Genomic DNA, 144,179 nt, shown 5'->3' with positions numbered 1-144,179 from the left:
TAAAAAATATCGTTCATTACACGTCCAGAAATGCTTTTTCCGTGCTTGCATGACTTCCCGTGTTCGGCTTGCCACGCGCGCACGGAAAAAGCCTGCTTTCCGGACTCCTAATGAAATATACTATTGCATTTAAGCCAAGGGCACAGAAAATTGTTCGGCCAAGAGAAATTCGTTTCGAATTTTCACAAACTAACTGCAGATTCAGCAAAAGACCACCACCAAATTCACCACATTTCTTTGAAATTAGAATTTAGGGACTCTTTGAGGGTCACGTAACAAGATAAGGATGTATGGTTGGATATACAAAACGTAACCATAAAGAGATTTTGTTCATTCGTGGATAGTTCTCCAAAAACAACGATTATGCAAATACTTAAGTAAAAAAACCGATTTTTCTGCGGTAATAATTATTTATTGATAATTACTTATTGGTTTAAGTTCTATCTGATTAATTAGTAGGTAATCAAACTATCGATTGTAATGCCATAGAAGCAACGACGCTATTTTTGTTATATATACCATAATTGATTAATCCAATAAGCCTCACGATGAGGATTGCTTTTTTAGATAACGGTCGGTGTTTTAATAAAAATTAGACAAGCAATATATATGTTCAAACCACATTTTTTATATGATTCATTGCTTATTTAGGCACGTCCTAAAAGGGTTTTCGCATCCTTTCTAACGCATTTTCCAACTCGTGTTGGAAGGCGGTATTATGGTCACTTTCTCAGCCTGTCCGTCCGTCCATCAGAGGCCTTAACTACTCCTACAGGGTTCCAGATATTTAGTTCTTTCTTTATACATTCGGTAATTTATAGCTCTAGCACATCAACCAAGAAAAATCTTGAAGATTAATGTGCGCATGCGCAGACTGCCCAATATCAATTTTCTTATTTATAGAGATATCTTTTGAAATTGTAATCACAGATACTTCTAGTAAGGACGAGTATATTATCTCATATTGCAAAAATCAAATAGGCGCATGCCCAATGCCATCTTTCTTATTTTTGGAGATATTATTTGAAATTTTAACCAAAAATTCTTCTAATAAAAGCAAACATATCGCATATTTTAAACATCGGGTGTGCGCATGCGCAGACTTCGTAATTCTAAGTTTCTTATTGATAAGAAAATTTATTTTCCTTTGTACACATAATGAGTACCTCACATGACCCTTCGGGGAGTACTAATCATCATTATATATATAGATATCGTTGAAAAAAGGAAGGTTAGAGCGTCTAATTAATCGAATTAATACAATTTTGGATTGACCTTTGCCAAATGTCATATTTTTTTATATTTTAAATCGCGTCTCCCTACACGACTTATAGCTCTGGATAGCCGAAACTACAAAATTTCTATTGATACCAAAAAAAACACACACATTCCATAATAAAATTTAAGAGAAAAAACAAGTGAAAACGCCAATTTGTAGGACTTTTCCGAACCCAAACCTGCCATTTAAAAAAAAACTTAAAAAAACGGCTAACATGTTGTTTATTAAAAAAAGTCACCCACAAAACACCTATCAGGTAGTTCAGTTAAGTTCAGGTGCTAATAAAGCCTTTGAAAGGAATAGAATTATTTCTTTTAAAGGCTTATTAGCGCCTGGGCTTAATTGAGCTACCTGACAGGTGTTTTGTGGGTGGGCAGCCTTAATCGCCTCCAAAATTCCAAAGAATTAATTAAAAATTTTTAATTAACACCTGATGTAATTCCGGGTACAAAATACAAAAAAATAACCTATTATACACTCTTATCTAGGTCGTAATTTTGGGCTCGATTAATCACAAAACCAATCATTTGCAGATGAAACAAATATATTTGACATAAAACAAACTTCTATTTAAACGACACTCATTTGGTCATAATTACATTTATAGAATTGGCCGTTTGGCTGATAACTTGAAGACCTCCTCTTAAGTGACAAACGCTCGATATCGACAGCACTCCGATCAAACTTCTTCGGAAACGGGAAAATATGCTTCTGACAAAACCGACTTAACGTTCACTTTTTAATCATCTGCAACTCTTAGCGCTCAACTAACTTTCTTCTAAAACGTGATATCTGGCAAAAAAACTGTTTTGCGACAAATACCCTCAAATACAGCTGTGTTTTAACGTAAAAAAACATCCTCACCTTCCGTTCCTCCTTTCTGTACAAAATAATTCGCGTCTTCGAAAGATCAAACTGCATACGTGTTCAATACGACGATAACATGTTCTTATTTTGAAAGTTAATTAGCGTACGCAGCCATAAGAATACCTCTTAGCTACGACCTGAGAAAAACACGAGATAAACTTTTGCAAATACTACGCCATTAATTCCCAAACGTTTAAAAGTCTTACAGCACGCTATTTGTTTGCAATTAAATAAAAATAATAAACAAGGCAATTATTTAAACACAATTAACAATTAATAATTCTGATACAAAATAAAATAGACTGTTTAAACTTCAGATTCCAGAAACACGATTGGTCAACAATTTGCTACGTTAGAACCATGTTTGCTCAGTGCTTCAATGTTGGACTCTATTCCTTTTCGCCATAGATAGCTACGCGCGAGTGCTAATGACTATACGAAGTTCTTGTAAAATTTTGTGTTGTAAGGCCTGTTGGTAATGGGTTAACAGCTTGTAAAGATAAATATAAACTTTTAAGCTCTGGGTCCTTTAGTGCTTAATTTTTAATTTTTTTGGGCCTCAATCATCATGCTGCAGCTTTTATGTATATTCAAAATAAAAATGTGTAAAATTAAATCCAACTGTCGAGCTCCTGTATTAAACTGTTTCCCTAACTTATGGAATTAATACCAATCGTCAATCGCAATAGAAATCACCACGAATGAACGTTTTATTTCGCCAATTACTTTTAGACCAGAAGGTCAAATAACCAGCTAAATTCCATCCCGAACCCAATCATTCGTTTCTTTCTTACTTTTCGAGAACACAAAACCGCAGCACCGCAGCGGTCATTTGTGAACTTTCCTGAACTTCTGATGCTGTGTTGAATATATTATTAGGTGGATTTTACTAATTGCACGTTATCTGTTGCCAGCTAGATCCGAATTTTCACAAATTATCCTGAAACACGAACTAGTTCACGGGGGAGTGAAAACGTACGCTAGAAAAAAATAGTTCTTTACACGTAAGTATGCAGATTTACCTACGTTTGTTAACCTCGGCGAAATTCTCAACGATTTGTGGTTACCCAATTCAATTCTGCGTGAAAAAGTCCGTACAGATAATGAAGAATGCAGTTATATAGATTTTTAAATGTAGATATTTAACCGTAGTCTACGAATTACCATATTGTGACTCGTGTTTTTCTTTGCCTATTTGAAGGATAACGCGAATTTTATATACCACCATTAACGAAAGATTTCTATCATATACCTACTTTGGTTTAATTCAACGGCTCTTTGCACTTTGGTGGTATGATTCGGATTTTGGATATCACGACTTACCAGTTAATAAAAATTGGTGATGCCACAACCTAGGTCTACTACGTGAGGCCGTATATAGTTGTGCCATCAAACCAATATTACGAATGCTCTGAAAGTAAAATTCGAGGTAAAATTAATAAAGTGTAAATCCAGGCGGTAATTGGTAATAACCTAAATAAGAAACGAGAATTTTATTTCTTAATTAATTACTATACCCAATACGGTAATAAACTTGGTTGGTATCTGTGTATGGTGTTATTCGTTTCTTTCTCTACAAATTCACTATCCAAACTGTAACAGTATTGGGTATAAGGATTAAGTACAATAACTTCACTATAGGTTATCTTTATCTTCGAAATTCAAATGAACCGGTGAACTGCGATCTCTTCACTATGAAATTCACAGAGCAAACCACAGTACGGTGAAACAGAATGTGGGAAAAGATGGAAGCAATATTTTTCTTTTTTGATACTGAAAGTGCTTCTGCAACCAAATTTGCGCATACGACGTACAGGTTGTTACGAAATTCACGCCCTCGAACAAAGGTTCGTGGACTCGAGTTTCTTAACACCATGTATATGTTGAAGAATTAATTACAACTTGTGCCCTGGGTAATTGTCACAGTTGCGTCTTCAAAATGTTTTTCATAATGATGACGTTACTGTTGTTAATGAAGGTGAGATAATTGCACTCCAAAGTAAAATTGCTGTGCCCCAAAGAAACTGACATTGAAATTATTCGAAATCGATTGTTGGGCAGCACAATTTTGAACCCTCAAGCTCAACGACATTTTTAATCCAAAGTAAATGGTATTTTTGTTTCTCAGAATTAATTATGGCTAATTTAGGTATAGGGATTTAAGGTTGGTATTTCCATTGGAACGAAGGCTGTTTAATAGAGTTTAAATTTTTTTTCGTACTTCCGAGACTAAAGTGACAACTTCACTCCGTTATGACAAGTAGTGAAGTGTCACTTTTTGTCCCGCCGGGATTAAATTTGGACGAAAATCCCGGAAGGATGAAATTACTAACAAGGCAATTTCAGTAGGTTGTTCCACATTTTGTATGCGGCACCACTTCTTAAACGCATCGTACTGCTGCTCATATACTTTTTTGGATTTCGGTGGCATTAATTCTTTACCTAGTTTGGCTGCTTTTTATCAATATCAAATACACCCTACCACCAAAATTATGACACTAGCAATGACAGTTTCCAAATTATTTTTGTTACCATAGCATAGGGATTGTCGTACCAACGCCAACGCAACGTTCCTATGGTAACTTGTTAAGCAGCGATTTTTTGAAAGAACGTGTTCTCTAACTCCATACATATTTTAGTGTTTCAGTTACGCAAGTACGAAAAATATCGTATATACCTTGCGACTGAAGTAGTGGTCTTAATCCCTCAGGTAAATTATGGCCCTCCCTTCGGTCGGGCCATAAACTTTACCTTCGGGATTAAAAGTACTACTTCAGTCCCGCGGTATATAATATACTATTATTTTTTGTAGATTTCAGCTTGAATTCTGCTAGGGTTGCGCATTTAATAAGCTTGGTAATAGAAAGTATACACAGGAAACAAGTTATAAATCAGCATTATGCATGATGAAAGCGCATTTTTGGTAATTCAGATCAGTATTTTATTGGTAAAGTTTAAAATTATGGATCTCACAAGTAATCTAACTCAAAATAGACTAGAGCCTGCACATCTACACTATAACAGAAAGCTTTTAGCGAAAATTTGAAGCCTCTAGCTATTGTAATTGCTGAGATCTCATCCGGACAGCCAGCCAGCCCGCTATAACGAATATAATAGCGTATTTTTTTTTCAAAAATGCGCTAAAAATGTATTTCTCATTAGTTAGTTATCGTATGGGTGGCACTCTCTAGGTATAGACGAGGCAAATTTTAGCTCTGTTTGCCTGCCACCAATAACCAATAACCAAGCGGACCGTACCATTTTTACAAGGTAACAAGAAAGCCAATGTAGATGTGTACAATCACGCGCACTTATGACATAATTCGATGTAATTATCTCTCGGTCGCTTCCTTAGTACCATTTAATTATAAGACCGAAAAGGAGATGGAAAAAGTGTATCGAAAACTTTGGTAACATTTCAATGCGAACTTGCCTTGCGAATATTCGCGTAATTTAAATCTTATCATCTCACGCGTAATGATTCCACGGTACCTACCTTAAAGCTGTACTTACGACGTCGAGAAGTAATTCTTTAATTCGACTTGATAATCACTAGTGGAGCCATTACAGTACGCAATCAACATATAATTGGAAACCGGATTTTTCAGGGGTATTAAAATCACTCGGATAATTCCTATTCCAAAAATTAAAAGTGGCATCAAGGTTAGTGAACTAAGACTGATTAATGCACTTCCTGCATGAGAATAAATCATTGAATCTGCTATAATGTGATACAACAATGGGATGGGATGTACGAGTGCCTATAGAAATGTAATGCACTTCGCGCTGTTTTAATCTCGTTTTGGTGTTGTAGAAGAGAATATTGAAATAGTATCGTTTTACCTTGGAGTACAAATTGCAATGCTTCCTGGCATCTTTCACGTAATATACCCCTAATAAAACATTTTTGAACAATGACGGTATGAGGAATTTGACAGGTTGTTGAAGATTAGGGTGCAAATTGCACCAATTACGTCTAGGGTTTTTTTACATTTGGCAAAAAAAAACGTTAATGCTATTCCAAAATCAAAATGGTCCTTACATGCTTCACATTTCGCCCAACATCTCATGGAATTGTTAGTTCAAACGCTATTTTCAATTAAACAATGTTAGTTTCTGTAAGTTGCTATCTCTTGAAAATTAGTACAGCGATGAATTTTTTTCATTTCATCATTTGAGTACCAATTTCGCAGTAAAAAGTACAAACGCATCACTTTGAAGTCAAAAAATGGATTTTATAGATTTTGACGACTGCGCAAATTTTGGAGAGGTCAATTTAGGCTTCCCCATAAGAAATTAGAAAAATAAAAAATAACATAGAATCTATCTGCTATCAGAAGAACTTTTTCGTGTTCTTCATGATGAAGCAAGTAATCTACAGATATGAAATACAGCTCAATAAAGTAGATACTTAAACAGGGTGTCTTATTTATCGTGCACAGCGTTAGGATTAGAAATCCTTTAGACTTTAGAGTTATAATGTCGATGAAACGAGAAATACAAAATTTTAAAAAAAACCGCTTTTCGTTTACAGAACACAGAATCTGAACTAAAAAGCCTAAAAAAACATTTTTGTTAAAAAAGCGTTGACATGACATCTTAGGAATAGATTGGAAAATACAGGGGTGGCGCTAAATTCACCGAAATATCGACAAATTTCTCGGAAATTATTACTCGGGGGTTTTTGCGGTCGCCGAGTCTATATTTACCCTTCAAATTGCCCGGGGGGTGCTCAGGGAGTGGCGCTGCGAGGGTGTAGTGGATTGAAAAATTAACCGTGCCGAGAAATTACTCGGAAATGGTTACTCGGGGGGTTGTCGAGGTCGCACAGTTCAGATCTGCCCACGAAATTCCACTGAGATAACCAGGGGTGGCGATACGGGAGAGGCGGTGCTGACTTTTGGTTATAAAATTCCAACTGAGATACAATGCACAATGAAACCCCCGAGTGACGATTTACGAGCAATTCCTAGGCACAGCGAAAATCTCCGAGTAACGATTTCCAAGCGATCTCTCCAGCTTTTCATATACGTTTAATATTTTCCAAATAATGATGCAATAATAAATAAATTTTTTGCACCCCTTACGCAATTTTGAAAAAATCGCTTATAACCAGTAGGTATTGTCAGGTGTATATACAATGGTATTGTACAACCTTTTTCTTTGTAATTTTCTGAATACTATGCCGAAAACCGTATTTAGATACGAACTAAATGCAAAAATGTATAACTTCCGGGCAAAATCGTTCTAATTTCCCGGGTCTAAACTAATCTAAGATAAAACAGTTTCGTCAATAGAAAATTGCGGCAATCCACACTAAATCCCTAGCTAGATTGTGGTCAACTAAGAAGGTCTCTAGGTGCCTATAGTCGCATTAAGAAATAAATATGAATTCGCCGTGTTCCGTAGTTGGTAACTAAAGGTAATGGGATTTAGACAGTTAGTGGAGGTGAAGGTGTTGTAGTCAACTAATATGATTACTAAAATGATCTGTCTTATAAAATCTGGGCTTCTGTTGACATAGTTCAGAACGATTCACCAGTAAATGAGAGTTTACTATTTTAAGAAATTACAACCCATTTCGTTTCCCATTTGTAACCAGCGATAAAATGCACGTCATTTTCTAACCGAAAGCACGTTTAAATCGTTGGTAATTTATAACCGAATTAGAAAACGGACATTTATATAACGTACAAGTACATAGTAACAATCACAAAAGAGCCTGTAGAGAGATTTACAGGATTTACATGTTAAATTTACCACTTTTCGTGTAACGCGCAAATGGGAACATTTCTCTATACGCTTTCCTGTATATACAGGCCCATGAACTCGAAAGGAATTGCGAACTTTCTTCGTTAACACAAGCGCCATTTCATACTTTGAATCACCTCATCACCATAGTTTCAAAACCAGTTTTCTGGTACTAGTTTAATTTAAATAACGCCGTTCCATCAATTTTCCTGTGAGATTTTAGGCTAGATACCTACTCTGTGAGTGCGAGGTTTGTCTTTATTCGTCTTCTCTTCGTGTGCGCTGGTTATACTTCATCATCGGTAGGACAAATAAGCCCAGATTTAACTTGTTTGTTGACTTGTTCTACTTTCGTTCGTAAAACACCTACCCGATATCACTAATGAGTAATGGCGTTCTCGTTTTCAATGGAATAGTGGCGAATATAGGAAGTGTACTTTTACCAGCAGAAGAAAGTTGGATCATTACTTTGAAGGTACGAAATTCTGTCGAGAATCTTGGCTTAGAATTTATTTGAGGCATTATACCTTTAATTAAAACTACTATAGCGAACATGGAAGGAATGCTAGTGTCGCCTCCTACTCTTTTTCTTATAAATACATAAAGAAACTAAATATTCGATTAAAATACTCCTTCGCATCTTTTATTCCAAACGTAAACTTAACCACGTCCTCGTAGCACAAATCAATTTTCGGGTTCAAGTCCCTTATGTTCAACGAAATTGCAATTACGTCCACTGCGGTAGCTAAATGCTATTACTTACGTTAAAAGAAAACCCGCAGTGACTCGAGGAAGCTTCTGTGGTTGCATTTCCGAAGTGATACTTCCTTTCGAGTTTCGTGCAAGGCTTTCAGTACGTAAACAAGGTATGACCTAATAAGTATGAGTTTCATATTTTTGCACCTATTAATTTACATTTTTAACCTCATTATCTATTTATGGAACTAATAAAGGTTTTTCCAAATTATTTCATTATGTGGTTACCAGGGCGGGTGCGATTTTTTTACAAATATCGTTAGATATAAAAATGCCAGACGGACGCTGCAGGCTCTTTTCTAAATACGTTAACCTTAAATTTAGAAGGTACAGTGTATCTCACTAGAGATTCACGTCGTATTTCCAGTAAAAAATGTCCTATATGCTTGTTGAGAGGAAATGATCCCATTTCCACCTTTGGTTCAGTGGAAAGTTTCCGTAATTGGAAAGGTGACCATACAAACATGAAACTACAATTTTATGAGCGTTTTCGGGGCGCTTTTGCTCGTGAGTGAGACGTTAGCACTTTCCAAGAATAAATTATTGTTTGCGGTTAGGGTTGGTTCGCAGAATGAACTATAATAAAGCTCTTATTTCACAACAGAACTTGGTAAAAAATAACTGTGATCTTTTCCGAAAGCATTCAAAAATTTCTTGTAAATATCTGTTTCAGCCGTTTCTGCTCTGATATAGGATTCGGATAATAGAAGCAAATACTTCTGCATGTCCAATTTTTCTTGAAATGTTACTGTTACAGACGTTACAGTGTTACATCACTTCAGCAGCATTTACAAGCGCTTCTCAACCATAGTAGTAAATCTTCAATACGATGGTTTGCTGAATTCTTAAACGGTTTTTCTGTTCTTCAATCATATTGAATCTAATACCTGCTTTTTACGTTCCTTTTGCTTGGTCGCCGACTACAAAAACACGGTTTCTGGTGTATTCCCCCTGCATATCTTCCCTTCCCCATAAATCTCATTGCATTGCATTTGTACATCTGTTTTCTGCAATTCGTTTAATCAAATCAGTCAAATTGTATTAACTGGTTAATTGCGTGTTATCAGACTATCAGTTACGTAGATGTGGGTGGGAGGTAAACGGTTAATCGAATAGATATATCCGGTTGATTACTCAAAATCACCTGGATATAGTAATCTGAAAGTAATATGGGTCTAACCCATGATACTTGTTCAGTTGTAGTATCATGGGTGTAACTGAAGATTAAAGTAAGGGTCTTTATAGTTAGAAGAGAACAGTTGTATTGCTTTTCCGCACTCATGCATGAGCAGAGCTGGGCAGTATTCGATTTTGTAAATACTTTTTAGTATTCAAATCCTTTAAAGTATTCAAATCCTTTGTAATTAAATACTTTTATGGAAGCAGTATTTGTTTTTGTAACTCAAATACTTTCACAAATATTTAGTATTCGAATACTTCGCAAAGTATCTGGATACTTCGTAAAGTATTCGAATACTTCGCAAGGTATTCGAATACTTCGCAAGGTATTCGAATACTTCGCATAGTATTTGAATACTTAACCTTCCTCTTTTTTTACCAAAAATCGACTTCCGGGTCGATCTGAGACAATTTTTTTTGCGGGCCTCAAAAAAAGGCAGTGTATAACCTTCCTTTTTGTACCAAAAATCGACTACACCAAAATTTCTCGGGAAAACACTTTTTCTTATTAATTTTGATGCGTAGAATCCAAAACAATTCGTACTTTTTCGATTAGATTTTTGAATCAAAAGTTATAGACTAGAAACCAATTTCGAAAGAAAATTGAAAGGGCCGTAACTTTTGAAATTTGTATATAACAATAGAAATATAAAAAAGCTAACCCCATACAAAGTATAACTTGATTTTTTAAGTAGTATTAAGCCTTTTATCTAGTATACTATTTTAAATTTTTAATGTATTTGAGTGACAAGTACTTTTGAAAGTATTCGAATACATTCTAAAGTATTTGATACTTATTTTCTATTATCTAGTATTCGCTTGTGCTGGACGTAAAAGTATTTAGTATTCAAATACCTTTGATTTGTGTAAAGTATTTACTATTTAGTATTCAAATACTTTTTGAAAGTATTCTGCCCAGCTCTGTGCATGAGTAGGGAAACTGGGAAAGTATTACGTTCCTTACACTAAAAAGTTGTGGACGTAAATATTCCCTAAACCTCAAGCAACTATGCAGATGAAAATTTGCGCTCGCACAACCATACTTTTGTGTTTCCACAATCCAAGCATAAAAAAACAATTCATTGAATCAGAAAATTATTAAAAATTTGCAACAAATCTACGAACTTAAAAACTATGAACAGTGGCGTGCGTCTGTATTTAATTCAGCTGCTAAAAAAGAACATGTAAATAAAAAAACGACTTTATATTCTTGCATTGAAAAACTAAATAAAAAACTCAATCAAGTGTACGATAGCCAAGGCTCCGAAGGAATTCATTCTGGACCCTACCAATTACTTATGGACTGATAGTGTGTATCTCCTACCGAATTCGATGTTTTAAATCTTCCACATTTGCTGCTATAATAAACTTAAAAACTATTTTCCTTAATTTGAGTATTTCTATGAAATTGTGTTATGTAAAATAAAACATTTTTAGGTTTCCATATCCAAAAAGGTGTGCACTTTTATGTAATTTATAATAAAAAAATATATATGTCCCTTTTTGACTCTGCAGGACGTACGCTACTGGCGAAGATTTCAAAGTATAGAGAGTATACATATTCGTCGCGGTTTTAACGCATTTTTGCAAATTTATTTGTAAAAAGGTAGCTTTTATATCACCTTGACCGGCTGAATGGCTGGCAGCAAATCGGGCCACGTAGAAGAACGCTTATAGAAAGATATGGAGTGTACGTGCACCTACCGCCTACCGGGCCGTATAATTAACAACTTTAAGGACGGGGGTACATGATGTAGGGCGAGATCTGGGCGCCATCCCCGAGCGTGATGTACTAACCTGGTGATTTTTCATTTATTTCGTATCTTGTTTACAATTTTGGTTCGATTGTTTTTCAACTGGTGTCGTCGCGCACAACTTCTACGTGAAGGAATTATGTTTTTTGTTCCTAAGGAGCGAAATAAACCACCATTATTGTAAGGCACGCTTCTTCGAGGGTGCCCAAAAGTTACCTTCTGCTGTGAATTTTGTCACGCGGTTTAAAGTTTCCCAAAGTTTGAATCGCGGTCTTTCTTTCTCGTGTCGCCAATAGAAGCTCGAACTATGAGCACTACCATTGTATATACTAAAATGGCACGTGACTGTGGGGGGCATCAGTAGTGGGTACCGAAGAAGGGAATGTGGTAGCAAAATTCAAAGTAAAAACTCGTAAGTGCCCCCTCACACTGGTCGACTTAGCAGCGCCGCTTAGCCACGGGACGGGACGCAGTGCAGAGCTACTAAGCAGCCCAATGGAAAGGGGCACTTACGAGTATTTACTTTGAATTTTGCAAGTATAAGCATATGCTCCCTTTTATTCATATGGGCCATTAAGTAACCATGCTTATACTTATAGACCAGGAAATTTAAGTTATTCTTTTAAGACTACTGTCACATCAAATCTGTATCCATTGAAACTAACTTTCAGATAAATTTTATTATTAATGAAAAAACTAAACAATATGCAACAAAGGAACAGAACAGACATGTTTAAAGTTAAAATCAAATGCTTTCTGGACCACAAACGTCTATTATCGGCAAAACGTGTTCCTTTTTAGCACATGTTCCTAATGGACAGTCATTTTTGAAGACATCTAGCTGCTGCTTCTGTAAAGGTTGCCAACTGTAACAGAGTTTTCGGGTGGAAAGGAAAGAACAGGGGAAAGAAACTCAAGGAAGACGAATTTAAACAAAAATTCCAAAGGCAACTCGAGCGCCACTCATTTTTTATCGCATAGTACCTGTTCATCGTATTTGTTACAGAAATACTAACAAAGAAGGAATCGAAATTAAGTTGTTTTTGAAACATTAGTTTAAATGTTTCCAATAGGAATACGAAGCTTCATGTAGACCTTTCGAATTGCATCCAACAAGTTTTGTTTAAACGACTAACAAATTTTTTATCACGAGGAACAGTAAATACCTTTTTTCTACAACTGTCAAAAAAACCTGTCATTTTCTGACGGATTTCGAAACGCGAAGTACTAGATTTTTAAACGGTTAATTAATAAGTAAGGTTGCTATTGACAACGTGCGCGAAATCGTCAACAGTGAAAAAAAGTATTTCGTGCACGTGATAAAGTTGAACTTAAACAGCAAATTTAATTAACAATCGGTTCAGTTGTAGAAAAAATATTGTATATAACGCTAGCGCGAAGTTATTCAGTTTCAATGCGCGAAATTGAACTTCGCGCTCTTGTTATATAAATAACTATTTTTACATAGTGATGAAATTATCAGACTTTTTTTAACGACAATTCAACTCATGTATAAAAAATCGCATAAGCCGCAGTGCAATTGTCACTTTGACAGCTGCAAAAGTTACTTGCATCTTTTCCAGCGACAAATGCACTAGTGGTTTTTTCACTATTCATTTTCGAACCAATTATCGCATTATCCTTTCCCATATGACTAGTTTGACGTCTGTCAATAATTGATTACTTTAGTGAATTTCTTGTTCGTTAAATTGTCCTGCCGAATTACACTCGAGGTTTGTATTTAAACCGAGTAAATTTGGGTTGTTGCAATTCAAATCTGTTTCCTTTTAGCAATTGAACTCGAAAAACTGTCAACCTAAAAATGCTCCACCTTCGGTGTCGCATTTTTATTAGTTGACAGTTTTTCTCGTCTAATTGCTAGGCAACAGATTTTCATTACCTAAACAACCCAAATTTTCTCGGTAAAATACAAACCTCTTGTGCAATTATAAGTGAAAAATCGTAGGGAAAGTGGTACTTTTTTTTCACAAGTTTTACTATGCGTTTCCATGGAGTTTAGTCCTGTCTATGAACAATAGCATCCACTTTTCAGTGGCAGTAAATCGCGAATGTCAATCAAATTATTCAATGGGGGTTTACAGTATAGTTGAATTCCGCAGTTCTAATTTTATAAGCGTGTACCTGAAACCATAAAACATTTTTTTGGACAGTAAAAGTTTATTTAAAAATAGAGGCTGATTAGCAAAAAAATAATGAACATGTGCGGTTTTAAAGGTTTATTCAAAACGATATGATTGTGGCGGGCTCTGTGACGTAATAAGCCCGACCAATCAGCTCCTAGAACCATTCAGATGACATAACGACTTGGCAATATTGCAGGAGAATGGCATTTATAACTTGCGTCATCTGTCACAGGCACTTGTCACTTTCGTGCTAGATGCAGTTAAACATCCCTCTCAAAACGTCAAATGTGACAAACGTCAGACCCTCGCGTAAGGTTGCCAGCTCACTTCTACGTGATTGGTTGTAGGTTTGTGACGTATTTAGTCTGAAGCGTTTCAAATTCGGACTAAAAACACAGCTTTTCAATAATTTATTTTGGGTTTATTTTACTCGCAAATAAAAATTGAGGACACACGGGTCTTTTTATTTTTAATGTACTTTGTGGATCAGAAATAAAAAATGAAGGCGGGATGACCCCATTGTGGGTTTTTATAGAATCACTATGCCAAAAATTTCGTGTACAACACGTGTTGAAAGTGTCTTTTTTCCATGAATTTGCTTGATTAACTCATTAATCAAACCTGGTAATTCATGAAAAAAAGTATCACTTTCAAAACTAGTTGTACAAATAACTATTCATAATCTGAAAGCCTTATCCTTTTTATAACGACGTGACCATCAAAAAAGGAAGGGAATTAGAGAGGCCTTAGGTTTTAACCCTTGGAGACTGCACAAAGATCCACTTTGCAGAATTGGCGCAAGGTGTTCGCTCTTAAAGGATAAATTCAGTCTTAATTAGAATTAGTTTAATTCTTCAGCACTGTACGTAAACAGTACATTATTATGAAATCTGTTAACAGTCCCAGTGATGCGTAAAGAAATTACTACATTTTCAATAACTATCCAAAACTACCGGGGAATAAGATAACAATATAGTCTTGGCCTATTGATAATTATAATCCATGGCCGTAATTACAAGTTATTAGATGTAAAATCAATTACGCATAATTGATTGAAAGTTCCTTTCAGAACACGGAAACGAGTGCAGTTTATTTACCTACATCATACCCACATCTACATGCAATTATCCAAAGAAACTGTTTCAATAACAACGTTGTTAAAAAAGTTATTGAAAACGTACGCATCGGAATGTACAAATACAAATACGACAGAAATTGATAGCATTTTGAGCAGTACACCTTAAGTGATGCAAATGATGCGTCACCTGCAGCATACAAAGGATATTATCCAATATCCCCTACTTTACCAAAACGTAGCTCAAGTATTCGTTTACAGAGATTAACAATAAGCAGGTTTCCATCTTGATGGATTTTCCGAAACAAAAAGTAAATCCAAATTAATTACCAAAAATATAATACTACAACATTTTACTTCTTTCTATCCAGAAAATTTGCCAAACTGTTATTCATTCAAGTTCCCATTTTCAGTGACAAAACCAGAGTAAGCTATTAAATTAAGGTTTTAGGTTTCTGTTCACCTATTCATCGCCAGAATACTCCACAAAATTTAAGAGATGAATAAGGTTCCTGATCTAATAGTGGTCAATCAGTCCAGCATGGAAGTTAAAACCAGTTCGATCACCATAGAGCAATTATTATCGATATACAATCCCGTATTCTAAGACCATAGTCTAAGTGGTTAATTAATAAATTTGATAGCTTAATTTGCTGAAAGTTGCATTCCTATAAATAAAAGAAACGATGATAATTTTTTTGTGGGTGATCAGAATTGGTCAGACTAACACGCTCAATTGGAAACAAAAAATGTGGTTTATGGTTCTGACTGTCTTTCTTCTTGTTCGGTGTACACGAACACGGTACTTTTTTGAGATTATATAATAAACAAAGAAATCTGCATTTCCCGATGTACGATTATTAATGACAGATTACATAAAACGCAATGTTGGCGCGTTACTATAATACGAAATATGGTTATGATATCAACATAACAAAATGCTACCGTTTGATATTTAAAGAATGTAAAGAGTTAACGATTTGTAATGATTTATATTATAACAATAATTAGTATAAATATTCATGCACAACATAAATTATAGAGAATTAGATCAGAATATGTTAATATTAGAAATTAAAGTATCCAATGGAATTTTAATCAATATTAATTACGCAATGAGTACCATATACCTACGTTATGTGGCAAAATCGGTTTTTTATAACATCGTGATTTTATGGGAATTCTTTTCGTCATAAAATTGGAACTCAAATACGATGCGTCCCACCTTTTTATATTAATTACACGTTGTAAGTTACCCGAGGGGGAAGGAAAAATTGAATGCAAGAACATTGAGATGTAATTAATTTTAAATTCGACTGCAGCTTGTTCCAAAAGGTAATTTATTTAAACGTTTAACTGTTTAAGGAGTGCACTGTTTAGTGTTTTCCCTTCTCACAAGTTTTTTTTTCACTAAATTCCAACTTTCAATTCGAAACTTAAGGAAATTGAGACTTGATTGCGATTTGAAAGGGAAATTTAATCAAATTGTGAACGTCGATTCTTTTCATCGCGACCTTAGAGCATTGTGAGCACAATAGAGAGAGAACTATCCTCCTTTTGTATTCTTCCTAGTAGATTTCTAGTAACTTGTCCAATATAACATTTGTCACACTTAGCATAAGAAGTATGACATTATCTAGTCATTTAGATAAATTAGTTAATTAATCAGTTTTTATAATTAATTAAATCATAATTAATTATAAAGAAATTTTTTGTACATCCTTCGGGTCATGAATGTCTCCAATTTTATTAACTATGTAACTACGCTTTTTTAACGATCGAATTAATATATGATTAATTACAGAATACCAGTAAAATTAATTATTAATTTGATAATTTAATGAATTACAACTAATGCATTATAATGTAGCAATAATAATTAAAAATCTGGTGTTGGGATGTGACGACCCCATCGCCCATCACCTTTGGTGATGCAATCAGTCACACGTGTGGGAAGTAACGTTCCCACGAACCCTCACGCGATCCTCCAAGTGTAGTCCCAGAAGATAAGCATGAGATAACGAGTTGGCATATATTCTATTTATACAGTTTCTACCTAGAAATAGGCCCGTAAGTAAAGGTGGGCCTATTCCAACCTCAAACTATTTGTTTCCTCTCTGGTGTCCCCAGTTATGCCATATTGCATTGGGGTAAAAAATGACCCCCTCCCTTTTTTAACGGAAATACTCGTTTTGAAGCTCCAGAAACCCGAACCAAACGAAATCTCGATGAAGTCGGTCGATCTGTCTGTCTGTACTCTCTTTCCGGCTAAACGGCTGAACCGATTGGGACCAAATTTAGTATACACATTCTTAGACAAAAAAGGAAGATGTGAAAAGGTTTTGGGCAGAATCGTGCCTGCGCAAGTGTGCCAGGTATAGTGCCGGTAATAGTTTAAGGAGCGTAAGAGATTTATTTCCTGTGAAGCCAAAGCAACAATATTCAAATTAATTAATATGACGGCCAGATCTTTATTTGTTTCAAGAAGTTATTTCGGTTGCATAAAGTAGGCGGCATTCAGATGCTATTTTGTCATTTAAAAGTAGACATAGAGAAAAACAATACAGGTAAATCCCTATAGCACTGTATATTGAATTTCCAATGTTTTTTAGATAAGCTATTTAATACCACCAGTTGTTAAATAAAACTATGTAGTAACTAACTAAAAATAAAGTTGCAATAGACTTTCCTATTTCACGGGGTGAAACTCTTTGTTCCCCCTTTCCCTTTTTCCATGAATCTTTAAATTTGGTTTGATTCCAATTTCCTTGTTAAGAAGTAATACCAAATAGTTAGGACCATAGAAATGATAATTCCTTGCGACTGTCAGATCGCCGCATTGTGTCGACTGGATTGAATATTGAGAACGGTGGCTGTTTTAAAAATCCCCTTGAAACTTGTAGACTCCGGCGAAAATTTCGAAAATAATGAAACGTTGGGGGTTGCTTTAACGTTTTTAATGACCTGGAAAGTTTCCTTACTGGTTGAAACTTTTCTAACAAGCACATTATTTAGTAAATACAGTTATAAATTTCACAAATAACCTTATTGATCTTTTAAAAAAAGGGAGTTTCGTTTCTACACCGTATACTTCAATTCTTCGTAATGCATAAGACAATGCGCGTATTTTTACTCTGTTGCCCGGAAATTGTTCGCGTTACTGGATGCGCGATAACGAAAGAATGTTTATGATGCGTTTATTCTTATCGGATGCAAACTGACTTTCTTTACAAGACTGGAAATGTGCATTTTAGAGATTACGACTCCCTGTGCCTTTCAAAACGAGTTCACTTTTTCGATAAGAAACCTTAAAATCTTGGTCACTTCTGATCTCATCGATTCAAAATGCAAAACGCGAATCCTTCTAGAATCTAGAGGACCGAACTGTTCGCCGCAAATGGCAAAACGCGAATCCTTGAGGATCGTACTCATTGCTTTAAATAATATAACGCGAATCTCTTTCTTTCACAGTATTATAAGCATCTAACACCCTATAACTATTTCCATTACATATTGCAGCGAATATTGTAAAAATCTAGAGGGACATCGGGACGCCACCAGGTCGCCATCAAAGCGATAAAGGATGTGATGCATCCATTCCGAGAAATATGTGTTCCGTGATTTTTCTAGAAATTTTTCGTTTGCTACATACGCAAATTGAATTGTGTTTAATGAAAATTCCAACTACGAAGCCGAAGTGATTATTAGTAAAGTTCGCGCTCGTATTTTACAAATTTACATATTATCAATGTATGAAAAATTGAGTGATAAATAATAATTAACTGCTATAAATCTATTTAAGGGCTGTTATAAATGAATCAATCATTAATTGTTGTAAACAAATCACATAATTAATTTTACGATATAATATTTTGCGAAAGTCCATAATAATCCTACAGCGATTGAAGAAATGTGTCGTGTGTCCGATTTTGGTTGATACTGCAGTGTATCTCAGCTGTTTTTATAGACAGAGACTTGCAGTTTTTGCGACACTGTGCCACTTTTTTGTGAAACTTTTAATATCATAAACAGGATCAATTTAGCTACGTTTGATTCTGAGATACAAGGTGAAAACGAAAAGTTTGACTTTTTGGGTTGTTACCATACCCATTAATTTGGACCACTGTTTCTGAGATATGACCCAAAGTTGGTATTTTTTTTAATGCAATACCAAGTATACGGCAATATTTGCATTATTTTTCCTGATTACTTTGATGTATCACAACCTATACTTGTTACTTAATTATACTGGGTATTATATGACCGCATGTCATAAGTCCTATGTGAACCTCTTCAACGTTAATTCCCCAATATCTCCCTATTATGTTTCGGAAATCTGTCAAACCGCCCCTATTTTAATTGTTCGGTATCATGTACACTTTTTGTTATTATGTTCTTCATTTTCGCTACTCCGTGTTTAACTTCCCTTATTTAATCACTTGCTTTTCCCCATTCACCAGTTCAGGTACTTACTTGCCCACAATAACTCTCCGCATCCCTTTGAGCATTATACGCACGTCACGTCCTCCATTCATAAACCCTTCATTAAATTCAACTCAATATCATCTTAATGCAGAATTGGTTAACATTGAATATATTTATTTCATCAGAAATGCTTATCTTGTATAAATTTTTTAATTTACTATAATTCTCAATACTAATACGTCTAATTTCCCATCATTCTCTAACGTCCTCATCGAATCTCTGAATTTGCTCTTTCATCATAATTGGAAGTTATAAATTTTCCAGCAAACAAAATAGACTTAAGAAGGCGTCTTGTGATAACCAAATGTGCGCAATCAGCAGACATTGATTAAACTTATGCAATGGACCAATGTGAAGTTTGCCCCCACACATTTTTTAAATATCTTTATTACAAGGGCTTTTTGGGGTTGTTAGTTAGGTGGTGGCGTTTGTTGGTTTATCTGTAGCTGTACCAAATTATTTGAAATTTAGAATTTGGTTTTCAAAGTACTCACTTTAGAATTTTTTTGAAATCAAAGGATCCAAATCAACGGAGAACGCAATTGAAGCAAACTCGAATAATCCAAAGAAATCGACAAATCAGATAAATCGGAGAAAACCGCAGCGCACCATTGATTATTCTGATTTTGCCTACTCAAATTCCTGCTATTATTTTATGAATCCTTAAACTTCTTCGAAAGCTTCCGAACTTTTTGATTTTTCCATGTTTTCGAATTCTTTTAGTTTCTAAATTCTTCAGATTATTTCTTTGAATTGAGATCTTTCAGATTCCTAATATTCTTTTGGTCTTTCAAATTGTCTAGATTCTTCTGTTTTTATGGATGCTTCCATCTCTGGTTGCCCCTAACAGCCAAGCATACATTATTATCATTTGCCCGTCCCTAAATCCCACACCAATTACGGCAACTTATTTATATTTGCAACCGTTGCGTTGGATACAGACGGAAATTTGTTTGTGTGGGACAGGCGACTAGACTAAGGTATACTCAATTTAAACCCCGATTTAAACATTTCGTTAGTTTGTCATGAATTAACATTATTTCGGTGATCGTGAGGTGAACCGTGGAGGACAAAAAAATAAGCTGTAATTAATTTTTACGACAGTGAATATGATTAAATCTGTCTATTGTTCGAGGCGTCTTTTTAGCAGTTCCAAATACCCTCGGATGATTTATACCTCTATTTTTAGATGGACTACACAGTTTTCAAGAATCGCAGGACTAAGTTAATCAAAATTAATTATCCGTTTAATTTAATAACGGGTAGACACTCAGACAGTAAACGAATGGGTACTTTTAAAATGCTAGACATTTATACGGTACAAGCCTGCCGAAATAAAGTGCAAAACCTGTACTATTCTGTTTGTTCCTATTACCAATTACATTGTGTTGGTTAAGATTTGAAACTAACAGAAGAAAAGCCTTTATTGAGGTAATAATATGTATGTCTGTCTGTCTGCCTAAATATCAGGATATGAGCACTTATATCTTCTAGTTGGTCATCTTAATATCCAATCCCTTCATCCAATATTTACGCAGGTCAAGGGTTATAGAACCTAATTCCCATTGTCGTGATAGATGTAGATAAACGTTTGACTAATTTGCCAAATGTCATGTCTTTAACGAGACGTATTAGCCTATAGTTATGGGCGAAGTTATGGGTTCGTCCAAAGGATTTTAATATCTGGTACAATGGACATTTACAGTTTGAGCCAAATGACCATTTTCTAGCTGATCTCGACAGGGAAGCGACCAAAGCATTACTTCTAGGATCAGGAGTTTTCTGTTTCACGCCTTGTATGTACAGTGTATCCCAGGTAGAAGGCACCAAAGGGAAACGACAATGAATTTTTTGGCGAAGGATCCACGAGACCTTTGAAATTAGCATTCAACGTAGTACTTCAATCTCTTTCTAGCACTAGGGAAGCACAATAACGTACGTTGAACTCTAACTTCAAACACATTTCAAAGGTCTCGTGGATCCATTAATTCTGTTTGCCTGTGGTGCGTTTAATCTGGGGCAACGCTAAATCAATCAATCTTTATTAGGGCGCCAGCTTGTTTAAACTTTTTACAAATTCAACTTATAACAAAATAAAACCCTTCTTTAAAATCCACGTCATTCATTTCTCACCCTTTCTCCCCCACCCCTCTTATCCAACACCTCGCTCCTACTTCTCCCTGTAGTATTCAACCTTCGTACAGTTCCATAACATGTATTCTATGTCCTCCTCTTCCTCTCCGCATATTCTAAATTATTTCTCCATTTCTCTTTCCACCTCTCTTCATTTCCGCATCTGGATCTCGCTATTGTTTTCTTCCTTCCCACAAATATTTTGGTAACTACTCCCTTTTATTAACTCTTTATAACTACTTCTTCCGCGTGCGCTCTCTATCTTCACCCTTTGTTGTATTTGTGGATCCAGGTCTCTTTTTGTCAGCTTATTTTCCATCTTTTCTCCTACTCCTCTCCTGCTTCTGAGATCAGCTCGTCCGTATCCACTTCTTTCGTAATATTTTCCTTTTAGTTCTTTCCACATTCCGTTTGCGTTTCTCCTCGTTGTTAGGCATTATTTCACCAATTCGTTCTCTTTTCTCTTTCCTCGAGTCTTACTGTCCTGCCCCACGAGCATATCCTTATATTTTCCATTTTTGTTTCGTCTTCTACATACATACATACAATTTGGTGTCGTTCCGTTTACCCTAATACCCATTTATATTTTCTTTGTACTTTTTGCAGTTTCTCCCATTCCTTCCACCCTCATATCTCCATTTCGTACATGACCACCGTCTCCCGTAGAAATTAAATAAGGTTGGGCTTCTTTTGTACCTACTTTTTTCCTGTTCTTTCACTTCTTTCCCCTATATTTTCCTGTTTCTTTCTCTCTCCACCATTTCTCTATATCTATTTCTCTTTTCTGAACTCTCTTCCTCTCATCACTCCTTTCTTTTCTCTCCCCCATCCCCTGCAGTTAGTTGTTTGCTTTTTAGCGCATTTTCCAACAGTCAAACCAACATTCTTAACCAGTAATGGGGTATTATGTTGAATTATTGGAACTCAGTATTTACAATAATTCCAATTTGCATGACCGGATTACTTACATCAATTAGTATCAAATTAGGCAGTACTTTGAAGTAGCTACGTGTACAAATTTTTGAAAGTGAACTCCCCCTCGGCAATTTATATTTAACAATGGTTAATTTGATAACGATCAACTAAAGCTTAAATTACCATGACTTCAATTTGAAATATGTACTTAAATTGAAACAATTTAATTGAAGGTCATTACAGTGGGAGCAGCTCGTGACAATGCTGGATATTCGGCATTTCGTATAAACATAGTGGGACTTAATACAGATTTTCCCTAGACCTATTGGAGAGATTTGAGCCACAGAGCCGGAAATTCCGTCCCTTAGGATTGAAAATGGCGCCAATTTTTAAAATTGAGGCGAATTTCAGCAAATATATCTTTTAAAGCTATTTTTACGTTTAGGGTGTAGTTTTCGGGGGTTTTAAAAGCGAAAATGACAAGAATAATATACAAAGTAACTTCTGTGTTAGGAACATGCTTCATTTTTCATATCTTTAACCTCCGACAAGATTCATTTCATTTGAGGTGGCGTTTTCGAGGTTCTCGTAGAACTACAATACCCTTAAATTTTTGCCGAAAGGAAGAAAAGACGTAAAGATGGTGCCTATTACTTCCTTACCAGCTGTAGTGCGTCATTTGTATTGGTTATTATGCTGCCTATGTCAGTCAAAAGATATAGTGGGCCTTATCTCTCCAGCGAACAACTCGAACCCTGCACTGAGATATGCAGGTTATAAATCTCTTGGTGAAAATCTGCAGGACCTGAGCCATTTTACCATATAGAATGAAATTAGACAATCTTGGCTGGGTTAGCACCCCAATTTCTTACATCGTGCGCCAATCCTCAAATTTTGTGCGCTTTTCGTTAACGCGAAGATCAAAATTTTCCGTTGGAGGTCCAACTGGTATCTCGCAGATCTAATAAAATGCTTAATGCGAATGAAACTAATTAGTGAGTCGACAGCAATAGATTTGGATCTCTACTGGCTCGCCAGCTTGAAGAACTTGACCGATGAAGATACATGGTGTTGACTTAGACTTAGACGCCAGTTCACGTCCAAAACTAAAGTTCCTAGTAACTCTCCCAAACCAGGGTGAAAAAATTATTCTCTTATCTTTCTGGCAGAAAGATGCGGACGAGCAAATCATCCTCCATGCAAAAGACATCGTAAAGCATGGAGCCCAAAACATCGTCGGCCAATCTTCGGATACTGACGTTCTGGGCCTATGTGTTTCGTTCTTCTCTTTTTTTTAAAACTCGGACTGCAAGTAATTTTGGTGGCAAGCGCCGATACATAGCGACTGCTTTCATTGTGTTAGCACTTGGAGAAGAAACCGCACAAGCCCTACGTGGCTTTCATTGTTACACAAGTTGTGCCATAACGTCCTCCTTCAACTATATTAATAATAAAGGCATTTGTGACTTGGATGAAACGCGAGGACGTGACATCAACTTTATTTGAACTCTCCAATCCACAAAGAGGAATCAGGAGACACATTGAAAACTTTGGAAGCAAGTACTGTCGTTCTGTGCGACGCAGAAACGCAGGAGAAATAGATGGAAACTGAACCAAAGAGGCACAAATATGGACAGAGCTCCCAGTCCTAGGAAAATGAGGCGACCAGTCAACTTGTGAAAGCATGAGCAGCTCATGCTTGCGAAACAGTCTTCCTTGCACCTTAAAGTATTCCTGTTTATTCAAAATACATAACAATTAATAAAAAAAGGTTTTTTCTATTTCGGTGTCACAATGATGATTTTGTACAACTGTTTTCGGCCGAAAACAGTTGCACAAAGACAGTGATTATAGTCGTTTTTTTTGGTAACTCATCTCTTAAGTTGGCAGTTACTAGTTAGTAGAAGTAGGTACTTCGTTGGGTACTTCCATGTTTGAACTTCAAAATGTCAGTCTTAATACGCTACCAACCTAAAACTTAACGGCATAAAAAGTGTTTCCAACATAAAACATGTTAGTTCTAATGTTCCCTATAGTTTCTGATAATGATTTTTTTAATCAAATTTAAGCACCGAAATAGAAAAAATAGTATGAAAAACGCGTGTTACAATGCTTTATTGTAATACTCATATCTTGCGGACACTCGTGGCTACGCTTCGCGTCGCCACTCGTGCCACAAGATAGTCGTATTACAATAGGTCGCATTGTAACACTTGTCTTTCAATATACTATTTTGTGATTCCCGCCCAAAAGAACTCCGGCACTAGATACCATGCAATCGGCCTAGTTATGAAAAATGAAGCATGTTCACGGAAATTAATTTTGGGTATTTTTTTTCAGTTTCGCCCTCGAAAACCCGGAAACCGACACCATAAATATAAAAATCGCACTAAAAAATATATTGGCTGAAATTCGCCCCAGTTTTAAAACTTGGCACCATTTAAACTCCCAAGGAACTTCCGGTTCTGCGACCCAAATCACTCCGATAGGTCTAGGAAATATGTGCACGAAGTCGCAAAATTTTAATACGAAATGCGGTTTGTCCCCGTGAAGCACTCGCACTATTAGGTTTTATTTGCCACTGTTTACATTTGTCAATTTATTTTTCATTCGTTTAAATGTTTCTCTTCCACCTTTGCTTCGCACAATTTCTGATGACAATGATACTAGTAAATTGGCGACACAGAAAATTGACGAAAATTCAAAAGTAACAACCATGGTTTGACCCCTAAAGTTTTGAATTTGGAAGAATAATGGCCTAATTATTAGTTATTTACATAACAGTCAGGAAAATGATACATTACTGGCAAGGGAATATTGAAGTGCGAGGCCCCCTTGGGGCCGAGTACTTTAATTTCCGAGTCAGGTAATGACATTTTACTGACGAGTTTTGTATTAAATTTTACCCGAAATCGTCTTTTAATAGAAAATTTCAACTTGTACCTATATATAACTTTTGATTAATGTCAATCTGTCAGTGATGACAGGAGTCATTACAGAGATTTGGAAATGTCCAAAATGCGGCCGGTAAAGTGACGGTGCGGCCGGTAAAGTGACAGGTGCGGCGAGTAAAGTGCCCAGCGGCAGGAAATGTAGTCTGCTCTACCTCTGTTATGGACACTAAAATTTCCTGACAGAAAGTAGGCATGAAAATGAAGGTTTCAGGACGATTTTGGGTAAAAATTATTGCAGACGTTTCTAAAATAGGTACAACAGTTTTCAAGCATTTAATTTTGAATAATTAGGTAACAAGCAACGAACGAACACTACCCAAAATATACCATTAAATAAAAATAGTGTTTATTCAATTAAAAAGATTACAATGAACATATTTCGAAAACTCAAACTGGAAGTGTAGGGACGTAGGTAACTGGTGGCAATATAAAACAAGTAGAAGTCTTAAGAAATGCAACTTATGTTAATAAAATTTATAAGAACGACCTTTAAAATGAGTACCATTTCTATAAGCGGCGTAAGTTTCCTTGAATAGAAAATACAAGAAGGAGAAAAAAGGCGAAATAATAAAACGGACTGTCAGAAGACAATTGACTTGACGGGTGACGCACGGCAGATAACGAATCCAAACTAAGGATAAGCTTTGTTGTTCACATTATAGTCAAGCGACGACCACTTCTTATTTAGACACCGCCATCGGATAACCCTTTTATTGCTCTCGTTTTAAACCAAACGAGGAATGTGTATCAAATTTGGCTCGAAACCAAATTAGTAAATGCAGTTTCAGACGACTATCAAATGTCAAATATGGTTCGGCATGCAGTGGTTGCTTGATGCACACGTGCAATCCAGAACAGGGGGGATCTTTCGCGACCCTTAACCTTGAAAGACGAGCGGAGGACCGTCTGCCATTTCGCAGATGATTACTGTCTTGTCTGTTCTGTTGTACGCAACTTCGAAGTTAATGTCTGGATGATATTTTAATAACGTCCACTACAAAAGAGATCCGTGGTGCACCACACAAAGAGCTTCTTGTTTTTAATAGTAAAGAGACGCGACGATGAAAGGCAAAACCGGCGTTCCGCTCGATTTATTTGGCTTCTGATGCTAGGATTTGCCATACATAGACTAATTCGTTTTATTTAATTTTCGATCGACCTTCACCTGATTAACAATGTTTTTTGTACTGTCAATCACACTATATACGTGCGCATACATTGAAATTAAGCATACTTGCGATATGTTTTTAATTAAAAAAATATAAAATATTCATAAATTACGTTTACATTCAGAATCTTAAATAATATAGATAATATATATACACAATAATTTCAGAAATAAAACTCAACATATCGTTGTTTTTGTAAGGAACTTAAACTAAAAATATAATTTAATATAACAAAGATGTATTAATTAGTTTAATAATAAAAATCAACAATGATCAGTCTTGGGGCACTCCTGATGAGTGAATTGTTTGTAGATGGTAACTAGGGTGGCAGTGTGTCGTGTATATTAAATTAGCGTCATCTGCAACAACAAAACTCAATTAATAATCACAGCTAAAATTCCAAAATGCATTGGCCTCGATTTACACAAATTGAAGGATAATTCCTGAAATGACGCATATTCTAAGCTAAGGTTAGATTTTTGGCACCGATTTATTTATTACATATTGTCCGTAAATGATCAAGGTGTATCGTGAAGGCCAGCAGAAACTTTATTGATCGGCGAAAATTTGGCGCACAATGAATTATGTCACGTTGTCTGGGAATGAATTATTAAAAACTCGTTAATGAATTTGAATAAACTGGGCATAAATTTTGTGAAAAAATTGTAGCTATTGTGGAAAAGTTTCTTAATCGCATTTGTACCACATGGGAATGAGGACGATTACATCATGGTCTTTTGATTTTGCAAAAATGTGTGACATACACAAACCGAGACCACTTCCTCGATTGTGGCCGGTAGTGTCATCAGCTATCTAAAATTGGGGTACAAAACTAAAATTTCGCACGTAAATTGGCGATCGCCATTAATTATTTATATCCGGAAGAATGCATTCGTTTGAAATAATTGCGCTATAAAAAGATAGAGATCTAATTATCGTAAAGCCCTAAGGCTTTAGAACGGTGACCTTGATAAACTGCACAATCCGGAAATGTCAAACTAGCGATTCAAAATTTTTTGAACGTTTTAAAAAAAACCAAGGAGCGGGTCTTGCATGCATTTCCTCGTAGGTGACTATTATTGTCGTAGGTAATCGTCTAGACTTGACCTTTCTATTTGAGTTATTTATAAATGTCACTTGTCGACACTGAAGTCATATAAGCCTATTAAGAGCGTCTTCCAAAAAATTACGCGAAGGGAATTCTAATGAGACACGAATGCAATTTGCAAATTTCTGTAAGGTAATAAAATGGGTGCGTAAATGGAAACATTAGAAAAAGGTAAAATTTATGGCCGTGTAAACGTGCATTATAAATCTTATAGAAAGTGAAATGCGAATATAAACAAACATTATGTTACCTTCCTACAGTGAGGTCAATGTATTTGGTCAGGAGGATAAACAAATATCATTTAATTCTATATAAATAAGGCTAATGTAAACATTCGGTAATTGTAATGGGTGATTCTGGGCCTTTACGAAATTAAGTTGGAACAAAAAAAAACATCGAGATTGATCCTTTCGAATGGCCGGTCAACGTACCCATGATTATGGTATGTCATTTAAGTAATGCCGAAGGGTTTTGTGTTTGTAGGTTAAGGAAGCTTAGATTGAGGCAAATGATTTTAACACTAGACTTTTGATAGACGAGACTGTTACAATTACAGGAGTTTTTCTGAGTGATTTTCATGTCTTGCTTTAACACTGATGAGCTTGGTGTCAATGATCTCTCGATACCATAAACGAACTGAGGTATTATTTTGGTGGCTATACGTGTGTTTTGAATTCATACGAGAGCGTACTGTATTTGTCGAGCATTGCAAATCAAGCTCGGAGAATGAAAGCGTTTTTTTGTGGGTGGCTGCGGGGAAAGCTGGGGGTGGCTTCTCACTTTTTCTAGGATAAGTTCATAATTGGTTTTTTGGGGTAAATCGAGTGCTTCCAAAAATAATATGATAAAATTATGATGCGTGTGCAATATGCAGGTAACGCGAGGGCGGGCCAGGCCAGTATGTGGAAGTAGGCGGTCAAGATCCAAACCGCGGTCAACAACCGTAGAGTCGGAACACGCGGAAGTACTCACCGGAGTCTCTTGCGCCGGCAGCTGGACGTCTCCTGACGCCCGCCGTCGCCTCCGTCGCGATGCCACATCAGTACAGCCCTGTGGGGTCCAAACCCTTTCCTCCATTGAACTTCATTTTATCGGTGGTGACTTCTTCGATTAAACGACAAAGCAGAACTTTAAAAGCACAAATTGTTTAGTACAAGCCGGTAGGATCCAATTGCTTGCCACCGTTCATGATGATTCGGATAAATCACTATTTTTATTAAGTCCCGATTGGTACTTAACCCAAAAATATGCCAATATACGAGTGAAGACCGCGAGTATAGACAACAGAGCTTGTTGAGAATGAGCCGATCACCTCCCGAGTCTGGTTTAAATGGTGCTCCGCGATGGAGTGGGGGTGGTTGTCGCCGGGACGCCAACCCTGACCCACTCACGTTGCCACTGAACCCTTTCGCAAATTTACAACTTCAGCTTCTGTGTATCTTTAATCGCTCACAGTTTACCGATGCGAACCGCTACCGCTTTGTGTTATTTTTAAATCGCCGTATACTCTCTAAATGGGCGAATTAGAAATCGCAACTTTCATATTGTGGAAAGTCCTCGTCGTTACGTCGATATTAACACGGCGACGTCATAATTTTCTTAGAATTTCAAGCGAAGACTTTCCCGGAAACGTTTTTGCAGCGTGAAAGCGGAGAAAGTCGCGCGAAAGAAATATTCGCGCCCCGAGGGTGTTTCAACGAAATTAAGGGTAATCGGAGTATTGTGGTTGTGTGCTGCGGGTCATTGGCCGCGGTTAGTCACCCTTACCCCAGTGAACCGTCGGCCACTCGCACACTGACCGCGGTTCTAGGTCGACTTCGGCTTCTTCCCGCACACCCTCGCCCTGTAATGCGGAACCGCGACATATACCCGACCTGACCTACATCGACACCAGGAAGCCGTGCGTCGCGATGTCGTGATGCGATGTCATCGAACCTCCGCAGATCAGCTGAATTCGAGGACGTTGACTTTACGCAAACTGGGTCTCCGTACGACCTCTCGCCTCGCTGCGCATGCAAATCTTGGTGGGTCCATGTGGGGCCAATCGAGCGGCAAAGGGTTGCAGCTGAATAACTCTTTTGTAATGATCTTTTAACGAAGTGGTCAGCGTATAATCCGTCACCAAAGGTGTACGCTGCATATGGCCGTTCTTGTGCAACGCGCCTCCTAAGGCAGCTTGACTAGGAAGTACATGTTGAATGGTCGAGCTCGGCCCTTGTCATCCCAATTAACACAAGCCCGTCACTTCATATTCATCATAATCCCCATTGACCATTCCGGCAGGCCTCCAATTTGTACGTCTTTATAAAGCCATTTGTTATAATCTCGACACCACCTGGAAACTGACCTTAAAAAACACACAACAACAATCCTGTTTTTTCTCTACAAGGTAGCGCACCGTGAGAAGAAGAGTGGCAAATTTAAATCGAGTATACGCGCACTTCCTCATATCAGCAGCGCCCCGGGACAGCCATCAAGGCGATGCATCTGGCATCTGGGGTGACCGAAAGAGCTGTGAAACTAGAATGGTGGATCAACGACCTCGCGAAGTTAGTGGGTCAGGGCTCACGACGGTCAAAGACCTACCGGTCGTTTACTCATTTGTAGCTCATCCGCGTTGAAGATGTGCATCTTGACTTCAACCCCCACGACATATACACTCACAAAATTCGCCCCGCGAAACGGAATTGACCGCTACGAAATTTGGCGAGAATGTATTTAATTTCTCACCCGTGAAATGTATGCACATTCTTAACACTATCTTGTCATCAACGCCTTCCTCTTGGCCCGTATTCTCCACTAATTGTTATTATTCCCACTATTAATTATTACCTCAATTGTTCTCTAATGAATGTAATATAATAAACTCTGAACTGATGTCTCCACTGCATGCTTTTTCCGCATATCCATCCAGTTTCCGAATCTAATTCTTTGTGATTTGTTCGGATATATTCTTCCGCCTACTTGTGGATCTACATCATTCTATGATTTATTTTACCTTTTTTCAATTTTGGTAAACGTAACCGTTCGCCCGAACATTCCACTAATTTTTCTTTTTCACTTTTTCCACCATTCAGGTTCCTGAAGTTGTCAGAACTTGTAAGAACTTAAACAGTATCAAGTCTTTTATTATTTCAAAGTTAACCTTTTCAATTATACCGTTTACAATCACAGATCAAACTTAAAGGTGTCTTGCTAACTACATAACAACAAAAATAAGAAAGCATATAAGCTTTTTTTTTAAAACGTTGACTACCGATCTCGCTACCGATGGTCTGAGTAGTTTCCATTGGTACCTACCCCAACACTACTATATAAAAGTCCTCACTAACATATAATTTTACAGGCTCTATCACATTCCGTAAAAATCAAATATGGCGTCCATAAGAAATAACAAAGAAAGTAACCTGTAGTACACAGAACGGAAACCTTCCATTTCCAAACGAAATTTGACATTTTCAGTTATTCGGTTATATCTGTTATTGTCAAAAAATTTTCAAACATTTCAAATGCGTTTTTTTAGTCACAAAAAGGGTCAACTTTGCCTCTATTTAATCTACTCTGTATCTCCAACTATTGTGAACCACGAATTTGAACCCTCTACTGTGTCATGTTCCTGACTTTTATGCAAATAACTATTTTTTATAGTAATCGACTTTTTTAGAAACCATTTATATTAGCTCGTGTGATAATAAGCTTTGTGCACAGCGTGTATAGATTTTATGCATAATTTGGCTATTTTAGACATTCATATACTGCAATCCTTGACCAAACAAGAAAGGTGAGCGAAATTTAGTTCATGACATGCGCTGGGTCGACAACTTATATACCTATTTAAGAACAAACTAGCTATTGATCACTTTTTGCACACGATTTTTCAAAAAAGGGGCATTTTATCGTCAGTATATTCGCCACGAAATAATTAAACTTTTTTTAGAAGTGTAGTTGAATTTTATAAAAACTAGAACACCTTGGTAAATATAATAAAATGGATTACAATTATCATGTGCTTGAAATGACATATAGTCTAGGCGATAGAGACTGTAAAATTGGCAAACTGGACATTTTGAGGTGGAAAAGAAAAAAATGGTGGAATATGTTCAGTAGGTGTCAAAAACAACATATTAAAAATCCCACCCTCCAGACCCTGTGCTAAAGGCTCCAGCCACCCCACCATCCCCCAAAAACCGTTTGTCGCTCTTTTTGACTGATATCTCGCGATCTATGAGGTCTATATGAAATATTTTTAGCTGAAAATATTTCTCGGGAAATTTTATGCAAGGTAGATACTCAGAAGTTAGCCTAGGTGTACCTCTTAGCCTAGAAAATTCATAAAAGGAGGCGAAAATCATCATTTTTGTGTTTTTTTTTTGCGGTTTTCTGCAAAAATATCGCGACCGTCAGGGCTAGATGAAATATGTTTAGCTGAAAATGCTCTTCGTGCAATTTCATACGAGATAGGTAACTGAAGAGTTGGCGTAAAATCACCTTTCACCTTCAACTTTCATGTGTGAGGAAATATTCATTGTTAAAGAAAGTATTTCTATGTACCATTTATTCACGTAAAAACAGTATTTTCATATTAAAATATTCACACAATTTGAAAAAAAATTCAAAGGGCTGTAACTTTTGAACTAGTAGCCCAATCTTGGAACTGTTTGAAATTATGGATTCTACAGCCCACATTCTATAAGAAAATTTTTTTTCCGGGTCGATCTGAGACAATTTTTTTTTCGGGGCTCAAAAAAAGGCAGTGTATAACCTTCCTTTTTTACCAAAAATCGACTACACCAAAATTTCTCGGGAAAACACTTTTTCTTATTAATTTGGGTGCGTAGAATCCAAATCAATTCGTACTTTTTCGATCAGACTTCTCAATCAAAAGTTATAGACTAGAAACCAATTTGAAAAAAAATTCAAAGGGCTGTAACTTTTGAACTAGTAGCCCAATCTTGGAACTGTTTGCAATTATGGATTCTACAGGCCACATTCTATAAGAAAATTTCCGGGTCGATCTGAGACAATTTTTTTTCGGGGCTCAAAAAAAGGCAGTGTAAAACCTTCCAACATTCCAACAAAGTGATATACACGAACATTTTACAAGGTCGCGAAGTAATATTAGAATTAATTACTATAGGTTGTCTAAAACCCAAAACGGTCCTGTGTACACTGCTCAGAGTTTATTCAATTGTCTTCCGCCTGAAATGAAATTGCTACCTAGATTAAAATTAAAAAATAAATTAAAAGAATGTTTAGTTAGTAAAGCTTACTACTCCATTAAAGAGTTTTTTTTGTGATAAATATCTATCTAGTCTAAAGTAAATACCTACCTATATATCTTGTTTTTATCTTTATACCTGTACTTTTTATGTAATTATTTTATCTATATTTGTAATATTTGTTTATAATTCTTGTTGTGTTAGTATGTAGTGAATGTTTTAATTATGTTATGCTTTATATTTATCGTGTTTGTTATTTATATATATTTTATTATAATGTATTCCATCTGCCCTTAGACAAATGTAAGTGCCTTGCCACAATAACATGCAAATAAATTATTATTATTATTATTCCTATTTTACCAAAAATCGACTACACCAAAATTTCTCGGGAAAACACTTTTTCTTATTAATTTGGGTGCGTAGAATCCAAATCAATTCGTACTTTTTCGATTAGACTTCTCATCAAAAGTTATAGACTAGATGCAGATTCCACTTCTTCAGGCTCTTCGACGTCCTCTAGTGGGTCGTCTGAGATTACCGACTCGTAGTTCTCGTCTCCCGCTTTACCTGATGCATGGGTACCCTGAAGAGACGACGTGGCATTTAGGCACGATGCTCCATGACCATGACCTACAACAAGAAGCATTATGTCAAAAAAATCTTTATAATTATGTATACGATTATAATATTCTCTCGTGTGTCCTAAGTGTCCGGTAGAGAAGGTTTACCTGATTTCCTGCAACTGTTTCAGAAAATCAGGTAAACCTTCTCTACCCGACACTTAGGAGTTAGGACACACGAGAGAATATTATATTCGTATACTTAATTATAAAATTTTTTTGACATAATACTTCTTGTTGTAGGTCTGAAGAACGAGTTCTGCGTCCAGTGTCATGGAACATCGTGCCTAAATGGGACGTCGTCGTTTCAGGGTGCCCATGCAGGTAAAGCGGAAGGCGAGGAGAACTACGAGTCGGTAATTTCAGACGACCCACTAGCACTAGAGGACGTCGAAGAGCCTGAAGAAGTGGAATCTGCAGAGGATAATGATTACGTTGAGGTATAAATGAATGTGTGAATATTTTAATATGAAAATACTGTTTTTACGTGAATAAATGGTACATAGAAATACTTTGTTTTACAATGCATATTTCCTCACACATGAAAGTTGAAGGTGAAAGGTGACTTTACGCCAACTCTTCAGTTACCTATCTCGTATGAAATTGCACGAAGAGCATTTTCAGCTAAACATATTTCATCTAGCCCTGAAGGTCGCGATATATTTCCAAAAAACCGCAAAAAAACACGAAAATGTATGATTTTCGCCTCTTTTATGAATTTCCTAGGCTAAGAGGTACACCTAGGCTAACTTCTGAGTATCTACCTTGCATAAAATTTCCCGAGAAATATTTTCAGCTAAAAATATTTCATATAGACCTCATAGATCGCGAGATATCAACCAAAAAGAGCGAAAACACGGTTTTTGGGGGATGGTGGGGTGGCTGGAGCCTTTAGCACAGGGTCTGGAGGGTGGGATTTTTACTATGTTGTTTCTGACACCTAACTGAACATATTCCACCATTTTTTCTTTTCCACCTCAAAATGTCCAGTTAGATGTCTTTATCGCCTAGACTAATATGGGTAAGTTGTAAATTGCCTAATAGAATCGGCAATATTAATAACGAAGCGTTTGTTTTTGCAAATTTCTAAACGTGCATGATAATTTAATTCAACCCTTTATGCCAAGATTGCTGTCTAAAATGCACGGAGTGTCCCAGATCCACAGAGATTGCATGAGTAACTTTGTTATTATTGAAAATAGTTAAAATTCCGTTTAGACAGTTTGAAAAATCAAGCCCAATTTATTTAAAAAACTGAAAAACACCGTTTTGCAAAAATTTAAATACAAGGTGCGCATTATGTATGTAAAATTACTTATTAACGGTATAAAGGATTAGGGGTATTACACCCCTAAATTAAACACTATACAACAATTTACAATGGGCGTTTATTGAACAGTAACAATGGCTCGATAAATTGCTCTATTTATCGACCGTCTTTCTTGGATGTCGCGTACGAGGTCCTCATATGTGGGTCGCGCTCCTTCGCGCACCCCCCTGGTATAATAAAGCTGCCTTAGCGAGCCGTAATAAAACGTGATGTTTTCATGTTTCACGAAGCTCCGCTGACATGTATATTATACCGGGTGAATATTCCAAAACCGAACATAGGGAATTAACATGGGAAAAACGTTTTTTGCAGATTGTTGCTCCCCATAAACCCGCTGGTTTATAATAGCACGAATCGAAAGATTTTTTTTCTCATCTAAGGATAAACGAATTAGTTCATTTTCGGTTGTATTTCTCCTTATTTTATCCAAAATTCGGCAATAAATCCAAGACAAAAAGCAGATTCAAATTAAGTCATTAATTTTTGTACTTAAAATGTAATTCACTGAGGAAAACTTATTCACCATAAAAAACGTTTACAGTAGAAATAATTACCATAGTATGAGAAATTGGTTTTCCGTGCAGTGTAATGTGCGTCCCATTCCGTCTGTGTCGAAAGCTTTTTCAATTCAATTTCAATTCATAGAAAATTTGAAACTGAGTTATGGCTTAACATGATTTTGCTAATTGAATTTATTGCCGAATGTTGGATAAAATAAGGAGAAATACAACTGAACATTAACTAATTCCTATATCATTAGATGAGAAAAAAATCTTCTTTCGATTGGTACCATTATAAACCCTCTAAGTTAACATGGGGAGCAACAATCTGCAAAAAACGTTTTTCCCATGTTAATTCCCTATGTTCGGTTTTGGAATATTCACCCGGTATATCTCACTAAATAATAATAATAATATTTAATAAATGTCCAACAGAAAATCTTTCCAATTACAGGGCAAACTTAAACTATTCATTAAGCACGTAGTGTTTCTTATAGCTAAAATAATAACTAAATTAGTAAACTTATAATTATCACGACTTGTATACAACATTTTTCTATGTAACATTTTATTTCCAATAATAAGGCAGCGTTCAGTTGTTTTAATTTCAACAAACAAGCGAGTAACGAAAAACAATTGAACTTTTTTTTAAAAAACACTGTCCCCTTCCATTAAGTTCATTTGATAGAGATTTTTCTCTTGTCCATGGCGTAACATGTTATTACTCTTATACAAGACAGTTTTCATTAAGTAAGTACATCAATATCATTAACTTAGAAATCTTACATAAAAATAAAACAAATGAACGTGGGCGTTTCTTATTAAACCTTGGAGACAAAACGAAATGCGCACCCTGTATATCCAGAATTATAAAAGTTACTAAAAGAACTGAGATGATTTTTTATTCTCATTTCAATGATGCAACCTATCATGTGATTGAACAAACAATACTAGTAAAATTAATTATTTTTGCGTTCTAATCAGGCTGTGAATTTCATCAAATAAATTAGTAAGTAATTATTCTTTATTCGATCCTAAGACCACTGTCATCGTTGAAGAGATTCTATTCAAATTCTGAAAGGAATCAATCAAAGAAGTTAGATCGGCATTATAAAAAATACTAAAAAATTCAAAAAAGATTCTACAAACATTCCAAGGATTTCAGAAGATTCGCACAAACTAAGAACTCTAATGTCTCTGAGGATTCTAAAGGTTCCAAAGGTCCTTAGAAGATTCTAAAGAAATTCTAAGAATATATAAAAAGAAGATGGTTTTGTCCTAATAAGACTCTAGATAGATTTTAAAAACATTCTACATGACGTGAAGCTTCTGAAGATTATTTATTCTCGAAAACTATTCAAAACGTTTGTAATAAGTCAAGTCCAGCCGAGGAACGGCTGCGCAACTCAAAATCAAAACTCCCGTCAAAATTACACTACTACATCAAGTATATCGGGTTTTCATTACCAAACGAACTACCGATTGTCATTTGTAATTTTGATTAAAAAGTTGCAAACATACATTCGTTTAAAATAGCTAGGGGGACGTTTAGGTTTACGTAACTTTTAGCATTTCCCCTGCACCTAAACTACCACCCCTTAAAAAATCGAAAGAATTATCATTTTGCGAGTAGTCTCCCACGACACACCGTTTTTGAGATATTCGGTGTCGACATCACCAATGGATACGTTGTGGTTTTTTGTTATCTCTTCAATCACCTATAGGTACACCTACACTCAACAAAAATGACGACAGAACAATTGACGTTTATATCAACTTATTTGTCAATTAAAATGTGTGGAAGCTGCATTCACATCTTTCCAAAAATCTTTCAGTATTTATTGCTATCTCGTGTTTTTGAAATGTTTGAGTTTTTATCAAAATTACAAAACATAATCAGGGGTTTTAAACCTGCAAGTTGATTTTTGGTCTAACTGAAAACAGACTGATCTGCCCATTAAATTATCTCATTTACTTTTAATGCACAGAAATTAATTCCTATGGCATTAAACGAGTGCAGATGAAGCCTTCGGTGGGAAGAAATTTTCTTCGGAAAAATTGCGCATCAACCGCGAGCTCTGTAAACGATGCTCAAGCATGCGATGAAGGAATGAAGAACTTATATAAAGAAACGAGTTTAACAACTGCAAAGTAATTGATACAAATTTTGATAATGAAATAAGTACGCAATGGCCGGATAATTTGAAAATAGTAAAAGAAGAACTCGTCACCAACAAGGTATCGCATAAAGTAAATAATTAGAGAACTTGTTAATGCAATTTAATGACCGATGGTCGCATCAAGGTTAGGGCATTTTATTCCGGACACGAAGATACGATCTAGATCAACCCCAAGCGTTTGCCATTTTAAAAGTGCAAAAAATCCCTCGTACCGGATTAGTTCTGCTAAACATCCGGGACAATTCCGAATATAGTAAAAGTGATTTCCTCTATGGAAATTGTGTCAAACGCTACAGTGTGTGTAGGTGTTACTTTATTGATTTGCAATTATTACTTAGTCATAAACTCCGGTACTTAAGGTTTTCCTTATTGTAGTCGTGACACCTATTTTAAGAAGAACCGATCGGAACAGGTATGTGTGAAACGGTCTTCGCGGTAATGAAGCGCAAATCCAAAAATTTGACGCGGATGATAGAAATCATGGGAATCAGCAATTAAGGTGGAAAAAGGAATCAACACTTTTGGAACGCGATTTCTAAAGAAACAGTTTTAACGTATTCACGTTTTTCATTAAATTTCGTCATCCTGGCGTAATTTTTCTATCTCTTGCATTGCCGTCATGGTCAAGTACCACAATTTGTCACTACGTTAAGGAAAAACCTTGAAGATAAAACATGATCTAAACCTAAATCCGTTTTTGTTCATCATTTTGTCAATTATAATGTAAAATGTTAGGTATATAGGTAGATGCAGTCTATAAATATTTAATGAATTTCTTTCTGAATGGTATTAAATATGTAAAGCTGTACGTCGCACGACACCTATCATTACGAGACGAAAAGAACTTTGGTAATCGTAGTCATTATAGTAATTTACGTTCACCCGAGAATGGGTAAATTTGAAATAAATTGTAAAAGATGCGCGAATCTTTCCGCGATAGCGTAATGTGTGGTAGTAATCCAATAATTACGTTCAGAGCGTAGTTCGATATTAACATCGACAAACTTGTAGATAAATTATAAGCAATCAACTGATTGGAAACGCCTAGGTATAATATAAAGGGAACAGTTGGGCATAACTTTGGTATCAAACACGAAACTGTGTTTAATCAAGAAAATATATTCCGACTTCCTCCATTTCATATATATGCGTTTTATTCGTATGAGGCATGTACAGGTAATAAACGTCATAGGAGAAGAGAGGAGTTATAGAGCTAATATTTCCATTACGGTTACTTTAGAACGAAAGTTCATGTTGCGCTTTTTCAAAATCGAGCGGTAACTTTATGATTGGAAGAGCTTAATTTGGAAATAAGCTGAGGACATGGGAGTAAGGTTACCGCATTCCCTTGTAGTTCACTTCCATCTTGATTTCGGAAAAAAAACGAAGCGATGCCAAACCATTTTTAACGCATTTCAACAAAAATAAAAAATGCGCTATTGTGACCACTTTGTCCGTCTGTCCGTCCGTCTGTCGCTATTAGATCTTTATCCTATTCCTAAGAGGTATCGTTCTGCTTTTTTCGCTATTTGGTTTGCTAAAGTGTCGCCCCCTGCGCACCACGAAAGGCAAGTATTTCTGTGTTGGCTAATACAAAAGTTAAAGTATACTCTAAAAAAACAAATCATGTAGGTACCATAATTTTAAAGTTTTGCCGTTTATCGTGCTTATAAATCAGTTCTATACCTTCTTATATAAAATCAAATTGGAATGAAGTGTCAACGAATGGATTGTGCATGCGCAGTACTAACTTTCTTATTTGTAGACGGATTTTTTTGAAATTTTTAAAGAAGGAAGGGATGAATTAAATGTACATAAAAAATAAATTGGACATACGGAGATTATCGCATGTTCTACCCTTCATGGTCTTCTAAGGAAAGGTCTCAACAAAAGGAACTGTTTTCTACAAACTACCGCATTTTCTTCTGACCCCTTATAAAAAGAGGGGGGGGGGGAGTTGGCTTATGGGGCTGGTTTTATCCTTCATGGTATTCTAACGAAAGGTCTCCACGAAAGAATTAATTTCTACCAACCACTGTCCTCCTCATCGACCATTTATCGTGGTCGGATATCATCCCGTATATCTCAAGAACAAATTATCGGAGGAAGGTACTCACAAAGGGCGATTGGGACGTCTGGAAGAAATATATCCATTGGTAATGTCAAAACATTAAGAGCGAATATCTCCAAAACGGTTTTACACTGCATCGTGCTCATATTTGGTTAAAAAAGTTAGAAATGGTGATGCGATCTATGGAAGATGCAACAAGCAGTCCTGGATAGATGGAAAAAGTACTTCCAAGAACTATTGAATAGACACGAACAGCAGAAAAAGAACCAGCAAGAAATGATACAGGAGAACACAGACGAAGGAGATTTGGATATCGAAATAAGTATAGATGAAGTAGTGAAGAGTTTGAACTATGGAAAAGCGCCGGGACACGACAAAATTTTTTATTTTATTTTTATTTATTTTTTATTATACCTGAATCACAATCTCCGTTTTAAACACTCAAATGCGTGCGAAAAAGGGCCTTTCAAACACACGTGCTTTAAAGTTGCTAAGTAACGATACTTCAAGTATGACTTTTGAAACTGTCATCTGGATGAAATAAAAAATCCTCTTAGGTCGCTTTCTGTAAATGCAGAACATTTCTTTGGCTTTTGTACCTATCCTTTGGTTGAAGCTTTCACAAACGCGCGTAATTTAGGGTATGCTTCCAAATCTGTTCCACTTTTTAATCGCAGCATTGCTTTAAAGTTTTGAATGAATGCACCAAAATATAGAAGATTTAAATACCTTTGACATTTCCTTCATATATGCCAGCATTATGGATGCATTTAAGACGTTATTCGTAAGTAACTTCTTATTCCATCCATGGAAACAACTTTTCATATTCTTTATAATAGGCTTTACTGGATTTGGATTTTACACCTACCAACGTTTGTTTAGATTTTACAACAATCGATTTAATGGACGGTGTATTATCTTTTTCAACGGAAATCGTTTAATTCACAAAGACGCTGATTTTTATAAGCAAACGTCAAGTGACATTTCCATGGCAATCGTGAAATTACGAACACCCAGCCCACTTAATTAGACATGTATTCGAGTATAACGTCAATATGATTTCATTGTATTTCCTATTTTTAAATTATACTGCAGGTATAATAAAAAATACTATAAGATACACGTGTATAATTGGTCTTTAAAGCACTTGCAACGTTAAAGGCACTCCGCTTTGCGTCTTGCCCTTAAACTCGTTGCGCGTGCTTTAAAGACTTGATTATACACTTGTATCTTAATATACTATTATTGCCTTTATTTTAAAATAACACCTGAAATGATTAAACGACTAGGGAACAACGGCATGGAAATGTTATGTGAATTACTTAATAAGACTTGGCACAGTGGAGAAGTTCCAGAATACCGGAAAATAGGTATAATCATTCCGATACATAAAAAAGGAGATACAAAAGATTCTAAAAACTACAGAGGAGCAACAATGCTAAGTACTACCTGGAAGAATTGCAAAGTGGATTTCCGAAGGGAAGGTGCATTCAGGATCACATATTTACAATTAAACAATTCACGGAAAAAGCTCTAATAAGTACAACAGAAGGCCGTATACTTGGCATTCGTAGATCTCGAGAAGGAATTCTACAGCGTATCGCAATCTCTTGTTTGAGAAAGTCTAAGAAGAAGGGAAATAAATGGAAAACTCTTTAAAAGGGGATTCAAAAGTGTGTACATAGAAAATAAAAATTATGTGTGAATAAGTAACATATGAAGTCAGATAAGTTTGAAGTAAGGGATGGACTAACCAATTCTAACATTTCGAGGAGAAACTGTAATCTCACGAATAATTTAAAAAGTAAAGTTCAAGCCATGGAAATGAAATTCCTAGGAGGATATTAGGCATTACACGAAAATATAGGGTAAAAAACCAAATTGTGAGACTGTGAGAGCGGACCTCGGAGTGGAGTCAAGCATACAGAGGCTGAAGAACCAACATCTGCGGTGGTTTGGGCATTTAAACAGAATGGAGGACAACAACAGTGGACAGAATTTTGTAAATTGGACGTAATATGATTATTGTACTAGAATTAGTATATAAACCGCACTCCTATATAGCTCTGTCAATTTATTGAAAATATAGTATATTAAGATACAAGTGTATAATCAAGTCTTTAAAGCACGCGCAACGAGTTTAAGGGCACGACGCAAAGCGGAGTGCCTTTAACGTTGCAAGTGCTTTAAAGACCAATTATACACGTGTATCTTATAGTATTTTTTATTATACCTGCAGAAAATAGGAAATACAATGAAATCATATTGACGTTATACTCGAATACATGTTTAATTAAGTGGGCTGGGTGTTCGAAATTTCACGATTGCCATGGAAATGTCATTTGACGTGTGCTTATAAAAATCGTCGTCTTTGTGAATAAAACGATTTCCGTTGAAAAAGATAATACACCGTCCATTAAATCGCTTGTTGTAAAATCTAAACAAACGTTGGTAGGTGTAAAATCCAATCCAGTAAAGCCTATTATAAAGAATATGAAAAGTTGTTTCCATGGATGAATAGGAAGTTACTTACGAATACAGTCTTAAATGCATCCATAATACTGGCATATATGAAGGAAATGTCAAAGGTATTTAAATCTTCTATATTTTGGTGCATTCATTCAAAACTTTAAAGCAATGCTGCGATTAAAAAGTGGAACATATTTGGAAGCATACCCTAAATTACGCGCGTTTGTGAAAGCTTCAACCAAAGGATAGGTACAAAAGCCAAAGAAATGTTCTGCATTTACAGAAAGCGAAAGAGGATTTTTTATTTCATCCAGATGACAGTTTCAAAAGTCATACTTGAAGTATCGTTACTTAGCAACTTTAAAGCACGTGTGTTTTAAAGGCCCTTTTTCGCACGCATTTGAGTGTTTAAATCGGAGATTGTGATTCAAGTATAATAAAAAAATCGTTGAAACGTCGCGTCGCGTTGTCAAAATATATTTCTGTAAACTCTTTGGAGTTTGGATATACTAATAAGATCTTTAAAATTAAAAGAATTTTAATTTTCTCGAATATTATCATGGCGGCCACATTTATGATATCGTTGAGGGACAATTTCACTCATTTCAAGCTGAATACTTTTTTTTGTTATGACGAATGTGGTACCATTACCTTCGAAGCAAAGAAATTGGTTGTCCCTTTTTTTACCGTACTCATATTGGGGTCTTCTGGAAGCCAAAACTGGTTTCACTGTATGATCTCACTCTCACTGTTTGAGTTCGAACCCCAAAAGAACATCTTCCAACACTTGCTTTTCCAATGCTGGAAATGTTGGTCATGATGACTGAAAAGATGTAGTAAGCAATCTCCCATTGCTGTTTTCTCTTTTGTCTCTCCCAAATTCAGTCGAAAGGTGATATTCCTCAGCTTGAAATACTTTGTCTAAATCGTTTCTAGTTTTTAGTTTGTTCATTTCAACAGTTTTCATCCCAGCAGGATATGTTGGCAGGCAATCTGATAGTGGAGCAGGTTACGGCGACTCGTGGGCAGTTTTCATAACATTCAGCTCACGTTATAAGTTTATTCATTGCCATCAGTGTGAGATCACTGGTCGCGTGGGCCTTTTTCATTTAAAGATTCAATATTATACGTATAAAATAATGCGTTTTTTGTATAAATCAGATTTTGATCTATCCAGTCATTACATAAACTGGCATTTATATTTCTTCGCAAACCATTTAATGAGCACAACTTAAAATACTAATAATGATTTTTTCTTTTATGTGCCGAGTAAAGTGGGGTTTTCATGTTTGCTTACTCATTTACGAACATCGCGTTCCAAAGCAGTAAACTAAATATGGCATAAACGCGACTACCTGTATTTGCGAAGCAATTTAAAAATTACTCGTTTTATGCAGCTATGAAATTAATGGGGGCATATGTAAATGTCTTAAACATTCCAGAATTAGAATGCTACATTTGTTTCCAACAATGCCAGCATACACCAACGCAACCATGTAATTACTTACAGCGATTCTATTTAAATCAGTTAAAATTTATGTAAATTATTTGTAAGCGACTATTTAAATTTCGTTGTTCTGAAGCGTTCTAATAGGCTTAATTATGTTTTACTCATTTAAAACTGCGACTGCAGCATTTACTTGTAACATCATAAAAACATGACGTATGGGAGGCTCAGCTTATTTCCCTATACGTACTTCCCTCCTTTCGAAATTTTTATATCATTTTGTTGATAGGTTCAGGACAGATTGCTACCTTTACCATAATATGACAAACAATCTGCATGGTACAAGTATAGCATATCGTTGGTTAGTTTGGATTTAGACTTAATTTATGTTATAATTACAAGAGTAGTACTTTTCACAAATATGTTTATATTTTAACATGGAATAACGAAGTTTTCACTCAACAATTTTAATGAAATACAAGATTACAACTAAACAAGCTGTGTTTATGTACTAATTAGTAATTACATATAAGTACTAACATTCACAACTTGTTTGTTTAAAAGATAAGGTTTAATTGTCAATGATTACTGTTTATAAGATTCCAGCCGTTTTCGCCGTTATTTTTAGATCTCGTCATTGGTGAATTTAAGAATGAGAGGGAAGGGATGCGTTAATTTCTACTTTCAAAATTAATTTTTTCTCATGTAATTTTCAGATTTATCAAATACTCTAAAACTTTGTAGCTGGCTTCCAAAACTCGAACCAGACTTGCAACATTCATCAATTGATGATTTATTAACGAGCTCCCAAAGCGAGTTCATGATTTTATATGCGGTTTCGAATTTTCCAATTCTGTTTTCTGATTAAATTTTGGTCAACACTTGTCAACCCGAACCCTGACCCGAACAGACCTTGTCGCTCGCTGTCCATGTTGGTTCATTTGATTTATTATTATAAATCTATACAAAAAGGATATTGAAAAATAAAAATGACAAATATATTTTCCTGTACAAGGTGCAACAAAAGTGGTTCCAAAAACGGCATTTTCCAAATACTTATGTTCAAAAGATTTCATGTGGGAATAATCATGCCAAAAGAGCCATAATTGGACTTTCCTCCATATTTTACTCAGGAACACAAAGGAATGGAACTCATGTCTTTTTCTTAGTTTTCGGGTGTGCCGTTTTTCGAGCTCGTATAGCATTTTTGTAAAAGCTGGTTTTTTTAACGGATTTTAAATTATAAAGGAATGTCCAACCTTGGTGGAATAATAAAAATGATCAGAATTTCATAATATATGCTGTGTTATTAGAACATAAGTAATGTTTTTGCAGTCAATAAAAAAAAACCGTGCCGATTCTCAACTGTGCATCTTTCTACTGCACCTCAGGACTCAGGAGTGCATTTCTGGTAGTACGCTTTTCAAAAGCGAAGCGCGAACAACAAAAATTTCGCACGAAAATCCATTAAGTTCCAGTGTTAAATAATGAAAAATGAAAGTGGAACTGAAAAAAACTATTTTGAATTTGGGAGAAAATCCCTGATTTTCTTAAGATAAAATGTTGACTTTTTAAGAGTATAACCATATTTGAATATATGGAGTGGAAAGAAGATGGTGAAGAAGGTTGTAATTATGGCATGTATTTATTCACCATTTGTAAAAAGGAATGCAATAACATTATCGATAGTGATAGCTCCTGTGAAAATTTGAAATTACTCAACAGAATCGCACACTTCTCATCAATGTGACAGCTCCGTAAGAACGATGATGCGTGAAGACTTCTTTACACTCGTGTAAATTAGTTATACTCTCACACGACTCTTGCGCAATTATTACGCTCGTGTAAAAAAAGTTCGCATCACGCTCCATTATTGAAATTTTTTAATTGTATTGCAATAACTAAACGGTAGAAAAACTTCATTGCATCCAAAGCACGACGTTCAGTAACCAACCACTATGTAAGTTGTACAATACAAGGAATAGTTTATTTCTTGCACCCGAAAACTGCAATAAATTGTTTGGAGTCATTCATGGAGAATGAAAACAAATCATCGAGCTAATCCTCTTTCTTAACGTGTGTTACAGCGGGAATTCTGTAATGGATTTTGCAATTACCAAGATATTTTATTAATTTCCTGCTTTATACAATTGACGAACCGACGTAATGCATTGTTGTGTCGCATATATAGAAGTTTGTTATTACCTTTACTATAAACAACTTGCACGCAGATAATCTTAAAATAACGAAACCTGTTCTAATCCAATATTTATGTTTTGACATTTCAAGAGGAAGATGGCAAAATTTTTGAGTAATGGAGTCCATCTTTAAGTATATAAAAATAATGACGCCAGTCGGCAATACGCTGAAAGGCCGAATCGATAGTTTAATGAATGGTCCAAAAATTATCCCCTTTATTGTGTGATCAATAACGACCCGTTACTCAGGTAAAGTGTAGTCCTTCGGCAACAATGTAGTTGGTAGTGTTAAACAAACCACGAAAAGTCCCGCTCACTTAACCTTTAACAAATGGTCCCGCTGGTAGATTAAGCAAAGCAGCAGTTAAACTCTTTGATGATATAATGAGAAAGGAGTATCGTCTCCAAATATCTTAAATGCGGTAGTTCAGAGTGGCGCACTTTCAGACGTCGCGTCGCGTTTCGGCAGATCTAAGCCATTGTAAATTGAGACTTAATTTCCTTATAATAGAAAATTATGTACCAGAGACCAATTTCTATTTCCAGGTACAGGTTTAGAACAGTTCAGTGCGCTTCTTGAGGTAAGTTTAATGCACGAACTTTGCACAGAAAGCATACCAACAAATAATTGCACGTAAAAGCGAGAAGAGCAATTATGAAAATTATATTTCTTGTTACTAACTATGCGTGAGTGAGTATTTCATTTCTGCTTGTAAGTACTGGTCTTGGTTTGGTAGTACTTTGATAAATTGCAATAGCATCTGCAATTACTTATAATCTACTTCTGGTGAATGTTCACGCGTTTGCCGTAACATTCTTCAAGATGGAATACGCCGGTTTTGTTTGCAATTTTAAAAATAAATACACAAGTGCTAAGTTTGCAAAGATCTGGGTCGCGATTTGCCATTGAACTAGCGTGACGTCAGCGAGCGTTCACCTGAAACGTCACCCGTGGGGCCGAGATATAACAACCGCGAATTGGCCCCACAGCTGATGTAAACATGTGCAAATCCCATGCCCAAATAATCTTGGATGGGTGTTCCAAAAGTTATATAAAGGCAACGTGGGAGTAACTCATATATGGTGCTCATTCTTCGAGCAGTTTCCTCATACTTAATCTTCATCACAATCTCTTCTTTATTATTTTCTCGTTCTTGCGATTTAAATTACAATAACAAATATGATCTTATTAGTGATGATAAGAATAATAATTCATGTAGTTTGCCGTTTGCCGATTCTTCACGATTTATGTGTGCGAAAGCAATTTATCATTAAAATAAATTACTGTTAATAAATTTTTTCTGTTATTTATTTTTATGAATGAACGTCGCTCCATGGATGAACTTTTATTTATTATACAATCTTATTTATGCGACGATCGTAACAAAGAACGATGAGCTTCATTGGCTAGTTTTTGAATTTTTTAGTACAAAGGTATGAGTTGTCACTACCAACGCTTTGTTTGCGAAATGTTAGTAGTCATTGTTAAAATGCCTTATATCCACCGCGTCTCATCAACTTATTCTGACATCTTAATGCCTTCCAACGCTTAGTGTGGCGTTTATCTCTCATTTATCAAATTTTCAGAAATCGCAGTTGAAAATTGGAAGTTATCATCGTATCAGTGTGGTACGATATAATAATTGATAATACCTATGATAATCCCTACAAAGTGTCTCTAATCTACTCACATCAGCCAACAATATTTCATTTATTACGTATTTGTTGCTCATTTTTTGCATTAATATTTTTGTATACCTTTCAATAGTTCAAAAAAAACCGCGACATTCTTAACTTAGCAGACCATAAAAAAATCGCTGCCACCATAATGTTTCACAATTGGTACCGCCTACGTTTTTTTAGGTATGGGTATAGGTATACAGACAGTGCCACCATCTTTACCAGGAGGTGCAAGGGGTGCAGGTCACTCGGGCGGGAGACCTAAGGGACGCAAGGATATTTGCGTTATGGCACAAAATTTTATCAAAAACCCATATTATATAAGCAACAATTATTGATTTAGTCATATTTTATCATTTTCGAATAATCTCGAATTTTGGAGAAATTGGAAACGTAGGAAAAAGAACAAAACGTCTTAATCCACAAGAAAAATTAAAAAGTAGCAATAGATCAATATAGAATGGGAATTCAACGAATTAAAATGTTGCCAATATGTCATTGTCAAGAAAGACGCAACTCAATTAAGTAGGTAGAAGTTTCAAAAGTTATAAATCGAAAATTAATATTAAATACACGATATAATTAAAAACTTTGCTAATTCCAAAGCTCTAAAATTGAGTTTGATATAGGTACCATTTAATTAAACGTATGTAATGTGTCGTGATTTTAGATAGATAAATAAATAAATGAAACCCAAATATCACATATTGTATGTACTTTTTTATTGACCGGGGGCACAGGCTGATCTTTCGCACTCTAATCAGGGCGACTCACCAGTAACAGCTCCCCTTGCTCATCCAAGAAGCATTTAGTGTAACAATTGAGTTAAACTAAATGCATTCTCTATCAAAGAGGCAAAGAAGAGAAGTACCTAGCAGTTGGTGGCGACCGGGAGTTACCTGACCATTTTTTTATTAGAACAAGGACAATGTGAATGTCTTCATTTCTAGGCGAGCGTGTGGGAAACTGTCCATCTGACATGTGCCGACTTTCCTGATCCTACAGACTTGCTGGGAGGTGGAGGGGAGACGCAGCAGACGCTACGTTCATCTTCTAATGACGTGCCCCCAGTGCCAAAAGCATGTACAGAGCTGGTTTCGTGGAAATCTAAAGGCGTGTCCAATACTCGGGCCTGTGGTTGCCAGAAACAAGATGCTCCGCTTTCTTTAAAAAGATCATATGAGGAAGGCTTACTTTTGGTGAATATGAAATTTTAGCACACGATCTACGAGTTTTGGTACCTATGTCACAATAGAAGATAAATAAATGGTTAGGTAAATGCCCATGAATTCCAGTATTTTTTAACTAAGGGTCTAAGATTCCGAAAATATTGTTTAAATGTTTATAAACAATAATAATTAGCAGATAAAAGTTGAAATCTGTCGATTAGGAGAAGGTTTCATTCTCGGTTTCATTACTATATTCCTGCTGCGCTGATCTATTGATTCTCATCCGCCCTTGATTTATGCATTAAAGAGCGAGTCACAAAAGACTGTTTGACTATTTACATTTTTCACAATTGTAGACGAAGCGAGGATGAGAAAGAGGAAGGGGAGACGGGGGAATTAAACAAGATCCAAGTCAAAAAGAATGGAAATTTAGCGTTCTGTGACAACAGCTAAATTTCATTTATTTGTTCATTCTTTTAGTTCATCACACTTACAATATGAGCCCTAATGGCAGCCTCAGTTAAGTGCGAATACACTCCAGGATATCTGGCATCTGCACATCCATATCCCCAAGAGACGACGCCAACTTGAGCGCCACCAGAGACGAGAGGACCACCAGAATCTCCCTATAAATTATGTTAGAGCGTTTAAAATCATTTACGTCAATTAGTTACCTGGCAGGAATCCTTGCCGGGATTCTTGAAACAGATCATCCTGTCGGTGATTTTTCCGCCATAAGCCCTGTTGCAGGCAGATCTGTCTTCTTCTGCGACTTCAACAACTTGGAGTTGGTTGGGTGAAGGTCCACCGGAGTAAAGCGCTCCCCAGCCTGATACGAAAGCGTTACGGCCACCTTCTTGGGTATTGGAAGAGACCATCTCGATGATTTGAGCGTTGGACGAAAGGACTACGTCTTCTGCTAGTTTCAAAACCGAAACATCGTAGTCGATGTTGGAAGGATTGTATTTAGGATGATCGTTGATCTGAACAACGGCAACAACTTTGCCTCCTTTGTTCATTACGCTGCTTCCGTAACGGACTTTTAGGGCTCGAGCGGACTGGCTGCAATTTTAAGCAGCTTAGTGCCCACTTCTGTAATGATGGCTTGGTCTTACCCGTAAGTGCAGTGAGCAGCAGTTAAAATTAGGTTGCGAGCAATAATCGATCCACCGCAGATATGGCTCGTGTAATACATGAGCGAAATTTGGTGAGGATAATCTTCAATGGTCGTATCGACTCCACCCACAATTCTTCCATCTAGCTGGGGAACTTGGACACGGAGTCTCGGACTTGCCTCTGTTTCGTTTTGTTGTTGTAGTAAACTATTTTATAAAATGTATCTATACTTACCAACGGCAAGAGCGGCGAATACGGCAACCAGTACTATTTTGAACATGTTGCTGCTGAAAGGTGATGATGAAAGCTCGAGTTGCCCTTTTATACCATTTTGAAGTAGAGGGCTGATTAGTATTTTGATTAGATAATTCTCAATCGGAATCAACAAGTGCCACCAAGGTTTTAGACATACGTAGTAGACAAGCATTGCTTTCATGAGGCCATGCCATTGCAACCACAACCACCGTCCACTACTATGAAACAGAAGAAACAAAAGGGCAACTAAAATGTCTTGCTTATAAATGATGCTAAAGAGATGTTGTTGCATGGATCACTACTTACTTACCTTCTACTTAGTAATAATTTCTACAAATGTGAAAATTCCAGACGAACAGACAGACCGATAAAATAAATAAGGTTGTGTATCTCATGTATCTCCATGGCTTTCAATACGTTGCATTCCTTATAATGCATTTTACTGCTCTCCAAACGGAGACTAAAGGTTTGGGCGTCATCGGCACACCAGTAACTTTTTGGCCACTTAAGAAAAAAACCTGTTTTGGGACAAATTTCACGATATGCAGAACAAAATCGTGAAAAGCGCTCAAACATTTGCGGTGTATTTTCACTGATGGAGAAATAATAATAATGTGTATTGACCCCATAAATACAAATAGACTATGATCTACTACTGTAGCGCAGGAAATAAATGGTCAACAGGAGCAGGTTCAGTTATGGTGATTATAGGAAACTGTTCTACCACCCGTTCCAACTCATAAAAACTTAATAAGAATAAGCAAAACAAAAAAATTGTGCTGTCACAATGGGTCTCAATTTCTACGTCACCATTGAGCATAAATTAAAAAAATTTTCAAAACCTACTCGTGGGTGTTGCCGCGTAACACAACTGTAAATTATGAATAACGGGCAAATATAGACCATAGCAACTATCAGTTAGCGAAAACCTGAAGTCTCCAAGTTGTCCAGATGCCGAAATCTCGATGGGACAGACAGACAGACAAACAGACGACGGAAAATCGAGCACAAAAGCGTTATATCTGCGTTACGCTAAAAATTAAAAAACAAAGCTTTCGGCCTAAGGCGACTAACTTGCTATGTGAACTATTTTTTTCTTTACTATGAGCATCTGTGGGTAAAATTTCAAAGAAGTTAAATAAGTTGACATTGCACATGCGTACATCCGATTGTTACTATATGTGATATGTCTTCTTTTACTAGAAGTATCTGTGGTTAAAATTTCAAAAAATACATCAATAAATAAGGACGATGATATTGCACAGCCTGCGCATGCGAAAAAAAATTAAATTAAACGTTACATACTCCACGTTTTGGTCAGCAACAGCTCCTTTAGTTCAAATCAGATAACGCTTCTAGATTGGGAATTAATTGCAAAATTGAATTTCCGTTGTAATCAGGTTGATTACATGTATTGCATAGATTTAAAAGATAATATCCTTTTTTTTAGCTCCTACTTGTCATTATCAGGTTTGATTGTATGGTGAGTTTAAATGCCATAAATCAGGTAGTTGGATGTGAGTGCAAGCTTACTGTCCTAACAACAGAATTTTATAGATATGCACGGCCTTGAGGAAAAATTCCATTCTGTGAATAGCTGACCTGAACTGCAAACAGAACTGTCAATAATGAATAGTCTCATGAGATCATTTTTGTCAAATTCACCTCAGTAAATTTTTCTATTCTCCCCAAATTTTCCTAAATAAAACCCCGCTCCTCTATCAACTGAATGTGCTGCTATAATTGTCAACATATTTTGACTTTAATAAAAGGTAGCGTATCATTAAAGTCATCATTTACGTTTCCTTGTGTCCTACCCTATCCCTTATCTAGGGATAAATTTTTGGGTATGCGAATAAATGACTCACAATGGTATAGTTGAGTGAAAATCTGGTTTATTTATTAAAATCACTTGCCTATCTCTCACCTCATTCCTATTCTGTACATGCCTAGTGCTTCCTATCTAAAAATTCTCGCCCTTTTTACTTGTGATCTGAATGGAATTCATCTATTAACCTCCCTATATCTTTTTTTGCTTCTTTGCGGTATTGGTTTTCATTAGCCACCCGGTAACTCCTGCCGATAATTTCTTCCATACCCGCAAATTTACTCCGGTATTGCTTCGTTTCTCCGGTCCCAGCTTAATTAAATCCAAACTCCCTTAGTTCATGTGATATTTTCATTAATAATTACTTTCAACCCTATTTCCCCCTCAGAATAGTTGCATTTACTAATTAAAACAGGTTCCTGCGTCCTTATCTCCAAATGGTTAATTATGGGTTCCGATCAATGTAACATTTTTGCCTATTATCGATGTTACCATTTTCTTCACATTCTCCCGTTGTTTCCTAAAATTTTCCTCAAATGTTTCAAAATCTTTAATTTTCTCATCTACCGTGTCGTAGCATATCTGCGCATCCCCTTTCACTAAATCTCTAATCTATTTGCCCTGCTCCTACTTGGTAAACTATGGCCGATAAACACGCCTATTGACGCTTCTAATTTCTTTAAGAAAATTATCGGGTGCATTTTTCCCTTCTTAGACTTTTTTGCCTTTTCTACATCACCCTTGAAATTTGCACTAGATCTAGATCTATTAAGTTAGCTCTCGCATTTAAAAAAATTTCAATGAAAGGGTTGCGCTAAATTGTGTTGATCCAAGTTTAATTTCTGATGATCTGGGGAACCAGTTTTCTTTGTACTAAAATATGTCTTCCAAGATTTGAATACTAAAACTGCACAATTATATCTAGTGAATGGGTGTTTCAACCTTCAAGAATTTTTTTACATCCGGCAATACTAAATTGTTCGTTTGTTTGCCTGTTTGTTATATTTGAGTTGTTCCATTCAAATGATATTTGTCGAACAAATTGAATATTATTATATTATTATTATTATATCTTCCGATTTCATAAAAGCGATACCCAGGATTGCAATAAGAAAGTTCACGTTTAGCATTATTATTGTGGGACGGGAATAGGTTGTGTGAAGTTGAACTGATTTTGAATGAATGTCAGAAACTATAGAACCTCACGAGAAGTGTCCAGAACAATTAGAATTTTGGAGCGTTGAAAATGAGGAACACATTGCAACTTACATCATGATCATTGATGCTTATAAGTGGAGCAGCTGGAAGAAGGCATTCTGTTTTTCTATGCGATCACTAAACTTGTAAAAGAATGAAATCATCTTATCCGTTTCACTCAGACACCGAAAAGGCTAGAAACAGTTCAAAATCAAGAAAGAAACTTGTGCACTTCAGAAACACAGATATTTACGAAACAATACAACATTTTTGAAAATTGTAAAAATAATCAATATTTTCGACTTTTTAAAATAAATGTCAAAAAAAAATGCGAGGAAAGGGCAAAATCATTTTCTCTACTAAAAGAATGGTCCAAAATGTTCGGGCGAGAGCTACATCTGCTTTTCAGCAACCATTACGTATTGCAATGGATACATTTTCGGGAATCTCATTTGCACTTTATTTATATGCATGCCCAATACATAGTGTAAAGTGGCCACATAATACTCACTTTTATGCAAAATGCCAAAATGATCTGGACCTTTAATAGTTTCCCAAAGATGTTAAAACACAGTTTCCATTTCCGGGAAAGGCTTGTGTATAAATGTGCTCGCCTCGAAATACTGTTGCAAGTTAATTGCATTACCCATGGAGTCTCTCAGAGTTTAATATTCGGCCCAGTGTTGTTTGTTAATTTCAAACGTGGGATGCTCCACAGCTTGCCTGTTTGCAGATGACGCCGCTTTTATAAAATCATCTGATAATGTGAACGCGGTGAAAATAAAATCGAAAATAAAAGACTCTAAAGCCATTGAATATAATTCGGGGGTAAATACACAAGATCTTCATTTTTAATCGGAGATAATTTTATTTTTAAACGAAAGTTTTGTTGCAACGAAAAAAACTCGAGACCAAAACCATGATAAAATCGCGACAGCCATTCTAAAATGTTGAATAATTCAAAGTATATAGCACCATGCTATTTTATGGTACGACAAAAAATAGCACCAACAATCACAAAATTGGTGTATAGTCAGAAATTGAATATCGATGTTGACATTTTACGGACCTAATGAGAGTAGTTTTTTTGGATTCGACCTTAAAACTATTCAATAGAAAGTTTTACGCTTTCATTAAAAAGATCATATGAGGAAGGCTTACTTTTGGTGAATATGAAATTTTAGCACACGATCTACGAGTTTTGGTACCAATGTCACAATAGAAGATAAATAAATGGTTAGGTAAATGCCCATGAATTCCAGTATTTTTTAACTAAGGGTCTAAGATTCCGAAAATATTGTTTAAATGTTTATAAACAATAATAATTAGCAGATAAAAGTTGAAATCTGCCGATTAGGAGAAGGTTTCATTCTCGGTTTCATTACTATATTCCTGCTGCGCTGATCTATTGATTCCCATCCGCCCTTGATTTATGCATTAAAGAGCGAGTCACAAAAGACTGTTTGACTATTTACATTTTTCACAATTATAGACGAAGCGAGGATGAGAAAGAGGAAGGGGAGACGGGGGAATTAAACAAGATCCAAGTCAAAAAGAATGGAAATTTAGCGTTCTGTGACAACAGCTAAATTTCATTTATTTGTTCATTCTTTTAGTTCATCACACTTACAATATGAGCCCTAATGGCAGCCTCAGTTAAGTGCGAATACACCCCAGGATATCTGGCATCTGCACATCCATATCCCCAAGAGACGACGCCAACTTGAGCGCCACCAGAGACGAGAGGACCACCAGAATCTCCCTATAAATTATGTTAGAGCGTTTAAAATCATTTACGTCAATTAGTTACCTGGCAGGAATCCTTGCCGGGATTCTTGAAACAGATCATCCTGTCGGTGATTTTTCCGCCATAAGCCCTGTTGCAGGCAGATCTGTCTTCTTCTGCGACTTCAACAACTTGGAGTTGGTTGGGTGAAGGTCCACCGGAGTAAAGCGCTCCCCAGCCTGATACGAAAGCGTTACGGCCACCTTCTTGGGTATTGGAAGAGACCATCTCGATGATTTGAGCGTTGGACGAAAGGACTACGTCTTCTGCTAGTTTCAAAACCGAAACATCGTAGTCGATGTTGGAAGGATTGTATTTAGGATGATCGTTGATCTGAACAACGGCAACAACTTTGCCTCCTTTGTTCATTACGCTGCTTCCGTAACGGACTTTTAGGGCTCGAGCGGACTGGCTGCAATTTTAAGCAGCTTAGTGCCCACTTCTGTAATGATGGCTTGGTCTTACCCGTAAGTGCAGTGAGCAGCAGTTAAAATTAGGTTGCGAGCAATAATCGATCCACCGCAGATATGGCTCGTGTAATACATGAGCGAAATTTGGTGAGGATAATCTTCAATGGTCGTATCGACTCCACCCACAATTCTTCCATCTAGCTGGGGAACTTGGACACGGAGTCTCGGACTTGCCTCTGTTTCGTTTTGTTGTTGTAGTAAACTATTTTATAAAATGTATCTATACTTACCAACGGCAAGAGCGGCGAATACGGCAACCAGTACTATTTTGAACATGTTGCTGCTGAAAGGTGATGATGAAAGCTCGAGTTGCCCTTTTATACCATTTTGAAGTAGAGGGCTGATTAGTATTTTGATTAGATAATTCTCAATCGGAATCAACAAGTGCCACCAAGGTTTTAGACATACGTAGTAGACAAGCATTGCTTTCATGAGGCCATGCCATTGCAACCACAACCACCGTCCACTACTATGAAACAGAAGAAACAAAAGGGCAACTAAAATGTCTTGCTTATAAATGATGCTAAAGAGATGTTGTTGCATGGATCACTACTTACTTACCTTCTACTTAGTAATAATTTCTACAAATGTGAAAATTCCAGACGAACAGACAGACCGATAAAATAAATAAGGTTGTGTATCTCATGTATCTCCATGGCTTTCAATACGTTGCATTCCTTATAATGCATTTTACTGCTCTCCAAACGGAGACTAAAGGTTTGGGCGTCATCGGCACACCAGTAACTTTTTGGCCACTTAAGAAAAAAACCTGTTTTGGGACAAATTTCACGATATGCAGAACAAAATCGTGAAAAGCGCTCAAACATTTGCGGTGTATTTTCACTGATGGAGAAATAATAATAATGTGTATTGACCCCATAAATACAAATAGACTATGATCTACTACTGTAGCGCAGGAAATAAATGGTCAACAGGAGCAGGTTCAGTTATGGTGATTATAGGAAACTGTTCTACCACCCGTTCCAACTCATAAAAACTTAATAAGAATAAGCAAAACAAAAAAATTGTGCTGTCACAATGGGTCTCAATTTCTACGTCACCATTGAGCATAAATTAAAAAAATTTTCAAAACCTACTCGTGGGTGTTGCCGCGTAACACAACTGTAAATTATGAATAACGGGCAAATATAGACCATAGCAACTATCAGTTAGCGAAAACCTGAAGTCTCCAAGTTGTCCAGATGCCGAAATCTCGATGGGACAGACAGACAGACAAACAGACGACGGAAAATCGAGCACAAAAGCGTTATATCTGCGTTACGCTAAAAATTAAAAAACAAAGCTTTCGGCCTAAGGCGACTAACTTGCTATGTGAACTATTTTTTTCTTTACTATGAGCATCTGTGGGTAAAATTTCAAAGAAGTTAAATAAGTTGACATTGCACATGCGTACATCCGATTGTTACTATATGTGATATGTCTTCTTTTACTAGAAGTATCTGTGGTTAAAATTTCAAAAAATACATCAATAAATAAGGACGATGATATTGCACAGCCTGCGCATGCAAAAAAAAATTAAATTAAACGTTACATACTCCACGTTTTCGTCAGCAACAGCTCCTTTAGTTCAAATCAGATAACGCTTCTAGATTGGGAATTAATTGCAAAATTGAATTTCCGTTGTAATCAGGTTGATTACATGTATTGCATAGATTTAAAAGATAATATCCTTTTTTTAGCTCCTACTTGTCATTATCAGGTTTGATTGTATGGTGATTTTAAATGCCATAAATCAGGTAGTTGGATGTGAGTGCAAGCTTACTGTCCTAACAACAGAATTTCATAGATATGCACTGCCTTGAGGAAAAATTTCATTCTGTGGATAGCTGACCTGAACTGCAAACCGAACTGTCAATGATGAATAGTCTCATAAGATCATTTTTGTCAAATTCGCCTCAGTAAATTTTTCTATTCTCCCCAAATTTTCCTAAATAAAACCCCGCTCCTCTATCAACTGAATTTGCTGCTATAATTGTCGACATATTTTGACTTTAATAAAAGGTAGCGTATCATTAAAGTCATCATTTACGTTTCCTTGTGTCCTACCCTATCCCTTATCTAGGGATAAATTTTTGCGTATGCGAATAAATGACTCACAATGGTATAGTTTAGTGAAAATCTGGTTTATTTATTAAAATCACTTGCCTATCTCTCACGTCCATTCCTATTCTGTACATGCCTAGTGCTTCCTATCTCAAAATTCTCGCCCTTTTTACTTGTGATCTGAATGGAATTCATCTATTAACCTCCCTATATTTTTTTGCTTCTTTGCGGTATTGGTTTTCATTAGTCACCCGGTAACTCCTGTTGTATCCCCTATTACCCCGATAATTTCTTCCATACCAGTTGTAAATGTTCCAAATTTACTCCGGTATTGCTTCGCTTCTCCGGTCCCAGCTTAAATAAATCCAAACTCTCTTAGTTCATGTGATATTTTCATTAATAATTACTTTCAACCCTATTTCCCCCTCAGAATAGTTGCATTTACTAATTAAAAGAGGTTCCTGCGTCCCTATCTCCAAATGGTTAATTATGGGTTCCGATCAATGAAACATTTTTGCCTATTATCGATGTTACCATTTTCTTCACATTCTCCCATTGTTTCCTAAAATTTTCCTCAAATGTTTCAAAATCTTTAATTTTCTCATCTACCATGTCGTAGCAAATCTAAGCATCCCCTTTCACTAAATCTCTAATCAATTTGCCTTGCTCTCACTTCGTAAACTATGCCCGATCAGGGCCTATTGACGCTTCTAATTTCTTTAAGAAAATTATCGGGTGCATTTTTCCCTTCTTAGACTTTTTTGCCTTTTCTACATCACCCTTGAAATTTGCATAAGTGCTGTTTACACGGGAAGCCCTGTCGTTTTTACTTCGTCTATTTCCCTGCCAATACTTCTAAAATCTCTCCACACGCCCTTGCTCTGTCTTTTTTTTGTTGAAACTTCCAAAACGTCATCAATAATTTTTCCTGTTCTGTATTTAATTTTCCCTATCTCTCCTTTTGTATAACATTCCTCCTCATATAAACTACTCCTCTGCGATAACTTTCAGTCTTTGTCTGTCTGTACATTCCGCACCTTAGGATGCCATATTTGCCTCGCATCCACCAATCTGTGAGGTACCGCCTTGAAACTAAGCAGTTCATCTTAATATTCGATCAACTATGTAAAGCCATATGCATATTTATTCGGGTTCAATCAAGCAGAGCATTAGATTTTCAATTTCATATTTTGAGCGTAGATAAAGGATCAAATTTCTGCAAGATAAGGGGTATAAAAACATTTTTATTACTGAGCTAGACGTGGATTAATTAAACATGAATTGTCACATTACAATTTTTGCCAGTTTTGTAGAGGTTCACTTTTATTTTATGCAAGTGAGGTTTTCGACCCTTATAAATCTAACTAAGCCGTTACAGTCTCTGTTTAAAATCTGGGTTTGGGCACGAAAAAAGTGTACAGTGTTTCGTGTCAGTAGAGACAGCTTACCTCAATTCTTTCCCACTTAAAAAAATCTTATTATAACCGATTTTTTCTGTTTCTGTTCAAACCGCTTTAAGTCTAGTAGGTTTAGTCACGATATTTAAATGTTTAAATTACCCCCAAAGAAGTTACCCAAAGATAATAGTATTATCTGTCGTATGCCTATCCAAGATGCACATGTTTAAAGTCGTATTCCAATTTCATCGAGATTGACGTTTAGGGATGTGTTCTCTTAGGGTAGGAATTTTTGGGAAAATTTAACAAAATTCAAAACCCAATACCCTCATGAAGCCGTTGATTTGATCCTCCTATATTTACCGAGAAAAGAAATTAAACAGGAAACTGGGAAATTCATACACAAAAACGATTTGAACCCAACAATTTTACAAGAAAAAATGTTTGTTTCTTGCAGTTTCTCAAATCTATAGGAAATCTAGTGTCTTCCTCAAATTAATTTCAGCTTCTAAGAATTGAATTTTACTTCAGCTTTTAATGAAATTAGGTTTCGAAAATTTTAGATCCTTAAAAACTGTGGAATTTAGAAATCTTATAAAAAAGTGTGATTTAGCATCCTCAAATGCAATAGCAGACATAAAAATAGTTCGTGTCAGTGGCAAATATGCGGAACACTTTTGCCACCCAGTTCAGTAACATATGATTCATCTTACTTTCAATTCCTATTCAAATTAGTCATGTAACCCTAATATGAATAAAAGTCACCTTCGCAAATAAGGCGATCGGAGAAACTCTCGAAGATTCATAGATGCTATAATTCTTGCATCTGTTGTTTTAAAACCTTACCCATAAGAATTTTACTTCTCTATATTATGAGGTTATTGGCATCGATGCGTTTTGTGTTTTAAAAATAGCTGTCACCAATTTTAGCACATTCAAAACACAGGTTTTTTTTTAAATAGCTCACTGCTATAATCTTTTATTCCTTTACATTTTCAAAGAATGCGCGCGGGCTATCTAAATGCTGGAGTACTTCGTCAACCCCAATTTGCAAGTACCTACCTTGTAATAAATAAATTTGGAACGTCTAATTACAATAGTTGTCAGTTTATCTAAAAATAGCTTTTGGAACTGTGATTATTATTAGGAATAGTACCATGCAAGTACTTTCAGAACTAGATCTAAGAGACTATTTCTATTAACCTACAACTTTCATGGTGTAGGTCAGTAACTTACTCTTCTTTAATTTAATTACCGGTCCTCTACGGATAATAAAATGCAGCCGTCTTTTTTATCGTATTCGGTAATTGCAAGTTGCATCATTTTCGTGTGGAAGCTTTTAACATTTTCAAACTGATATAAATGTAAATAAGCCTCAGCCCACTAAAGTACTCAATTTACGATGATTATATACCGTGTCAATTCGATCTCGGTTCCGGAAACGAAAATCGTTATTTTTGACAGTGAACTTTCCTTGAAACCTGGTCTTGGAGGGCACGCAAATGTGCAAATTATAAAACGTGCAATTGCCTAACCTGATCGTTATGTTTAGTAGGTGTATATGTACATATCCCCTGTTAAAAACTAATCAGATTAACCTACTTTGCCAGGTAGGTAATGGACTATGAAATTCGATTAAGATAATTTTAAAATAAAGCTATAATTTATAATCAAATGCCGTTAAATTTACTTCTTTTTTTCCTTCAATACTAATTATATGCTTTAATTAACGGATTTAAAGTGTAGGAAACGTTAGATCGTTACAGTTATACCGTTGTTTTAAATGGCACTGTGCGAAAGGTTGTGCATGCGTGAGTTGAGTACGCAAAAAACGCTCATAATATCTTGCCGAATTGTGCTCTTCGTGTTTTCCCTCACAGGGAGATCTTTGCAAAGAATAGTGATCTTCTGAATGCAAGTTACTTTTTGCACGCCGACCTCTAAAGCTGATCCTTTCCACAACTATGGTCATAAAGTTGGTACTTGTGACATATGATATATCTATATAGCGCATATAGCACATTTTTGCAATCCTGTTCCACCTTTCTCTCCTGATGCCACTCCGAACCAATTCAATGTATATATACTACTATATAATCAATGGTACTGTGTAAAAACTAAGATAGGAGTTCTTGATAGCGCATAAAAGAGCTCTACTGACAAACTCCAATTCTTTATTGTCCCACTATATATAATAGCTTCAAAAAAAGATATTGGAAAACATACAAGAGCATTTTTTTTAATTTCCTGTTTTTTAGGTAGTACTATTATCGATACAGCACTCCATTTAAAGTTTTAGCAAAGGTTCTATTCCCTAGCAGCGTTTTTAGTAAACTAAAGGTCCAGCACTTCTTTTTCGTAATTTTAAGCTCAACTTTTCATTTAAATTTGTTATTGCTGTCAAAGAATTTTACTAAAATGTGACTTGAGAAGAAGTGAACTGATGCAAGTAATATACTTTCTTCTGGCCCAGTCTGTGTACCTTTTCAGAAATATTCTGAAATTGAGGACACTAATGGCACCTTCTTTTACGTTTTAATACAGCATTGCATCAACATTTTAGGCACAGTTTTTGATACACTCAATTAAGAAGAAAATCAACAGTCTCAAATGTGTGTAATATTGCAGCACACTCAAACCATAAACTTATGTAAATTCAAACAAAACACATCCGTGAAAATAGCAGCAGACAGCCTCTAAAAATTCCAACCATATTCGAATGTCCATAGACATCCGCAATTGCACAACTATTATACATTTCATATGCTAACACGAACATTTAAATTTGTGTTATAATCACTCTACTAATAAGTAAATCGCACACAAAATACGGACCTAAAATTGCATCAAATAGCCATAACACCACTAAAGGACTAATCCAAGTCTTCGTTAAACTGCCTAACAAAACATATCTACTGGGGGTGTCATTGACTTCCAATGAGCTTCAAGGGATGACATCAACCTTTAAAGCATGTAAAAATACATAGAAAAGGTAATAATGCACCGAAAGCACATTCATCTTTAGCTAAAAAAGACTACTAGACTTTTTTACGAGCCATATAAAAAAATAAGCATGATAATAGTTGCGCATCTTTTCTCTAATTTGACGATCGTCCTATCTTCTATGGTTTCGGAGATCCCTGTGATAAACACCCTTATCTTGGACACAATGTACATATAATTATGATCTAAGGTCAAATTAAATGTGTACTTTGAACAATAGCTTGGCAACAAAATTAAAGTAGCTCAAGCTAAATTTTCTTGCTTTTTCCTAATTTGGTAACCCTTGTGCACTGCTTAATTTGAGCAAAATTCAATATCAAACCTACATTAAATTACGAAGCTATGGATAGGACACATAGGAAATTATTTTGTAAATTACAGTTGTAACTGGGAATTATACTAATTTACAGTTGTAACTGGGAATTAGTTTATAATTTACAGTTGTAATTGTCAATTACACTAATTTACAGTTGTAACTGGGAATTATCCTTGACAGTTACAACGGTAAATTAGTTTAATTCCCAGTTACAACTGTAAATTAGTGTAATTCCCAATTACAACTGTAAATTATAAACTAATTCCTAGTTATAACTGTACATTAGTATAATTCCCAGTTACAACTGTAAATTAGCATAATTCCCAGTTACAACTGTAAATTAGTGTAATTCCCAATTACAACTGTAAATTATAAATTAATTCCCAGTTACACCTGTAAATTAGTATAGTTCTCAGTTACAACTGTAATTTACAAAATAATTTCCTATGTGTCCTATCCAGAGCTTCGTATTAAATGAACAAAAACGAACAATCCATAGCGTAGTAATGAAAGTCAATATTTCTGCGCATGCGCAAAGTAATCATCAAGATTTTTCTTGCCACAGGTGCCAGAGCTATTAGCTACCGAATACAAAAAAAAACAACTAAATAGCTTGAAAACTGCAGTAGGTAAGGCTTCGGACGGACGGATGAGCAGAGGCGGAATTGGCCATAATAGCGCCTTCCAACTCATGTTTGAAAACTTGCTAAAAACACGACCGATTAAAAAATACCCTCGGAGATGACAGAATAGAGTGGTATTTAACTTTATTGATAAAATATTTAAAAATATTTGTTGTTATTAATTCTAGCAATGGTCAATGGGGTGAAAACTGAATATAAATAAATCTCATCGGAATATTTATGAATTATGATAATACTGTTTCCTCAATACAATGCCTTAATCCATTTAAAGGCTATTACTTTTCGATTTTTTTCAGTAATAGCGAAAGAACTCTCGCACGGAAGCTAACCGGCGCATTATAATTGGAATATCTTAATTCTTAAGCGCAGCGCAGCCAATGGTGTTTACTTAAAGCGGTCGTAAAAGCTATAAATCTTACTGATAGTTAGCCAGATGGGGTAGTAAACTTGTCAACCTCAACCCTTTGTATGTAAAATTACTGTTTATTTACCACCCTTATGACCTACAAACTTAAATCCGCTACTTCGACTGTCCGAGTTCTTAAAGTTGATCTACTTTCTTTATCATCATTTGTATATTGAATTATTGAATAGAGCGTGTGTTGTTCGTTGTGAATAGTTTCAGGCGATTTGGCGCATTTTATAACATCCCCCATTGCCCTATACCCGTATTGCAGCACTTATCCCATCATGTCACATAATAATTGAATATAAAACGCATTGAAAACGCGAAAGTATAATATTCCAAGTACCTACCCACTTAAAGCTGAGTTTTCAAAAAAACATTTATGGAGAACTTATTTTACGGTAAAATAGGTACTCACATATGCACAAAATTTTTTTAGGTACTTTATCGAAAAAATAAAACGTTTGATTGACTTTCGCCAAATGACATATTTTTTTACAATTTCAAATGGCACCCCTCTAAACAAATTGTACCACTTGGTAGCCGGTAGCGTTGCGAAAATGTTCCACCCTGAAGCAGTGATTAAAAACAATCATACACTGCCGACACTTGACTGTTAATTGTGAGAATTGAACCTCTTTTGTTTCATCATGGCACACTTGGATTCGGAAAATAAGGTTTTTTTACAAATTAGCGTTTCGACTTGGTTTTTCTCTGAAATTTTCTTATGGAATGTGTGGTTTTCTGTTTTCTTTCTATCGGTGGAAAATTTGTAGTTTTGGCCACCCAAAGGTATAATTTGTTTATGGGGGTACCATTAAATTTTTGAAAAATATTACATTTAACGAAGGTCAATCAAAAATTTAATTTTTTTGTAAAGTACTTAAAAAAATTATGTGACTGTGGAAGAGGTGTTAACCTGTGCTTCAGTCCAAAACTTAGCCACCAGCCCAACCCTCTCAAAAAAAATTTCGATAAACTGTCAAATTTTGACGAAAAAAGGTATAACAGCGAAATCGTTTAACGGTTACATAAAAAATAAGTATTTTTCAAGTACGTTCCAAATCAGTAATAAAGTATGAGGCGTCTCATTTAAAAAAACGTTTGATACGCCACTGGAATACAGCACGCCCCTGGTGATCAAAAATAGTTTAGTATATGGCGACGGTAAATGTGTACAATTTTGCTCTAAGACTTTTTTCGGTATCTTTTATGATAAAGGAATTATGATCCGAGGGGTCTTAGGTGCTACATCCTGTATAGGTATAAAGGTGTAAAACTATCCGAAGTATTCTTCTAGCTCTAACTTTGTTCATAGTTATCAAATCGTGATGGTCGTGAATTCTGTTGGATTCTTCAGGACAAATTCTATTACAGAATGTTTTTAGAACTTCTCTTCCGCACGATTTTAGGGACAGGACTATATAATAGTTCAAACTTTGTTGATAGAGGTCACTTGATCAGATCCAGATAAATGTGAAGCATTTGGGCTTTTCGGTCAAAATGTGTTGAAGAATGTCTTTACAACCTTTTTTTCGCGCGATTTTAGGAATAGAACTATAACACTACTGTTCTCAGCAATGGGTTTAGTAGCTCCTAACTCTGTTCATAGAATTCAGATCGTGGCGGTGACGGAGTTTTTTGGACTCTACAGGTCAAAAATTACCTATCTATCATTTTATAGAAAATCATGTCTGTTTTATATACTCGTAGTTATTATCTTTTAAAATACGACCTAAATTAGAATTTTGCATACAATTAGCCTTAAAGAGCGATAAAACAAAGTGTCGAGAATCTTCTTATAAATTCTTTTCGAAAAGTTTTTCAAAAAAACTTGATAGATTCTAAGAACCTGCTTCTAAAACTTATTTGATCCTTCCTGTAAATTTTACCCTCTTAATTGTCCATTTGTTTAAAGATCACCTCGCAGTTCTTTCTCGAAGTCTACGTAGCAAATTTTAATAAAACTTTCATAGGAACTGAGATGGGAACCTTAGAAACTTTTCCAGGGTACGTCCAGCCTAGGCCGCGCCAAAAATCTGTACATTGACGTAAATTTTATTAATTTGAGAAATTCAATAGCCTTAACCGTCTCCAAAGGTCCAAAGAATTAATTAACAAATTTTTAATTAACACCTGATGTAATTCTGAGTACGAAATAGAAACATTTTACTTGAGAGAGAAATTTGGGCTCGATTAAACATAAAAATCTAACCATTTACAGATGAAACAAAATTTATGCAACATTAATCAATCAAATAAGCTACAAGAAAAAAACAGGCACTCAGGGCCAGATAACACACCTCACGCAACAAGCGACATTAAACAAATTTAATTTAAATAAAGTTCAACATACTTTAAGTTAAATAACCCTTATCACCCGGTCTAAGTAACTGTTTCGCAACAAAATCACGCCCACCAAACAAAAAGCCACGATTAACGTCTTCCTCTTCTATTTAGACCAATTTCCATCTCTCCCTTCCGTTCCTCCTTCCTTAAAAAAATGCTGGGTCTTCGAAAGGATTAAAGAACCACTGCTGACTTCGGCGATAACACTTATCAAAAACGACCGGAGACCTTTTACAATAACAATAAAATTTTTTAACACGTAAATCAAACTTTACAATTATAATAAGCAAAATAAACTATGCGATTATTTAAACAAAATTAACAACATTAAATAATTCCGATACAAAATAAATAGATCTTGAATTCAAATAATATGATCGGATTTGCGTTCAATCTAAAAATTAACATATAGGCTGACGCAACATAACTATTGCTAACTTTACAGTCAGAAATGGAGACACTATTCCTAATTTCATGGCTGTAAATGCCTTTATATAGATATATGTCCATGAAGAGGAATTTAATTGCAACTTTCTTCCTAGAAAAAGTTTCTTGAAACCTTGTTAGGATTTTTTGTGAAATCCTTAAAACCTACGAATCTGTTTGAAAGTGTTCCTAGGAAATTAACAGAAGCTTATTAAAAATCTTGTCTCCTAAAAATCTCAAATTTCTCATGGGCCGTAGAAAGCTTATAACACATCTGATTTTGGTCACAGAATCGTTCTAAATTAAGAGCTTTTTGGAAATTTTTTTTAGGAGCGTTTAAGAAGTAGTTCTATGAATGTTGTCTAGTAAATTTATAAAATGTACAAATCGTAGCGGTTCTACTAAATTTACTAGAAACTACTTGCAAAGCCTCCTCTTAGCGACTATATTTTTGATGGTCTCTTAAGTAGTTTTCAATATTCTTGGACATCTTTTATGAATCTTTGCCACCTTCCACAAAATGTTAAAAATCAAGGTAGTGATCTTCCTTCCCGCACTGAAAAATTTTTTTAGTCTTCAAATCCTACACAAAAATGGTTACTTCTTAATCAACATATTTTACTGTATTATACACTAAATCGTTTGGATGTAACGGTCCTCGAGATCTTCACGCATCCAGAATTTTTACAAAAAACTACGTAGCTGAAAAACAATAGCGACCTTTCTTATATTCTTAAGAACAGGTGTACCAATTTTCAAAGCGATCGGACGTTTCTAAACAAAGGTTATCGTGCACACTGACAGATAGACAGAAAGCTATACTTACAAAATTATAAACGATTTCTAGAATTGTCAATAATTCATTGACCAGCCCATTATGAGACGTACGTACTTTTTTCCAACACAAAAATTGATCTCATACTTTTAACCGTTAAAAATAAACTTGGAAATTATCACATTTTTAGATTGCCATTTCGTAGTTCATTGCTCTGAGAAAACATGTGCGAATCAAAAATAGAAACGCTTTGTTTTCTTTTCCGCTTAATTTCGTAGAAGGGTTCTTTGTTTTTGGTGCGTTATGAAGCTACGAAACTTGCAAATGTTGTGCATCAGGGGTTATTCTAAGGGGTTAGAACCCTACTTCAAGGCGGAGAACTGGAATATTTAAAAGAGAAATACTAAGAACATTTCACCTTCTATCATAGTGGAGATAAAAAAGAAAGAAATGAAGTAGGATTTATGGTTAATAAGAAGGAAAAGTCAAACGTTACCAAAGTAATATATACGACTGTGATTGAATCATAGCAATGAAAGTAAAGGTGATACCAAGAACCACACTATAGTCATCCAATCATTATTTGGCCGGCACAATCCAATATGCATCGAGCACAACTCGTTAAGGTAGTAATGGAATTTGTACGTTAAAAAACCGGGGAGCTGAGAGTCAAATTGGCTCCTGCATTCCAATTTAAGGAAAAATGATTTTCCAGATCAGCACAAATTAAAATCGAATCGGCACAATTTAGCACAACCCTAGCACTATATAAAAATGGTAATTCCACATTTTTTTTAAATTGCGGGGGCTAACTTGATGGAGCTACAAAATACCTACTAAATCTCCTGCTCAAAGGACTCGAAGCACGCCGTAGGTTATGGAGATGCTCTGGAAGCATCTAGCACCGAAGGCATCAGGGAATTTAACAGTCACAATGGCTCTAGAAAATGAAAAATTCGCACTCTTCTTCCTGTAACCACAAATCGAATATGGTTGCAAGTAAGACTGTTTTAGACTATTGCTGTGTTCTGACAAGCATTCATGTAGATAAATGATATTTTGGTATGATTAACAATAGCGTATGCTCCCATTTTATTTTTTTAAACAATTTAGTTAATTCAAAGTCACCCACCTACACTATAAAAGGTTGTTGCCGTAGCACAGCTATTCGGGATAATTATAATTACAGATTTCCATATCCTAAGCTGAAAGCATCTAAAACTGTAATAAACTAAAAATCTGTGTATAAATTAGTTAATTTTTAAGTGAACCTCCGCTGTTTAATGAGCCATTTGACCACAATTAGAAAGCAAATGAACACAACGAACTGATTCATTCATTAATCCTTTTACTGCATTTTTTCTTCGTCGACAACATTTCGTATCGTGCGGTAAATGCAATTGTTTCTAATCCTTTTTTATTGGGTGATTCTGGAGAAAGTACATTTCACTTCAATTGCAAAGCGCCGATGCGAATTTAAGTGTGAAAGTCGAAAAAAACTACGCTTTCTTTTCCATTGTAAAAAAGAATTTTTTGCCTCGTCGATTACTGCAGTAAAGCGTACGTCCTTTTTTTGTAGAAAAAAACTACAAGCTTCACTAATTGATGGCGGTACCCTCGAAGTTATAAAATAATAAAAAATAGCCGACGGTGCTCACGTACATAATGTAAAAACCCTCGCAGAAAGTTGAACATTTCCAAAATTTATTGCACCCGAGCTATTTTTATTACTAAAAATACAATAGGAAGTGTTCAAAAAACGACTTTTTGCAAACTTAAATTGAACGGGGGCAATAAAAGTCTTACCTGTAAAAAATTCCGCCGATGTCGCTTTACGTGCACGGTCCAATAATCATCATTACTTATACCTTAAAATATAAATTTTAAATTCGGAGTAAAAAAAATTAGGGATGTTCGAGGCAACCCTTTTGCCAAGTAGGAAGCTATTATTTTTAACTGAGCAAAAAATGGACCTTTCATTCCAACCCTTATTTTTTATCTAAAATAACCCTTTTACTTTTACCTGCATCCACACCTACGTGGGAACCAGGTGGGCAAAAAAAACAGCTGGTGTCAGTGAACTTCTTTAATAATCTTTTAGTACATTTTTTTACAACTTCCTTTTAACAAATAAAAACTTGCAACAATTTATCTTCCTGCATTTGATGTAAATGGCAAATTTAAAAATTGAAAGGCATAAAAGCGTTTCCGTTGTTACTACAAAGAGTATCGCCGTGGTACTCTTTTTAGATGACGGAAAGGTTTATAACGTCTATGATTGATTGTAGTGACAGTGTATGTAAACGTACCACATGATCAGTTTTAAAAACTGGACTCTACATATGAAAATAAACACTAATCTTACATGTACAGCTAGAAGAATGTTCTGTGGGTCAATAAACCATCGTTAATATTACGTTGCCCTATTGAATTTTTCTTCTTTTTGTTTTGTTTAAAACATCCAGTTCTATTAAGTCTTTGTGGCCTAAAGAGCACATCAAACCATCACGTCATTCCCGTTACCGCCGGTATAATTTTTATGTACACTGTAATGAAAGTAACGAGGTGAATGTAAGGTAAATCAATGTAAATGACAGAAACGCACTATGTATCTGTATCTTAAGTAAATTACCCAAATTGAATGGGAATACCATATACTTGCACACTCTTTCGTTTCACCCAGCGTGAGCTTTTAAATGTACAATAAAGAAGGAGACTCCAAACGTGAGGTGTCTTTATTTTATTTTACCGACTTATTAACAAGACCCAAACTACCAATCATGTAGATGAGATTCTGAACGATATGCATTTGTTAGCCCAAGATACCGTTAGGTCACCAGGGCTCTTCCGCATCTGAAGACACCCTACGTTTTTTTATGTAAACGTACCGTTCATTTCCTAGAAAAGAACGGACACGAGGGTGGACCTTTTCGTCAATGGCCATGAAATGCGTTCGAGACGATTATTCCCGTAATATACGACCGAACACAAAAAAAAAACCGCTACATAAAGATATTTACATCCTTGTAGTTGTGGGAAGTAGCAACGTTAACCCTATTTACCTGTAATTTATGGGCTTTTATTATTAGTGGACGACAAATTATAAACTCGTAAATTTGCAAATAGGCTCGATAAACTAATTTCGTCACGCTGAGAATTTGGTAAAATCACCACTAATATAATTCAACTGCAAATAACTTGCTAAGAATAATCCCATGCTCGAATAGGAAAATATTACAAAACGGCCCTGACATTTACAAAAAAGGTATATGTAGTAGTAAGTGATACACAATCCATGCAGCTTCTCACAGTTAAAAAAGTAATTGTTGCGGCATAAAAGGAATTTTCGATTTCCTTTCCGGTCTCGACAGAAGTGTTTGCATTTTTAAATAAATACATAATAAAAAATTTGCCACGTGCCATATGCTGTTTAAATATTATTTACTTTGTGTGTCTTCCGCTTCCTGATGTACCTTCAATATTTATAATTAAAAAAAAACCGCATAGAATCATCAAACCTCTCGTATAAAAGATGTCTAAAAGTGCACCACGTGCTCAACTTTTTTTTGTATTCGAGGGTTGCTGAATAGTTTTAGTTTTAAGATTTCCTTCTGCTGAAACGTAATATTTTCACATCTGTCAAGCTTTGCTAAAAAGTACGCCATCATTGTTTTTTATTCATTTTTTTAGGCTTTAAGCTGCCAGAAGACGAACGGAGCTTAATTTGTTTACCCACCGTACATCTGCTAATATTTCGTGTAAGTTGTGCTCTTGAAAGCTCGGGCAAGGCATGTAAATAAAAATATTTACGTTAAAATTGAAGTTGACACTGGTACCACTCCACTTTTAAACCATCTGTATCTGTAGTGTTTGCTATCGAGAGATACTACTTTATAGTTCGTAGTGGTAACGTAATTTGTTTGAACATGAAAAATGACCATCAACCTACTATAAATTGTCGCATTTACTTCCCTCACTTGCGATGCAAACTTTTAATTTTCTATACTGATTGTAGTAAACAAAAAATTGTAAAAAAAACCGCCACCGAAACTTTCACCCCTAGGAAAAATTGCGGTGAAATTCCTGGTCATCAGCAACTTAATTGGGTTGAGAGAACATTCGCCACGCCAAATTCGCTTCGGAAAATTCGCGTTTGGAAGTTTTTCCCTTTCCAATCAAATATTTTTCCCAGAAAAGCCTGAGCTCATAGGATTGGCCTTAAGACGACTTGCCATTGAAATAAGTGCCGTACACTCAATTTTCAAGTTCCCTTCTGTTTTGGTGACACAATTGAGATTAGTGCCCATGATATCGTTTTCGAAAATTCGCCCCCATCGGAAAACTTATTCACTAGAAACATGCACTATGAAACATTCACATTCAAAAAACCTACTCATTTCTCTGTGATGCCAATCTTCCTCCAAAAACGATGAAAGTAGAATATGTGGCCGCGGCTAACTCCACTTAAACATTTATTTGCGGAAGACACGAATCCGAAACAGTTATATCCGGAAGATCCGCTTCCATAAATGTTCTCCGTAAAGGAGGACTTGCCCCTCCCTCAAAGCGAGGTCCTTGGGAGGACCTCTGGGGTTTTTAATAAGCTTTGAAGACATTTTGAAGAGATATCGAAGAGATTTTGTAAAGATTTTGAAGACATTTTGAAAAGATTTTGAAGAGGTTTTCAAGAGATTTTGAAGCGCTATTAGTGAGAAAAATGTTGAAGTGGCTTACAAAAGATTTTGAAGAGATTTTAAAGTGATTTTGAAGAGATCTTGAAGAGATTTTGTAGAGATCTTCAAGAAATTTTTGAAGAGATTTTGAAGAAATCTTTAAGAAATGTTGTAGGGATTTTGAAGAGATTTTGAAGAGAATTTGTAGAATTTTGAAGATATTTTGAAAATATTTTAAAGAGAAATTTAAGAATTTGCACCTAGAAAGGTTCCTGCTGAAGAATTTAACCACAAAGGTTTGAATTGAAGAAAACTTGCATCATCTTCCGTTCTACTTGTTCGCTCTCGGAAGATTCGAAACAAAATTAGCTCCCACCCAGTAGGAACTTGCTCTGAGAAAAATACATTTTCAAAAAAGTTGGACCCCCGAAAAATTACCCTTACGCCACAATTTATCGCCTAGAAAAATGGTCGCCATATGCTCCCGTAAGACTAACTCTCGAAATATTCTCAACAGGAGTAATTATTCGCTTCCGACTGAACACTTGCTAAGGGTGAACTTGGTCCCATTTAAAACAGCTCGCCCCTCGAAGAATTGTCCTTATGAATACAACATTCGAATAGGTTTCTTTAAAAAAATTCCCTTCCAGTAAAGATTTCTCCGGGATATACGACCCCTAAATATTTGTTCTCTAAAAATTCGTCCAGGGAAGATTTGCAATCGGAGTTCCCTGAATATTGGCACCTAAAATTTTGGCCTCAGAAAAAAATTTGCTCTTTAAATAGCTCCTGGGTGCTCATTCTTAAGTTCCGTTCTATATCTGTGACAAACTTACCCAATTTACTTTTCAAAAATTCGTCCACAAGAAAAATGTACATTACAAGTTCGGACTCGAATTTTCGCTCAGTAGGAACCTGCTAGAAGAATATTCATACCCAGAAAAGTTGGACCCCCAAAGAATTACCCTTAAAAAAACGAAGCGAACGTTTCTCAGGCGAACCTTCTAGGCTCGAATCTTCCAAAAGGGAATCCTCCCCGAACAAAGCTTCCAGAGAGCAATTGAACTGGATCTGGTTTTATTAGGGCGTATTCTCAGAGGAGAGTTGATTGGATTAAATTTTATCACAGAAATAATGAAATTGAGTACACTGCAGGTAGAGGGTGAATAATTTTCTCGAACGTTCCTAGGGAGAAGCTTACGGATGCGAATATTCCGTGGGCGAATTTATATTCTTCGTGGTTTCCTTATTATTATAAATTTTTTAGGTATCGTGTCAAGTATCGCAGTTGATTCCCTTCGATCTCACACGAGGACTTCCGTAATTTTTAAATATCTTATTCAGCACGGTCACGAGGCTTACACCAAGAACATCAAATTTTACATTTAAACTGTGCCCTTATGTTCCAGAAATCTCGTCAGTATTTTGCCGATTCGCTATAAAAAGTATCACTTTAGCTCCTTATAATAGAACATACTATCTTTAGAATGTAACTACCCCCTGTGGGATCGGGCGAAGAATTGACCCACGGTAATCTCTGCCTGTCGTAAAAGAGACACTGCTCTGAGACTAATACCTATACCACATCATATCCCAAACACTTACATTTTTTCACAACCACCTAAGGTTCGTGCTGAAGGGCGCATAGAAGTGTACCACTCTTTCTTTAACGGTGGATGACTCGCGATAGACTTGGTGAGGTTTCATACAATACATCAGAAGGAAAACAAATTATCCAATACAACCATGTACTAAGATTGAAAAACACGAGGTTGCGTAGAAGATTTTCCTTCCCTTAAAACAGAATCGAGGGCTTTGAGGAAACTTCTTTAAAAGAAAGATGCGTGGAGAATATATTCCTCTTATAGGACCATCGCAACTGCTTTTGCCTTGAAAACGTTAAACCTTTGCAAGTAGAAAAATCAACCACGTTATTACATATCACACAAATAACATGATGCGTACCTATATTGTGAAACTAGAGAAAACTTGATCTTCGAATTCAAAATATTCTAAAAATGTATAATATTCTCAATAAATATACAAATCCTTGACACAAAGTGTAAATACTTAATATTCACCTTTGATTTAAACGACTTTAAAAAATCCTTGACAATGACCCTGCCGAAATGTAAAGTTCCCAATTCCTATTTTTTGTTATGACATTAATAATTTGTCCCAAAGTCCCTCACGAAAATTTATATAGCGTGGAATGCTAATAATCAAAGTAAATAAACATAGTACCTTTGTAAAGTCGTTTAAATCTACGGGCTGAATGTAAAAGTCGCCACTAGAATTGTATGACAGGTAATTTTCGGATACTAGTGCGGCGTTTGGGGTTGCAATTGCACGCTGTTGTCTAGAGAATCCATTTTAAATTGCGCTTTCGGCCCTTCGGCTAACTTCAAAAAGTCGTTGAAAAGGTTCACTTTTATTATATAATTAACTTCAAAACTTGCTCGATTGTTACCTAAAACGTTTTTATGGATGTAATTTATGCAAGGTAGTATTGTTACTGAAAGTTTGAGGATTACGAATGTTATCCCTGTTCACCCAAAGTGAGCTTTATTATTCCTTTCTTACATATTTGCTACCTGTAGTGCAGTAATAGTTTTATTTCAAAACGAGTTAGCTTATATATCGGTATTTTGATAAGAAAGAAAGTAATACAGAAAGCGCGAAAGGGACATCGATACCAAGTTTCCCCCACACATTTTTGTATTTTCGAAATATTTTTGTTGCGATCGTTTGTTAATTACATTCCCGCGTTTGTAGGTTGATCATACCCAATTAGCCCATCCACTTTTAAATTTTTAAATTACATTTATTGTATTTGAATTTAACATCTTACAAGATATGACAGGAGAATTGTAAGTCATACTTACCGCCCTAGACCTACTGTTAGATCTAGTACGCACTCCAATCCTTATATATAGCAAGGGACTAAAGTGCACGATTTAAACCCGAGAGTGGAGATTATTGCAGGAGGGTGACAATTTTTTAGCGAAATTTATGTTTCTGTTCTGTGAAGTTCGTATTCTGTGTATACGGCAATTACAATTGTGAAACTAAGGTTGTGTGTGTTATAGTTACAGGTTTCGAAAATTCGGCCTATAAAAAATGTGCCGGGAATTTTTTAGGAGGAGCTTAACTGCATCTGTTGGATGAACAGATAATAGGAACTTTTTAGAATGTGGACTGTTTCACCGATCTCTATTATTGACCATGTGAGATACTCCAAATAATTTAACTTTCCAATTGGTTTGTAGTCTTGTACACTATAACTGAAGGGACATACGCATCTGCATTGAGTGTTCTTAATTCCTTTCTTACCTGCCTTTTGATAGCATGTGGAAATTGACGGCTCCGAGCCACCCATTTTCCTCTGCAAATTCAAACTACCTACCTAACGAATAAAGTCTTTTTTATCAAGTCGTTCTTATCTCCTCGCGGATTGTTCTTCAATATTGATGAGTTTGCAAATCTATCTTTTCATAAAATGTAACAGTACTCCATCCAGTGATTGTTCCTCTGTTAAAAATCTAAATAGCTTGTTATCCTTACATTTCACAAAAATTGCAATAAAATGCACACTTTCATCGGCAAATGAGTACACACCAAAAATTATATTGCTGTTCCGAATTCCATTCTTTGTTATACTCGGACAAAACAAAACAAAACCCTTTATTAAATTTGCATAATTATTTCGCAATAGTCGGTAATTTTTTTATACCTTCTCTCGTAAGTACCTCGGGCCCCAATTGTTGCTACGTCTCGCGCTTTTTTAAATTTTGTTTGTGTTTATTACTAATCATTCATTTATTGTTTATTTACAGGCAAGTAACGTTGCTCCAGGTAGTACTCGTATTTGAATGGGTAACCATTTGAAAACTTCGCTGGTTAATAAAAAACGTGGATTACTATTTGAAAAAACAGTTGTAAGATAAAAACTCATATATTTAGAAAAAAAGGTTTTCAACAATGGCCTAATCACTAATGTACACTGCCAAAATATTAACGAAATCAAAATTCCGAAAAAAATATTTTTTAACTTTGACATTTTCTTTCTCAATTATTAGAAAGTGAACACAAAACCTTCCCCATACACTTGGAATAATCTTTAATTGTAATGCGACATGTTTCGGCTAACAAGCCATCATCCGGCAAGATGTTATACAAGTTAAAAATTAATCGACCCTCACGGGGACGAAGAATAGAGCAAGTTTAAAGATCGGGAGTCCTGAAGGGAACAACCGACCGACTGCCGATCTTTAAACTTGCTCTATTCTTCGTCCCCGTCAGGGTCGATTAATTTTTAACTTGTATAGCATCTTGCCTGATGATGGCTTGTTAGCCGAAACATGTCGCATTACAATTAAAGATTATTCCAAGTGTATGGGGATGGTTTTGTGTTCACTTTCTAATAATTATCATACAACCCCATTTCGAGTTCAACAGAGATTGGACACCAAAATTATTTTCTTTCTCCTTTTTTTTGTAATAAAACCTAGCATAATTTTTGTAGATTGTACACAGAAAAAACAGTCTTTCGACTAACTTAATAAAATTGTAGGTTACTATTTGAAAAAAAAAAGTTGGGTGCTGTTGCGAAGGCGATTCAATTTTTTTTCAAAAATCCGGTCGGTTCTTTTTCCTTTCCGTAACCTAATATACATATCCCAACCTTAAACAAAATCGGTCGAGCCGTTATCTCAAGAAATTGCCAACGTACCTACATACATACAGACGGAATTTCATTCGTTTAAAATTGTTTGCTTAAAATTCATTTAGCGTGCACATCTTGTCTTTCGTCGACTATCAGAAATTATTTCATCTTAGGGTTTAAGTTTATTTAATACAAGTAATATATTTTTTTCCGTTAAATTTAATTTTTAGTTTTAGCCTAAAACATGACATTTAATTTCAATCTCTTTTATATTTATGAAGGCCGTTAAAAATGATCTAAAAGGTCCACATTTGATGAAATTTTGAGATGTCCAAAAAACGGTGATCGCAATATCCAAGGAAGAAAAATATATTCCATAATGGGATAAAAAAGGAAATGAGATGAATTATTATTACTAAAACTTTTTCCGATGATATTATTTGGAATTCCTTATTTGAATTCGCAAATAATTGATTATGTCGACTGGTAGTGCTTGCTTAGAGTTTCGTACATGATTAAATTAATTGCAGAATAAATTACCCACCTATTTACAATTGTAATTAAAATTCTGTTTTGTAACCGTGAAAAAAAAGTCGTGTACATTTTATACGGAGAAGGTATACCTAAGTAAGTACCTAGTATTCTAATAGTCGAAGTAGGTTACAAGTGTAAGAAACTACACACCTAATAAAATAGTTTAACTTCCCTATTTAACAATTTACCACACGGTCGTCTTAAGAACAATAGGTAGCTACGTGCATTTTACTGCATTGTTGACAAAGTCATGGTTACGTGCATATTGTGCGTGATACTGGTCCAATTGGCAATCAAACCAGGAAGTTTTCACTTGCGAATCTGTTGCTATGTTAGTATAGTGTAGGTATTATAATTGCATTCCTGCACTCCTTACCTTATCTACATAACGTTCGCATCCTTGGAAATGCAGCGCGCGAATTTGTGGTACCTACGAAATTGCTAGCGACGAAAGGTCAACGAAATTGCAACGCAAAGGTCACGCTTCGTTATTTCGAAGGCGCTGTTGTACATTATTTATGCAATTGGTCGTTAAACGATTGATTACTTCACGACGTACAAGGAAACGTTGAATCCTTATTAATTTTTCATAATAAAATTTTGGGAGGTTTCCGCTGAAGTTTTCTCCTGTGAATTATAAATTATGCATCGAACTCTCTATAGTAGACCTCCCCCTTAGGGGTCAACGGTTTTAGTTTATTTTTACTAGAGTAGCTCTGAAGCTTTTGTTTCAAAATTATAAGGAGTACAAAGATTATTGAACCACACATTTTTAGTTTAATTTAGTAGTGGATTATTCAAAAAATAGCAATACTACTTCCAAATTTTAAAATTACTAATAAATATTTATTGATATCATCACCCATATAAACAGGAACTATCATAATTGTATAAGAAATATAAAACTATTTCTTTCACACTTTCTTTCTTCACATCTGGGCTCCCCAGACCTTCTACGCCGCTTTCACCCTCATTCATATCTTCAACCCATCTTGAGGCTTTGTAAAGGTTACCACTCGTATTAGCCAGATTTGAGTGATTTTAAATAAAAGAAATGAATGTATTTGTAATTTTGAGGTGGACGCTAATCTGTTTCTTCTTGAAGGGCTGTTTTTTGAATGCGTGTCCCGCAGTTTTCAATCGCCGACCCAATTTTAGATGCCCCAAAATGTTTGTCTTAGATTCTCGGGGATTGTCTTTGATCTTGCGCGGTTTTAGTTTTCGACTCTGAACATGTTAAAAATCCTTTCTGCGTTTTGACAATTATTGTAAATAAAAATCTTAAAATAAGATCCATAACAGTATATGGTAGGAAACGGAAAGACTTCAAAACGGCCTCCTATATCAATCGAAACAGTTCAAAAACTTCCTCGCCCTAAATATTATAGTCTGTAAAAACGTGCAAGATTTTCTACAATGTTTCCAGTAGATGGCAAATCAGCCAATGCGAGGGTAATGTACACAGAGTGACAATTAAAAAACTTACGGACACTTTCCATTAAAATAACGTCTTATTGACCCTTAAAGCTTTTTAACATTCTATCACAAGTAGGGTTTTTAAAATAATTGGGTGCACCCTGTACAATTATTATTTATACCATTGGACTGGGTTTTTTAGACTCTTCAATTATGTTTAGCTGCGGTAGGTAGAACCTAGGTGTTGACGGGTGCGAGTATTTTCTTATGTCTTTTTACTTCCTCCTTTTTATTATAGAAATGGTGACCATTTTTTTGATATCTGTCTTTTCTTTGTGGTCTATTGTAGAGTTTTAAATTGTGTACTTATGAGGAGAACCTTTTATAGATAATTGAGAGAGATCCATTTTTAGAGTTAGAGAATAATTACTTAACACAAACAAGTGTATATAATTGGCAGATGGATAATTCAGATCTGGAATGTTATTGATGCATAAATACATGATTAAGTGCCGGTCAGGGTACTTTCTAATATCTTTAGTTTTACATAGAGCGGGGACACTTAATAGAGAAATGTCAAGGTATATGCATTTTTAGATAACGTTTGAAATTTTACACAAAGTTTATGATACACAAGAGCATACCCGAAGCGCGAACAGCTAATGGAATACCAACTTGGGGCAGAAGTAAAGTTACTCAAAACGGAGTTTCATTTCGCACAAAAACAGAAGAAATGTTTCTTTTGGCCCATTGTCGCTCTTGTGCAACATCCACTTTTAATCATTTCTAGTATAATAATAGCGCCTTTCAACATTAGTTGGAAAAAAGCACTATCTAGATTGAAGTTATTTTATACTATGTTATTAATCTCGTTAGGGTATATTTGTTTAGGGCATTTTTCATAAAAAATAAATCGATACTACTAATTCTAACCGTTTGTCTAATGATATTAGTTCTCAACACGTAAAAAGTGAGTAGTAGTTTCCTGCGTATGAAGATTTTATTTATTAAAAAAAAACTTTCTTGTATACACACAAATAAATAGCGACAAGCCACATGGCGCCTCCTGTTTCAATGATTCTAACGACATACCACTTGATATTTATTAATCAGTAGGATTTGTTTTTCTTGAAAATGCGCTGAAAATACGCTTCCGTCAATATTGCCTTCATAGTACCAGCACAGTTAAAATAAATTGGTGTTTTATCTGTGGTACGTCTACTGAAATAAATATTTATATCAAGTAGCAAATTATTGGACAATACTGAAGACAAACGAAGTTTAAGGATGGACTCAAATTGGTGGTAGTATTTATGCAGATAATTATTATTATATTTAGGTACCTACTGGTAGATACTTAATTGGCGAGAAACCCAAACACTTAATGGCCGCCTTGTACACAATCAAACTATACGCTATCATAGAGTAATATATTATTTACTCTATGACGCTGTGTAATGCTTCCTTTAGGAGGATTATCCGAAATATTCCATCTTCCTTTTGTAAGTACCCTCCTTCGACACTCCGTTCTCCCGACGCAACCAATATATGTGTTTCGGGCCCGATATTCTTTTTTATCTGCGTACGTTCGTACTGGAGACATAAGGAATAAGTTGGTAGACATTAATTCCTTTCGTTTAGACCTTTCATTAAACACCATGAGGCATAAAACTAGTTATTAGTCCTTCTGACTCCATTCACCTCTCGAAGCGAGACTTTTCATTAGAATACTATGAAGAGAGATCACCTTCGTTGCCATTTCCCTCCAATTTCGAATATTGTGCCCAACATTGTAAAGCATTAGCTTTTATCTGATCGTTGACGAAAGTATGAATTTATTAAGAACATTTTTTTAAGATGCCATCAGCTCATTTTTAATGTGGCAGAAGTGCTACTGCGGGGATTGAGACTGACGCGATGTATGCAACACAACCGACAGCAACACACGCCCTGTGTTTTGTTGAAATTACTAAAAAAAACTGTCTTAAGTGAGCCACGCACGCTCCGGTCTACCGGAGAGGTTACCTGTGCAAGTCAACCGCACATCAGTTGTGTGTCTGGGGACGTTCCGGTTTATCGAAGGGGTGCTCAGTTCTTTTGGGGATAATAGACCTTGCGTTAATTTTGAAATACATATATACGACTAATTCCTTAGTTTCATCGCCACATTTTTGCCAATAATATCACAGTAGAAGAGGACATTTAAAATGATCCCGTACCTATTCCAATACTTCATTTGCTATGGTTTAATCTTTTCTTTATGCTTTACCCCGTTTTGGTGGTAGCGATGAATTATCATTTGAAAGATATTAATTGGACCTCGCTATTGTCAGTTGAGTAACTGTTAGATGAATATTGTTGATCGGTTGATCTTGAGTTTGTTCCCCTGTCCGGGACAGACCGAAGGCAAGTGGCAGTATCTTACCACTTCCAGGGGTAGTGGAAACCCTTTTTATAAAGGTTCGAACTCCTCAAAATTGACATTTTGCCATGTTTTTTTCAGAAATTTGAATTTTTACAAATTTTTTCTTCAGTATAGTTTTGTGGGCTGCAAAAAGACTTTTAAAATGATACCATGTATGCCTTCGACTTAATGCTTCTAAGATATTCTACAGTCTTTGATTGCATAAAGTTATTCAAAAACCGTTAACAGTTTTAAAGAGTTTCCAAAGTCTTTTAGTCATTAAACACTTTCAAAGGTCATCAAAAAAAGTCTGCCGTGTTTAACAGCACTGACATGCTTGTAATACTTCTTGAGAGCTTGTAAGCGTCTAACTTTAACAGTTTTTAAGAGGTCTGACACCGTCATGAGTCACCAAAGGATTTTCTGCAAGAATCTGGATAATTTCAGAATCTCTAGCAGGGCCGTAAATTCAAAGTCCAAACCATACTGATTCTTTTAGGTGGATTTCAATCTATCTGCCTATTATAATGGTATCAGTATATTTAAAGCCTGATTTAAAGGTTTATATACAGACTGATTCAATAAATTGGAGGGCCATCATGGGGAGATCTCGGGAACTGTAAGAAATAGGTAGGTAGTATTTTTTAAATTTATTATAATAATAATACAATATAATTCACGTTTTTGTATGCACGTACCTACATGAACGCGTACAAAAACGTCCGTCTGTAGGGCCCTTGAAAGTGGCGCAAAATCTTAGCCAACGAGCAGGAAAAGGTTAACAGAGTCGTCAGTTGTGCGCACCGCACAGTAAAAAAGAAAGTCTTTGTCAATTAAGCGCCATCGATAGTGCAATATGCGGATGTATATCAAATCATTTCGTAAAAGATCCCATTGAGAACATTATCCTGAAGGCCGTCACAGGCGTGCATATTTACGCATTTTCGCACGTTATTACGCGAATAGATCTCAGAACTCCCACATAAGGTTCTGCACTGAGCAATTTTTCTGAAAATTTAACGGTAGATCCTTTCGATAATAAAAGCTCCTTACACTGAATATGTCAAAAATGAGGATGGATTGGAAGAATCTCTGTAGTAAAAATAACAACAGTTTTTATACCATTGTGACGCTGTTTTCTTGATCTTGTTAATTATTATTTATATTTAATGCGGTCCTACACAAATCTTCATTGCAAACACTCGCTGGACAAAAAAACCGAAACTCTGGGAAGAAAAACAGGTACCTTTTGGGTGCAGTGTGTACTTCACTCTTTATTCCATTAACAATTCAAGGTATTATGTTTTTTCTTTGTGCACTGATACATATTTAAAGGATTGTATCTATGTTTTCATTATTATGAATCATTATTTGAATAAACTTTCGGCTATATCTTACATAATTCAGCAATTTGTATGCTAATTGAGTCTGAAAGTAACGCAAATATAACAATTTACATTTCGCTAATTTTTCAAGGAAGAAAAACATTGATACGTCGATTAGGTTTCTTTATTGGTACGGTATTGAAGTTCTCACGAATTAATTGTTACACCGCTCAGAGTAATTTATATCAAGTCCAGTAACATTGAATGATGAAAATAATTCTCTGTGTTGCATTGGCACCATCATTTTTTCTGTCTCGCCATTTCAGTGTTAGATGGCTTTAATTTCAGCCTTTTTTTTAGTTATGACCGATTTGTTTTCCCACTCCTATCGCTTACCTTTACGCGTATTTTTCTGTTCCACGTAATCGCTCGTTCATGAAACACCGAAACGGAAAAATATCGCTCATTACCTACTCCACCCTTCAGATGCTTATGCGAGTAACCCTGAAATTGTATCGGAAATTGCGAATGGTGTAGTTAAATATAGAAATATTAGAACAAAATCGTACTTGAAAATACTTATTAGAACCTTGACCAACATTAAGGTGCATAAAGTAGGAACAGGATTTTCACTCGCAAATAAAGATCAAGGAGGTATGCGGTTCTATCAAGTTATTGATATTATTTCTCCTTGCTTTAGAACAATCACAACCTTGAATTACTTATTTTATTAGTTTTTTGATGCATATTTGTCTTGATTGTCATATATTTTACAAGCAATTTCACCTCCAACGCCGAGTTTTTCACCTAAAAATGATGCGAGCACGGCCCATTCCCGTCGTGATTTACAACGGAATTGTTTTACAGATAATGTCAAAGACGTACGTATTTTATTGATCGTTTTTGCACGCCAAAATTTGAATTAATAAATTTTAACCGTATGAATTAATTAGGATTAATTAAAAATGCAAGCATTAAAATAAATAGGTATGCACAAGTGAAAGAATGGGCGCACCAGTTTCGGGTGCAGGATAGTTTCCACAGGACGATCCACTAATGTCGAGGTGGGTATATTTCAACGGGGTTGTGCTTCCCGATCCATGCTTGTCGAGACCGGAAGCCATAATTAAGAATGCCGCAGGACCTAAAACAGACAGACGTTCGTCTTTTCTCACAATTAATAATTCGCAATTAATACCTTGATGACCTCTTAAGGTGCGAGTGGAAGGTTGATTATTTCCTTGGGTCGCGTCCTCCTCCTCCGATCTGCCTTTGTGGTATGCGAAATCCTCCTTGCGTATCGTCGAAATTTCGTACGGATCGCCAATTTTTGCGCCTTCCTCTTGCAATTTATTCGCATTTCCATGCTTGCGTGCGGGTCCGTTATCCATTGCTAGTAGTATTCGCAAAAAATTAGCAAAAAATACTGGCAAATGCGCGTGTAAACAAGAAAGAATTTAACGTCTTTATTATAATAATTATAAGGAACTGTAGTTTAAAAGAAAATGGGGACAAGTAACGGACTAGCGGATAATTTTGATTGTACATTTCGCGCAGTTCGCGTTTTTTTTACAGTTATACCATTACATAGCAATAAAAATCGTGATGTCAATTCTGCCAGGTTAAATAATTTTTTGATGCGAAAAACGCCTCTTTAATTTCTAGTACTGTTACTTCCTGGTGCGATTTTTTCTCAATGCATATTGGTACAGTTATGCGTAAAGTGCTAACAGCTTTCTTAAGTAGGGCCCCGGCAGTTTTTTGATAATTACCTTGCCCAATACAATTTCTCTCACTAAACGGTTTTTGCCAACGGTTTGCAGATGGGAAAAAAATTAGATAGAGATCAAGAATGAATTCCTGCAGCGATTTTCTAGTGAGTTTTTTCTTTGGGAATTTGCCACTGGCGACTTACTCCGGAACTGGTGTTCGAAGTTCATCTGAAAACTCCTTTCTTCTTTGTTTATTTGGATGTTTCAAAATCTGCAAAATACGTTGCTCCAATCTAGCTTCCTATACCTATACGTTCCCATGGGCTTGTAACAATATTCATGACACTAATCCTCGCATCTTAGACATTTATTGCGTAATATATCACCTTTGCCTAGCCTTCAACTTTTCTGTTTGTACTTATCTTTCTCAATCTTGATTTGATATTATAGGTTAATAAACACCATGCCATCTTCAGAATATTTCATTCATTACCAATGTAGCCTTTACGCTAATCTTCAATTTTATGATAGGCAGTAATTCTTTAATTTTTCTTTACATGCCTTGCCTTTAGTTATTTGCCTTCTTTTTCTTTTTGGGTGCTTTTACTTTTACATTCTCCGTAAAATGATAAACTGTTAAGCTCTCTTTTTATCATGTATTTGTTAAATTCATTCGATTAGAATTCGCCGGTTTACGGTTTTACAAAAAAACGCCCCTTTGGGTTTGGAATTAATCTCCCATATTTCGTGCACAGCACCCACCTTGCGGGAGTCGAAACGCACCTCAATTTGAGGTCCTATGGCATCATGATACTGCAACTTAACAAGTATCATGCTATGGCATTACTTTCAAGTTACATATAAAATTACTACACTTTATGTAAAAAAATAGCAGAGAGCGATTGATTTTCAAATCTATTGGCCGAGTTTTATGACAATCAAATTCACTGACAAAAGACTCAAAACTAGGAGCATTAACTTCCCGTTTCATTGACAGGATAGCGAAATTTGTTATCCATGTGTAGCTCACTATCGATCTTAACTAGTTTCGAAAAATGCTTTCGCAGCGAGCAGCACTTACACTAAAAGCTTTTTTATAATTTCAATATTAAGTGCAGATTTCTGGAGAGAAAAGAAAACCTGGAATTCGACCCAAGATGAAATTTTTAAAAGGTTTACTGACGCGAAAAATAGATTAATCGCGTAACTTTTAATATGTGCCTGTATCAGTAGACCTTTCACTAGGTAGCTTCTCCGTTCTTCAATTTCATTACGCAGGTCTTCTACAAGATGTTGCATTCTACCTTAATCCTTCCCCAAAATTATTCTATAACGGCAACTCACAGATTATTCTCTTTGAATGGAGCTCCGGCGTAGCTAGAACTCCCACCTCTTTCAGTGGAAGCAATCCCTCGATCAGCCAGTGGTTCTTGTTTCATTTTCGTTAATTCCTACGTTTGGTGGCACACAGTCGATTCTACTACCTTCTACAAGTGGTGAATGTCTTTCCACCGGACCGGTGCCAACTATGCGATACCCTTTCACCATGACTGAAAACGTGTAAGCGGTTTGTCATCTCTAGCATTGCAGTGACCTCCAGTTAAAATCCGTGAAAATTATGCGTACATACGACTTTCCTTTTAGAAAAATGTACAGGACAGCTGTAGATAGTAGTAAAAATGCTGCAAGCGAGCAATAAACTCAATTGCAATGAACTATTCCTAAACGATTATCACTGGAAAAATAGGGACGCTCAGAGGTACGAAATAGTACAGGCTCGTAGCCAGGGGGTGGCCAAGTAGTCTTGCCCCCACTGGAATGTACGGTTAATGGTCCCCTGCTACTTCATTTTGGTTACGGGCCTGGAAGTAGTATTGAGCCATTTCTGGGAAATTTGGCTTACTGGGCGACAGTCACAGCAACTGCTATTGAATAAACCACTTAGGGGTATTAATATTTGGTCTTTGGTAGGTATCGTCGCGGTCTCGATCTTTGGACCTTACCGCACTAAAGACAGGGACGATTTCGGGCCGATCCGTCCCAAAGACCGGTACAGAAGAACCATCACTATCTGAAATGATGATTACGGTCCGGTTTGGCCCCGGTGCAGAAGACCGATCGGTCTGATTTCTTCCCCAACGTTTGGCGTTATGATCTCTATAGCCACCCCAGGTAGGTCCCTTTCGGAATATGATTTTGGCACGTATGTCACGGTCATTGCATACAACTGCACCCAACAACAGAAATTGTCGAACCTTTGGTATTATAGTCTTTGCGTACGTTCTGAATATGCAATTTTTGAAATTTTTGAAAGAGATTTTGTTCAAATTTCTCAAAGATCAGATGTGTGAATTTCTTTGAAATAAAAAATCAACCAGCAATCAATATTAAAATAACTAAATCGGAAGTTCTTCGGTTATACGAACGAATGCTTCTCGTAGGACACCTTCTGTTTAATTCTTTGGGAAGGAGCTTTTCGTTAACATGAATTTTTTTTTAAACAAAATTCCTCGTGGGGAGTATTTCGGCGGAGGAGAATATTCTTTGGAGGCGTAAATTCCCGGAGCAGTAATTCTAGAGGAGAATTTGTGTGGGGGGTCCGCCCTTTACCGTGAGTCTAGTTTTATTAGATTGTATTCTTTAAAAGAGCACCTTTTTCGCAAAAGTTGCGATCAGAAATCGGGCGTCGTTTCGTATTTGGGATTCGGCCAGGTGTTTTTTAAGTAAAAATCTGATGGAGGGCGAAAGTCTTATAGAATCTACATTTTGGGGTCGTGTAAAAGCTGTATAATCGCGGTGTGTGGGACAATAGTTGGCTCCGGAACCGAACATTTGTGCCACCATTTTTCGACGAATTTAATGTCGTGCGTACTTGGTATATTCAGTGAGAACTGCCCTTTCGAACAAGACAAATTATAAGAGGTGGTTTTTAAGTAACAAAGGGACTTCGATTGGTAGCGAAGATTATCGGGCGGATATAATTTTTAACTGTGAACAGTGCTAAACGTTACCGTATTAATAAGTATATAAACGTTTTCGTTCCGGTGCATTATTGGATTGTGGTACTCGTATTCAAATGAATTGTTACCACGAAGGCGTTGGAATCCAAGGTGCAAAACATGCACTATTTTTTGGAGTGGCTAGTTAGGTTGAAAGAACAATTTAGTAACCAAAGTTGTGCATCAAATTGCTTATACGAGGTGCTAATAACATTATAAATAAAGTGGCAACCGGTAAAAAGGTAAAAGGCAATTAATTTGTGCTTTCGGTAACTACAAACCCTAAGTAATAAAGGTAATTTTGGACATTCCTATGCTGCCGAACTATGGTAAATATGTGAGAATTGGTTAACATAAACTCATTCAACTCCATAAGGAGATGTTCCCTTCCTCCCACCTCTCATATTCTACTATCTAGAGCATCTTCTGCATCAAAATGATGCAAAATTAATACAAGATTGCGATGCATGTATTTTTGGTATGTTTTTGGAGTATATTTTAGGAAAAAATGATTTTTTTACTAAACCATGAATCATACACCCTCTAGCGGCAAACCTAGAAACTTGAAAATAATTTCCGGCGATTTCTTTTGGTGTCTTTTGTCAACAAAATCTTTTTCTCAAAGCTGCGCAAATATGGCCTGTGACCTTTCTTAACAGCGCGCCCTGTACATTTTAAACTGTAAGATTTATAATTGCTTTCCACATCACAGATGAATTTTTATGAATAATGATGGTATAGCAACTAATGTTTAGTGTATTAGTAAATTCATCAACTTTAATTTAACCATGTTTTATCTTATAGTGCAATATTATCTACTATTATATTGCGGTGTAATATACGTATTGCAATATTTAGCAGATTTGTGTTGTATCTATGGGCAGTTAGTCCACAATATTGAAATGTTTTATTTATCATTCATTTTATTTGAGAAACAGTAAAACGTGTAGTTTTTGTAACCAAGAATTAACAATTAATGCTCTACGATTAGCAATTTGGGAATGGGGCCAGAAGGGAGGAAGGGGACCAAAATAAGCATTTTTCTTTTCAAATAAACTGAGGGTCTAAAAGTTTCGTTAAAGAGCTACGTCCCCAAAGCACGAAGATATTCGCAACTGCCGCGATGTGGGGATTCTCCCCTAGGGCCTTTCAACAACATTAAACGATGGGATGTAGGAGGTTGCGAGGCAGATATAGCCGTGGAGTGTGCTAATATGTTGTCCATTTGTGACTGGTCTGTTGTGTGTGCTGCTGGCAAATTCACATGTCTTTCCCACTCCCACCCATTATTTCTGATTTGTTCTTGACCGTTTTCTTTTATTTTCCTGCGCAGTCTTGATTTCTTCATGACATTTTTTCATTCTTCCTCCATTTACGTAAAACTATTGCTGTTGACTACGTCAAACTGCAGTTTTTTTGGGGTAAAAAAAGATATTTTAATGTCTGTTGGCTGTCTGCACACTTTTTTAGATTACAAGGAAAAGTAACTGGATGCCATAAGATGCAAAACCACTAGTCAGGCTCATAAGCTCCAACAATCAAATTCGTTGTCTGTTAAAGACCTTTTGGCACGACCTGCCATAATTCATTTCAGTTGCGCTTACGCACAAGTCATGACTGGTATAGGTATAAAAGTCGAACGAAATTTTACCAATAGGAAGCGAATGTGTTTCATATTTTAATCTTCCATAGATACCTACCGCAATTTTCCGTACTTTAAAGTGATTAAATCCTTTATGGATGAATGCATCGTCATAAGATTTCTCAATGAAGTGCTATCATTCCATAATTTATATCCATTGAATAACGAATTTCACTCAACGATATAACGCCCAGATATGGAAGCCTTAAGTACCTAAATGAGTGCTTAGGGACCCATGCACTCGAATATAATAAACTTTTGCGTCAATTGAAAAATTACTCAGATAAGTAAAATACTTTAAACTTGACAAATATTTTTAAGCTTGCGAACGATTTTGATGCTATGCAAGAACAACTTAACCACGCGTTCTTGCAATTAAAGAATCTAATACCGACTAAGGAGTTATTAATATTGGGATTTAGCATACTAAATACGACACACTTACCTATAGAGTATCCATAACCAACACTCAAAACACAATGACCAGTAAGGGTTGCTACGGTAAATAAATGCGGGTTGACTGCAGTGACGGCCATTTCTTTCATCTACAGAAGGAAAATTGTTTAGATTATACAAATGATAACGTTTCGCCCTAATTTTTTCCCTCATCAGCAAATTATTTATGGTAATTTTGAAATAATGCGATGTAATTATATCATTACGCCTTTTTTTGTATTTGTAACAGGTATCAAAACGAGTACGGCATGTATAACACATTCCATTGCGTATTAATAATAAATATTAAAATTACCATAAAACACATGCTTCAATTATGCTAATTTAAATTCTTTCAGTGTAGGTATTCGAGTGTGAATTAGTTAGGTGAATTTTTTGTACGTGGCGCTATTTAACATAGTTTCTGATTGTAGGCAAACCTTGTTAGTTGTTAGTATACCTAATAATGATTACTTACACGCGAGTATGTAAATAAATTGTAGCAGGAGCAACGTACGGGAGTATAGTTTTTTTAACATACCTTGCAAAGTGCATCAGCCATCGCTACGCGTCCTTCAGCATCGGTGTTGGTCATTCGAACAGCAACCTTTGATCGGCTCATGATGAGTTCATCGGGCACGTAACAATTAGAGCCGATGCTGTTTCGAACAAGACATAGTGCCGCGATAACTTTGGTTTGGGGAGGTTTGATTTGATCGACGATGTGCATAAAGCCTGCAACTGCCGCAGCTCCGCACTTATCTCTGCTCATTCCTACCATGGCTCCCGAAACTTTGACATCTGCGCCACCGGTATCATAGGTAACTCCCTTGCCTACTAGCATAAGGGTCTTAGTCGCCTCCTTTGGTGGAGTATATTCCAAAAAGACGATTCTTCCACGATGTCGCTCTACTACACTGGCGCAACGATCGACGGCCTCAAACAGCGGATACTCTTTCGCTAGCACCTCTCGATCGGACACCACTGTTATCTTAATGGAGGTCTTCGAGAATAGCCCCTCTACATATTCTTGAATTTTGATGGGAGCCATTCGTTCAGGATCTCCCCCAGCAATGTCACGCGCCACATATCTTCCCCGTTCCAGAATCTTTGCAATTGTCACAACGTCCTTGTCTGTGTTATGACTAAGAACTCCCAATCGTTCTAGTTTTACACTCCTCGATGGATTTCTTTCTCGTACTTGTATCGGCTGGAAAAGCATGAAAAATGAGGGGTGCAACTTTGGGAAGTAACAATTTTAGTATTCATATAAATGCTCGTTTTGTGTGATTATGGCAAACGGCGCCATCCTCTAAATGTTGATAACGTTATCTGATAAAAATGTCCACTCGAGCTAAATATATTTGGAAACACTTCCATAACACAAATGCTCACCGTATACACCACCTCCAACGCGGCCAACACGCCCACCAGTAAACCATTCTCAAACTCTGGAAAGTCCTCTACCACGAGTAGAATCCTTTTTGCCTCCAAAAGTAAGGCCCTTTTCAATCCCTTGATAACTGCATCCTTTATAACCCTGACATCGTCATAGTCGGGATCAATATTGCATATAGGGGCGTAGACTAGACGTCCTGCGGGATGATCGCTCAAAGGTATGACCCCGACTTCTGTTTTCAGTCCAGGATCGTACTGCAAAGCGTTAGAAACCGCCGGCGAAAAAACCGAAGCAATTTTAAGCGGTCGCTTAGAATGTGCAATCAAAAGTATGGCATCGTAACCTTGACTTTTAATATCTCTCTCTTCGGCAATCTCATTCGCCCCTAAACTAAAAATTTATACATTTTTAAGCTGTAGATAATTACCCATAATTTAATTTACCGGTTATGGTCTACCATTGTAATGGATACAGTTCAAATAATCACTGATTGTGTCTATTGTTTCCCTATTTATAAAAAGAGGAAAACATGAAAATGAAATCTTTCGTAGTGGGAGTACTGTTAAACAAAGTCCATGCGGATCATCACCACTCGGCTACGATCGGCAAAATTCTATGATAAAAAAGGAATTACCTGACAAATGATTTCAAATTCCATTTTTATGGCCTTTTCCGTACCGTAGCACCATCTAACGCAAAGCTTGGGAATTTAAAAGGGAATCTTCACTTCAATGTAGTATTCTATGTAGGTACGTTGATTACGCATAATAGATGGAAATATACCATCCGTTTGAAAAATTTTGATGCACATACAATGGTTTTTTTCTCGTATTACACACAGCTTTCCAAATTGAAAAACCCCATGAGGGGACTTCAGGTCAGCGATATAAAATCTTAAGTAATAGTTGTAGGTGGTACTGCCAATTACTTAATGGGATAAAATCACATCACATTCACCTATTTTTAGTCCTGGTGAAAAATGTGGAAGTCAGAAGTGAATTTACATTATTTTTTTGTGAAAGCGTTTCGAAATTGACAAATTTTGACATTGATTAGAATTTCGAAATGACACTCTTTTAGGCACTAATGCCTAAATATCAAAGTTTTAGGCACTAGTGCGTAAAACTAAAAATGAAACATTAAAATCAATGAAATATCTATTTATTATAAATATTAAATGCACAATTATAAACTTTTGAATTGAATGCAATAAGGTTTGTAAATTTGCTAATATGAAAATTGAAAATGTTTAAAAATAATTACTAATAAAATTATAAAATTATTAAATTCTCCGCTTTCACAAAAAATCTTGTATATAACTCGTTACGAAACGATGCCTTTTAGTCACTCGGCTTTGCCTCGTTGGACAATTTTCACGTCGCGTGCCTAAAAGACACTCATTTCGCAACTTATATTGTATAAATAGCTATTTCAGAAATGACCCACTTCCATATATGCTTTACAGATGTAGTTACACAAATCAGGGCGAATTATGAGGAGCAATTTTATTACCAGTGGCCTTGTTTTAGCAAAACGCTTAAGCTTTCCCCCAATCGTCCGCTCGCTCGTCTGTCCGGCCGCTCGCAGATGACTTGCTCGATGGCTTCATGTCGATTGTCGATCGATTTAAAAGAGAACGGATGAACCGATTTCGTTGAAATTTTCCAAATGGATTATTTATCAAATTTCTAGATCGAAATTAGTGAATTGGCAATGTAGGCCAAAAAATACAGAAGGTCCTTTTGACATCTCCGTTAGTTATTAACCGAAGTGCATGAAATTCAAACTGAGCATATATTTAGCCATATAATACGCAATGCGAAAAGTGGAACCTAATCAATCAACATTCACAGTGCCTTTTAGTCATCTCGGACATTTACGAACCGAATTTTAGGATATTGAACCTGGGCATAGCCATCAGTACCATAGCAGGTGTAATGTCACCTCTTTGAAACTTTTGATTATGTATCGTCAAGGTGCATTAACGGGCGTATGTAATGTTAGCATATTCAAATGATGCCTGTCCTGCCAGGGTGTGGCCCTCCGCTAACAATTCGACGCTGACCAAGATGCCCCGGGCGGCATCCATTGAACCCAACGTGACCTTCAGTTCTCAAAGTGTCTGCAATAAAAGAGGTCTGTAATGAGAGTAGAGCTCGGATTCCAGACTTTTTTTAACTCGAGTTCCTTATTAGGGGTTTTCATATCGTGTGCGGAAAATTTGGTCCCGGATAATTCGCATCCTGGCAATTCGCACATTCGCACCATGGATATTAGTCGTACACACTCTGAAGGTTCGAGTCCCGGAACGTTTCGCTCACGTAAAATTCGCACCCGAGAAATTCGTTCTTCCTAGTAGGTACAGGAACTCTCTTCAGATAAAAAAAATAAATTATAACATCTAATCATTGATATTAGTTCCGCAGACAGTGCAAACTCACCAAAACTCCTAGCTATGGAAAATTTATAGGATCTAATTGAAATCAGTAATAGTAGCAAGTAATACATATTTTATTATAAATTGTTCAGCGGAATTCGTTACTAGTGCTGTCGAGCAGCGGCACGCGAGGGAGAGGGGGGGGGCAGGGTTTTTAGTTCAGCGCTCAATTTTTGTTTGCTTGCCAATCGTAACGTAACGAAGATCATCCAGGGAGACGCCCTTTACCGTAGAAAAATTTAACATGAAAACTCCTGGGTCGTAATTTGGGTTCGATTAAACACAAAACTAACCACTTACAAATAAAACAAATTTATTCTACATAAATCAATCAAATTAGCTGAAAGAAAAATTGGCGCTCAGGGTCAGAAAAACACATGTACCTACCACGCAACAAGCGATCGATTAAACAAATTATATTTAAATAAAGTTGTAATTACTATTTATCGCCCGGTCATAAATACGCTTTTCAATAAACAGGTGCACTAACACATAAAACAAACACCAAGCTGAAGATGCGTCGGAACTTAATTTTTTTGACTTCACATAAAACTCGATTTAGGTGACACGGACTTCGTTGTAATTACAATTTCTAACTGATAACTTGAAGACCTTAAAAAAGACTTCTCTTCAGCGACAAACGATTGATAACCACAGCACTCTGACTGAACTTCTTTACCCCCACATGGGTATTCAATAAGCCCTTAAATGTTAATTATTACAGAAGCCTCCCGTATTTTGAGGTTTTATAGCGCATCAATTAACACGCCGCTTGGTGCCTACCTTTAAATCCAGGGATGTTTCCTAGAATGTTTCTATGTCGACTCTCTTCTTTGTACGTGTAAGTATCCGTTCATGTCAATTTTGTTCCTGGGGGTATAAAACTCTGCATAACTGTTGACCTGAGAAATTCGGCTCCGCAATATACGTTTTCTTTCCCTTTTTGAAGTTATCCCTCCATTTAGAGCGCTCTCGCACTTTTTGTATTTTCACTATATTCTCTTTTCACCCTTAGCTTATTCCACCATTAGAACGCCCTTGTTCAATTTTTGGTCACTCGCTAATAATGCAATAAAACAGCTGCGGGCCCTGGATAGGGTCATTTTTGCCTTTTTCTCTAACTTATTGATCACGTTACATTAGTCTTATTTTTCATATTTAAATCCTCCTACCAAACAACGGGGATGCTGTAACGGCTGTTCCAGTTGTAAAAACACGTACAATAAATAAATTTTTATTAACAAGAAGCATGGTGTAAAAAATTACAATAACTTTTGAATACTCAGTTCTCGTATAAATCCCATCTCGCAATGGAATAATGTCTTCATATTTACACAAGGCAATAAATTATTTACCGGGTGTAGTTTTACGGTCCCGCCGTGGAACTGCTTACGGGACCAGGGTAATAGGCGGAGTACGCCAAATTGTGAGCATCGTTCGCGCTGTTCCACACTCTAGAATATGGTCCACCGGAATTGGGTTCCCAACTAGGCTCGTACGAGTTTGGTGCAGCAGTTGAAGCCGGGGGGCCGTAAATGGGGGCTGGCGGTTCAACCGGTGCCATACTCATCGGCATTGGCATACCTGTGCCACATTACACTTTGCTTCGGTACGTTCTGATAATAACTCACCTGATTTCGTAAGAAGCGTGTAAATGATGAATCCAAGAACGATAGTGATCGCGAGTTTGCTGAGTATGAGGGCCTTGAACGATTTTAAACCAATTAGCGCGACGAAGATTGGCAGTAAGGCTTTCATTTTCAGTTTCAGAAGTAACAGCACTGGCAGCAAAAGCTTCTTTTTCAGAAGTCCTCGGCCTTCTAAATTATGGGGGTGTAGCCTTTTTTGGTTTTAAAAATGAATCGTCTTACCTTCTCCATCGGTACTTACAACATCCAAGCCACTTTTGGGGTTGTACACCACTTGAGTCTTGTCGAACATAAATTCAGGCAGGGTTAGTCGGAATTCGTGCGTTTTGATAATTCGTGACACTCTCTTAAGGATAGCTGCATCCATATTCTGAAATTGTTACAGTTCTTCAACTTTTTGTACTGTAGTAAATTTGTTACCTTAAATTGTCTACCGCTCGTATAATCTTTGTCGATCATGGTATCCAAATATGATATAACATGCTCTTTTACACATCCCATATCGGCACAGTTTGACACAACAGATGATAACAGTTGGTTACCCGTTCGAATTTCACCCCCGATTAACGCCGACGCTGACGCTACAGCAGCAGCCATAATCAGTAGTGCTACACTCCGCATGGTGTAAGTGATTCAATGTCTAATTGCGAGTGGGTGCGGTTATATATTAGCTTAACAGGTTAGGGGATCATGTGTGCTTTGTATATTAATCGATACCCGAATAGCATATTCGATATTTATATATGGTAAAGTTCCGTAAGTTGTTCCGGTGCAATTCTTAAGCATATATACTTTCCATGTAGGTTTATTCTATATTATTTAAATGGAGGTAAATAGATCGATTGAAAGTTAATTCTCTCATTTATATGCAAATCTTCTCTGCGTACTTATTTGAAATCAAAACTCACTGTACTTTGAAAGTGAAGGTTACGATTTTAATAGTCATTATGTTTTGTTCACTAGTTGCAGAAAATGAGTACATGAATCGATCATAGTGACTTATTTACACACGCAGTGTGTCAGGGAACATTCAACATTTCCTGCATAAAGAACAAAATTTTCCTGGACCGTGCTAAGTCGAAATGTCTCCAATTTTATTGTACGATGGTCGTTTTATATTCCCGGACTAGGCATGAAACCAAAAACCTAGAGCAACAACAAAATTGTATTTCTCGAAATAGTTCCCCTGCTTTTGAATACAGAATAACACTGTTTCAATAACATATCTTTAATCCAGTATTACAAGTATTAATTTGGTTTTTCCGCCAAAGACCCTCAACACCTGCGATAAGTTCTTCATTTTCCCTAAATTTTGTCCCCCTTAGTGTTGTTTTGAGATTGGGGAACAAAAAATAGCCACTGTGGGTGCGAGATCTGGACTATAAGGCGGATGTTCAATTTCTTCGAAGCCATAATCAGCTACAGCAGCTTTGGTAAGTCTGGACTCGTGCAATGGTGTATTGTCATGGAGCAACAAGACACCTTGCGTCAGTTTTAATCGTCTCGTCATTTTAATAGCATCTCTAAGGCAATGCATCAGGTTTGGATATTACTCTACCTTATTCATATCAGCGAAATTCGCTAAGGGTCCCAAAAAATGGTTACCATTCGTATACTTGACGGGAACTCATCTGACGCAGCAAAGAGTAGAGGAATTCTCAAGAATTTTGAACGATCACTCATTAAACGCCCATTGGAGAGCTCACTCAACATGAGTAGCTTTATTGCGAAAAAAAGTTAACATTTCACTCCACGATGCTGTGGTGGTGCCGCTTTCCCAAATACACGCAGACTTTTTTCTATTCCCAAAAGTGAAATCCTTCTTCAAAGGACCCCCATGGGACCCTAAGTGACCTTCCGAAATCCGCTTACCAAGAAGCATTCAAGTCGTGGAAAAAACGTTGGCAAAAGTGAGTCGACGCTCAAGGGGAGCACTACGAAGGATTTTAACATTTTGTAGCAATATCTAAAATACTTATATCTACTTTTATGATAGGTACTTTTCCCGATACTTTTTATACAAACCCTGTAGGCATACAAAATGTTGCTGACATCAAAGTTGCAATTTAAAAAACCTGAAGTTTTTGACACTTTTTGATTGCCACCTTTGAAAAATCGCTGCAGCCCTGGAAACTTTTCCTCTAAAAAAATTCCTTAGACTTTTAACGATTCGATTATAAAAGAGAGCACTCACTTTTCTTGAACGGATTAAGAGATATGAATTTTTGAATGGACACTTTCATCTTCAAATTTTTAGAGACAAATTCACATTATGTCAATAACAATGACAGATGGGTAGGTACGTAAATCTTGAATTCAGAACAAAATAGCGCATTTAGAAAAAAGAGAAAATTGTATGTTTCTATTTTTAACAAACCCAAGATGGCGACCACTTGCGGTATTTACGGAAGCGTCTCCATCTTGAAATTATTTTATTTCAATTTGCAATTTTCGATTATGACTGTAAATCAAATTTCAAGTTTGTATTTCAACTTTTAACGAACGGGCGACGTGGTCAAGTGGTTTTTCCGAGGGCGTATATTGTAGGGGTGAATTTTCCTTGAAAGATGCTCCTGGAAGGAGTAGGAGGTAAGTTTCCTTTTTTCTGATCGAGTTTTCTGTGTTGAGTAAATATTTCGGAACGAGGCACTTATTGGAATATTATTTTGGGGCGCATATTACGGGTTATATGTAGTACATTCTGAGACTGGGTCTTGGGTAAATATATTTGGGGGGCAAAAATTTAAGAAAGGGTCAGACATTGTGGAGGTGGACTTTCTTGAGACGAGTATGTTGCTGAAATTTAAAGAATTACTTTTTTGGAGGGAAATAATCCGTGAGAGTTTTTAGGCGAATATAAATTTTTATTTTTATTTTCATACATTTTTGTTGGGGTTGTTGTTTTTAGAATCAAAAAATCTATCACTCAAATTGTCACGTGTCGCATTGTTCCATTCAAGTTTTTAGCTTCCTAGTTTGAGCTAGGTGGCTGTTGCTATAATCGTCTTTTGAATATGTCAAAATTCCATCAAATGTGGACGTTTTAGATTATTTTAGGCAACTTTTAATTAAAGGATAATTTTTTCCGTTTGTGTGTATGTACATAATTATTATACGATATTATCAAATAAAATGAAAAAATAAATACGTTCATTTTCAATTTAAATTGCAATATTTATATGCATCCAAGTTGACCTTGAAACAAAATAAAACATAACAAGCGCAAATTAAAACAATAATTAATAATTATAACTAACCTTTGTATTAAATAATTAGAATAATTCCCACTCCTTCGGCTAGTGTGTCAACCATTTTGGAAGTTGGATTGTCACAAAGGGAAGTGACAGCAAATTAAATTCTTTTTTCCATAGCAACAAATAAGTGATATTTTCGTTTGTTTTTGTTTTCTATCTGAACAAATTAATAGATAGATCGATTAAATAAATTAAATAAAGATTTTTCTAATTTTCTCGAAAACTAATCGACCGATTTAAAAAATCACGTCAAAATAAAGGACTTCGAAAGGCCTTTTAAACAAGATATTGCTCGATACCACGTTTCATTTAAAATTTTTAAGGGAATGACCCTGGGGGGCAGAGGGTGAAAGGGAGTGAAGTAGTTTTTGGTTAAAAAGTTGTCCCCCTTGACAAATCTTTTGACTTGTATCGGCGTTTTTTCTTTAATCAGTGGTTTTCGATAAATCCATAATGGGAAGTTTTCAAATGAACACCCTGTATATAAATTGTCTTTGGAGAAATATATATGAAAATTACGCCACATGCGCGATTTATTACTCTATGAAAATAATAAATCTTTACAAATCTTGCAAGGATGGATGAATGACACACGATTATCGAACCGATAGATTGTTCTGAGTACTTTGCAAATGAAGAGACAGACAGTCATTTCCTAATGTAGCATTACATACTATTTTTTAATAATTCACATATCGTTAACAGTGTTACCCTATACATAACAAATTACAACTGAATCTGGAATCGCAACGTATTTCTACAAACAAATTTCCATTTTATTAATCTTTCAACCATCCAAGAAAGCACACGGTTCTACCATATGAAACCCATCAGCTGATTTATTATCAAAAGTTTTATAGTATGGATGGGAATATTAATTAGCCTTGAGGCAGTACAGGTAAATGATTAAACTCATTTAAATTCAAGTGATTATTAGTTTTCGAATTGGTTTCTAGCATCAAAGACATGCAAAATTCATCCCTTGAAAGTATCGAAGTATCTTGTTGTGGATACAATAAAGACTTTTAATTTACGCTTATCAGTATTAATGGCACAGTATATATTACGAAATATAGACATTTATTTAAATAAATTTAATAAATAAGACATCAGTTTTGAATTAGAAATATCCGGAATACGCTAACTTTTGTGCTTCCTCTTCGTTGACAAATGCAGCTTGAGGCTGCGTGTCGAAAGATCTCGCGTAGGCCGCGTCCCAAGGACCGTGGCTTATGTGATGAGGGTGGCTGTCTGCAGCTATCTTCTTGCACAATTGAAATATGGCTAGGGCGATCGAGACGACGAACGAGAAGAATGAAAGCTGAAGCGCGTTCCATGCTTTCAGACCGAGAACTCCCAATGCCAAGGGGATGAGCGTCATCGCTTTCAACAGAATGAAGATGAAAATAGGAACAATGATTTTCTTCAGCTTTGATTTACGACCTGTAAGTTGCACACTATAGCCAAGATCGTTCAAATTGTTGCACTTACCTCTGGCTTCATCTGACAAGCGGAGTTTCAAGTCAATTTCATCTTTATCTAAGTTTCCAGAAGCAACAGTAACAGACGCTCCTTCAAAGGGAAGCTTAAAGGTTACATCATGACTTTGGATGATCCCTTCGACACCATCTTCTAAAGTATTTTCGCTTCTACCACTTATTTCATTCCCTTGGTAACTGTTGCGTTTGATTTCAACATTGTCTAAAATCTGCTCGAAATTTGTAATCGTCGCGTTTGATATTAAAAGATCTCACCTGAAACGTGTCCTTTTTGAAGAAACCATCAATAAGTGACATGAATCTATATTTCAGGCACGAGATCGGATCGTCATTTGAACAAAGTGATCGCATCTCGTCAACTGCTTTATCCAGAGCGGTATCTTTCCAAAATCCAGTACTGGATGCAGGGGAAGCTGTACAGAACGCAATTAACGTTAAAACAAAACACACTTTAAGAATCGCCATAATGCTGATTGCTTGAAAACTTCTACACAACTAATGACAACTGGAACACACCCTCGATATTTATATTTGCAAATCGGAAGTGTCCCTTGAATAGAGAATAGTGGACGCATTTCTAAAATCTGATTTGGAATTAAAACAATGATGTTTTAAAAGCGAACAGGAGCGTTCATTGAATATTAATTTTCCCGATCGAATGTTCTATAACGATAGATAAAAAAAGTTTCTTCTTTAACTGTAAATACAGATTGCAGACCAGTAATGAAGGACGTTCATTAAATATTCAGGCCAGGCGGTAAATATTTACAGGTATTTAGAGCAGTATCCCTTTCGTTTGTCTAAATAAATTTTGGACGATTTTGTTTGCATCCAGTCTACTGCATTTTCTATTTTCCGTCGCGGTTTGGGTTTTAATTGTTTGGTTTCATTTGTTCGTGACAGATACATTTTAAAGCATCAAGGTCTCTAATGTGATGTATTCAACCCAATAGGTTGACCTGTTCGAAGTAAGTAATAATTCATGACCAAATCTTCTCAAGAAGTCGCTTTCTTATGCCGCATTTGAGCAACGTATGGAATTTACTCAGATACCGTTTTCAGAAGTGTCTAAAAGTAAATAAAATTATAAACTAAATATGTCATAAGAATACAAGCCTTGTGAATCCTTGGGCACTAGTGGGTATAAACACCTTTGTCCTGGCAAAGAATCTAGATCTGCTCAAAAGATATTTAATTGCATGCAGCAGTTCTGGGCAAGGCCAATCGACCGCGACCAAAAGATACGAATTTCCTTTCTTAGATCTGGGAAGAGGGCCAATCAATATTCAACATTTGAAGTGGAAAATTAATTTATTCTTATAACTTCCCATTACACCAGGCCGAGAAGCAGAGGATTTTTATACGCAGTACAAGTTTTACATTGTCGGACAAATTTATAAACATCCTGCTTCATGCGGGGCCAATAATATAATTATTCAGAGACGCGATATAAAGTTTTAGATATTCGGATATTCCGCAAGGGGTGACAGTCGGAATGGAATTTATTAATAATATCTAAGCGATTCGAGGTAGTGACGACTAATTTCCATTCTATCAAATTGTATCGATATCAGTTTTTCATAGAAAAGGAAATTGGTTATTCGTGAAAAACTTGCTATTAGCTGTATGACCAATATGACCCGGGCTATGGTTTGTTAAACGTTTACTCTTGTTCGTAAAACGCCAAATTAGAAAGTTTGAAAGTCAAATAACGGAACAACTATGCATTTTTCAGGAAAACTTATAAAATATTTTTGAAAGTATTTAAAAAAATTATTTAGCTTAAAAATTGAGCGAGTTATGACAAAAATGAAAACCCTACTTTTATCAGCGAAAACAACCCTCTAATTACTACCCTAATTAAAATTAGTGGTTACCTGTTTTTCAGTTTTCTTTATATATTGGTTATTAATACATTCTAGAAGTTTGACCTAATTTTTAAAGAATTGGAGCCAAAAGTGAAAAGCGAATTTCGTGAGGAATGTCCTTCTCTTCAAAACAACGGGAGGTACATGGTGTTTTATTAATAAAGGTCACATGTCATATCTATGGAACCGTTAATTGCACAGCTTAGCTAAAAGAGGTAAAGGGAAATCGCTGGAAATTATTTTCGAGTTTGTAGGTTTGCCGCTAGGAGGCGTACGAGTTCAGTAGAAAAATGATTTTTTTCATAAAATGTACCCAACAAACATCCACAAAAGATACATGCAATCTTGCATGAATTTTGCAGCAAATATTGCTCTAGCTAGCTCATAAAAAACGAGGGGTGGAGGAAGAGGAACATCTCTTTAAGCACAGATTAATTACAAATCTGTGCTTTCCGAAAAATTCTAAAATGAAGATTTTAAAAAGGATAGTTCATTGTATGGGGTTCAAATTAAAGAATTGCCCGTACTTGATGACATTTTAAAAATGATTTTTTACAATTGTTAATAGGATGATTTGACTTCAAGTTTCAAATTCTAAGGCAAATAATGGTCACAATCAATCTTACAATTCCAAAAGGGTTACTTACACAAATTTTGATAACACCGGAAATGAACTTTGGGCACGGATCAACAAAATTAATCATAATTAATCATTAAGCATGAGATATCTATCTGAATCGTTAAAGGGTTGAAATAAACACACGATTTACATGATTTCAAACAAACAAAATTTATCATACACACACAAATGAAATCATAAAAATCATCATGACCATCATCAAAAATGGACTACAAAATCGTCCGATTACATACCACGCATAAGCGTTCAATTACAATTAAACAAAATCAAGAAATCTTAAAACAACTAATTGCGAAGTAAAAACGCACTTAACCAAAGCGTATTGCACTAACTTGGTCTTCTTTAACTTCTCTTCTGATCACGATACAAGAAGGTAGATCAATATTTTCCATCCAATTACCGGAGCGTAGCAACTCGACAAACCAATTAAAACTTCGTTTGACCCCATAAAGAATCGTATAGTGTCAAAGCCGGTCAGCGCGAGGGCAGTTAACTGAACCCCCTCTACCAATCCAGAAAACTGGGACCCTGCTCCATCATGCATGGCACACATTCAACGACACGACACATAACTGTTGTAGGTAGATACTTTTTTTTTATTAAACCACAATAGCTGTTAATTTTTAAGGGTTGAAATATTCTGAAATAATATTCCATGTGACCTAAATTTTACTCACCGTAAGTTATACGGCCGGCAGAGCTGGGCAGTATTCGATTTTGTAAAAACTTTTTAGTATTCAAATCCTTTAAAGTATTCAAATACTTTGCAATTAAATACTTTTATGGAAGCAGTATTTGTAACTCAAATACTTTCACAAATATTTAGTATTCGAATACTTCGCATAAAGTCTTTGGACACTTCGTAAAATATTCGAATACTTCGCAAGGTATTTGAATACTTTGAGAAGTATTCGAATACTTTGCATAGGATTTGAATACCAATCAAAAGTTATAGACTAGAAACCAATTTCGAAAGAAAATTCAACGGGCTGTAACTTTTGAACTAGTAGCCCAATCTTGGAACTGTTTGAAATTATGGATTCTACAGGCCACATTCTATAAGAAAATTTTTTTTCCAGGCCTTTTGAGACAATTTTTTCTGGCCTCAAAAAAAGGCAGTGTATAACCTTCCTTTTTTACCAAAAATCCACTGCACCAAAATTTCTCGAGAAAACACTTTTTCTTATTAATTTTGGTGCGAGAATCCAAAACAATTCGTACTTTTTCGATCAGACTTCTCAATTAAAAGTTATAGACTACAAACCAATTTCGAAAAAAAATTCAAAGGGCTGTAACTTTTGAACTAGTAGCCCAATCTTGGAACTGTATGAAATTATGAATTTTACAGGCCACATTCTATAAGAAATTTTTTTTTCCGGGTCGATCTGAGACAATTTTTGTTTCGGGCCTCAAAAAAAGGCAGTGCATAACCTTCCTTCTTTACCAAAAATCGACTGCACCAAAATTTCTCGGGAAAACACTTTTTCTTATTAATTTTGGTGCGTAGAATCCAAAACAATTCGTGCTTTTTCGATATCGATTCTCAATATAAAGTTATGTACAAAAAACAAATTTCGAAAAAAAATTCAAAGGGCTGTAACTTCTAGTAGCCCAGTCTTCAAATTGTTTGAAATTATGGATTCTACGGGCCAAATTCTATAAGAAAATGTTTTTTTCCGGTCGTAGAATCCAAAACAATTCGTGCTTTTTCGATATCGATTCTCAATATAAAGTTATGTACAAAAAACAAATTTCGAAAAAAAATTCAAAGGGCTGTAACTTCTAGTAGCCCAGTCTTCAAATTGTTTGAAATTATGGATTCTACGGGCCAAATTCTATAAGAAAATGTTTTTTTCCGGTCGATTTCAGACATTTTTTTTCCGGCCTCAAAAAAAGGCAGTACTTTTAAGTTCAAATATTTGAGAACAATTTAGAAATGTTTAGGGAAAATTTCCATTGTCACAAAATCAAATATAAAAATCCGATACAACTGAATACCGAACGATCCTGGAGTGAAACTTTTCGATTCGATAGTCTACGTAACTTAAAAACAATAGGGACCTTTCTTATATCCTTAAGACCATGTGTACCAATTTTCAGAGCGATCGCACGTTTCTAAACAAGTTATCATGCACACGGACAAACGGATGGTCAAAAATGGATCTGTTCCCAAATCGCCAGGATTAATTTCAGAAAGGCGTACGTACTACGTATCATGTGCACGACGCTTTGAAAACTGGTACACGTATTCTTAAGGATATAACTGGTATAAGAAAGGTTCTGGTAGGTCCCTCCTATATAATAATATAATAATAATATTACGCTTTTACTCCCCTTAAATTTGTATATAACAATAGAAATATAAAAAAAGCTAACCCCATACATAGTATAACTTGATTTTTTAAGTAGTATTAAGACTTTTAAATTTTTAATGTATTTGAGTGACAAGTATTTGAATACTTTTCAATGTATCTGTATCTAGTATTCGCTGGACGTAAAAGTATTTAGTATTCAAATACCTTTGATTTGTGTAAAGTATTTACTATTTATTTACTATTTAGTATTCAAATACTTTTTGAAAGTATTCTGCCCAGCTCTGACGGTCGGTATTATAAAGCATACTTAACTAGTTGTCAGGCTAACAATGTTGGTAAAGCATGTGATTGGATGTTTTTTTAAAGAATAGCATTAGTCATTGCAAAAACATCAAATCACGTGCCTTAACAACCTTGTTAGCCTGACAACATAGTTAAGTATGCTTTATAATACCGGCCGTTAATGTATGATTTGTGGATTTTGGCAAGAAGGGTTAGTTTTCACGCCTAAAAAATGAATGCAGCAATTTTGTGGGTGAATTTTTGCCGTACTATTGTTTCACGTATCTGTCACTACATAGGATCTGCATTCTGCTGTATCCGAAAGTTTATGTTTATTATATGAGGAAAGCACACTGTAAAAATGTTTGGTCCGTCTGTCCATGCGCCCGCATTTAATAATAATCCAAACAGCTAGAAACAGAATCACCCCTTTTTTTAGTGTTCCATAAACCTTAAATGACTACGACAATAATTTTGGTGAATTTGCATTATCCAATTGTGGAAAATTTTAACAAATTCACATAATTAAATTTACTTACTTCTTTTTCCAAAATCAAGACTAGGTACATTCATTTTTTAATACTAACCCAATTTTGCAACACATGGTTTTAGATACAAAGGTAATTCCATGTATAAATGCAAAATTTCTCTTCCGATCACGATAATCGATAAAATAAAATTTCAGAATTGGTAGCTATCGGTATTGGTTGACCCATATGACGAAGAGATGGTCTGGTTGTATCAATTTCTGCTGTTCCTTCTCTTCTCCAAATCGACTTAACCGTAAGAAGAGATTTCATAGTTTCATCTTTTGGAAGTATTTAACACTACTTGAACACGACATAATTCTTGCGTAATTGTACTTGGAAATGAGTTAACGAATTGCATATGAATGTGCACAGTAAATCCTTGATCTCAATGGAAGACACTCGTAAACCGCCCCACCACTATACCCACTTTTCGATAAAAGTGCAAACTAATGTACAGAATTTAGAAATTACGTGCGTACTTATTTATACAGAAAGTCCTTCCGGTTGATTTATTCTTCTTAGAGCTTGATTTCTTATTTTTCACGGTAGTAGATCGTATTAAAGAAGCGAGATTCATAACAAAAGTTTAATTTAGCAATAAATAAAATAAATACAAAACATTATCTTCCTCAATTCTGATTTGTGTAACCGCTATACGCCAAGTCTTGTCCATTGAATTCTCTTCCATAACCCGGATGATCCCATCCCGGTGGAGGAGGATGATGCTCGAGATGGTGATGGTCCACGTGATGATGATGCGGAAAGTGCACTACTTCGTAGGTGGTTACCTAGAACCGAAGTACTCAACTCCAAGCTCTCACTCACGTAAACATTGTACCTTTCCATGCGACAGTAATTTGAAAATTAATAAAGTTCCTGTTAAGACTAAGGAGAGTAGGCCAAGCGTGAGCGCTTTCCAAGTCTTGAGCGCAATTAAGGCCAACGCTAACGGAACGAGGACGGCCGTTTTAAACTTCAATCCCAAAAGGAACGGGACGATAATTTTCTTTACCGTCTTTGATCGCCCTACAAAACAAAAACGAACATAACGAGAAAGCGGGTTGGTAAGCTCTCACCTGTGCTAGCAAGAGGCACTGAAAGATCTTCAGGTTTAAAAGCGCGCGGCAGTAAGCTTCCCAAAGGACCATCCATTCGCAGTATCTGTGGCACTTTCGCTACCAATCGATGCGATTGAATAAAATCTTCGAAGATATCAAAGACATCTCTGGCTCCACTTCTTCCCTATCAACGTAATTAAAACACGCGTCTCATTCTAAAATACTACCTCATCTCGATCTGGATCGTCCTTTTTGACAATTTGTAAATCATCCGTTATCTTTATCACAGACTCACCCGACACTTTAGTCAACCAACTCAACGATTTCGGTTTAACACAGCTAAACGAAAAACTGGAGAGACACGTGTGATAGATGTCTTGGAAAACTTCAACTGCGGAGGGTTGCGCGTACGTCACCCCTAGGATAATCGTTATTACTCCTAGGTATCGCAGTGGTGCCATGACGACCGTATCGCAAAAACTACTCTTAACAATGTTAGAGTAGTACCTTTATATAAGTAGAAGCGGAAATAGAAACCAATTGGGTGTAATGGGGTTGTACGTGTACAGAATAGGTCGAATTTCGCTGAATCGGTAGGTATTCGTTTTCAGGTGCAGAATTTCAAGATCGCATCGGAAAACCATTTAAAGACGTTTAGTTTAACTATTTCACTTGGATTAACTTTCTTATCAATTGGTGCCTGCTAATTTTTTTTATTAGGGGCCTACTTTAACTGCGTTAATTTAGTTTGGCTACCTACAATTTAATGAACATCATGTTTTTGACATAGCAGGTAACCAACTGTAGATAAAGGGCTTTTAGTAGTTTTAGTAGTTTTACTTGTAGGTAATTCGGTTCATGTATTTTTGTGGCCAATGATGTTGCCGTAGATTCAAAATTCAAAGGTGTTGCCATCTTGTTAACGGCGTGGCAGTGGATTACCTTTAAAGTAATAATTGTATTTCGCCTTTAAAGACACTATCACGTTGATGTCGTTAATTTAATAATACCCTCCATATATTTTATAGAGCTACAAGTAAACATATGAAGATCATTCGTTTAATTTGTAACATACTCAAAAATTATAAACTCGAAATTGCTGCGGTGTAGATTCAATGTTAGTCTTCATTTTACCAAAATTTTTACCGGAATTCCTAAAAAAAAATTTTATAAGACTCTTTTCACCTGATACCGGAACCATTTTAAGGTAGAATTTGTATTCTGAAGAGTTATATGGCGACACGGCCGGCGTTTTGTAAACAATTACCATTGAATTATATATTTTATGTTTGTCCATTTTTTCTTTTAAGGTTTCAGACGTTCTACCAGAGAGTTACGGTATTCTTTACTTCGACCTTTATTCAAATAAAAAAAAGGACATTATGCAATATCACAGTTTTCGAGTTGCGAGCGAGCATTTAATTTTGTAGTGACTTGGAAGTTTGCTCTCTCTTGTTATGCGCGTTTGAGCTCATTCGTTCAGTGACTTGCACAATTGTACACATAATAAATGTTATAGTTGTTTATTAATAAGTCATTTCTCCCACGTTTGCCAATGAATTATTTTTTCTAAATTGGGTTTGATTTCTCGTTGTCTGGCTTTGGTTTTGAATTACACGCTGGAAATAGGTCGTGTTAAGTTACTTCTGCAACACTGCAAATTAAGAACAGCTTGGTAAGAATAAGCCGACATCGCAGAATCCGAAATGAAAATTAATAAAATGCCGCCGCCATTACTATTTCACCATTGAGTAGGCGTTAAAAACTTACTTAGTGGTGATAGCATCTCATCTTGGAGTATGCGTGTTGGCCAGGGTGCAGCGAAAACCTTATTATCCCTTATGTACACGAATGGTAAATAGATTGTTGTTGTATCATCTTCTGGCTATTCTTTACCCTTAGAAGTTTTGACATTCCAGATAGGTGCGTCTAGTGGTTTCTGGTAAATTTAAGAAACATGTAACCTTCCATGGTGAATGGAACCATTTAAATGTCCGTTTAATTTTAATAGGTGGTGGAATTGGCCTTTATTGTGATAATTTTGTAATTCTATCTTTTGGACATTCCTTTTACCCGTGTAGGGTCGGTAAAGAATAACCCTACCGCAGAAGACACTGCGTGTCGTAAGAGGCGACTAAACAACGGCATATGACACACAACCTAATTGAACAGACTGTACGACATTTTTAACACGTATGGTGACTTTTTGGCTTTTTGATATACATACTGCATTTTGTGAAATTATCTTATCGTATTACAAGGCGATGTGAGTCTTGCAAGGCGATATGAGTCTTGCGTTGTAATGCGAGATTTCTTGTGTACATATTTATTTCAAGTATACTTGAAGGCTCAGCTTAGTTTTCAGTTCGCACCAGCTATAAATGTACGGCATGTAAGAATTTTTTATTCGCATCTCATCAAAATTTAATGTTTTCCTTCGAAATTGCCAACAACTTGGGGTTACTCGATGAAGTTTTTTAATTCCATCGGCGTTTTTGTTACTGTCCATATACAGTACTATTTATTAACAAGTAGACATAGGGATTTATGTATATTGTTTTTCCCTATGTCTAAAAACTTTTCTAAAGAACACCGAATTTTATGCAACCAAAATAACTTCTTAAAACAAACAAAGATCTGGCTGTCACATTAATTCATTTGAATATTGTTGCTTTGGCTTGGCTTCGGTATTTTTATTTCCGTTCGTGTGCGAGGTATTCAACGGAAGCAAAACTTGATGTCTTGATATTGTCAATTGGTACAGTTGCGGTAACAGTTTAAGGAACGTAAGAGATTTATTTTCTGTTAAGTCAAGACAACAATATTCAAACTAATTAAAATGACAGCCAGATGTTTATTTGTTTTAAAAAGTTATTTTAGATGCCTAAAATTAGGAGCCTTTTAGAAGAGATTTTGGGTCGAATGCACAAAAGTTAATAAAAGCTTAACAGAGCTGTTAACTCATTTGTTTCGATAAAAAAATGACATTTGCCTTGAGTAAATTAGTTAATTTAACGGAACTGTTAAACCCCGATTAAACTAAAAAAAAGTCGTATGCAGAAAAAAGATTTAGCATTAACGGTGCCGTTAAGCAGCCACTAATCACGGCAAAATTTAACCGGTGCTCGTCGACTGATTAAACTGACAGTTTGTTCATAATTTTCGATTTGAGCTTGTGAAAAGTAATTTTTATAGAATAATTAGGCCCTAGATTCTAATAGTTTCTAACATTAGATATATATTCATTTTTTTAATTGTAAACGCGTTTTCTAAAATTCTTCTCCATGAGGAGAGTGGAGTATTCCAGTCAAGCATTCTTGCACATTTGAAGGTGGTAGTTTTTTTTAAATTGCTGAACTGATCTCTTGTTTTGGATTTGGGGTCTCCGTTTTGGAGCAATTATTCCACGTTTTGGACATTGACGGTCAGGTGTGGAAGAAAATGAAAAGGGTAGGTATTTTGAGCCACTGCAAGGATCATTGCTGGGGCGGAAGGTTCCAATAGCAATAACGACTCGCCATATTTAAAATAATGTTTTTATTAAGCGATACAAACTTTGATTTGTAACATAATAGGAGGCCTTACCATAACACTCATTATCGATAGCACTCGTTGTGCTGGTGATGCTGCTTTCGATTCCGCGTCCAGTTTTCTTTCTCCCTACCTTGGAAACAAGAGGTTAGGTTTCACACTTTTTGACAAGTAAAGCTTCTTCTGGAAGCTTTTCTATATCTTGTTGTCTCGATACCTTTCTTTTTAACTAAACGTACCAAATTGAATACCGTAATGAATTTATAAACAATAAACATTGCTTACATTGCTCGCTGCATCCGCTTTTCTCGCATTTCGTTTTATGATATCATAAAAGTGCTTCAATTGCTTACTGGTTTTTTTGGTGATTGATTCGGAAATGAAATCTTCTGTGACGAATTCTCATGGGCTTGATGTTTCAGAAATGTGGAAGTATCTGAGAGCTCGTCACTCTGCATTCTAGTTTATAATGTTCCTTACTAAAATGTAAAAAAAATTTTTTTGTTGTTGTGTGCATACCGATGGAACGTAATCGAAGGTTTAATTTAATCATACTGATTAACAAACGGCCTGATTATTTATTGTTTGTGCATTCGGCCCTTTGTCTTTTGAAAGTAAACATAGTGAGAAACAATACACGTAAATCCCTACGTCTAGTTCTTAATAAATAGCACTGTAGATTGAATGGCTGGTCAGTTTTATATGGACCTTTGAATATAGACTACTAACAAAGATATGGACTATGGAGAATATATGCAAATAAAAAAATTTATTTGTCTAGTTGTTGGTTTTTAACAAAATAAGCGATATTATTAGATCTTATTGGCGGACAGGCTGTAGAAGTATCCAAATTTCCTTTAGATGGGAAATAGATTAAGTTTAGGATCAGTACATATAACTTTTTGCTCGCTCATAAGTTACTATTTTATATCTACACCATTGACGATAGTAAACTTCGACATACAGTACTCAGTTTTTTTTTCACAAAATATTAGGAATTCACATTATAATTCTCACTAATGTATACTATAAACAAACGACTATAAAATTATGCTGAAGACATCCTTTTAAGCACTTTTCGTGGGTCGTGAAACAAGCCTTGGGAAAACATGCGTTCCCATTCTGAGCCACTGGGATATTCGTACTTTTCAATAGTTTCCGGTAAAAATGTTACGCTGTACCCAGCCGCCTAAAACATGAACATCGCAACTATCTCGCCACAGCCTTCATTGAACATTTACTAACCTTCGGCACTTGATAACACGCGTCCTTGACAAAAGTGGGATGAAGAAAGTGCTCGTGCTGCTGATCGACATACTCAATAACCCTGCCTTTCATCGTGCCCGAAACGGAAACGTAGTCCCACATTTGCAAGTGTTGAACCATTTCGCAGAGACCCACTCCTCCAGCGTGCGGACAGACCTTAACTGAAAACCCATAGATATAACAAATCAGCTATTGCAAACTATTTATGTATCTTGCACACCTCCCAGTTTGTGAGCCATAAGATAAACGCTTAAAATTTCGTTAACACCTCCCAATCTAGCAGCGTCAATTTGACAAAACTGCATAGCGTCGGCTTGCAGAAACTGCTTGAACATCACGCGATTGCTGCACACCTCCCCGGTTGCGACGCCGATACCTAAAGGCCTCAGCGCTTTAGAAATTGCGGCGTGGCCTAGAATATCATCGGGGGATGTGGGTTCCTCGATCCAGTGTAGTTTAAACTCTGACAACTTCTTCACCCATTCTATCGCTTGCTCTACATCCCACACTTGATTTGCGTCCACCATCTAAAGTTGTACAATTCAGAGGAGAGGGTACATACCCTAATTTGAAAACGTACCAGTTGCTTATCGTAACCTATGGCATTCCTCACGAGTTTGAGACGATTGATATCGTTCTGGAGATTTTCGCCCACTTTCACTTTGAACGCAGTAAATCCGAGCTCCAAATATTTCTGGCAGAGCTCCAAAATGGTATCGTTAGAGTACCCCAACCAGCCTGCGGTTAAAAAAACTTGGTCGTTTCCGTTATCGACGAACTCTGCGCTTACCAACTTGCGTGGTGTACGCCGGATATCCTTTCGCCGTCAGCTTCGCGATCCTTTCTTCCTTTTTGCTCTGTTGATTTTTGAGTATCTGGATCGCTTCCTCCTTTGTGATAACGTCAGTTATGTAACGAAAGTCTATGGTCGAGACGAGTTGCTCCGGATCCATGTCGACCAGCAGACGCCATAACGGCTTGTTCAAGAGTTTCGCCCATAGGTCCCACAGAGCGTTTATAATCGCTCCGGCGGCTAAGTGAATGACGCCTTTTTCTGGACCGAGCTATAATATTAACGATAAGAATAAAAATGGGACATTGGTTCGCGTTATTATTTTAACAGAGAGACGATGTATCAAAACATTTAACTTTTGTGACTTTTGAGGAGTAGGTATATCTTGAGGGTTTCTCGGCTATGAGAAATGAGGTCCGTGAAACGTCGATATTAAAGCTGCAGATCGGGTGACCAATTTTAGTCAAAACCTTCCCCAGAGACTTTTTAATTAATCTTGGTGAGTACAGGTCATCGACGGGCAATCTTATCTAAACAGCAAATGTTCCCCTTTTCCTTTTCAACGATAATCTCATTCTCATAATTATTGATGCACCAAAACGCTTTGTCATCATCAGCTGTTCAGATAAGATTCCCCGCCGGGGACCTTTCGGTCGAAACAATTGTAGCTTTAAATACCAAGTTGAACTAAAAATTTTATAGGGAAGGTTTTGAGTAAAGAAGACCACCCTGTCTAAGACATATACATTTTTTAACACCACTGAACTCTGTTGTAAAAGTGACCTGTAACAGTATATTATGCAATGAGCCTTTAATGACAGCTATTAAGACACGCGTATGAGAATTACGAAACGAGCCTTGGCGAGTTTCGTAATGAATACGAGTATCTTAATAGCCATTAAATGCGAGTTTCATACACTATTTTTTCTACGACTACGATGCGCTATAAAGAGGTGATGCTACGATGGCTTCAAAAGCGGTCCAAAATTTGAGATTTTTATTGTGTGCAGGTAGTTTTAGACCTGTCATTGTTATGGCAACTTTGATTTTCATAAAATATACGTTGTGTTCCCGTGATGCTGCATTTCTATTGATCCTAAACTTGTATCTTTGTATGTTTTCGTTTATGAACGTCATAATGAAACGCGCGTAACGTTACACAAGTTTCATTAACAACCTTTATAATAGAACGTGTATCATTCAAAATTTAATCTACGACGGTCAAAATAGATTTTATCCGCATTTTTGAGTTATCTAAACGTGTTCGTAAATTAAGATTCAAAATTTATAAGTGCTCATACTAGTGGATGCCATGGTAATAGAATTTGCCACGTTTGCTATAGCAAATAGTAGTAAGTATCATTTGCGTGCTTTGATGAATTCATAAGAACACTAGTACTTTTATGAAAGCCGTAATGAAATCCAATTGGCCATGCTAAATCTGTCATAATGACACCGTCGTAGATTAATTATCAATTAAAGTATAGGAGTAGAAAATCGTTGTTATATAGCCGGGGTCTATAACTTCAGTAAATTAAAGGTATTTTTGGAAAACATGGGCGGACACGCCGATTTGTATTTTAAACCTCGGGCTTTCTTATGTAATAACATTTTATACAGGGTGTCCCAAATTTGAGATGACATCATTAACTATTTTTTTAAATAGCGACCCTAATTTTGTTAAGGCTATTCTTAAAGACTTAAGTGTGTGGGAAATTTTAAATTATTAGTTCTTGTCTAATTTTTCAGCACAACAGTGAACCGACTAATACTCTCCTCGCTCAAATGCGTCGAATGGGCTACACTTCTTATTTGTTTTAAGACATCAAAGGGATGCGTCAATTCGACAAAAAATGATAAACCAGTTTGAAATTGAAAAAATTAGGGTTGCCATTTCAAAAAAATAGTCAATGACATCATATTAAATTAATTTGATAAGACAAATTTTGTGTTATAACTCGCAAAAACCGTGCAATATAAGTAAAAGATAAAAACATAATCTAATGTAACAGTGTAGCACTTATCTAGAAATAACTTCTGACTTTTGTGTTTTTTCGATACATTTCAAAATGAGTGAAATTTAACCAATAAACGATGGTATTCGTTTCGTGCTTTTCTGAAAGCATCTAAACAATTGCGATTTGATGAGCGTAAATATTTATAACATTTTCAAATAAACATTAAAACAATATCTAGCTACGTAAGTATGTTTGCCAGATTATGCTCAGTAAATGTAGACGCCGAGTAGTCTCAAGGTTCGCCTTATTAAACGTAGGGTGGTAACGAGGGTGGTGACTTGAGTAACGCATCATAGGGATTTCAATGTAAAATTCATAACATGGCGATTATTGGCTTCCCAAATTATTTTAGAGGAAAAATGTGTTAGTTTTTTGTAGGAAAAATTTTTTACGCCAATCAACCGTATTAGTTTTTAATTTTTTGCATAATAAAGAGGAAAAATTGCAAAAATAAAACCCGCATCTTTTTCAATGATCTGCGATGCCATGGAATTTTCTAAAACAAAAAGATATCGAGTTATCAATTAGCATGAAGTTAGAAATGGATTTTATGATCGACTTGGTTACTGTCTTGCAGTTAATGGTGACTTATTCGAACATTTATTGTAAATTGTTATATTAGGAAACCGTTTTTAGTAATTTGGTCTTTCTTTATGTTGAATTCGCTGTTCTAAATATAATACTTTTTGATAGAATTTGATTATAGCAGACATTCCATGGCATGACGGATATTGGCGTAGTTTTTGTATTATAAAGTTCCATGGTATCACAGATTATTGAAAAGAATGCGGGTTTTATATTTCCGATTTTCCGTCTTTATTATCCAAAAAATTGAAAACTCATACGGTTGATTAACGTAAAAAATTTCTTTCTACAAAAAACCTTAATACATTTTTGCTCTAAAATAATTTGGAGAGCCAATAATCGCATGCTATGAATTTTACATTGAAATCCCTATGATGCGTTACGCAAGTCACCAACCTGTATATAATATGCATATTAAGTTCCTAATATCAGTCGCGTGGTAACAAATCAGTTAAAAACAAATGCTCAAAAACCCCTTTTACCTTACGGTGTCGAGAAAACCAAAATTAACAAAATTTAGTGCATTCTAGTAACAATCTTCATTTAGTGTTCGTATGCATACACAAACTCGGACTCGGACCACTCTTTCTTATTTCGTGCTAAGATCTTCCCTTCTTCCCATGATACTACTTTCTCGTGCAGTATTTTCGTTACCACCTGGTTCCATGTCTGTCTCGGTCTGCCCATCTTTTTCTTTTTCTGTCCTCTTGGCTCCCACACCCTTCTTACTGGGACCTCTTCTCCGAGTCGTTGCAGATAATTTAAAAGCCATAAATGGTAGATACGACATGTGGATATCAGAGGAACTGAAATTTCAGGTAGAATCCAAAAATGCAATAAAAAATAGAGATTGCCATTTAAGATAACGAAGTTACTAACTACTTCCGGCATCTCCGGAAGTGTGACCATTTTGGAAATATTTTACATCGATTCGACCTTTAGAGTAACTCCTAAAAGTACTTATCGCACACTTATGAGTCGTGACGTAAAGTGTGCGTCTAGACGAGTCCAGTACCCTTCATGAGTTTCTAATGAACATTCCCTTCTTTACATCGGTCCAATTGATGGTCGAGTAGAAAATCCGTTGGTGCACTAGTACCGGACTGATTTTTTTACGGACGTTGATACCTAAGTGTGAATGCTCAAATATTATTTAGTGTGTTTCTACAGTATCCGGTAATTTCACCGATCCGTCAGTTTACCGGTCCGTTAAAAACACGGATAATGTGAAAGAGCTCTTAATTCGCTAGTTGACTAACTGAAAATACTCAATTATGAGCAGACAAGGAAATAATTACAGTTGACACCCATGTTTGGCAGGGATAACTCTCATATCGATCAAAGATAGGTAAAGGGTAATTCAGTGAAGTTCGTAAATGAAACGTCATCACTCGGCTATTTTCAAGAATTGTTTGAAACGTTTCCTCCAAATTCATTGTGTAGAGAATATTGTTAAAAGGAAACAATTAATGGTTAAGATGCGCAAAAAATGATTCAAGTGAAAGAGGTTGCCTATGGTGCATCGAAAAAGTGTAAGTTTCTAACTCGTGATGTTTGATCGAAACTCCTACCTGTGACTATTTGGTAGTTAAAGTTGTTTTGGTTATGGGAGTGTTCGGCCCTTTCAGTACAGATAAGAGATGAACTCGTAAATATGAAGATTAGTGATGTGGGAGAACATACTGAGCGGTCCAAATAGAATAAATTCATTTTGAGCGTTATTATGTACTATTGAGAAAAACCTGAAACAAGTCAATTTTTATTCCTACTTTGATAATTTATAGTACCGATGAGTGAAAAACTAAGGATAGTACGGAAACATTACACTCCTGTAGCACCCCTTCGATTTATAAATACCCTCTAGAAATTTTTAAATTAAAAAGGGGTATTGTGGCACCTAGTTTAACAGAGCTTTTAATTTTATGTTCAACAATATGCCTAGCATAAAAGTTTCTCTTACTTTTTTACTAAATTTACTAAAACAGAAACATTGCGAGTGTAATGTATAATATTCAAGGAACCTACTCCGTAAAGTTTCCTGAAGTCACGAGTGTGAGAAGCCGCATAGAGAGGAACAACATGTGGTATATTTCTCACATGTGTAGGTATCATTTGGTAGCGCGTAAACGAAAAATATCCAGTTCTTTTTTAATGAACAATACAAACAAATGTCAATGCTTGGGAAAATATTATTCCTAAACATGTCTGCTATGCCACCTTCATGGCAGTATGTACGTGCGGTTTTTTCAATTCCGAAAATATTTTCTCATGTCCACAGACATAGGTATTATTATAATAACGTAGACCAGGTTTTTAAATTCGTACTTTGCATTCAAAACAAATTTTAGCACATCGTCTCATTGCGCATTCAAATGTATTCATAACTATGCACTGTCATGTGTAAATGATCATATGACTTTAAACACGTACCCATCGCATCTGAGTTTCGCTAGTTATACTTCGCCAAAAACCGGCAAAATCTTTAAAAATCTCAAAGGCAACTTGGCCGACGACCAGGTGCGAAAGTGAGTGGATGGCCTTAACGACAATTTCGGTACCACGTCCGCACGTAAACGTCAAGCCGTGCCCCTCGGTGCCTTTGCCGGTTTTCAAAATAACATAGGCGCACGAATAATCCGGACTGGTGTGCTGTAAAACACACATTAACGAGTAGAAATTATAAGTGGATTTAGTTACCATGGCATCGGATCCATGGGCCTCCAAAGATGTGGGAAAGCGAACATCTTTCACCTCAAGTTTGATAATCTTCAAATTTTCGGTCGTCATGGTTACACAGTTTGCCGGCGACTGGCTGTTCTAAAGCGAGAGATATAATAAACAATCTTATCTCAGATTGAAAGTCACGTTTTATTTATTAAAGGGATAAGTCAACAGATAGTTAGGTACGTAATCTAATTCAAAACGTTATAGCCTTATCTTTTTGGAGCAATTTTTTCCAGTTCCCGGTATTTCCAATTGATGCAATAAATGTAACTTTTCATTTTTTCTAAATTTTCTTCGGCAAATTCAAGGGCTTCCAATAACTTCATCATGATTTTTGCAATGGTTTCTAATTTCTATAAACAAGACATTTAAATTAAATAATACTCACGTGCAGGTAATACTAAGGATCTATACATGAACTGGTACGATAATAAAAACGACTAATGTTTGTTGTAACAATTATATTCTATTTTAGGCGTATAGATAGTGTTAGTTAGAAGGTCAGTTGAATGAGAGTTCATGACTACAATAGGTCATTTTATACCAAAAATATTACGGCCTTGGGCTACCTCACGGTCATTTGGAAAACAGTATGATTGTGACGGGAGAGGAAAATAATGTTAATGAAATGTAGAAAAAAATATCACAGTTTATAAGCAGTTCGTGGTTGATGACAGTTTCTCATACAAAAAATGGATGTTAAACATGTTGCAATGTAAAATCGGTGATTCATTTTGAAGTTAGTGTTTTGTCATTATTAAAAGGTTCTCAAACCTTTGGTCATTACTTGCAGACCTTTCAAGGTGGAATGTAAAGGCTAATCTCGACTCGACAACAACTACTTTCTTGCTAAGCATACCTAGTTGTCGCCGACCTAACAGGTCCTCCAAATACGCCCCCCCCCTCCACTCTCCCAACATTGTTAGACAAAAATGTGTAAATTGACCATTTACGGCAGCAGTACGAAAGTCTTACTACTGGATTTTAAAACAGATAAAAAGGAATTTGAATTCACACATTTTAATTTTTTATTATACCTATTAATATATTTTTAATTGCGACCATTGCATTGGGGTAAAGGATGACACCCCACTTTTTGACGAAAGTACACGTTTTGAAGCACCAGGAATCCGAATCAGACAAAATCTCGATGATGTCGATTGTCTGTTGTTATGTCTGGCTGTCTGTCTGTACTCTCACTTCCGGCTAAACAGCAGAACCGATTGGTACCAAATTTGGTACACATATTCTTAAATATAAAACGAAGAGCTGAAAAGCTTTTGGGCACTATCGCATATTCTCAATAAAAAATTTATCCTCATAGAAACCTTCAACAGCATACCCAGAAATTCATATTAAAAACTTTAAACTATGGTTACGACATAGAACAGAAATCTTCAAAAGCTTCTACAAAATTTGCTTGGAAATCTTCTTCAAATCGTACTGAAGAAATATTTTTTAGAATTTCATGTGAAATGCTCTTGGAAATTTTAGACGGAATGATTTTTGAAACCTTAAAAACTATTTATAAACTTTGGAAGAATTTCGATTTTCCAAAATACTCGGATTTTTCTTCTCTCTCCAAATTCTACGAAAATTTAGAGAAGAACCTTGCAAAGCCTTTTGGCCGTTAGCTACCTGAAGGAAGGAACCCTTCGCCCCAGTGACGTCTAGGTGGCGCAAAATTAATCATCCAACTTTACTTTTGAATAACTTTGCTACGAAATAAATATGATTTTGAGTGATGGAAATGTTTCCGGCATATCTTCGCATTCCTGTCGAATATTCTCCTTAAGGGTTGCAATTGTATGGCGCTTATTGGCATAGATCCGCGACTTCAAATAGACCCAAAGAAAGAAGTCTGATGGCCGTTTGCACCGACAAATTTAAGTGGAGCTTAGCATAACAACCATTGTCTCAATAATCGTTGCCATGGATTTTAAGCTAGGCTTAAGCTAAGCTCCGCTTAAATTTGTCAGTGCAAACGGCCATAAGACGGTTAAATCGGGCGATCTTGCTGGCCGTGCCAAATCGCCAAAACGGGAGTTTACACGATCAGGACACTAATCACTCATAGTAGTCATAAACGTCAGTACTCCAGAAAGGTTACGTCGCTCATGATGATTTTCGTCACAAAATCGTCCGCATAATAACTTGGCAGTAGTTGATTCAATCAGTGGCGTGGGGGGGGGGGGCTTCCTTTTCGCAAGAATATTTATTTACCTTACACTTCCTTAATCTCCACACACTTTCTCGTAATTTCTCATACCAAAGAGTACCCACTCTTTCCTCATACTTCATCTATACTATACTACCTTATAACTTTCGCAATAGATCACCTATACCTACTGACAAATTTAATACTTACTGGATCTTGACCTGCTGCTACACACATAACTCTAGAATTATCCTTCATTTGTTCAATCTCATCCTTGCGGTTATGAATCAAAGTTCTAACAGTGTTTGCTGTTCCATACCTACCACTTAATTTATCAATATAATCCATTATAACATCAACTTACAGTTTCTCTCTGTACTCGTCGTTCACGTTTTCACAATGCAGATTGATTTCCGTTTCAAGATATTCTATTTTCTTCCTGAACTCGCCAAGAAGGCCATTTGCCTTTTCAATTTCTTGATCTACCTGATAATTAAGACACTGAAGAACACCCATTCTGGAATTAAGTTCAGCTAGCTGAAACACATATTAAAACCTCGTACGTAGACGAAAACCGAAACCTTTTCCTGATTTTCTACACTTTCCATAAATTGTTCCTCTAATTCGAGCGCCTGATTTTGGAATAGATCTTGGTATTGATGTAATTCTGATGCATAACTTTCGATTAAATTGTCCAGTTGTCCAAATGACATATTTATATTCATTTTAGTATTTTACAAAAATTTTGACATTTAAATGGGTTCCAAAATAGTTTTTGGGTTGAAATTTTAATATTCTGTGGTCTATATCTATGGTAACCGGTCGCCTCATGAAGCTTATACCCACTGAAGTATAATTTAGTTCAGTGAGCTGACCGTAAACCTATATCCTTCTTGGTCCCAGGCCCCAGCACAATATTAATCAAAAACACTTGGACATGCTCTACTTTCGTATAAAATTTTCATACAATAGTTTATTTCTGCTACCCTTTTGATAACGGTAGGAAGTGTGTTTCTATCTTTCTCTTTTCTATTAGATTGGATATATTATGCTGGCCAGAACACCTGATGTTACAGATACTATATTGCGTGTCCTACGTAGAACGCACCATGGAAACGGCAATGTATTTTTTCGCGAAGGATCAACGGGGCCTTTTGAAATTAGCGTTCAACGTAGGTACTACTCCAATCCCTTTCTATAGCATCAGGCTAGCGCAATAACGTAGGTACGTTGAACGCTAACTTCAAACACATATCAAACGCCTCGTGGATCCTTCGGGGAAAAATACATTAATTCTGTTTCCCTATCGGTCGTTCTCCCTGAGACACGGGTATATAGGTACCACAGCTTTAAAAACATTCAATTTCAATTATTTGGGATTGAAATTAAGTTTGACCAAATATGCGAGCAGCTGACGTATATTATGTTAAATTTAGAGGCACAGGGTTATTAATTATTCTTTTTTGATTGCTTCTTTTGCATTTTACTTTATATTTCATTTTTATTACTCTATGAACATACTTTGAGTAATTTAGATAAATTTGTACTGGTTGGAGTGGTTGCAAAACTTTTTTTTTGTTTGATTAATAATTCACAAAAAAGATGGCATACAAAGCCAATAAAGGTTGGCTCAAAAGATGGAGGGTTGGTGATGTTATCGTGGGAAGTTTGGACCGTCGGGTTTCTGTAGAGGTAGTGCATGTAGTGATATAGAACATGCTTGGTAGGCACGCATCTAAATAAGTGTCATAAAACTCAAAACCATTGTCTGCGCTCGTATATAATAACCAAACAAAAAGTAAATGTTTGGCACAAAATAGTTTAACACAATTTCAGGCCGTCAGGTTGCCTAATGCGTACGTAGAATTTATGGTGGCACTGTTTATCAACTACTTTTGCTGATAGGGCGCAGGCTGCCGATTGATGTGAACGCATGGCTTAGTTTAAGGTAACAATAATGAATAATACAACTGACTCGATTTTATGGTAGACACCCATAATTTTAGACCACGAGAATGTCCTTCAACGCAGCGCTTTCTAAAGTTTAGTAACAATTTGGCCACAGTATGTTCAGATTATTTGATGCAAAAGATGAGCTACCCAAAATTGGTTTTACTAATTCATTCTCTGAATCACAATGTTTATCTTTGAGCATAAAGCTCTGTTCAAATGACAAAAGTTTTTAATTCACACAAAACCTATCCAGCTACTTCTTTGTCGATATAAAATGCAATTTGGCTATTCTAGAACGCTCTTATCCTACCACACAGCGCATTTCTTAGTAAGTAAATGTTTGTTGTAGATTGTAAATGAAAAAGAGTTCATTTCCAAAACCCAATTATTTCCCATCATGGAGAAGTAGAATCCTAACACTATAATAAGTCCATCTCTGAGAAAGTGAGTGAGCTTATTACCCTAAGACTGACCACAATTAATACCTGCTCATTGCCAATTTTTTGTTAGCTTATTTTACATTTGACTTTTAATACATTTACGAAATAAAGTCAGTGCTAATACAGTATTGCCATACGTATTGATCCTGTCTCTACTCTCCTTACAGTAGGTAGATACTTAATCAAATGAAGAATATAAGAATGCCAAACAGCATCTGTGGTCACTTGAAGCACAAATAAAATGACAAAAATCGTAGTAAAAAAATATATAAATATATGACATATCGAAAAAATATAAAAAATTTGTAATACAGAACTTAATTAAACACATTTTTAAATATCATCTTAGAGATTATTACATAATGCCATCATACTCTTGTTTAATAGCAGCTAATTGTTGCATTGCTTCGTTTATATCCGGTTTAAGAGAATGGTACCGTTCTAATTCCTGCATTAGCCTTGCCTTTTCCCTTCTTAAATTGTTTAGCGTTTCGGTTTGTTTGGAAATGTTAGGTAGGCCATACTGTTGATCGGATAACCAAGGATATTTTTTCTGAAAAAAAAATCAGTGCAAGTACTGGCAAACCAAAGATTTTAAGCACAAGTACCTCAAATTTCAGTATTTCCTTTTCGTAGCGATCGATCTTAGCTTGCATAATTTTAACTTCATCACTGGATACACGTGTTATACCTGCGATTTGGTTTTTCGAACGTTCTAATTCGCTGAAACAGTCATTTAGGGACATTTGAAAACAATTAGCTGCGAAAAATACCTTTTTGAAAACTTAATGTCCTTGGTCAACTTTGCTATCAGGTTATTATACATTTTAATGGAACTTTTAACTTTTGTTGTGTAATTTGTTTGTTTTCGTAATCGATCCGCATGTGACAAACTGATCGACTCGCAGTTACAATCTTTTGTTTCAAATTTATTCTGTACATCTACCAGTTTATCCAATTCGTTACGTGCTAGAAGATTGAATTCGTTATCGAGAATTTGCAGTTTTTCCAAGGCCTCTTTCAGTTTGAAATCTGAAAATTAAGAAATAATAGAACCAGTGAACTTTGTTTGAATACTTACTTTGTTGTTTGTGCAAATTTAGTTGTTCTGTTAATAATTCTATTAATTTTAATTTACAAGAAACAAGTGAGTTTATTGCCTCTCCTGAGGTGTCCATCACGTTCATTCAATCGAGTACGTTTAACTTTTGAGTGTGCTATCGTTTTTGGTTTTTCATGACGATCTGGTCCAGGTAGATTAAAAAACAAAAAACTAGCTTTAAAAAATAAGATAACAATGAAAAGTTGAAAACCAACCAAAACACCAAAGGAACTAGAAAAGTAACTAGATATAAAAATAAAATCCCTGTAGATTATGTGTTACTTTCTAATAGAGGGTTTACACAATAGAGTAAAAAATAAACCTAACAAGACAAATGCAGTGTGTTAACGCGACAAACAGTCAGTGGTGTAGGATTTATTATTATTCGTGTTTTGTTTATATAAACATATATGTATTTGAATTAGTTTAAAATTGTGAAAGAAGAAAAAATTGCGTTAGGTGAAGATTATTGGATAATTGTGCTCTTGGCATCGAATTAATTTATACTTAAATATGTTGCCACAACGTGTTTCTTTGTTTTGCTGTAATGTTAATTAACAATTCTATGTTATTTCATTGCTTGTCTTTTATCGTGTGTACAGTGTATGTTATAGGAATTATAGTTGAGCCTATGATTTGACATTTTCTAAATTTGCTTGATAATCATGTATGTTATCACAAACAATTAATTTTGCTATAGGTACAGTTTAATATATTAATTTCTCGGCTGGTTTTTCTCTTGGTCAGTTCTTTTTTGCCCAGCCTATTTTTACTCGGTGAACTATCATTTTCACATTTTATTCTTGCATTGTAATTTACTTCGACTAAACTTCCGGGCTTTCGAAATCTTTATAATAATAACAATCATTAATAAACAAATTTTTTGCCATCTCAGTGTTTTATTTTGCGTTTCTTCCCTACGGTACTACAGGTCATAGCTCATAGTGTTGTTCTGTTTGGTTTTGTAGGAAAGTCATTGGAGGGTGGCTTTTTTTAAAATGTTCTCGGGTTTATTTTATTTTAGTGTTATTGCAGTTTGGAGTTAACGTACGTAGAACCGGCAGGAGTTAAGTGCACTGCAACGTTTTGTAGAATATAGCTGCTGAACAAGGACGCCCGGTTAATACAGATCCTGGTTATGCGAAATGCTGTCACCCAACGATGTATCGATCTGCGATAATAGGAATTGGTCTATCACATTTTTCGGACCGATTTTCTATACTTGGGTTGAATCAAGATTCTGATTCTGTATATATTAAATAAAAATTATCTAAGTTAGGCCGCTTTTCGTTTATAAATACAGTGGTTAGACTTGTTTCTAAAACGACCATTTTTTTGCGCCGCCCGGTATATCTCAAATAAACATAGTTCTACCAGTTGTTAGCAACTCAAATGTTTATGAGGAAAATATTTCATTGGGAAGAAATCCAAAATTCACTATCTTCTTCTTCTTCTTATATATAAAATTGTGTTGTATCTGCGTGTGTTTGTGACTGAACTCCTCAACGGTTGGACGGACTTTAATGAAATTTTTTTATGTGTCTCTGTGTGTCCCTTGATGATTTTGATCCACAATTGAACCCGATCGAATTATAGGATTTTTTAAAAACTTTTTTTTCGTTGATGTCGCACTCTGCTAGTTCGCTTACCGATCGATACGTGCGCCAAGACCCTTGCGGGTAGTTCTGTGCCGATGTATTTACACTTTATATTGAGTGTACGAAGTCGCGGGGGAAAATCTAGTTTTCAATATTCCAAATGTAATTACTTACTTATTACCTATTATTAGAAAAGTGTAATGTATTTTAAGATAAGAAAAAAAACAATTTTTACTGTGTTTTTGCGTTTACCACGCAATGTTAAAATACACCCTGGTGTGTGTGTTAATTTAAGATTTGTTCAACATATTTGCTATTTGAGAAATTACTTGGTATGGTATGTAAATTCTAGTGCAAAAAACCCTTTACGGTCGCCGTTTTTATCATAGAGAAGGAAATGGTTTTTATTATATAGATAAAGTCGCAAAAACAGCAACCAACACTATTTAGCCAAGTAAAGGTTACAAAACCTTTGCTTAGTTCCGAACACCACACTTGAATATTGATAGATCGTAAAGTGACACCTAGAGCTTCATACAATCAGTCTCCCCTTTCTTCCATAGTCTAAGATATCTGATATTGAATAGACACGTTCCAAAGATCAATGTTATGCTCTATGCACGTTCTTTGTTACGATCATTCTTTTTTTTACAGCACTCTGTATAGTGACTGCAGTGTCATCTAGTGGTGGGCGTTTGATGCTCACGTGACAGAAAATAACCTGAGTTGAGTGTAGCTGTAAATACTCCTTTAGTTTTGAAACAAGGCCGTTGCCGTTAATCGCAAATTTGAAAAATATACAATGGCAGATGATGATGAAATAGACATTTTGGGTGATTTTAGTTTAGATAATTTCTTATCAAAAAACGATTCCGAAATGTAAGCAAATTATGCGCATAAAGATTTTGTTAGGTTAAGTAACAATTTTCAATTGCAGATACAACAACACGGATTTAGTGTCTCATACTAGCGAAATATTGAATTGTAACTGCTCCTCCGAATGGTTCCTTGAACAAAATTCATCTACGAACTCGTGCTGTTACAACAGCGCTCATTCCGATCTTGACGTAGACTTGGGCCAAGAGCCAATTCAAAACGTTGACAAACACCAAATACTAACAGAAAATACTATCACAGACGCTAGCGGTTGGACGAAAAGGGAGAAAAACTTGCTGGAGAGGGGTATCGAAATCTTTGGGAAAAGTGGCACAAGGCTGGCTCAATTTATCGGAACAAAAACTGCAAGTGAGGTCAAACATTATTTAAAATATTTCCACACAGAAATTGTGGTGCAAGGCCTAGATGGGCAGCCTATTATAGAAGAAACTGTTGTAACTTCTGATAATTTGAACTTGTGCGATGATGGTGCAGTTCTAGACGATTTTGAGGTAACTTCTACCCTAGTGTAAGGAATAGAATAGTAATGTACTTTTGGATACAGAAATTGAAGAGTTACTTATGTTACTGTGGCATATTCTAATTTTTAGTGTAGGGAACCTTTGAAACATATACCTAGGTAGGCTCTAGACACCTTTAGCTTACAAGGTGCAGAATGTGAAGATTTATTTTTCATTTGATCTGATTGATACGCCCCTATGTGAATAGACTTGTTTCAATGGTCTTCCTTTTTCTCTATAAAATTATCTGACTATTCTCATAAACGATGGTGAATTTTAGATCCCGGCAAGTATTGAGGAAGTTATTGCCGCTGTAAGTACAGCTAAACCAACAATTGCAGTTGGCAAACGAACCTCTAAGAAATCTCAAAACTTGGAAGCGAAACCCAAAGTTAATTATGGTATTTTAACATTCAACAAAAAATTTTAGTTCATAACAACTGTAAATTTTAGGTCATGGAAAAAGAGGCAACATGCATCGGCAAATTCAACCAGCGAAAAGGTCAAAAAAGGATGGCGTCAAGTTTAAATTTTGCGCAAAATTAAAAGCATCCGATGTTCAAAAGGTGAAAAAGAAAAACATGATGTTAAGCGCACCTGTGGATAACTCATATATCCAAAATACATTACCGTTTGACGATATTCACAGTATAAATGGAGAAGAAGTGGTATGTTAATTTTTTTGCAATGTTTGGTATTCATGTCGCTCTCTAGGTTAAAATTTCGAAGGAGAGTACTGATGAGGATATAGATTTAGATGTCGAGAATGATGACAATCATTATCAAAATATATCGAGCAAAAACGTTGATGTGGCTATTGCTAATAAAATAGGGGAAACCGACAAGGGGCCTCCTGTGCAAAAAGAGCATATTGCCACATCTACTAGTACGGTAGCACAGGGTGCTTCCATGGAATCTACTTCTTCTGTCCAGCATTCAGATTTAAATGTTGGTAAAGAGATTTATGATCTGTTAACTTCTATGGACTGCCCAACATGTGAAGTTATATTAGGTAAAGACGAGGTGACAGATCTAGAAAAGTACGTACATGACGAATATTTTAATGGGCGAACTGTCAAAACTCCCAAGAGATACTTGAAAGTAAGTAGTGGACAAAATTAATTTGAAAGGTAGATGTTGCCAACATAAGCGCGTTCGCACCTCCAGATGCAGTATGGGGTCTTATAAACTAATTGCATCTCTTACTAGTTTGCGTCATTCTTCTATAATACTATCCTTGTTTCTAACCGCATTGATGTCAAATTGACATATGATTAAATTGAAGTATTAAAACAAAACATAATCTCCTTGTGCTGTCATTGTCACGTTTGGCAAGCATGTACTGTATGTCCATAAGCACCATACTGCATCTGAAGATGCGAACGCGCTGGTACCAATTGTGGTCATATATTTTTATAAGCGAGTTGTGGGGGAGTGGTGCATTGAGGCGAATAACTACTGAGTTTGATTTGGGATGGGATTCTTTACGGCTCGTATCCACGCAAGTTTTCTGAGCGAAGCGCATTTCCGTGCCTATAGGCACATAGAGCGCGCTGCACCGAAGCGACGCGGCGCGACACTCTGTCATCTGTTATCCTATAATCTTCATTTAACAATAGTGTCCTCTGATGAGGAAGATACGTTTATAATTTCAACTTTAAGCAAAGAAAAAGGCCGCTTCGTTGCGCTGCCGATCGCTGCGCTTCCGCTTTCATAAACAACTAACTAATCCTTCTGTGTTGATTTAACTTAAATGTTGTAAATAAAAGTTGAATTGAATCTGTCAGACATGGACACTTTTCAACAAATGTTTTTCTTTTAATACACTGTTATGTTAAATAAAGATATCGAACAAGTCTTGAATTTTGTGAATTTTCCAGTTCTTTGTTATTTATTGTTACCACGAAATCGTTGGGGTCCAAGGTGCAAAAAATTGCGTTGCGTCATTTTTTTAGAGTGGCTAGTTCCGTTGAAAAACCAATTTATTAATCACAGTTGTTCATTTAATTGTTTATACAACGTGCTTTGGGATTTTGGAGCTGAGATTAAAGTTTTACTTTTCCTTATGCCTGTAATTTGGAAAGATATATATGAAATTAAAGGTACTTAATTTTTTACTGGATTTTCTAATATAGTGGAGTGATTAACTATGCAAATGGGATTTTCTGCCATATCAAAATTTAAATACCCCCAAAAGTTGATGCATTAATAACCATTTTTGATACACCTAGAATAAAATCATGTCAAACAGTATACAGAGTGGGCCCAAAAATGATTTATTTGATCAAAAGTAAACTACCTTAATTTTGCAAAATAATTCAAAATTTTATGAAGAAAACTTACTTAGAAAGTGTATGTTGGCAACAGCACCATTTGTTTTAACTTGTAAATTACTGTGCACTGCATAAATTGACATTGTAGATTAGAAACCACATTCTAAACGCTTGGACTGTTGGCAAGCCTGCATATGTAACAAAAACATCTGTTCGCCAAGGCCTCAAGAATTGCGGAGATGTTAACTGCATTGGGCGTATACACTACTTCTTAGAACAAATCGGCGCCATAAATTTCGGTTGTGGTCAGTAGACTTTTGATAAGATAAGTTGCAATTGACTGTACACATTTGCAACTCGATCTTTGCGGTTTACAAATTGTTTCATTACTGTAACTTCATTTGCAGCCGATACAATTTACATTCGACCTTTGCGTGATTGGCTGATGGTTAGCGCGCCGTTTCAAAGAGAAAAACCACAAAAAAGTAACACTATAGCCTTACCCAAAGCACCAGTTACAAATCGACAGAGAATCCGGAAGAAACTGCTACATGTAAGTATGCCCACTTTGTGCTTATAATACAGATAGAATCCCATACCCTTTAGCTTTAATCTACATTTGCGTACTTCAAATTTTTATGTCATAAGTACAGTTTACTTCGCGCAGTATTTAGGAGCAGCCAGAAGCTGCCTTGGTATAGGTTTATGTCCAGAACATTCTAGAACAATTTTACTTCAATTATATTACAATACATTTTAAATGAAATAACAATTACGATTTCTTACTTTTAAAGGATGGACAAGGAGGATATACCTTAACTCACAATGAAAATGGAGACGTAATTAATACTACCATTGTTAGCGAGGAACCTGTGGTTAAACAAAGGACATACGTAAAAACACCCACAATAAGATTGATTTACTGCAAGGCCTTTTCTGAGGAAAGTCCAGTAAGTGAATACTCTCAAAACTAACATTGATTCATTCAATTGAGACATTTTGCAGCAACAGTTTCAGATTAATCTTCACCTGCAAGCGCTCCTTTTGATGGATCTACATGCGCATACGTCCACCGCTGAAGTCATGGGGCTCATCGGTGGATATTGGAACCCGGACAGTAAAATTATGACAATATTGCGTTACGTGCCGTGTCGTAACATTGCATCATCCGCCACTCATTGTGATATGTGTCCAATTAGTCAAGCGAAAGCCGCGGATATGATTCACGACGAAGGTTTCAATATACTGGGCTGGTTTCATTCGCATCCGACCTTCGCGCCGGAACCGTCTCAGCAAGATCTGGATACGCAGCTGACTGTGCAGCAATGGATTGGGCATAATAAACCCTGTGTCGGGGTAATACTTTCACCCTTCAGTGCTCATGGGGCATTAATTGCTTCACCCTATCGCTGTTTAATCGTCGCAAAGAAACACAACTTTGAGGACCAATTTGTGCCGTACAAGTTTAAAGTGGAATTAATATCCTCGAACTTGGATAGTAAGTATTTATTAGGTCAGGCCTGGAATATCATGTATAAAGCTTCCAATGTTCCTGAAAAAAGTCGCGTGGATTTCAAGAGGGCTTATTTTTTGGATCAGTCAATTACATTTTGCGACAAAGTAAGTATGAAACTTTTAAATTGTATCTAATGTGCCTTTTACAGTTTATCTCCAGTGTTAAAATGCACTTGGCGAAATGTTCTGACGTGAATAAAACAGAATGTGATAAAATAACTCAAGGTTTTGCTAATATTTGTTATAGTTGAACGTGACAGAATGACAGAATTTGGTTCATTTGTTTAAGTATTATTTAAACTGTAGAATTTTGTGTTTAGTTTTTGTGTGTACAATTAATAAATTATATCTTTGCTAACATTTTGTTGTATGTTCATGTTTTCTTGTTGGTTATGTCATACAATCCTTGATGTAGGTTAGTAATCTTGTAGTCTAAGGGCGTTACTCAGTGATATTGGGGCAAAGTTATTGTCTGGAGTCATATCTGGGTTAACGATTTTAGATTATCAAATGAATTTAAATCAAAATTTATAATATTGTAGAGATGTGCTGGAGTTTTATATTCTTTGTTTTTATACTAAAAAAATAGTAACAATGTTTAACATTTTTAGCTCCCTAGCTTGTTGACGTTTTAGATCATTTTAAACATTTGAAGTTTAAAATTTTTTCCCGTCTGCATTTGTACGAACGTACGGACGTTGGTAATTCAAGGTAACTGCTAACTGCTTGATTTTGTTCAAATTTTGGAAACGAAAAATAAGGTGCGGGATTAAACAAAAATTTTGGAGCGCCGCAACACCATCGAATTTTTCTTTTCAAAAATAACTAGAGTTTTAATTAAAGTATTTTAATGACCTTATTTTGGTATGTACAAGCTACAAAAATTGTGCTAGGTTTTATTACAAAAAAACTGAAAAAATGTCAAAAGTTAAAAACCTAAAATATTTTTTCCGTAAATTTTGATTTCGTGAACATTTTGGCTGTGTATAAATATTTAAATACTTTATTTAAACAATGGATCTTTTCATTATACTAAAGATATACCATTGTTTAAATAAAGTATTTAAACAATGAAAAACCTAACATACACAGCCAAAATGTTAACGAAATCAAAATAAAGTATTTAATGAATGATTATACATACAAGGAATTTAATACGCGTTCGGCAAAGTTCGCGGTGACGTCATTCCAAAAAAAAACATTTAGAATAGCATTTGACTTTTGCAGATGCTCATTTGACTTTTGCAGATCTTCAGGAGGGTCGGTTGCCTATCTGTAGCCATCCATTCCATGCATTGACTTGTTTTTTCTAAAATTATACATATCCCATATATATTATACATTTAAGAAAAATTCCCTGTACCTATAGGCTATATGTAAACATTATACATGTCCTTTGAATATAAAATATATACCGGGTGGTGCCTAGCGCGACGCAGCATAGGGCTTTCAATGGTAATTTCTTTATAGTCAATTACTAGCTCCCCGAGCAAAAGTCTAAATACGTTTTCTTTAGAGAAAAAAATACTGCATCTGTTCATATGATTACTTATAATTTTCCGTTTTTTAAAACCGTAGAAATCAACAAAATAAAAAGGTTCATTTTACAATAAATCAGATATGCCTTGGAATTACCAAAAAAAAACAGCGATCACGTTTCATTATTTGCCTTTGACGTATATTAAATTTATACTTGTTTATAAATTAGTTAAAGAACTGCAAGTGCAATAACGTTCAAAATGTCCATCAAAACCATCAGGAAAACGACAATACATTCAACGTTTTGACTGCAGTAGCGGAAAATCCGAATATGAGTTTAGGAACAAATCTTCTTCAAATCAGTTTTTTTTCTTCGATTATGTAGGTACTCTGATTCCGGAAAATGATAAACAAATAGTATCTGATGCAGATGCAGCATACATTCTCTAAAAAAACATTACCCCATAGACGCTTTTTCTTGCGTCGGATAGTTGAAACAGAATTAAATATGACAATTCAACTCATGTATAAAAAATCGCATAAGCCGCAGTGTAATTGTCACTTTGACAGCGGCAAAAGTTACCTGCAACTTTTCCAGCGACAAATGCACTAGTGGTTTTTTCACTTATTCATTTTGGAACAATTATCGCATTATCCTTTCCCATATGATTAGCTTGACGTCTGTCAATAATTGACTAGTTTGGTGAATTTCTTGTTCGTTAAATTGTCCTGCCGAATTACACTCGAGGTTTGTATTTAAACCGAGTAAATTTGGGTTGTTGCAATTCAAATCTGTTTCCTTTTAGCAATTGAACTCGAAAAACTGTCAACCTAAAAATGCTCCACCTGCGGTGTCGCATTTTTATTAGTTGACAGTTTTTCTCGTCTAATTGCTAGGCAACAAATTTTCATTACCTAAACAACCCAAATTTACTCGGTAAAATACAAACCTCTTGTGCAATTATAAGTGAAAATCGTTCGACGTCAAACAAGTTAACTTAGATGCGATGCGCTTGTAGTTTGTTAAAAGATTCCAAAGCATCACTGATTTATAAAAATGTAATTTTTTATTTTGTCGATTTCTACGGTTTTGAAAAATGGAAAATTATAACTAAAAGTATGAACAGATGCAGTATTTTTTTCTCTAAAAAAACGTATTTAGACTTTTGCTCTAAAATAATTAGGGGAGCTAGTAATTGACTATAAAGAAATTACCATTGAAATCCCTATGCTGCGTCGCGCTAGGCACCACCCTGTATATTCAAAGTACATGTCACAGAGATCCCAAAAGAACCTAAGGGGGTAGATAATTTCTTCCTGGGAAAGGGGTAAAGCAAAAAAATTCAATACTTTGTCTTAAATTTTAGTAACATTGCACAAGAATAGTAGATCACGTAAAGATCTTACATGAAGTTATAACCTGCAACAAAAATATGTTGTTATATTTATATGTTATTATTATTTAATATTATCGCATAATTATCTAAACAAGTAAACAAGGTATTTACAGAACATAGAAATGAATAAAATTACCTTAAATAAGAATTGCCACCTTGCCTGAATTTTATTTTTTAGGGGGAGGCTACGCCAAAGTATCGAGTATCAAGGTAATGATTGGTAACAGTTTCAGCTTGACTTGTTATTATTATAATTCTTCTAGCCAGGGGAGTAGTCCCCCCCCCCACCCACCCATCTACGTTCTTGAAAGAGCCGTATAAAGTTACCAGTAAATTGTCGACCGAACGAAGAGGCCTTCCGTATCATAAAAATTCTGTTCAGATCAGTTTGGTCGGGAGAATTACGTAGGAGATTTGTGTAATCAACTGATGAATCCATTTTCAGTCTTCTCGAAAGGAATTATAAACGCTCTTTACACGTTACAATAATATGTAGGATGTTTGTTGCATGAATTAGGATTCTAAGCAGTTACAAATGTTTGCAATTTAGTCATAAAGAGTATAAGAACCCTACATATTAAGTTACTCCACACGTAGACAGCGTTGAACTAATTCCGAATGGCACTTGAGGTAAGTAAATCCAATAACATGAACAGCATTGCTACTGTTCCTAATGGGAGCGGCGGTATACTAGAAACAAATTCCCATGGGAATAGATAATATTGCTAGTTACATGGAATAGAATAACTTATACAGTCATACTTATTTAATAGTTTATTGAAAATAATCTTAGTTAAATTATTAAATATAAATTGGCTTTCATACTATAGTCACATAATTTATCAAGGGAAGTAGCCTCACTAATTTCACTAAATCACTAATAACATAAATAAACTGTAGTGAAAAAAAAATTGGTATCTACTAAATAACTTTCACAATTATAAAATACTAGGGTGCTTATAGAATAGAGATTCCATAAAATAATTTCAATAAATTAGTCGGTCTGGCATTTATACACCTGCTAAAGCTTGATTCACATCATTAATTAAATCTTCAACCTCTTCGAGCCCCACCGATAGCCTAATTAGACTATCATTGATTTGTAAAATCTTCCTTTGCTCTTCGGGTACCGATGCGTGCGTCATTACGGAACTGTGAACGAGATTATGAGACTTAGTCGGCAAATTGTAAATGGTGACTTACGGTAATTCCGCCAAACTTTCGTAACCGCCCAGACTTTCGGCTAAGGTGAATATTTTTAAATTGTTTAGGAACTTTTTCGATTCTTCCAATCCTCCTTGAATGTAAAAGCTAATCATGCCACTGTGTCCGGACGTTTGCCTTTTGAAGAGTGCGTGCTGAGGATGACTGGGTAACCCTGAAAGTTATGTGATTGGTTACGGTGCGAATTTTTTCGCATAATGGTTTACCTGGGTGAAGAACTTTGCTGACTTTTGGATGAGTTTCTAGGAATTTCGCTAAGGTTAGTGCACTAGCGCTGTGTTGTCTCATCCGAATTGCCAACGTCTTCAAACTTCTGCTTACTTGGTAGCAATCGAAAGGCGATGGAACAATACCTAAGGCTGTAAAACGGACATTAAAGCATGTAATTGTGTGATCTTCCCATTTACCATTTTGAAGGTAGCGCATTTTGTTGTGCAGCGCTTCGTCTCTTACTATGACCGCTCCCATCACAACATCGGAATGTCCGTTCATGTACTTTGTTAAGGAATGGGCAACTATGTCGGCTCCTAATTCTAATGGCCTTTGTAAATACGGAGTTAGGAATGTATTGTCGACTGCTAATAATAATTTATGTTTCTTGGCCACCGTCGCCACTGCCTTAATGTCTATGATTTTTAAAATCGGATTCGTAGGTGTTTCTAGCCATATTAACTGCAAAAAAATACATTTTTGTTTATTGCTGCTCTAAATTTTCGGTACTATCACCAAATAAAATTTAAACAAGGTAATTAAACTTGAATAATATACAATATTAACAACCCAAAATATCTCTTTTTTATTTTATAACTCACATTAGAAATTTATTGCTAATAAAATTATTTATTGTAATATGATAAACAAACCTTTGTCAAATGTGCATGAATCATGCACAGATTATGGTGGAAATTTTTCTTTATAATGAGCTGTTTCAAACAAATATAGACAACGAGCGACAAACACAGACAGACGGACAGAAAGTTCTTAGGACCAACATTAAATCAGTTAGTCCTTTGACCCAGTCTACCTATTACTGAAAACAGAATTGGAAAATTCGAAACTGTTCACGAGTACCATGTACACGGACGAACGGACAGAAAAAAAGTCGGTCGAGCCGTTATCTGGGAAAATTTCCATACATACAGATGGAAAAAATTTTCATTTTTCACTTGCCTATTATATGCAAATTATATCTGTCATATGAGATATAGGTATAAAACAGTCCATGACGTCCGAGGGCATAATGGATTGTCGTCTCATTATGCCCGCAAACGTCCTGTCAATAGTTATATTTATGTATCAAGGGCATTAAGGTGATATTTATGCCGAGGGCGACAGAGCCCGAGGGATCGTAAGTCGCGCGAGGGTTAAATATCGAGTAACGTCACAGGTGCTGCATACAAAATTTTATTTTTCATAATTCCAAATCATGTATTTCCAATATACAAATGCAATGAATATTGTCTGCCCAACATTAAAGGGCTGATCGAGATATACCTATTATGTATTAAAAAAAGATGTTACTTTATTTGTATGAAGCACTTTAATGTTGGGTAGTCAATATTCATTACATTTGTATTTTGGAAATACATTATTTGGAATGATGAAAAATAAAATTTTGTATGCACCTCAGGCATTAATCGATATTTAACCCTTGGGCGACTTACAATCCCTCGGATTGTGTCGCCCTCGGAATAAATATCGCCTTAATGGCCGTTGATAGATAAATGACTATTATTCTTTAAAAGTTGCTGAAAATGATCTAAAACGTCGACATCTGATGAAAAAAGTGGTGATTACGAAAGTCACCTAATTCAAGCTAGGACGCTAAAAATTATCTTTCAGATTTTACAAGTTTTGAATGAAACCTCCTAGGGATGACAGATGTTTGGACAGTATTGAATGTTAGGTATACTATTTTGTATTGTGCTTTGTGACCGATTTAAAATAGTGTCTAAATCGTTTGACATACAAAGTATAGAGAATGTAGATCAAAAGAACAAAACTTTATGATACTAATTTTGTTGATTAAAAACCGCTTTAGAATTGAATGATTTGTTTTTGTAAATTTTGGTCTCCATTGCAATACGCCGGGACATGATAAGAGAAATTAATATCAAACAAAGAGGCCAACGTTTTTTGACAATTAGAAACGGTTACCACAACAAAATATCTCAAGGAATCGTTAGTTTTAAAGTCTTACCTTAGTGTTTGGTTGAATGGCCTTTTTCACTTTCTCCAGATCTGTTAAATCGGCAAACGTTGTTGTGATACCAAACGATTTTGACACGTTGGTGAGAAGTCGATTGGTCCCACCGTAAACATCGTCCCCGCAGATGATGTGATCTCCAATTTCTAGCGCGCTAACGACCGCCGTTATAGCACCTAATCCAGACGAGTAGCAAATACCGTATTTCCCATTTTCTAAAGCTGCCAAAATGTCTTCTAAAATATTTCTGGTTGGGTTTCCGGACCTGCCGTATTCGTATTTCTGCGAAAATTTTACTTTTAAGACAAAGGCGGGGAGAAATGAATGGACTTACGAGTGGTTGCGCTGGACTAAGCTGTTTGAAGGTAGTCGACATGACAATCGGCGGCACAACGTTTAGGCTGTTCCATTGTTCGGGCTCTTGAGAGACGTGGATGGCGGCGGTTGCAAAACCCTTGGGGTACGGTAGATAGCCATTGTTTTCTTCGTAATCCTCGCATTTACTGTGACCGTTGGTAACACATGCTGGATGGTACTTGGTGTTCTCCCCCATAATGAGCTGAGAACAATAATCAGGTTTTTGTAATATTGCACTGAGCATCATGACTGAAGCAAATAGACTGTATGGCGATTAATTCTGTGCAACTTGCTTATATATTGGCAATAAGTTGTTGTGAAATGATTTAATTGTTACTGTATCACAATATAAAATGTCGTTTGTTACATTCTGACGTATGTATATAACATTTACGACTACATCTGTCTTTCTTTTCCGTACACAAAAATACATAAAACGCAACTATATGCTAATTTGATTTTTATTTGATAATAAGTTCAAGTTTCTTTATATCGCGCTTTCATGATTGATGTGGAGGAAGTAATCTGATAATGATTTGGCAATCTATAGTTGCTATGTAGTCCGACCTCTGCATGTTACCATTAAATCACGCAAGAGATTGGATCACTGGCTAGCAAAAGATAACAAAAGACTTATAAATAAAAAATAAGTTGCCCAAAAATAATGGAAAATTTTGATGTCAAAGTTTAAATAGTTTCAAAATTGTTATTTTTATACAATATACATTCTTTGCGCGCAAGAATGTTATGCAAACTACGCTACGCTTTTTGAGATTTTGGTTTACAAAACAATGCCACACGTAATCTCCACACTTGCCGATGTTTATAACATTATCTTATGGAAGGTCGATCGACATACAGATAGCGACTTAATCCTGATATGATCTGTATCGAATTCGGCGATAATCGCACCCTATCACCAGTGAAGCCCTTGATCCACTTACCCGATGGGCCTTGTATTTTGCTGTACATTGCTCCCTGTCAGCGTTTTTTATGTTTACGACGCTATTAATTTTCAGTTCCTCCACCATTAAGTAGTTAATTATAGTGTCTATTCTATATTAACCCCATTATAAATAGTTAAGTATCTATAACAAATATGACTCATTTGAGATTGCATGACGTCCACTGGAATTGCAAGTCATACAGCGTGGGGATGATCGATAAATTTGAAATGCTCTACTATTTCGAACTCCGCCGTTAGAGTTCGAAATCTACCTCCCCTCCCCTTCCCTTGAGACAATCTTCTGTGTATTTAAATATGAACATAGTTTTAGTTGCAGAATATGATGCGTGGGATGAGAAATTGAGAATGATGGTACAAATTCTTCATCTACAAGCCTGTACCCTGTTTCTACCAAAGGAAACGACTGCTGTGAAGAAACCAAATTTGGCAATCGTTTCTTTCAACACAGCTATTTATACAAGCTTACGTGCCGTAGTTACTGATAACTTCAATCAACCAATTACAGAAAGAATCATACCGACGATAACTGGGACAACTATTTTTGTTTGACAAAAAATGTCGGAATAGTAATGAAACAGTTGGGGTTTTCCATTGACCATTTCTTATGCCCTCCAGAAAAGGGGTGTCCACTCCTGACGAAAATGCAGCTACATGTGTTGCGGAATGATTTGCTTCTGAGTATTGTGATTTCTATGAAGTGCAATGTACATCGAGGGATTTCCCTCATTAGAATTTTTGCGGCGGTTCAACGTTCGGATTACGGATAAGGTATCGTTCGATTATGTGAATGCAGATCCTGATGTGTCATTAGCAATAACTCACAAAGGAAACTTCAGTACAGGATTGCTTGTACACCAAATCTATATTAAGATTAAATCTTCAGGCTTCAACCCTTAAATGATGAAATCATCGTGAAAGTTTCAGTCGTTGTGTGCACGTTATTCACATTATTACGCAATTCATTTTGTTTTGATAATTCTCAAGTTGATATGTCATTGTTTATTATCAACCACAATGTTTGATATTAACACTCTGAAAATGAGAAAGTACCGAAAATTAGTTTCAGGTAACTCGACTTTGGCCGTCTGTGATGTATAACTAACGTTACACCTGTACGTTAAGTTTGACGTTTCTGATTCTGAAATGAAATAAATTTCCAAATTTAGCTTTTGGACAGTTTCTTTTTTTATATCTAAGGACGGAGGAATGGTATAATTTTTATCTCGATTTTGATATTTGAATAATGACTTCTTGTCTTAAATGGAAAGGGTTGAATTTGGTTTTCCGTGTAATTAAACCAAATGTTTTAAACATTTTTCTCTACGATTATTAAACGTTGCACTGATTTTTGTTGCATATTAAATTGCATTATAGCATATATTCTTCACAGCGTGATTTCTTTCTCATTTAGCAAATTACATGCTCTGATTTTTCAGAATTACAAGAGTAATTCTACGGGCCCGCATTTGCTGCCAGCCGGCCAAAGTGAGTTTTAAAGACAAAAAAATTTGCAAAAAAAAAGCTCTTAAAAGTAGCTTTACCTTTTGAACTGAACAATGAACATCCCCTGTTTAAATTATAACCTGCCCATACTAGGGACGCCAAAACCATAAATCTTTGGGTGCAAAATATGAAATTTCTGAAGTGCTACTGCAATTTATTTTACAACAATCCAATTTTTTAACTCGACCCAGTCCCCCCAAAGGGTATCTCTCTGCTCGCGTGCTACATAACTTTGCTCCCAAATCGACTTCGGGTTTTCACTATTTGATAGCTTATACCCTAACCAGTTAACCCCGCCCTGCTTCGCGGTTCTAGTCTTATGTGCAAACAAAAGTTATCCCCCTTAAAAATATTCCTGCAGACAAATACACATTTTAACACATGATGTGGGGTCGGCGATATCAGGGCGCCATTTTTCAGTTTTTTCCTATGTTCTACAGTTTTGGTCCAATCAAATTGGAGTGGTCGGAAAGTTCTTGTAAACGCGCACAATTTTTGCGTGACGGAATTTTGTTTTTTTTCCCTAGGGGCGAGATTAGCCACATTTTGCAAGGCTCGTGTCTTCGAAGGGTAGTCGACTTTGAATCTCCAAAAGTTTCTTAGAGCTCAAATCGCGGTCTGTCTTTCTCTTGCCGCCAATAGCAGCTTGGGCTATGAGAAATGGCCCAAAAAATTGAGTACTTATTGTAGAGGGTTTTTTGGAAAATCCACCAAAATGCGAATTGCGGGCGAACGGGACGCCGGAAGTGGGTACTGACAAAGCGAATGTGGTAGCCCTCGACAAGATCTTATTGATGGTGAAGTCAACACTGGCAAATAGAATACTGATCTGCCACATAAAAAATGCGCTGAAGTCCCTTCGATCTCACACGAGGATAATTTTTTTCAATTATTTTGAAGGAATGTCCCTGTTATCGTACAAAAAAATGTGCATATTCTACTAGGTATCTAGTCTTTGAAAGCATTAGAGTCCTAAATTGTCAAGGGTGCTCTAAAGCTGTTTGGGCACTAAAATTATTTGCAAATAAAAGTTAACACCTAAACTATACGATATGTCAGGATGACTTTTGTTTATTGCTTCCATTATGGTCTTAGAATTTTAGTTAATAGTTTAAATTATAAACCTTGATTTTTTGTAATGTTTCTGAAAAATATTAATGTAAGTAATTGTCAATTGCCCATAATCACACACTTATACTTATCTAAAGCGTTTTTTTGGGTTGACGCAATTAGGATGTGGTCTTGCAAAACGCGATTAAAAAATCGAGTTGAATCTTGCATCATAAGTAATTCTTTTTTACTCTTTAATTTTCACACTGGAAAATGAGTTTGATATGACATTGATTCAGATGAATAGTATCTACTTTCTCTAAAGCTCTAGAATTTCACTCCCGCACTGTATCCTTTAATCTAAAATTTCCCTACGTAAACGATTTGTAAAAAAATAGGAACTGTTTACGACGTTACATAAGGCGCATTTTTGGTTTTGGTTCTGAGAAAAAAATTGAATGATATAATTATACCAATTACATCTTATACTTTTATTTGAACCGCGACCAGCACGTGTGTGTGGACGTCTACAGTTCAATTACATCCAATTTTCGGCATTATTAGCCGTCGGTCAAATTTGCGCAATTTACAACGTCACAAAATTAATATGATTTATTACCCAGACAAATTCGCAATTTTTTGAATTACAAAAATATGATCACCTGCACTTACAGTGTTCCGATCGAAAACGGATGAAGACGGCATTGTCACACACTTTTACGGCACAAAATTAAGCAGAAAAAATGAAGACCGTTCACGTGTGGTCTTTTTCGCGTTTCGATTGCTACCTTGGACGATTACGAGCGCGCCGAACTCTAATACGGGCCCTTATCGCTTATTAATTTTTATCGTGTGACCCTTTCGATATAATGCTATAATCGTGTTGCAAAATCAATAATTATAATTTTTCGTCGTAATTTTTAACATCTTTATCGTTTGTATTGATAACGGTAAGTGCATCAAAGACGATATGATCAACTTCTGCTGCAAGGGGATGGAATGGTCTATAGCAATGAATGGTTAATGACAATTCAAAAAAGTCAAGCTTTGTGACGAAACGGATCAAGGTCTAATTGTAATGAATGTTTGTTAAAAGGTTTAATATGACGACATAGTAGCCAATTGGGGCATTTTCAAAGTCAAGGTAAAAATTGAAATTATACGTCAAACGCCGACACAATTAACGGCTACTAAATTTTTTACAAGCAAATTATAGATATTTCGCATGATTAATAATTATGGCGAGGTTGAAAAGTTGAACTTTCGCATTCAATAATTACACCATAAATTCCGCCCTACCAATGTATTAATATCAATTGTTTTGGAATATACAAAGTTACTGTAAATGCGATATAGAAATGGAGTTGCTATAGCAATTAGTTACTATTATTGTTGATAACATTATAAAAATAAAGCACCCAAATAGTAGAACTAAACGAATCTGTGAATATCATTATCGATAATTGAAAAATTACTTAATAGGTAGTTCAACTTGCGCCCGGGGCCAGATAGTTTCGCAAGATTACTCTTATAATTGTCCAAAATCAAATTTTCCTAATGTTTTAGGAAGTCACACTAGTTCTTTAGGAATTATACAAGGTCTTACTACGTAAAAAAAATTTGGTGGTAGAAGACACAAGCACTTTTTCCAAATAAACCAAGGGTCCAACGTGTTTCGTTTGGGCGCCACCCTCAACAAAGTGGTAAAATTAGCACACCTTCTAACATTTTTCCTCAGCAACCATGTCGAGTTACAAAGATTGGTGGCACGTCCTGGAATATGGGTTTTAGGGTATGCCCATTCCAAAATTCCTACCACGAAAGGGCACAAAAATTCTGATTTCAACGAAATTTGGTAACTGGGGATTTTTGAACATGAAAATCACGAATCTGGAATTTTTAGAAATTGGGAAAAAATCCCTATTTTTTGTATATACTTATAGTAACACCCTGTATACTTCTACCATGTAGAAGTTTCATTTTATCTATTGTATTATTACAATCTTTCTGGTGCCAGAACGGGCCTACCTAACCTTTTTTCCTAGGAAGAATTCAAGGGTATCTACCTATTAGGTTATGAAATTCAACTTCATGAACTTTGCAAATATTGTCCTTCGAAATTGCTCAAGTGTCGCACATGCGCTCACGTCGTATTTGGATTAGTTACATTTTTATGCTCAAAGGTCCCCGGATATGATACTATATTTCCTCGATCTCTTTGGAGATGCATGATCATGGGTAAGAAATTTGATATGAGTTTTGCAAAATCGAACAGAGATAAAAGAAACACAAGCTTTCAAAAATTTGCAAAAATTTTGAAAACTGCGAGTTGACGAGAAATATATATGCGCATATTGCCTTATTGTCGTACATGCGCCCTGGCCACATTTGGATTTAATATTTGGATGGTCAAAGATACCCTGACCTGACGCCATATTTTATTTCCTCGATATGAAATTTTTTTCGCATCCCCCTTTGGAGATATGGAAAACCGAAAAGAAAATTTAAAAACACAAACACTTGCAAAGAAAACATTTTGAATCATATATCTCAGTGGCACGGTGTGTTGGTATCGAAAATCCTTGCAAAAATTACCTGTATTTATCGTGATTCGTGGTGAAGGTCATAAAATGGCGACTGGGTGATAATGAATAATGATAATTGATAAGGTACTACGATTGTGTCTACATGACTTTGCAATATACACTAAAGGGGAACACCTTGGCGAAATGCGTAACCCAAATAAAAAAGTACGGAAAATTATATGTCCACGAAAGCTGATTTCTGCGTCCTAAAATTACGAAAAGCACACGTGCTGTGTTACACATATTGTACCAGTCAACGAATTTTTGTTGGTATTATGAATTCAAATTATCAATAAATATTAATGACCTTGAGGGAACAAATAAAAATTACAATAAATGGCGGAAATAGCGTCATATATGCTGGTGTCCATTCTTCTACCTATAACTATCTACCTATAAAGCACTACACAATCTGGGAGCACATTTCTATTCTTTTTCATTGTATTTACAAATAAATTAATCTGAAAAGTAAAGGCATATGGAACATCTGCTAAGAAAGTTGGTTCTGCGCATGCGCGCATTCGATCTCTGACGCGATCAGAATCTCAGGAGCTAAAAAAAAATAAGAAAGTTATGTATTAAATGGTTCCATTTAAAACTATATTATAAATAAAAAATTGCAATTGAAATCAAAAATTGCTGAATTTGAAATAGACGGTTTGTTAAACCTCGTGTTAGACTAAGTTAAAGAAAGGCGTAGGCGGAAATGGTGAAAAACCTAAGGTCTTTGAGTTGGAGGTAGCAAATTACGCCACCGTTAAAAAAACTGCGAAATTGAATTAATAAATGATCGGTATCGGAATTTTTTTGCTACTCGGCTCGCATTCGGAAACCAGACTTTTAATCCGGCTCATATTCAATAGCACTGACCTTTGAACTCCGCGAAATGAGCTCTTAATAAAACAAATAAAAAGGTTTTCGCCCTAAGGCGAGTAACTTCACCGCATTTTCCATAAATTGATCAATACTTCCCCAAAGGCCATACCTATGTGCGTTATGTTTTTCATTACTAAAGACATATATGGTTAAAATTTGTGACACTTACTGCGCAGTTGATATTACGCGCCCTGCGCATGAGCTTATTAATCTGATATTTACAATACGCAATACGTTTGCTTTTACTATAAGCATCTTTGGTTAAAATTTCAAGAAAATATCTCGATAAATAAGAAAGTTGGCATTGCGCAGTCTGCGCATGCGCACATCTGATTTTTACTATGCGATATATTTGCCTTTACTACAAGTATCTGTGATTAAAATTTCAACAAAATATATTAATAAATAAAAAAGTTAACATTGCGATGCGCAGTTCAATCGTCAAGATTTTCCTTGACTCAGGTGCCAGAGCGATACGCGACTGAATGCAAAAAGAACGAACTAAATATCTTGAAAACTGTAGGAGTAGTTAAGGCCTCGGACAGACGGACGGACAGAAAAAGTCGCTGCGATAGCGCACCCAACTTCGTTGGAAAATGCGCTAAAAACTAGGTATATTGAACCCAGTGCTAAATATTTTATATTAGTACATCAGTACTGAATGGTTAGGAAACAGTAGCAGATGAAGCAATACCTACTATATATATTTGTCAATATTAATTATGTGCAATTTGGTAGCCATAGTCAAAAATAATAACGTTAATCAGTAAAATTTATAGGTTGCCAGTGCCGGATATGTTATCGATGCGCGCGTGTGATTAGTTATCGGTGATAAGCATCTATTGTGCGATGTGGGCATTATTTGTTTGTCAACTTATTGCTAAATAAGTACAAAAGAATGTTTCTTGTGCAATTCACAGACGTTTTTTAATACTATTTCTCAAGCGCTCATGCAAATATAACGTTTCTCATTATTATGAAGCTTTACTAAAAAGCTAGTATTATGAGATGGTAGTCTGCAGACCTTTGCTCTAAAATCGGATGCAAAAAATGTATTAAAAAATAATCAAGTGAAGTGAACCATGAACTTTTTTGAGGGAAACAAGTTTTAGTACAATGACCTTACAAAAAATGCAGTTTCATTTATCTAATTTTGCAAATTTATGATCTCGTACTGCAGCCTTTGAATAATTCAATGCTGCTGTAAAATAATTAGTTTGTGACTGCAGCGCTATCTGCTTTCACAGTTCACTAGTTATAATTGTTTCTGGTTTATAGCAAATAGGAGTATACCTACGGCAATTTGTCTAAGCTGTTTTCATCAAGTGTACTAGAGTTAGTAAAAATTAATTATTCCTCTTCTAGTATAAAAACAGTCACGTCAGTCATCGCAGGTAGCGCACTGCAAAACTGGTTGCCTGTACGGTGTATACGAATTATGCTCGTATATGTACCTATTTGGTTATTTTCATCTCTATCTAGCCCATGCGAAAAAAAGACATTAGTTTTGCAGACTGTTTTTATACTAGACTAGAAGTGCGATAAAGAGTACGACAGTAATATGTTAAGGCATTTCATTCAATTGCATAAGCAAATATATAATTGTTTATATTACCTCGTGTTTGTTCATTGAAGTAAGCATTTTGAAAGTGGTATGAATTTGAAATTCTGTAATGTAGTTGGTGTCCAAATGATCTTGATAATAATAGACTTTATCTGTAACAGGTAAAAATTGGTAAGTCACAGTGAATCAAGTTCCTGAGGCTTGAGGTACTTGGAGGCTTTTCCACTTCCAGATCAAAGGAATATGTGGTTTGTTTCTTTTCCCACCAGTCAATGCTAATTATTATTTTGTTTTTGAATAAGCAGGATAGCATAACTCACTAGACGAAATGGCACTTTTTTATTGCTTGGCATGATCAAATTTGAAGTGCGACGTTTCTTTTTTTTTGTCATCA

The 144,179-nt window shown here is 35.8% G+C and overlaps 11 protein-coding genes and 1 long non-coding RNA gene across 12 annotated transcripts; 1 reads left to right on the top strand and 11 right to left on the bottom strand.

Moving 5' to 3' along the window:
* Nucleotides 1–26,523: 26,523 nt before the first annotated feature.
* Nucleotides 26,524–28,884, bottom strand: LOC116175335. Its single transcript, XR_004146289.1, has 2 exons — nt 28,542–28,884; nt 26,524–26,820 (listed from the first exon to the last, which is right to left on the bottom strand). It is a non-coding gene; the product is annotated as an uncharacterized LOC116175335 (long non-coding RNA).
* Nucleotides 28,885–48,867: 19,983 nt separating this feature from the next.
* On the bottom strand, nt 48,868–49,915 carry LOC116177152 (trypsin alpha-4-like). Its single transcript, XM_031496034.1, has 4 exons — nt 49,806–49,915; nt 49,571–49,751; nt 49,130–49,517; nt 48,868–49,081 (listed from the first exon to the last, which is right to left on the bottom strand). Exons 1-4 carry the CDS (start codon nt 49,849–49,851, stop codon nt 48,932–48,934), a joined length of 765 nt encoding a protein of 254 aa, XP_031351894.1. The 5' UTR covers nt 49,852–49,915; the 3' UTR covers nt 48,868–48,931.
* A 4,548-nt stretch (nt 49,916–54,463) lies between these two features.
* Nucleotides 54,464–55,447, bottom strand: LOC116175417 (trypsin alpha-4-like). Its single transcript, XM_031493528.1, has 4 exons — nt 55,338–55,447; nt 55,103–55,283; nt 54,662–55,049; nt 54,464–54,613 (listed from the first exon to the last, which is right to left on the bottom strand). The coding sequence occupies exons 1-4, from the start codon at nt 55,381–55,383 to the stop codon at nt 54,464–54,466; spliced, it is 765 nt and encodes a 254-aa protein (XP_031349388.1). The 5' UTR covers nt 55,384–55,447.
* A 26,931-nt stretch (nt 55,448–82,378) lies between these two features.
* Nucleotides 82,379–90,282, bottom strand: LOC116176768 (putative aminopeptidase W07G4.4). Its single transcript, XM_031495527.1, has 6 exons — nt 90,136–90,282; nt 89,689–90,082; nt 88,835–89,503; nt 88,304–88,403; nt 82,704–82,898; nt 82,379–82,649 (listed from the first exon to the last, which is right to left on the bottom strand). The coding sequence occupies exons 1-6, from the start codon at nt 90,150–90,152 to the stop codon at nt 82,480–82,482; spliced, it is 1,545 nt and encodes a 514-aa protein (XP_031351387.1). The 5' UTR covers nt 90,153–90,282; the 3' UTR covers nt 82,379–82,479.
* Nucleotides 90,283–93,391: 3,109 nt separating this feature from the next.
* Nucleotides 93,392–94,396, bottom strand: LOC116175344. Its single transcript, XM_031493417.1, has 4 exons — nt 94,199–94,396; nt 94,001–94,148; nt 93,761–93,949; nt 93,392–93,713 (listed from the first exon to the last, which is right to left on the bottom strand). Exons 1-4 carry the CDS (start codon nt 94,373–94,375, stop codon nt 93,496–93,498), a joined length of 732 nt encoding a protein of 243 aa, XP_031349277.1. The 5' UTR covers nt 94,376–94,396; the 3' UTR covers nt 93,392–93,495.
* Nucleotides 94,397–98,152: 3,756 nt separating this feature from the next.
* LOC116175416 lies at nt 98,153–104,695 on the bottom strand. The gene is made up of 4 exons (XM_031493527.1): nt 104,224–104,695; nt 98,787–98,944; nt 98,524–98,740; nt 98,153–98,475 (listed from the first exon to the last, which is right to left on the bottom strand). Exons 1-4 carry the CDS (start codon nt 104,264–104,266, stop codon nt 98,153–98,155), a joined length of 741 nt encoding a protein of 246 aa, XP_031349387.1. The 5' UTR covers nt 104,267–104,695.
* Nucleotides 104,696–104,795: 100 nt separating this feature from the next.
* On the bottom strand, nt 104,796–107,772 carry LOC116175343. Its single transcript, XM_031493416.1, has 4 exons — nt 105,449–107,772; nt 105,243–105,408; nt 105,005–105,192; nt 104,796–104,954 (listed from the first exon to the last, which is right to left on the bottom strand). The coding sequence occupies exons 1-4, from the start codon at nt 105,683–105,685 to the stop codon at nt 104,796–104,798; spliced, it is 750 nt and encodes a 249-aa protein (XP_031349276.1). The 5' UTR covers nt 105,686–107,772.
* A 1,733-nt stretch (nt 107,773–109,505) lies between these two features.
* LOC116175340 (mitochondrial enolase superfamily member 1-like) lies at nt 109,506–116,677 on the bottom strand. Its single transcript, XM_031493412.1, has 8 exons — nt 116,530–116,677; nt 116,115–116,234; nt 115,848–116,066; nt 110,812–111,085; nt 110,602–110,759; nt 110,242–110,548; nt 110,001–110,182; nt 109,506–109,944 (listed from the first exon to the last, which is right to left on the bottom strand). The coding sequence occupies exons 2-8, from the start codon at nt 116,202–116,204 to the stop codon at nt 109,804–109,806; spliced, it is 1,371 nt and encodes a 456-aa protein (XP_031349272.1). The 5' UTR covers nt 116,205–116,234; nt 116,530–116,677; the 3' UTR covers nt 109,506–109,803.
* On the bottom strand, nt 116,241–119,365 carry LOC116175342. The gene is made up of 4 exons (XM_031493414.1): nt 118,881–119,365; nt 118,664–118,836; nt 118,510–118,618; nt 116,241–116,494 (listed from the first exon to the last, which is right to left on the bottom strand). The coding sequence occupies exons 1-4, from the start codon at nt 119,022–119,024 to the stop codon at nt 116,351–116,353; spliced, it is 570 nt and encodes a 189-aa protein (XP_031349274.1). The 5' UTR covers nt 119,025–119,365; the 3' UTR covers nt 116,241–116,350.
* A 1,578-nt stretch (nt 119,366–120,943) lies between these two features.
* LOC116175341 (uncharacterized protein PFB0145c-like) lies at nt 120,944–122,018 on the bottom strand. Its single transcript, XM_031493413.1, has 4 exons — nt 121,774–122,018; nt 121,466–121,724; nt 121,301–121,415; nt 120,944–121,245 (listed from the first exon to the last, which is right to left on the bottom strand). The coding sequence occupies exons 1-4, from the start codon at nt 121,877–121,879 to the stop codon at nt 121,048–121,050; spliced, it is 678 nt and encodes a 225-aa protein (XP_031349273.1). The 5' UTR covers nt 121,880–122,018; the 3' UTR covers nt 120,944–121,047.
* A 2,075-nt stretch (nt 122,019–124,093) lies between these two features.
* Nucleotides 124,094–128,937, top strand: LOC116175339 (histone H2A deubiquitinase MYSM1-like). The gene is made up of 10 exons (XM_031493411.1): nt 124,094–124,271; nt 124,330–124,780; nt 125,070–125,190; nt 125,243–125,457; nt 125,504–125,890; nt 127,211–127,367; nt 127,470–127,615; nt 127,857–128,012; nt 128,068–128,682; nt 128,727–128,937. Exons 1-10 carry the CDS (start codon nt 124,195–124,197, stop codon nt 128,826–128,828), a joined length of 2,427 nt encoding a protein of 808 aa, XP_031349271.1. The 5' UTR covers nt 124,094–124,194; the 3' UTR covers nt 128,829–128,937.
* Nucleotides 128,938–132,214: 3,277 nt separating this feature from the next.
* Nucleotides 132,215–135,523, bottom strand: LOC116175978 (putative cystathionine gamma-lyase 2). The gene is made up of 6 exons (XM_031494377.1): nt 135,218–135,523; nt 134,878–135,165; nt 133,085–133,349; nt 132,884–133,036; nt 132,657–132,831; nt 132,215–132,605 (listed from the first exon to the last, which is right to left on the bottom strand). Exons 1-6 carry the CDS (start codon nt 135,485–135,487, stop codon nt 132,464–132,466), a joined length of 1,293 nt encoding a protein of 430 aa, XP_031350237.1. The 5' UTR covers nt 135,488–135,523; the 3' UTR covers nt 132,215–132,463.
* Nucleotides 135,524–144,179: the final 8,656 nt, after the last annotated feature.

The sequence above is a fragment of the Photinus pyralis genome, unplaced genomic scaffold (assembly GCF_008802855.1).
Source record: "Photinus pyralis isolate 1611_PpyrPB1 unplaced genomic scaffold, Ppyr1.3 Ppyr1.4_LG7, whole genome shotgun sequence".
Classification (NCBI taxonomy): domain Eukaryota; kingdom Metazoa; phylum Arthropoda; class Insecta; order Coleoptera; family Lampyridae; genus Photinus; species Photinus pyralis.
The sequence above is the reverse complement of the archived record's forward strand: the minus strand, read 5'-3'. Positions and strand labels throughout refer to the sequence as shown.

Coding starts and splice junctions, on each gene's coding strand:
- LOC116175344 (XM_031493417.1), bottom strand. CDS start 94,375: ATGGCTGCTGCTGTAGCGTCAGCGTCGGCGTTAATCGGGGGTGAAATT. Junction 94,149..94,198: donor CGAGCGGTAGACAATTTAAG/GTAACAAATTTA, acceptor TAACAATTTCAG/AATATGGATGCAGCTATCCT. Junction 93,714..93,760: donor CACGCTTCTTACGAAATCAG/GTGAGTTATTAT, acceptor AATGTGGCACAG/GTATGCCAATGCCGATGAGT.
- LOC116175339 (XM_031493411.1), top strand. CDS start 124,195: ATGGCAGATGATGATGAAATAGACATTTTGGGTGATTTTAGTTTAGAT. Junction 125,458..125,503: donor GTATAAATGGAGAAGAAGTG/GTATGTTAATTT, acceptor GTCGCTCTCTAG/GTTAAAATTTCGAAGGAGAG. Junction 128,013..128,067: donor CCTTTTCTGAGGAAAGTCCA/GTAAGTGAATAC, acceptor GACATTTTGCAG/CAACAGTTTCAGATTAATCT.
- LOC116175343 (XM_031493416.1), bottom strand. CDS start 105,685: ATGGCACCACTGCGATACCTAGGAGTAATAACGATTATCCTAGGGGTG. Junction 105,409..105,448: donor ATCCAGATCGAGATGAGGTA/GTATTTTAGAAT, acceptor TTACGTTGATAG/GGAAGAAGTGGAGCCAGAGA. Junction 104,955..105,004: donor AATTACTGTCGCATGGAAAG/GTACAATGTTTA, acceptor CTTCGGTTCTAG/GTAACCACCTACGAAGTAGT.
- LOC116175417 (XM_031493528.1), bottom strand. CDS start 55,383: ATGTTCAAAATAGTACTGGTTGCCGTATTCGCCGCTCTTGCCGTTG. Junction 55,050..55,102: donor GCTGCTCACTGCACTTACGG/GTAAGACCAAGC, acceptor TTAAAATTGCAG/CCAGTCCGCTCGAGCCCTAA. Junction 54,614..54,661: donor CCGGCAAGGATTCCTGCCAG/GTAACTAATTGA, acceptor CATAATTTATAG/GGAGATTCTGGTGGTCCTCT.
- LOC116177152 (XM_031496034.1), bottom strand. CDS start 49,851: ATGTTCAAAATAGTACTGGTTGCCGTATTCGCCGCTCTTGCCGTTG. Junction 49,752..49,805: donor ATTCGCCGCTCTTGCCGTTG/GTAAGTATAGAT, acceptor AAAACGAAACAG/AGGCAAGTCCGAGACTCCGT. Junction 49,518..49,570: donor GCTGCTCACTGCACTTACGG/GTAAGACCAAGC, acceptor TTAAAATTGCAG/CCAGTCCGCTCGAGCCCTAA.
- LOC116175340 (XM_031493412.1), bottom strand. CDS start 116,204: ATGACGACCGAAAATTTGAAGATTATCAAACTTGAGGTGAAAGATGTT. Junction 111,086..115,847: donor GCGAAACTCAGATGCGATGG/GTACGTGTTTAA, acceptor TTAATATTATAG/CTCGGTCCAGAAAAAGGCGT. Junction 110,760..110,811: donor GGCGTACACCACGCAAGTTG/GTAAGCGCAGAG, acceptor TTTTAACCGCAG/GCTGGTTGGGGTACTCTAAC.
- LOC116175342 (XM_031493414.1), bottom strand. CDS start 119,024: ATGAATATAAATATGTCATTTGGACAACTGGACAATTTAATCGAAAGT. Junction 118,837..118,880: donor GTGTAGAAAATCAGGAAAAG/GTTTCGGTTTTC, acceptor TATGTGTTTCAG/CTAGCTGAACTTAATTCCAG. Junction 118,619..118,663: donor GACGAGTACAGAGAGAAACT/GTAAGTTGATGT, acceptor ATTAAGTGGTAG/GTATGGAACAGCAAACACTG.
- LOC116175416 (XM_031493527.1), bottom strand. CDS start 104,266: ATGGAATTACCTTTGTATCTAAAACCATGTGTTGCAAAATTGG. Junction 98,741..98,786: donor TCAAAAAGGACACGTTTCAG/GTGAGATCTTTT, acceptor AATTTCGAGCAG/ATTTTAGACAATGTTGAAAT. Junction 98,476..98,523: donor CTTGTCAGATGAAGCCAGAG/GTAAGTGCAACA, acceptor TGCAACTTACAG/GTCGTAAATCAAAGCTGAAG.
- LOC116175341 (XM_031493413.1), bottom strand. CDS start 121,879: ATGAACGTGATGGACACCTCAGGAGAGGCAATAAACTCACTTGTTTCT. Junction 121,416..121,465: donor GACATTAAGTTTTCAAAAAG/GTATTTTTCGCA, acceptor TGACTGTTTCAG/CGAATTAGAACGTTCGAAAA. Junction 121,246..121,300: donor AGGAAATACTGAAATTTGAG/GTACTTGTGCTT, acceptor TTTTTTTTTCAG/AAAAAATATCCTTGGTTATC.
- LOC116176768 (XM_031495527.1), bottom strand. Junction 89,504..89,688: donor CGTTGGAGGTGGTGTATACG/GTGAGCATTTGT, acceptor ATGCTTTTCCAG/CCGATACAAGTACGAGAAAG. Junction 82,899..88,303: donor TGGTTATGGATACTCTATAG/GTAAGTGTGTCG, acceptor GAATACTACTAG/CAATGGATAACGGACCCGCA.
- LOC116175978 (XM_031494377.1), bottom strand. CDS start 135,487: ATGATGCTCAGTGCAATATTACAAAAACCTGATTATTGTTCTCAGCTC. Junction 133,037..133,084: donor AATGCGCTACCTTCAAAATG/GTAAATGGGAAG, acceptor TCCGTTTTACAG/CCTTAGGTATTGTTCCATCG. Junction 132,606..132,656: donor GAAAGTTTGGCGGAATTACC/GTAAGTCACCAT, acceptor TCTCGTTCACAG/TTCCGTAATGACGCACGCAT.